Source organism: Bufo gargarizans, unplaced genomic scaffold (genome assembly GCF_014858855.1).
Source record: "Bufo gargarizans isolate SCDJY-AF-19 unplaced genomic scaffold, ASM1485885v1 original_scaffold_1145_pilon, whole genome shotgun sequence".
Lineage (NCBI taxonomy): Eukaryota > Metazoa > Chordata > Amphibia > Anura > Bufonidae > Bufo > Bufo gargarizans.
The window spans coordinates 16,155-160,333 of record NW_025334252.1 but is presented as its reverse complement, the minus strand read 5'-3'; the positions used below and the strand labels follow the sequence as shown (position 1 = coordinate 160,333).

Here is a 144,179-nt window from a genome sequence, read left to right as displayed (position 1 = left end):
CATAAACAACAATCATAAATGGAGGGGGGGTGACATGATGGGAGGGGGGACAATGTCTGTAGTCTGTGACATGGGGATGGGGCCAGGGCCGGCCGGCGAGGATGATGTGCCATGGGGGGGGGGGGAGAAATGTGACACAATAGGGGGTAATGATGTCATCGTGATGTGACATGAAGGAGGTGATGTGACATGGTTTGGAGGGGGAGAAATGTGACATGGATGGAGGGGGAGAAATGTGACATGGAGGGCTGATGTAACATAGGTGATTTGACATGGAGGAGGAAAAAATTTACATTGAGGCCTTGAGGGGGAGAAATGTGACTTGGAGGGGGTGAAATGTGACATGGAGGGGGAGAAAACTGACATGGGGGAGAAATGTGACATGGGGGTAATGTGACAGAGGGGATTATGTAAAAAAGAGGGGGAGAAATGTGACATGGAGGGGGGAAATGTGACATGGAGGTGGAGAAATGTGACATGGGGGCATGATGGCTTACATGGGGGGATAATGGCTGACATGGGGGGCAAAATGTAGCTTCGCTTGTGTTGGCACAAATCCTTGCACCGGCCCTGTGCGGGATGATATAAAAAAAAATGCAAGACAGCCTGTTGCCTCATGTAAACAAGCCCCTATTTGAGGAGCTGGACAGCAAGTTGAAGGACAATCTAACAAAATTGGAAGAGAATCTTGCACAGTGTAAACAAGATAAATTCAACAGAGATCTCCTGGACTGTAAATCACATGTGGTTTATTCCTGGTCAGAAGCCAGAGCAAATACTCCCCGCTCAATTTTAAGAAAAACAGGAGAAAGCGTTCAGCTAAGGTTTCCTTTAGCTCAACTGAGATTGAGTCATCTGATTCAGCACCAGAAATGAACAATTCTCCTACTAATTTTATACTACTAATATATACCAACAGAAAGAGGTGTAACGGGAAGGAAACCAATGGCAAAAAACACCGGGCGGGCAGGAAACATCGCAGGAGGACAGCGATATCCCTCTCGCCACAAGCAGGAATAAATGATCTCCAAGTGATAAATTTATCATCCACCATTTTGTCACAGACACAAGAGGATTTATTAAAAAGGGGACTGTTGTTCGCTCCAACATTTTGATCTATATCGAACAATTAGAGATGTCAACAGACTAGCACGAATTTTGACTTTCAAAAAATATTTCCAGACCATGAATGATTCTTTTGATAATCTTTTGGATGTCAGTACACAGTATATTTCAAATACATCTATTTTTTCGTGCAGAGAGTGACGCACAGGAATGGTGCAAACAATGGAGGAGGTGCTCTCAGTAAAAAAGGAATCACCCTTCCTTTTAAAAGTGAATAATATATAAATAAAATACTGGGCACTCTCCAAATATATGTACCTCACAGTTTATTGATAATATTAAGCAAGCAATTCATAAAACACACATGATTAGGATGATTAGTAAAACATATATGTAAAAAAATTTTAAAAAACTGAATAAGTTAATAAAAATATCAAGAGCCCTGGATAATGATATGTCCCAAATCTGTGGGGATGATAATGCTAAAAGTAAATGTCCATTCCACTTTGATGTTAAAATTCTGTATTGATGTTAAAATTCTGTACAGTCTTTGCAAGAAAAAAGAGAAAAGAAATCCACAGTGTTATTGTCCTTCAAGTAGAAAACAGAAAAGTAGCTGGTGAATAGCAGTGATTGTTATGTGCGGCGTCCCGCTGTTACTCACTGTTACGATGTTACACCAGATTCTGCTGCTATGCCAAAGCCTTTCGGAGTTGTAGATAGGATCGGTATTTCTTTCGGTCCTTTCCCCACGCTGTCTTTTAACACGCCGCTCTATAGATGTGAGTTTCGGCGCTTGTTGCATTCATCGGCTCCTTTTTCAGCGCTGGACGAGCGTCATACGTCCCTCTAGTGAATCTATGTCGGATGCGCCTTGGATCTCCGATCTTGACAGGGTTAACTTGGGGTGTAAGTGGTCCTTCAGCTGGCAAGTTCAATGTCCATAGGGGGGTTTTTCTTTACACCAAACGCGTTTCGGGGTCCTTTATCACCCCTTCCTCAGTGGTAGTGAGGCCCCCTTCCTGACTTTCTTTTTATAGTTGTTGGTGATTTAATTATTGACATCTCCTGTGTGGTTTGGGCTTGCTTAGCAAAACTTGGTGTGGATTTCAGAACGCCCATTTTTCCACGTTTTCTCTCTTTATTTACCCCATCGAGTTATTTTATGTGTGGAATGGATCTTATCCATTAGTTTGCTGCACAAAGATCATATTCATTATCAATTGAAATCATACTACATTTCATTTCAATGTGTTTGTTTTGTAGCAGTTCATTTTACTACATATGATGACAAATGTATCCTTTTTTCGTGTTGCATCTGCACTTTATAACCCACCGCTAGCTGTTTCCTGCGGCAATCAAGCGGTTTTATTTTAGTTCATTATTGGTGCAACAGATACATCTCCCCATATACATTGACCTACCCCAAATATTTGGTCAATTTTACTTCTTTTGTTAAATTGCATACATATGTGATAAACGAACTACACAGTATTGAACACTATAAAAAGGCATATATCATATCGACTGAATTAAAATACCAGTGGCATATAAAAAATCATTCCATAAGTAATTATTACCAATCTAATATACGGGTACATAATAGATTTAAGATTTTTATTTCAATAGAATGTAAAAATAAAAAATAAAAAATATATATTGAAATCAGAATAGAAATACAATAGTGACATGTAAATACAAAATATGATATATAAAATTTCCCAATTCTGCTCTATTTAAAAGGTATAGAGGAAGGTACGGATCTGCAGGTCCTACATGAATATACCGGGTAAAGGACTGATGGACCGGTGGAAGTCCGCCGCGAAGGACCGGACCCCCCCAGAAATAAACTCACTGGGAAGGATTCCCTCCCCCGCGGCGGGCCCCCACCCATCTCACAGGAATCCGAAGAGCTCGAACTCCGCGTTCAGTCCTCCCGGTATAAGTGTATTAAATTCATATATTCTCTGCGTCTCCAATCTGGACATCTTGCTGATGTGGTCTCCCCCCCTCCATTCTTTAATTACCTTATCTATTGCGGCGAATTTGAGACCTGATGGATCCTGATTGTGTAACATCTTAAAGTGTTTTGACAAAGCATGTGTTTCCAAACCTTTTTTGATATTAGCTATATGTTCGGAAATGCGCTTTTTTAGAGTTCTCTTCGTCCTCCCTATATACTGTTTCCCACATGGGCACTCTATCACATAAATCACGTTTTCGGAACTGCAGGATAGGAATTCTTTTATCGCATGTTTGTGTTGATTCACTGTTGATATTACTTCTACTGTCTTCCGTGGGAATACAGTGACCTTGCAGTTTCTACATTGCCCGCATCTATAGAATCCCTCCATGTGTATCCAATTTTGTACAGACAATGTGTGTTCTTTTTGCCTTTTTATTGTTGGTGCCACAATATTTGCCAAATTGCGCGCTTTAGTAAAAGTGATGCATGGGTTAGGTGGAATTAAGGGACCTATTATTTTTTCTTTTTTTAATATATCCCAGTGTTTACTTATTATTCCCTTAATTTTTCTGTACTCGTTATTGAATGGAAGTATAATTCTTATTTGTTCCTTTTTCGCCTCTATATCTTCCCCTTTTTTATTTTCGAAAAAATCTTTCCTATGCATTCCTCTTACTTTATCAAGGGATCTTTTAATTAAATGTTCCGGATATTCCTTTTCCCTAAAGGCTTCTGTCATTGTTATCGCCTCCTTCTCAAATTGTTCTTCCACTGTACAATTACGTTTTATTCGTTGGAATTGTCCCTGTGGAATATTCATCAGCCAATTGGGGAGGTGACAGCTACTATATAGAATGTAGCTGTTTCTGGATGTGGGTTTAATGTACGTACAGTTTTTTAGCATATCATCCTCCACATATATTTTTAGATCTAAAAATTCCAAAGATTCTTGACTGATATTATAGGTAAATTTTAAGTTAAAATCATTTGTATTAATATTATTTAAAAATTCTTCTAAACTGCTTCTACCCGATTTCCAAATAAAAAACACGTCGTCGATGTATCTTTTCCAGAGCACCAGGTTCGTCCCCAGTTGGGGAGCAACAATCATCTCTTCCCAAAAAGCCATAAATAAGTTGGCGTAACTGGGGGCGAACCTGGTGCCCATCGCCGTGCCTTGGGTTTGCAAGTAAAAACTGCCCTCATAATAAAAATAATTGTGTGTTAAAATGAAGTGTATCCCCTCTATTAAAAACTCAATTTGTTTATCCTTTAAACTACCTTCTTTTTTTAAAAAGGTTTTCACTGCCTCCTTACCCTGTTCGTGCCTAATAATTGTGTACAGAGAGTGAACATCCAAAGTACCCATCCACCAGCCTTCCTCAAATGCCATATTTTCTACCGTTTTAATTACTTCTGTTGAATCTTTTGTATAGGAAGGAATTTTTTTTTGAAAAAAAAAAAATTCCTTCCTATACAAAAGATTCAACAGAAGTAATTAAAACGGTAGAAAATATGGCATTTGAGGAAGGCTGGTGGATGGGTACTTTGGATGTTCACTCTCTGTACACAATTATTAGGCACGAACAGGGTAAGGAGGCAGTGAAAACCTTTTTAAAAAAAGAAGGTAGTTTAAAGGATAAACAAATTGAGTTTTTAATAGAGGGGATACACTTCATTTTAACACACAATTATTTTTATTATGAGGGCAGTTTTTACTTGCAAACCCAAGGCACGGCGATGGGCACCAGGTTCGCCCCCAGTTACGCCAACTTATTTATGGCTTTTTGGGAAGAGATGATTGTTGCTCCCCAACTGGGGACGAACCTGGTGCTCTGGAAAAGATACATCGACGACGTGTTTTTTATTTGGAAATCGGGTAGAAGCAGTTTAGAAGAATTTTTAAATAATATTAATACAAATGATTTTAACTTAAAATTTACCTATAATATCAGTCAAGAATCTTTGGAATTTTTAGATCTAAAAATATATGTGGAGGATGATATGCTAAAAAACTGTACGTACATTAAACCCACATCCAGAAACAGCTACATTCTATATAGTAGCTGTCACCTCCCCAATTGGCTGATGAATATTCCACAGGGACAATTCCAACGAATAAAACGTAATTGTACAGTGGAAGAACAATTTGAGAAGGAGGCGATAACAATGACAGAAGCCTTTAGGGAAAAGGAATATCCGGAACATTTAATTAAAAGATCCCTTGATAAAGTAAGAGGAATGCATAGGAAAGATTTTTTCGAAAATAAAAAAGGGGAAGATATAGAGGCGAAAAAGGAACAAATAAGAATTATACTTCCATTCAATAACGAGTACAGAAAAATTAAGGGAATAATAAGTAAACACTGGGATATATTAAAAAAAGAAAAAATAATAGGTCCCTTAATTCCACCTAACCCATGCATCACTTTTACTAAAGCGCGCAATTTGGCAAATATTGTGGCACCAACAATAAAAAGGCAAAAAGAACACACATTGTCTGTACAAAATTGGATACACATGGAGGGATTCTATAGATGCGGGCAATGTAGAAACTGCAAGGTCACTGTATTCCCACGGAAGACAGTAGAAGTAATATCAACAGTGAATCAACACAAACATGCGATAAAAGAATTCCTATCCTGCAGTTCCGAAAACGTGATTTATGTGATAGAGTGCCCATGTGGGAAACAGTATATAGGGAGGACGAAGAGAACTCTAAAAAAGCGCATTTCCGAACATATAGCTAATATCAAAAAAGGTTTGGAAACACATGCTTTGTCAAAACACTTTAAGATGTTACACAATCAGGATCCATCAGGTCTCAAATTCGCCGCAATAGATAAGGTAATTAAAGAATGGAGGGGGGGAGACCACATCAGCAAGATGTCCAGATTGGAGACGCAGAGAATATATGAATTTAATACACTTATACCGGGAGGACTGAACGCGGAGTTCGAGCTCTTCGGATTCCTGTGAGATGGGTGGGGGCCCGCCGCGGGGGAGGGAATCCTTCCCAGTGAGTTTATTTCTGGGGGGGTCCGGTCCTTCGCGGCGGACTTCCACCGGTCCATCAGTCCTTTACCCGGTATATTCATGTAGGACCTGCAGATCCGTACCTTCCTCTATACCTTTTAAATAGAGCAGAATTGGGAAATTTTATATATCATATTTTGTATTTACATGTCACTATTGTATTTCTATTCTGATTTCAATATATATTTTTTATTTTTTATTTTTACATTCTATTGAAATAAAAATCTTAAATCTATTATGTACCCGTATATTAGATTGGTAATAATTACTTATGGAATGATTTTTTATATGCCACTGGTATTTTAATTCAGTCGATATGATATATGCCTTTTTATAGTGTTCAATACTGTGTAGTTCGTTTATCACATATGTATGCAATTTAACAAAAGAAGTAAAATTGACCAAATATTTGGGGTAGGTCAATGTATATGGGGAGATGTATCTGTTGCACCAATAATGAACTAAAATAAAACCGCTTGATTGCCGCAGGAAACAGCTAGCGGTGGGTTATAAAGTGCAGATGCAACACGAAAAAAGGATACATTTGTCATCATATGTAGTAAAATGAACTGCTACAAAACAAACACATTGAAATGAAATGTAGTATGATTTCAATTGATAATGAATATGATCTTTGTGCAGCAAACTAATGGATAAGATCCATTCCACACATAAAATAACTCGATGGGGTAAATAAAGAGAGAAAACGTGGAAAAATGGGCGTTCTGAAATCCACACCAAGTTTTGCTAAGCAAGCCCAAACCACACAGGAGATGTCAATAATTAAATCACCAACAACTATAAAAAGAAAGTCAGGAAGGGGGCCTCACTACCACTGAGGAAGGGGTGATAAAGGACCCCGAAACGCGTTTGGTGTAAAGAAAAACCCCCCTATGGACATTGAACTTGCCAGCTGAAGGACCACTTACACCCCAAGTTAACCCTGTCAAGATCGGAGATCCAAGGCGCATCCGACATAGATTCACTAGAGGGACGTATGACGCTCGTCCAGCGCTGAAAAAGGAGCCGATGAATGCAACAAGCGCCGAAACTCACATCTATAGAGCGGCGTGTTAAAAGACAGCGTGGGGAAAGGACCGAAAGAAATACCGATCCTATCTACAACTCCGAAAGGCTTTGGCATAGCAGCAGAATCTGGTGTAACATCGTAACAGTGAGTAACAGCGGGACGCCGCACATAACAATCACTGCTATTCACCAGCTACTTTTCTGTTTTCTACTTGAAGGACAATAACACTGTGGATTTCTTTTCTCTTTTTTCTTGCAAAGACTGTACAGAATTTTAACATCAATACAGAATTTTAACATCAAAGTGGAATGGACATTTACTTTTAGCATTATCATCCCCACAGATTTGGGACATATCATTATCCAGGGCTCTTGATATTTTTATTAACTTATTCAGTTTTTTAAATTTTTTTTACATATATGTTTTACTAATCATCCTAATCATGTGTGTTTTATGAATTGCTTGCTTAATATTATCAATAAACTGTGAGGTACATATATTTGGAGAGTGCCCAGTATTTTATTTATACATCTATTTTTTCCTTAGAGTTCAGGGAATTAGTTCAAATAGCTTCTCTGCAGGAAATGCGCCAAGAGCAGGATGAGACTCACAAACAAAATACATCAAACAGTGATTTTTATCCATTACAATCGAGATCTCCTGCTCTGGATCGTTTCCAGGATCTAGTGGGAAAAATGTATGTGCGTTACATGAAAAAATATTACTGAGAAAGGAAAGGGTGGGGTGCCCAATTCCACATAAGAATGGTTTCAACATGTCCATGGATGAACACAATGCACTAAATAAATTAATATAGAGATGGGATATAGTAATTAAAAAAGATGATAAGGGTGGAGCAGTTGTTCTAATGGAAAGTTATGTGTATGAATCACAAATTTTGAAAATGTTGGGAGATTTAGCAACTTACTGCCTACTGAAGAGCAATCCTCTCTCCTTCTATCAGAAAAAAATTGCAGGATTTGGTGCAGTGTGGTTTCGCCATGAGTATTTTGAGTAAAAAAGAAATGGAATATATATATATATGTGTGGAACATCCCATCGTTTCTATCTTTCATGCTTTGCCTAAGATACATAAAGGAGAGTTTCCACCCCCTATGAGACCAATAGTTGCTGGTATTGGTTATTACTCTGAGAAATTATCAAACTGGGTGGATTCTCTCCTGCAACCTTTGGTACCGCTAATTTTCGGATATTTGAAAGATTCACGTACTGTATTGCAAGCTTGCGACAGTTTACAGTGGAATGCTAATTATCAATGGATAACAGCAGATGTGGTATCGCTATATACCAATATTCCCCATGAATTAGCAATACAAGCTTTACAGTGGTTTTTGGTTTCTGAACATGAAAAAGCATAATTTTTTCATGTTTAATGAGGAGTATTATTTGCAGCTGGCAGGAGTCTCTATGGGGGGTGAAATTTTCGCCTCCCATAGCTAATATTTTCATGGATTGGTGGGAAAGACAGTTTTTATTTACGGAAGCTAACCCTTTTTTAGATAATATCAAGTGGTATGGACGCTACATAGACGATCTGTTGATTATATGGATTGGCGATGTGGCAGACATTTCAGCTTTAGGTGAATACTTCAATGAGAGGATAGATACAATCCAATTTAGCATCCAACATGATCCGAAATCTATAGTATTTATGGACCTGCATTTATATGGTGATGCCACCAATTCAGTAATCTCAACATCAACCCATAGAAAAGAGACGGCTGGCAATATTACCCTTTTAGCGACTTTATGTCACCCACCTCATGTGACAAGGAACATACTGTACCAAGGGGCGAAATATGGCGAGCAAGATGCAACTGTTCAGCTAGTACTGCATTTATGAGGGAAGCAGATAATATCGGTAGCAGATTGCTTGCGAAAAATTATGCTACATAGTCTAAAGAGGAGGCAAAAAAATGGGCTCTCTCTTTAGACAGAAGGAAATTAATATATCTCCAAAAGACAGTTTCGGATAGGAAAATAACAAAAAAAGATAAAAAAAGGGAAGCCAGCAACTTTTGTGACAGGTTACAACAAGGAATACACAGAGATTTGTAATATCATACAGCGACATCTCCCTGTACTAAACTTTGACCAGCCGTGGAAAGAGATAGTCAATGAGAGGGTTAAATGTGTGGCCCGCAGAGCCACAATCATAGGACAAAAAAAAATCAGGCCCAGTCTTTTCCAGGAACGATCAGCAACTCCACCTATGTGGCTCACCTATAAAGGGAGCTACAAATGTGGTAGTAACAGATGTATCTGTTGTAAATACATGTGAGTGTGTGAAAATGCGACATCTCCTGTGAATGGCAAGAATTACACCATAAAACAATATTTGAACTGGAACACAGATTATGCAACTTATTTAATCACCTGCAGAGATTGTCTTCTACTATATGTAGGTTGCACTACAAAACAAATAAAAAGTAGAATACGCAAACATTTATTATATACCATTAATGAATGCTGTTTGTCCGGCGGTCGGTTCACGGCGAACTTTCAGCTGATTATGCGAACATATGGCGATGTCCGTTCGCATCATATTCTTTTGCATTGTCCCGAACTTTGATCCATGACTAGGGATGAGCGAACTCGAACTGTATAGTTTGGGTTCGTACCGAATTTTGGGGTGTCCGTGACACGGACCCGAACCCGGACATTTTCGTAAAAGTCCGGGTTCGGGTTCGGTGTTCGTCGCTTTCTTGGCGCGTTTGTGACGCTTTCTTGGCGCTTTTTGAAAGGCTGCAAAGCAGCCAATCAACAAGCGTCATACTACTTGCCCCAAGAGGCCGTCACAGCCATGCCTACTATTGGCATGGCTGTGATTGGCCAGAGCACCATGTGACCCAGCCTCTATTTAAGCTGGAGTCACATAGCGCCGCCCATTTTTTTAAATGAATGAGGCATGGATCTCGGAGGAATTCAACACCTGTAATGACCACATGTAATTGAATTTCCTTATGCTAGCCCACACATATCCGCCACCACACAGAACAAAGAATGGTCCTTGCCTTATGTATATACAGTGGCATAAAAGGCCTTTTATATAAGGTGAATGCCTAATTTTTGGGGCCTGTACTGGCCTACAGTTACATTTTTATCCTATGACCGCCTAATGTACCTCCAACCACAGAATCCAAAGTTCTTTGCTGTCAGGCGAATGCCGATTGTCTAATTTTTAGGGCCTGTACTGTCCGACATAATCACACCCCTGTCTCACTCCTCTGCCTCTCATTATGGTGGCGTATGAACCGCATTCCCCATAAGGACATTTTATTGTCACAGGGTCATGTGACTGTGCTCCCCACCCCGTACTGTGCCCCTCATCCCGTACTGTGCCCCCTTATACCCTGCATTGTGCCCTCTTACCACACCCTGTGCAGTGCCCCTAGTCATTCCCTGTACTGTGCCCTCTTATACCCTTTTATCCGGTCACGGTATGGCAGTGTTATCCGGTCACTGTGCAGAGGTGTTATCCGGTCAATGTATGGTATCCAATAACTGGATGGCCATAACCGTATCCCTTTCCCTGCCCACGCCATCCTTTTTTTAGACCTGGCATGAACGGGAAAAATATGCAGATTGCGGTGCTAAGAACTTTTGCGCCACAATCTGTGTCAGAAATACGCCTAACATAGACGTATTTCTATATAATAAATCACCACCTAATTGTATTATTATTCGGGGGTATGGCTAATATCTTTATATAATATAGATTTTAGTGTATTATACTGTGCCCAGTATTTCCCAGTAGAAAATGAGCCTTGAGAAACACAGTCTTCATCCCTGACCACCAGGACCAGGTAGCACTCTGTCAGTACATGGCGGCCTCCCCTCTCCGCCATGCTGCTCCCCTGTGTACTGGTGCTTATTCTGACACTAAGGCTGGGTTCACATCCTATTTTTGCCATCCATTTAATGCATACCAAAATTGTATGCGCCTCTGACTGATGCCGTACAGTGGCGTCCGTTCACCATACAGTTCCATGGTAGAAAAAAAAAATTACGTTAATGTATGCATTTTTTTATGGACTCTGCAGGATACAAAAACGTGGAGTGCTGCACATTTGTATACATCAAACCGATAGGAAATAAAAAAATTATAGGCTCGAGCAGGGCACATTTTTTAGAGTTTCCCTTTAAGACGCATAAAAATGGCCCCTGATTAAAATACATATTTTTTGTGGGAATTTTTGCAAGTGATCCCCCTCTGGTATATCACTGTCCATGTTGTAGGACTATTTGTGTACTTCTAGTAAGTGTTTGCTGGCTGCAAATATGACCTGAAGGTTTTTAAGGTTCCCCTGCCATTAAAGTGAATGGGGCCCGCCGCGAACGAGCGGTTCACGAACATTTGATTCACGAATCATCCCGGCCGATGTTCGTCCATCACTATTGTGAGGCAATGACAGGCCTCATAGTTGCTAGGGGAGATTCATGACAGGAGTTTCTGTGTCTTCCCCGTCAGTCACCAGGTCTGAGGCAGCACCAGGTGCCACAATCAGTCTGGGATAAGAGCCCAGCCCAGACTGTCAGTCAGGGAGAGAGAATCTTGGTGTCACAAAGGCCTGCTGGAGGCTCTGGAAGGGTGGTCTTAGTCAGGCTGGCTGAAGGGCAACGGGGCTACAGGTAGGTGTTAGCCTGAGCTTTGGGGGACTCCGTGAGGTCTGGGAATCGACGGTTGCTAGGCCAGAGTCAGACAGACTTCATAGCCACAATCCCCCAAAGGTACTGGACTTTTTTACAACCTGGAAGTACTGAAGTATGGGCTGGAAAAGCCGCATGTTGGAACCGTGTGTGAACGGTGCTATAAGTGAGGTAGGATTATTCATGTTTAGTTAGAGCCCAGACTGGCAAGGGGTTTGTTTTATTATTTTTGTTTGGCTGTTGTAAAAATAAACCTGACGTTTCGCCCTGCAATCCGGCTGTTGTGGACATAATTGTGAGAATGACCCCCGAAAAAGAGCTAATCCCTCACAATTGGTGGAAGATGCGTACAGGCGTCCGTGCTGAAAAGTAAAAAGCAAGTTGCTAGTGGCATTGACAACAAGCGGTTGCTAGTGGCATTGACAACTCAGGAGCCTGTTTGTTCGTTGGAGCAGGTGCTGCTGGTGTTAATCTGGACTTTTTTTCTGAGGTGCAAGCTGTGCAGGGATTTAAAGGGTAAGAAGCACAGTAAAAGAAATTGACCTGTCAAAATGGCTGCAAAATGATGGAGCCCTACGGTTGCCACCCATATGGGAATGACCCAGACAGTCCAGGTTTGTAATCCTGTGCCCGGGTACAAGCCTTTCTCAGACCCGGGCACAGCGATCAGCTGGGAGTGATGCGATGCTAGCCGAGGGTGGCACTGACTTCAGACACGCCCACCCTCCCTCCCTTCTGTTCGGGTTTGGCTTTAAAAAAAGGTGGCAACCCTATGGAACCCGTGGGAAAAGTCCTGTGAGATAGTGATTGTGGGGACTCCCGCCAGCAAGTGTCTCTGGTCCTGCCCGAAATTCTGGACTTTGTGACAAGAGGGCCAAAGACAACAGCTAAGGTGTTGTTTCCCTTTATAACTGACTATGGCTCCGTGCAGTGGGAGCTGTTGAAGTACGAGACCCTGAGGCCAGAATTTGTGCTGGGCAAGGATTTTCCCTTATTTTGGCAGATTTGATATGGCGAGAGTACGTCACGTTCTGCGGTCGGAGTTCCGGTGCAAAAGCAAATATATGCCGTTGCCAAGGGCAACCGCCGGGAAGACAAGAAGATGGAGAACAGTGCGGTTTTCCGGAGTTCCTATGTTACCTGCGACTGTGCACAGAGTCCTAAAGGGTGCGGCTAGAGTGACCGTCCAGGAAAAGTTGGGACTCCAGGCCATGCTGTTTTCAGTGGCAACGGTTGCAGTAAGGAGTCTGCCGGTGTTCGGCATACCAGGAACCAAGAGAAGGCCGGTGATCTTGGTAGAGATGTCCTGGGAATATCGTTGTCTCCTGAATCCACAACGTCAGGCCGTAAGACTGTTCCTGTTAATAGTTTTGTGGCAGTCCCAGTGACGGTGAGCCGGCCGCAGTTGAAACCGGCTGGGCCGGTCAGTTAGTCAGTGAAATTGGGAAAAACGCAGGGTCTGAACAGGCGGGTAAGCCTGTTGCGGCTTCTCCCTCGCAGGAACCTGCAGGGGAGAAGGTCTGTGGGTCGCCCCAAGGAGTTTGTGATCAAAGCTAGAGTTGGGGTGGTGAAAGTCAGAGATCATATGCTAGCCTGAGTAAGAGGTAGCATGATAAGGATCTTCCCCCCCCCCCCCCGGTATAGATGCACCACTGCATATGGGGTTGAGCACTTCCTGCTTTTTAATACCACGCCAATTTGTGGTTTGTATTTTGAATTTTTTGGAGGTGTAGAAACTCCTAGTCTGAATTTGCCTTTGTTTCCATCTACAGGCAGCATTCTGGTGCATGTGTGAGGCCCGGGCTATATCAGCCAGTCTTGGGTGGGGCTCAGAGCTCTCTGCCTCCTTCCATTGTATGCATGGTCACATGCTGGAGGTTACTGGGAGATTGCTTTGAGTCGGACTTTGCGATCCTGTAATTCGCCCACTGGCTCCTGGTATTGCCCACATGGCCAAGGTAGGTTTAGCGTTAGGTCCCGAGCTACTTAAGGGAACCTTGGCGCGGTGCTCGGGCTCAGACATGTTGGCTAATCTCTCAATTCTAACACTAGTTTAAGGGCTTAGTAAGGCCGCAGAGTGCACCTGTCTTTGTTTCTGTTATATTATACAGTATATACTGTTCACATCCACACATTTGCTATCCTGTGTAGGATGTCCATTGTGGTACTTGTGGTCCGCTGCAGGCATCCTCCATTGTATGCATTTTTGCTGGGGATTGCCATTAGCAGCGGACCACAAGTGCAGGATCTGCCCCCCCCCACCCCCAGTATAGCTGCACCACTGCATATGGGGTTGAGCACTTCCAGTGAGGCCGGACAAGAAGCGCAGCGTTAAGGGGAGGCCGGCCATGAAGAGGGTTTTGGTGAGTTAAGGGTTGAGGTGCAGAGAAGTTAGAAAGGGCGCGGGTAGTCATGAGAACGAGAGGGAGGGGCTGCTGGTCAGAGTGAGGAGGAGGCGGGGGGCAGAGGCATTCGGCCAGGGAAAGCAGTGGAGGAGATGCTGGAGTTTCTGCGCAGGGAGGCGGAGGTGCGGGGGCCTGGCTGGTTGCAGGAGCAGGTGGGTGCGTGCGTTATTGCCCCTGCTTCTGCAGCCACCCCCACTGTAAGGGCTGTCCGGCCGCGGCGGGGTGTCCCACCGGCGCGACTTAGTCCTGAATGCACCCCCAGGGTCTGGCGCCGAGTGGGGAGCCCCTCCAGGGACCCTTCGTGGCGGAGAGGGTCTGCTCAGCCTTCAGCAGGGCGCTCTCGTCGCGGGAGGAATCCCAGTACACGGCAGGGCCCAGAGTGGAGTGGGACGCCCCTTCCCCCACTCTCACCTGTTAGTCTTGAGGATGCGGGACCAGGAACGGTGGACCGGCCCAGTCCAGGTCTCAGCGGGCGGTCTACTCAGCGGTGTGAGGAGATCCACATGCTTCGGGTTGCGCAGAATGGGCGGGAAGAGCTGTGCAGGCTCAGTAAAGGAGCGGGAGCCGCGTCTGTGGGCCAGAGGCCGGTCAGCATTATACAGCGGGCAGTTCAAGTCGTCCGGGAGGAATCGCCTTCAATGTCCAGGAGGAGCGCCGAAGTTGAGGCGGAGCAGCGGGAGTCAGGATCTGCGGCAGCGGGAGTCACAGCGCCCGTGGTGCCTAGTGAGACTAATTGGGGTCCCTTGTTAGCGCAGGGCTTCCCGGTGGGAAGTGTTGGGGGGGGGTGGCCATGGGTGATTTAGGAAAGGGTTTGGGGCAGTTGCTGGGGGGTTTGGCAGGGTGGTTGGCTAGTTTGGGGTCCGCGGGCGGGTCGCCATTACCGGCGTGGGGCGTGTTGCCTGGACCGGTAGCCGGGTCGAGTGGGGGGGCGGTGTCGGTGGAGACTCAAGTTGGGGGTGAGGAAGAGGGGCAGAGGTTGGATGATAGAGCGCGTGGGGAGGTGTATGTGTGCTTTGAGGGCCCTTTGGGGGCCCATTTGAAACAGGAGGTAAAAGAAAAAATCTGGAAAGGGGAATATGTGGAGATTTTTTCCTTGCTTCCTTTGGAACGGTTTAATTTGGATAGGGGGAAGAAGGATGAGGGAAAGAAAGAGGACGAGGAGAAGCGGCGGCATAGGTTGATTCCCCGCACATTTGCTAATTGGCTGCAAGCGTTTTCCATATTAGCAAGTGTCATTGGGGAGAAGTCTCCGGAATGTTTTTCGGCGTTGTTCTGTTACCAGGATGCGATAGGGGAGGCGTATCGGGTATACGGCGGTGTGGGGTGGCTCCGTTACGACGAGCAGTTTCGGCAGCGTAAGGCGGTTAGGTCAGATATACGGTGGGACCACAAAGACATTGGGTTGTGGTTGAAGGTGACCGCACCGCCTAGGGCTGGGCAATCCTTTCGGGCAGAGCCCGGGGGCATTGGCGGCAGCATCAGCGAAAGGGTTATGTTTCCTCTTTAATGAGGTGAGCTGCAGGTTTGGAGCTAAGTGCAAATGCTCAGGTTGTGGAGGGTCGCATGGGGCTAGCCGTTGCTTTAGAGGAGGAAGGCAGAGGGGGGGGATGGTGTTGGAAAGGGGTCGGACACCGGTACGGGTGGAAAGGATGCAGGAATTTCTAGATAGGTACCCGGACCGGGCGGCGGCCAGGCTATTGGGGGATGGTTTTAGATGTGGTTTTCGCATCCCGGCGGAGATAACGGCGGGGCCTGTGGTTCATAAGAATCTTAGGTCTGCGCTTGATCATGCGGATGTGGTGACCGAGAAGTTAAATAGGGAAGTTGCGTTGGGGCGGATGGCTGGCCCGTTTAAGGTGCCGCCGCTTCCGAACCTTAGAGTGTCTCCTTTGGGGGTGGTGCCCAAGAAGGAGCCGAATAAGTTTCGGCTCATTCATCATTTGTCTTACCCGAAAGGTGCGTCGGTCAATGATGGTATAGATCCTGAATTGTGTTCGGTGGTGTATACGTCATTTGATGCGGCTGTTAGGTGGGTGAGACGGTGTGGGCAGGGGGCGTTGTTGGCAAAAGTTGATGTTGAAGCGGCATTTCAGCTGCTTCCGGTTCATGTGGAGAGCATGGGTTTGTTGGGATGTTATTGGGGTGGGGAGTATTTTGTGGATAGGTGTTTGCCTATGGGGTGCTCTCTCTCTTGTGCGTATTTTGAGACGTTCAGCTCATTTTTGGAGTGGGTGGTGGTAGATGTTTTGGGTTGTGCATTGGTTATTCACTATTTAGATGACTTTTTGTGTTTGGGGCCGGCGAATTCTCGGGTATGTTCTTTGTTGTTACACACGGTTCAGTCGTTTTTTGCGCGTTTTGATGTGCCGTTAGCGATGGAGAAGACGGTGGGTCCAGTTACTGAATTGTGTTTCCTGGGGATTGTTATAGACACAGTAGAGGATGGAGTGTAGGCTTCCAGCGGACAAGGTGCTGGAATTTGAGGCGTGAAATCGATCAGGCCATAGGGAGGGAGAAGATTAGGTTGCGGGAGCTGCAGTCATTATTAGGGAAGCTTAATTTTGCATGTCAGATTATGCTGATGGGGCAGGATTTTTTGTAGACGGCTGGCTGCCTGCTACAGCGGGGGTGTCTGCGCCTTATCACTTAGTTAGGTTGCGAAAAGAGTTGAAAGGTGACTTAAGGGTTTGGGCAGGAATTTTTAGGGACATTATAATGGGAGGACGTTGGTTATGGGGGAGGTTTGTGATGTTGCGGATTTTGAATTGTATACGGATGCGTCGGGGGGAGTGGGTTTTGGCGCTTATTGTCAAGGGCAGTGGTGTGCGGGCGGTTGGCCGGAGTCGTGGGTGGAGCGCGGTTGGGTGACGAATATTGCACTGTTAGATTGTTTTCCTATTGTTATGGCAGTGGTGTTGTGGGGTGATAGGTTTGAGAATAGGAAGGTGCATTTTAATTGTGACAATTTGGGGGTTGTCCAGGCTATTAACAGTTTATCAGCATCCTCCCCTCCGGTGGTTAAGCTTTTACAGTTTTTGGTGTTACGGTGTTTGTCGATTAACGTTTGGGTGGTGGCGAAGCATGTTGCTGGAGTGACTAATTCTGTGGCGGACTCTCTTTCTCGTTCACAGTGGGATCGGTTCCGGCTTCTAGCGCCAGAAGCGGAGTTGAAGGGTCTGGAGTGTCCGTCATGGCTGTGGGGGATCTTGGAGGAGAGGTGATGGGCTTGCTTAGGGATTCGCTGAGCCCTGGTACGTGGAGGGAGTATGGAAAGGCGTGGGAAATCTGGGAGAAGTGGATTGGGGACTGGGGAGCAGGGGGGGATGATGCGGGGGGTTAAGCTGGTGATGTTGTTGGGGCATTTAAAGAGTGAGGGTTGGTCGGTGTCCAAAGTAAATCGGTTGATTGCAGGTGTAGCTTTCGGTTTTCGGCTGCGGGGATTGAAGGATTTAACTAAATGTTTTTTAGTGAGACAGGTTTTGAAAGGCTGGCGTAGGGGGGCGGGTAGGGTGACAGATAGTAGGAGACCGGTGTCTTTTGAGCTATTGGTTCAGATGGGTGAGAAGTTGTGCGTGGTGTGTAGCTCAGGATGGGAGTTGGGGTTGTTTAGGGCGGCATTTGCGTTAGCGTTTTTTGGGGCTTTCAGGTTGGGTGAGTTGGTGAGCGGCAGTGTTTGTCGTGCGGGGGGATTGCTTAGTGAGGACGTGGAGATTGGGGAGGATAGGGTCATTGTGCGGATTCGCAGGTCTAAGACAGAGGGCAGAGGTCGACAGGTTACTTTGTTTTCTGTTACGGGTTGTGGTATGTGCCCTGTTCAGTGTTTGGGGAGGTATTGGTCGGGCAGGGAGACGGATGCGTTGCAGTTTTTTCGTCATGAGGATGGTTCATTTCTGTCGAGATTTCTGTTCTTAGCAGTGTTTAAGAAATGTTTGAGGAGTTTGGGGGTGCATGATAAGGATTATTCTGGTCATTCGTTCAGGATTGGTACTGCGACTGAGGCGGCAAGATTGGGGGTCAGTGATGAGGTAATTATGAGGATCGGGCGTTGGGAGTCGGCGCGATTTAAGTCCTATATTAGGCTGGGTCTTCTGTAGTTGTTGATCAGTGGTTGGGGGGCTGTGTTAATTTTGTTTTTGTTTGTTTGCAGATTTTCCGGTGGCCTTGGTCTGGATTTTAGGACATTCCTATGTGTTCTGGGGGGCGATTAGAGCGGATGTTAGGCCGAATGGCCGCCAGCTGGGGTTGACCTCGGAGGTTGCTACGGTCAGGTGGTTAGGGGTCAGAGGAATGTTGTGGGGGGGGGGGGTTTGCGGGAGGTGCAGCAGTTTGCGCGGTTGGACAGGCCTCCGGATGTGTTGGTGCTTCATGTGGGGGGCAATGACTTGGGGAGGCGGCCATTTAGGGAGTTGGTGCGAGATGTGAAGTTCGACCTGCTGAGGATTTGGGCGTTATTTCCGGGTGTTGTTACAGTGTGGTCTGACATTGTACCGCGTAAGTCATGGAGGGAGGCTAGGTCTGTGGAGAGCATTAATAAAGCCCGGATCAAGGTGAATAGGGCAGTGGGCAGGTTTATGGCACGGAATGGGGCTGTGGCGGTACGTCATGAGGAGTTGGAAAAAGGAGTTGGTGCATTTTGGAGAACGGATGGGGTGCATTTGAATGCGGTGGAGACTGATCTGTGGTCTTTGGGGATCCAAAATGGAGTGGAGATAGCGTTACGGATGTGGAGGGACGCGCAGGCTTGAGGAGGTCAAGCTGCGCGTTCTTGGAGGCGGGGGAGGTCCTGGAAGTGGAAAATATGGTGGTATCTGAGGATGGGAGGGCCCCGCGGTAGGGGCTGGACTCTCATGGAGGAGCCGGTACTAACGAACTAGGCGTCCATCAGTTGCTGCCTCCGAGCTGGGTTCAACGGCTGGGGGCAAGATGGAGTCGCAGGTTTGTTACGGTGTTTATGAGGTTATTGGGGCTTCTAGGACCTCCCTCGTCATTGGTTTATTTATTAAGTTATGTTATGTATTTATTTAATAAACGGCTGCTGTGGCCGATTAAATCCAAGCAGTAGTGTTGTGTGGTCATTTATATGGGGCTGGGAGGGAGTTACGTATTATGTGGGGATAAGGGACTGAACATATAGCCAATTCCCTCTTCAAGTGAGGCCGGACAAGAAGCGCAGCGTTAAGGGGAGGCCGGCCATGAAGAGGGTTTTGGCTGAGAGGGGCCAGGTGAGTTAAGGGTTAAGGTGCAGAGAAGTTAGTAAGGGCGCGGGTAGTCATGAGAACGAGGGGGAGGGGCTGCTGGTCAGAGTGAGGAGGAGGCGGGGGCAGAGGCATTCGGCCAGGGAAAGCAAACGCCCACCCTCCCGTCCCTAGGGATGGCAGTGATAGTTTAAAAAAAATATAAAAAAATAAATGAAAGTATAGTAAGAATGGGGTTTGTAGTAGGATTTTTGGTGGAGGGGGGGGAGTGATGGTGATGGTTGGGGGGTTGGAGCTTATGACGTTGGTCAGGGTAGGGTTGTAGGTCAGGAGTGTTTGTCATAGCAGTCATGGAGGCGGGGGAGGTCCTGGAAGTGGAAAATATGGTGGTATCTGAGGATGGGAGGGCCCCGCGGTAGGGGCTGGACTCTCATGGAGGAGCCGGTACTAACGAACTAGGCGTCCATCAGTTGCTGCCTCCGAGCTGGGTTCAACGGCTGGGGGCAAGATGGAGTCGCAGGTTTGTTACGGTGTTTATGAGGTTATTGGGGCTTCTAGGACCTCCCTCGTCATTGGTTAATTTATTAAGTTATGTTATGTATTTATTTAATAAACGGCTGCTGTGGCCGATTAAATCCAAGCAGTAGTGTTGTGTGGTCATTTATATGGGGCTGGGAGGGAGTTACGTATTATGTGGGGATAAGGGACTGAACATATAGCCAATTCCCTCTTCATGCTTTTTAATACCACGCCAATTTGTAGTTTGTAGCATGATAGCCGCCCCAGAGACTGATAGAGTGTTATATGTTCGGGACAATTATGCGGATAATACGGACTATCAGGTGGTTCTCACTGAGGGAATGTTGGGCCGTAATTTTCCCTTATGCTTGGAGGTTTTGAGTAATGGAGACACTTCTGCAGAAAGTGACAAAACTCCTGCAGAACCTGTATCTGTCCCTTTAAATGATAATGTGAAGGAGCTGCACATTGAGAAAAAGGGTGCAGATAAGATGCAAAGTGAAAGTGTAAAGTTACTTGAACGCCATAATGACAATGTGGATTTTTGTAAAAGATGTGAACTTGATGTTAAGGTGCAGGTACATGAGGTGAAGTGGGGAAACCCTTCTGCATTGGTGATGAAACTCCTGCAGAAGTGGTTTCTAGCCCTTTAAATGAAGTGATCATCAGAAACAATGGTGCTGGTAAACTGCAAAATGAAAATGTGACGTCTTGTAAAATAGGTGATGATAATGACATTCCTTTTCCATTGCAGGATGTGGTCGGGGAAATAGCGCCCCCTGGAGGGAAAATTATAAAAAGTCAGAAAGGTTGATAAATGTTGAAAAATTACAGCTGGTTGAACCTAAGGGGGTGAACAGACAGGAAAGTGTGACAGTCCTAGAGGTGGATATGCAGTCTCCACAGTGTTCTATGGTCAATAAGGTAATGTCCCAGGTAGGGATTAACTCATCAGTGCCCCTAGAGGTCAGCGTTAATAATGACATGAGCAGCATAGGTGACGTATGTGCTGTGACCATTAGCAACTCTGAGAGCGAAGCTACCAGGTCGAAGTCTTGCGAAGTTGAGGTGGTTACTAGTAGCGACCAGATGACAGTTGTATCTGACATGACGAGAGTTAAGTGGGGAGACTTCAGCCTAGTGTATGAGACCCAGGCCGTGGTAAAGGACCTGACAGGTCAGTACAGCTACAAACTTGAAGATGTTTTCACTCGCTCCGCACAGTTCCTAGATACACTAGAGAAGAGACTAGCTGGTCTCGCAGAGCAACTGGAGAAAGCTCCAGAGGAGTCAAAGGAGGAGACTCAGAAAGACATTAATGAACTGGTGGATCTAGAGTCACAAATAGAAGCGGAAATTCTCCAACTCCGAGAGGAACTAGCAGCTTCTGAGCGATCCAGACATCATGCGGAGCTGGAAAGGGATGAGCTGGCTGATGAGGTCTCAAACAGCATCTCAGGAAAATCTGCTCTTGGAGGAGAAAAGACTTTTGGAAGCCAGGATTGCTCAACTTGACCAAGAGTTACGTGATCGAATGGTGGACCTGGAACACCAGAGACAAATTGTGTCTAAGTTGGAGAAGAAACATAAGAAGTTTGACCAGCTCCTGGCTGAAGAGAAATACATCTCGGTTCGATATGCCGAAGAACTTGACCAAGCGGAGGCTGATGCTCTGAAAAAGGAGATCAAGGCTCTTTCCTTGGCTAGAGCCCTTGAAGAAGCTCTTGAGGAGCGAGAAGAGTTTGAGAGGCTGAACAAGCAACTTAGAGCAGAGATGGAGGGTCTCATGAGCTCAAAGGATGACGTTGGGAAGAACGTCTATGAGCTGGAGAAGTCTAAGCCAGAGCATGTTAAGAATGGGTCTGGAGATGGTGGCGTTGCAGTGCCGGCCGAGTCAGAGAAGATGGAAGAGCTTTCTGCTGAACCCGTTGATGGGGCTAACATGGATGCAGAGGCCAAGAGGCTCATGGCAGTGTGTAGCCAGGACCTGGTCAGAAAAGACGTCCCCTCCGCCTATAAGGCCTTCCAAGTAGCTAGTAGCATGCTGGAGAAGAAGTACGAGGAGATGGACGACCAGTATGTAAATCCTGTTTACTACTATGGGCCGACTCTCCTGAATACTTCCCGAAAGACGAACCGTGTCCTAAGGGAGCCTCTGGAGAAAATGTCAGAAGTCGACGAGTCTGGTGAAGTTCCTGGGGTCCCCGGTACCTCCTACCTCGGTGAGAAAGAGGAAAAGAACTTAAGAGGGCAAGTATATGATGCCGGGTCCAAGAAAACCAAGGCTCAAGACGTTGAGGCCGAGGTGTGGGAGGACGTGAAGTCCTTGGGTGCTGCAGGAAAAAACACTGCTGGAAAGAAGGAAGAAGTGAATCGGAGGCATGTAAAAGAATAAGCGCGGATAAGCCTGCTCTCCTGAAAGAGCTCCGCAAGTCAAAGGAGAAAGAGTCGGGACACAACTATGACTGTGACCAGTTTGGTCCAGAGTTGCAGCAGTCCAAGAAAGGATGTGAGGAGCATGTGCAGAAGGCAAAAAAATCTAAAAAGACAGTACTGGCTCATTAGATGGGCAATAAAATCTCACTGCTCTTATCGGCTCTGTAATAAACTCATGAGGGTGACAAACAAAGTGCTGTGTTGTCCTGGATCTGGCAGAATAAGGGGAAGACTGTAGGCCAGGTCAATGCCTGTTCACGAGCATCTGGATTTAATGCTAGTGTTCACCCCTACAGGCTTGAACATAGGGGTGGGGGTATGTGAGGCAGTGACAGGAGATTCATGGAGTTTCTGTGTCTTCCCCGTCAGTCATCAGGTCTAAGGCAGCACCAGGTGCCACAATCAGTCTGGGATAAGAGCCCAGCCCAGACTGTCAGTCAGGGAGAGAGAATCTTGTGCCACAGAGGCCTGCTGGAGGCTCTGGAAGGGTGGTCTCAGCCGGGCTGGCTGAGGGGCCACGGGGCTAGGTGTTAGCCTGAGCTTTGGGGGACTCCACGAGGTCTGGGAATCGGCGGTCGCTAGGCCAGAGTCAGGCGGACTTATGGGCCACAATCCCCCAAAGGTACTGGACTTTGTTACAGCCTGGAAGTGCTGGAGTATAGGCTGGAAAAGCCGCATGTTGGTACAGTGTGTGAACGGTGCTATAAATGAGGTAGGATTGTTCCTGTTTAGTTAGAGCCCAGATAGGCAAGGGGTTTGTTTTGTTATTTTTGTTTGGCTGTTGTAAAAATAAATCTGACGTTTGGACCTGCAATCCAGCTGTTGTGGACATAATTGTGAGAATGACCCCTGAAAAAGAGCTAATTCCTCACACTATATACCATATTATGAAATTTGCAATGTTTTCTGTTCAGGGAGTGGAAAGGATTATTTATCTAATTAGAGGAGGAAATCACAAACGAAAACTCCTTAGCCGTGAGGCATATTGGATGTTTGAATTAGGAAGTTACTTTCCCACAGGTCTGAACAGAAAATACGATCTAATTTTACAATATCGTTAGAACAATTTTTATAGTTTTTCAGTACTATACAGGAGAAACTCGAAAAATTAGAATATCGTGCAAAAGTTCATTTATTTCAGTATTGCAGCTTAAAATTTGAATATTGTGAAAAGGTTCAATATTCTAGGCTCAAAGTGTCACAATCTAGTCAGCTAATTAATCCATACCCCCTGAGCAAAGGAGACCTGAGATTGTGACTTTAGGGTTTTCATAAGCTGTAAGCCATAATCATCCAAATTATAACAAATAAGGCCTCTTCCACATGAGCGTGTCCAGATAAGATGCGTCCCGGTGCATTGCGGCAAACCCGCGCGAGTTGGTACGCAATTGCAGTCAGTTTTGACTGCGATTGCGTTCCGATGTTCAGTTTTCATTGCGCGGTGATGGATCATGTGACGGACCATGTGATGAACGTAGTGACTTCATCAAAGGTCCTATTCCTCACAAAAGAAGACAGAAGAGAGGCCGGCTGCACGAACAAGTGGATTAAGGTGAGTTAAATTATTTTTATTAATTTTTTTAACCTCTCCAGCCCAATTGTACTATGCATTCTGTATTCAGAATGCTATTATTTTCCCTTATAACCATGTTATAAGGGAAAATAATAAAGATCGGGTACCCATCCCGATGATCTCCTAGCAACCGTGCGTGAAAATCTCACCGCATCCGCACTTGCTTGCGGATGCTTGCGATTTTCACGACTGCTCAACTCTACAGGTCTTTCTCTATACCTCTCTTGCATCTGCTCTATTTTGGAAATGCTATGGCTCTATCCTGGGCGGATCCAGGTCCAGGATGGGCTAAACTGTCAGACCTACATCTTCACTCTTTGCTGGTTTTAGACTGCACTGAACTGGCTTAGACTGGCTCTAGATTGTTATGCCCTCTCTTATATAGAGGGTGACACCAGCCCCATGTAGTGGTGGCTATAAGTGTGGCCTATAATTACCATCAACGTACAGAAAATACACAGTAAATGCATACATGACATGACAAAAATATGTTTGCACTTTGCAGTATAATGCGACTCTGGGAGCAGGATGCTGCAGTGTATACATGGGCAAGTCATGAGCTCAATTAAAAGTCGTAAAATATTATCAAGATGTCAGTATAAACAAGGTCTTATTGTTTTCAAGAGAGCCGTGATATCTATGAAGGATATAGCTTTCAAGTGGAACTTAATGAATCCTTTTGGACCACTTTGACTGTAATGGTGTGAACAGATGTTCCAATACTTTTCACAACAAGAACAGTGTCACAGATTGCCATAAAGATACTGGAAAGTCAGACCAGTACCCCAGTGGAATCCATGAACAAAAGTGTGAACTGTCAAAATCCATTTGAATTTGTTGGGGTAAGTTTGATTACTAGGTGCAACATGTTTCCTAATAGATGTGCACAGTCTGATGGAATAGTCACCAAACTGAAGATTGTTATCGTTGTACTACCTGGCGGCACTTGGTGGTATGCCATTTGTACGATGAATGACCCTGTTTGCTTCAGTATTCACATATATTTCTCATTGTGGGTTCTGGCTGCAGTCCACATGCAGTTAAATACCTTTCTAGCCTATCATATGAATGCTCTGCCCTTCTTTGCTCCACCTACGGTAAGTTTCTTTAGCTTATATATATTGAAGATGAACAGTATTGTAAAGCTCCTATGTTTGCAAGAACTGACTTGTAATGGATTTATTACACTATCCAACACTTTTATTTACCTTGTGTATCTTATGCTTTATCTTGTATTTAAGCCTAAATTCATTAAGGAATCGTGGGAACCTTCCACCTGGACCAACACCTCTTCCACTGCTGGGAAATGCTCTGGATATTAGAGGAGATATTGTGAATTCTTTGATGGAAGTGAGTACGGTACCTTCAATGAAAAATCATATATTGGAGATGGCAAAATGTATTGGTTTGCATGGGAACTTAGCAGATAAAAAGTTATTATATCCATTTACATATTGGGTTTAAAAATGGTTAACACATATACAGATAATTATGATGTATAAGTCCAGTTTGAGCATTTATAGTGTAATATTAATGATTAGGCAAAACATACATTTCTCACCCATGCTTTTGTACAGTTTCAAGCATAATTCCTATTCCAAAGAGGAACATGTCTAGAACTGGTTAATAGGACGTAGGAAAAGATTTTCAGTTATACTTATTCTCATGCCAAGGCCTCCGGATTGGCAATGCATTTCTTTACATAATTTCGCAAAAGATAAATGTTGAGACATATGCAATGAACCGCCCCCCAGGGCCCCTATCGCATCCAGGGTCGGCATCAGTACCCGGCACACCCGGGCAAGTGACGGGGCCCAGTGCGCTGCTATGAGCGCTTCCATCAATAAAGATGGAAGCGCTCATTGCTGGAGCGCAGGGAGCTAAGTCACAAGCTTACAAGCTTTCATGCTGTGGAGCTTCAGACACGACCACTCTACACAGGATGTGCTGCCTGAGGAGGAGAGAGACCCTAGTGGACCAGAAGTGTGAAGAGATGCAGACAGTCTGTGAGTGAGTCTGCACTGTGACTGTCTCTTCTCTGTGGGACAGGAGGGGTGGGAGGATGTCAGGGAACTCTTCAAGCTGCTGCTGGATGCTGTAGACCAGCAGCTTCATGCGATGTAGGTGTTTTACTGCCTCATTAAGCAGTTTGCCTCCATGACACCTGCCCCTGCCCCCCATATACTGTCCTATCTCATCCTCATGGAGCCCCTGCTGTCTCCTTTCCTAACTTATGTATCCAGAGCTCCTGTTCCAACCTATGATCTCCTATTGCTGCCCTGCACAGACCTTCTGCCCCTACTTCTTGTATGAATCCCACTCAGAGCCCCTTCCACCTACTTGCTGTGTCCACCCTCCTGTCCATCCAGGGCCCCGGTCACCTGCCTCACTCCTCCGCCTCTCATTATGGTGGTGCGTAAACCTCACGCACCATAAGGACCTTCTAATGTCACAGGGTCAACTGACTGTGCCCCCCACCCTGTACTGTGCCCCCTTATACCCTGCATTGTGCCCTCTTACCATACCCTGTACAGTGCCCCTAGTCATTCCATGTGTAACGGATCTCCTAGCACCCCGACCGGGTACCTCCATTGATGGATGCTCCTAGTGCTTCCCGAGGGCTCCAAGCACTCAACTTGACACCATAACCAGCACAGACCCCACAAACCGCCGCAGCTTGGTTGGGGTCTCACCGTCCTCCACCCACGCTGGACCCAAGACCGGGCTTCAGCTTCCAGTGGGTGAACCTCTCCTAAATCCAGAGAGCAGGAACCATGAACAAGCTCTTACAAGAGCTTATACTCAGGGGAGTATTGTGATATAGCAATCCCCAAGAGTGTAGTTATCCCATTCCTCAAACATGAGCCAAAACTTCATGAAGGGGTAAAGCAGGAACTCTTTATTTGAACACACAAGCATTGATTTATACACATCTTCCAATAAGGTTACCACCCCCAGGGTTTTGTAAAAACAGCCAATAACCACGTACAAAACACTCAGACACTCCCACACAAAATCCTCCCCTCTACCTCACACTGGGTTGATGCAATCATCACAGGCAGGAGAATACACAATGTCTTCTGTCCTGGAGACAACCGAGACGTAATTCAATTATCTCTCAGGACAAAGAGACATCGCCAATACACACAGATAGACAATGGAACAGACCTCCCTACTCAACGTATACAATGTCCCACCCTTTACAATACACATAGACATTTAACATCCCAAAATGGCACAAATTAGACCAGGGGTTCAAGTTAGTACAAGTCCTTTGTGAACAAAGGAAGCCTGGCTGATGAGAGGGCCCATAATCCTGGGGCAAGAGGCTGGTAGCCAGGCCCCTCCAAAACCCAGTGGCGAGGTTGGTTTTGCCACACCATGTACTGTGTCCTCTTATGCCCTTTTATCAGGTCACTATATGGCGGTGTTATCTAGTTACTATATTGAAGAGATGACGGAAAAGCGTCACTCACCGTTAGTTGTGTTGATAGTAGCTTTATTACGGTAAAAACATGCTATCTTGCGGGTCACTGCACAGCAATTCAGGGCAAGTAAAAAAAAAGAATGTAGAATATAACGAATATTCGAATTCGCGAATATTCAACAAATATTCTACAAAATATCACGAATTGGAATATGACCCATGCCGTTCATCACTATACATTAACAGATGCCTCGGACTGATGCTATGCAGTGGCGGCCGTTCCCCATACAGTTCTGTAGTAAAAAAACATATATGTCAATGTATGTATTTTTCTACTGGACTCTGCAGTATACGTATACAAAAACATGGTGTGCTGCACATTTGTATACGGTACCTTTTTTGTATACATCAAACGGATAGAAAAATGTGATCCCACGGGGGGGAGGGGATGTTCGTACAAAAATTTCTGTGGGGCCCAGTCAGTTCTACTGTAGCTAGTGAGGGCCCCTTATACAGTATAATGACCCCCAGTGACCCTCATACAGTATAATGACCCCCAGTGACCCTCCATACAGTATAAACCCCAGTGTGGGGGTCACTGGGGGTGATTATTCTGAATGGGGAGTGACTGGGGGTGATTATTCTGAATGGGGGGCCACTGTGGGGTCAATATACTGTATGGGGGCCCACTGAGATTTATCGTCCAAGGGCCCACATGCACCTGGAGCCGGCCCTGATCACATCCCAGGTAGTAGTAGGAATGCCGAGTGGTGCAGTGCGGCCTAAATGTCTCTTTATGTGTCACAGTGCTCCTACCTGGATACTGCAGGACCCCAGGTTTTGGCTCCGAAGCAAAATAAAGGGGGAATAAGTGAGATTCGAATGAGGTGGTGGTCATCATGGTCAGTAAAGCATCATTTCTGCCCTCTGACAGTCTGAAGCTTCATTGTTCTCAATGTTTGCAGCTTGAACTTGTTCTTATGAACCTCTGTCTTTGAAATTTTAAGTATGGAAGCAACCTAATGCTCATTGTATCCTTCTGCCAGTAAAGCTAAAATGGAACCTTCTCCTCACCCAAAACTTTTCAACTGTTTTGGCATGGTCTCTAGTTATTTTTTGATAATACTTACTTTTTGGTTACTGTGAAGAACTTCCCAGTAACCTTTTGGTTATTTTACCTCCCGGCTACTTAATCCCCTTTGATACCTACTCCTAACAATGGACGTAGACATCTATTATGTGTATCAAGGACATATGTGTACACACACTTCCGAGACATTCAGTCTGGTTCTAACCACAAGACTGATCTACTTAATTAAAATACACAAAATAACACTCTTGGCCATTGTCTTGGAAAAGCCACAGTGATTGCTTGTAAGCGATGTAACCAAGCTCCTGTTTTGTAAATTGAGTTTAGTATGTTTCCAAAACTCCATTTACTTGCTGGCTCAGAGGAAGAGTTTGATGCTGTTTAATTTAATGCCCTTGCTTTCCATTAAACGTGTCTTGTTCCAGCATTAAAGGGGTTCTTCACTTTTATTTAACTGATGATCTATCCTCTGGATAGATCATCAGCTTCTGATCGGCCGGGGTCCGACACCCAGGACCCCCGCCGATCAGCTGTTTGAGAAGGCAGCGGCGCTCCAGCAGCGCCGCGGCCTTCTCACTGTTTACAGCCGGGCCGCCCGCCCACTGACGTAACGACTTGTATCAACTAGAGTGGGCGCGGCTAAGCTCCATTCAAGTGAACAGAGCTTAGCCGCGCCCACTCTAGTTGATACTAGTCGTGACGTCAGTGGGCGGGCGGCCCGGCGGTAAACAGTGAGAAGGCCGTGGCGCTGCTGGAGCGCCGCTGCCTTCTCAAACAGCTGATCGGCGGGGGTCCCGGGTGTCGGACCCCGGCCGATCAGAAGCTGATGATCTATCCAGAGGATAGATCATCAGTTAAATGAAAGTGAAGAACCCCTTTAAGCTTTGGCTCCTGTGTGGATTATTATGCGACACCAACGATATTTTACTCTGTGGATTCTTGGCGATATTATTTTATGGGAATAAGGGAATGACAAACAGTAACTCATATTCAGACCGTCACAGTTACTATTAGCACTGCTTTTGTCATCCAGTTGGGTCTATAGCAATATTGTTCTATATCAATGTAAAGTTACAACTCCTCAATGCATCCCACTGGACACTATCTACAAGGAATAGTTTGGCACACTGTTCTGCTCAAGCTAATGACATAGTTGTTAATTTTGTAGCAGAAAATCATGTGGCATAGACATTACAATCATTCCATCCTCTCCTCTAGTAGAACAGCTTATGTGATATTTATTGGGTAGAATTTGCAATTTCTTAGGGTATGTCCAAACATTCAAGTTTCTTAATTCAGCTTTAAAAGCCAAGATCAGAAGTGAATTAAAAAAAGGAGAATAAGCAATATCTATCCTTTATACGTTCTCTCCATTTATGATCCACACCTAATTTTGGCCTCCAACACTGCATCAAGAAACTTGAACATGTGGTTGTATCCTAAGACCTTGAGGTCCCATAGCAAAATTTAGAGTGTATCCCATCTGAGCCAAGACCACTGTTCTGTCTTTTTACACGTTCACACAGTGTGCAGTCTGACATCCAGCATAAACCGTTCCTGTCTTCCAAATAAGAGGACTGTTCTTTGCAATCTAACTTGTTTGTTGGTCAACAGGTTGTACTCTCTGTACTGTGCGCGTGAGTGAAAGATTTTACATTTAATTGATTCTATATGATTGATTGATTAGTAAAACGGGATTTTTTTTTGTAAAACTACAAGAATGCAAATAACATGTATAAGTATTAAGCATGGATAGCGTGTACTATAACATGACATTAACACTGAAGCACATGGTAAAATGGTTGCATGTTCATAGGATTACATGTCTAACATCTAACAGTTATAACTCCCTGAATAACAATTACAACTGACTGAACAGCTCTGCATAACATCATGTCCCTGAAACAAAGGTAGATCTCTCACTAGATATGCTTTTACAAGGATGGTGGAGTTTGAGAAGGAGACATACCTAGGGCAGCTCTGCTGATGTGTCCTGGAGACTTCTCTTTCCCAGAATACTTTGCACTCCCACAATGCAGTGCACCATCCACAATGCAGTAGTATTGTAACAGAAAAAACAAAGTGTAATACAACTTAACACCGCTAGATGGTGCTATAACCACACTAAACACTTCAGAAATACCAAGACTGAGGCAGACGTGATCTGTAATGATTTTCTAACCCTGCTGGGCAGAACAACTACCATAGCCAGGACTATGGGTATTCGTGGTAAACAGAGTAGTTTTGGGAGATATCTATACAGTACACAATTGATGTAACTTAACTATTGTTGCAGGCATAGTAGCCGCTATGTGGCCATTTCCATTGTATCGGTATGTCCAAATGGGATGAATATACTTCAAATTTGTTAGTGGATTTATGTAACAGATTTTTTTTAGCAGGTGGATGAGTTTTCTTAATATCTCATCCACATTTGTGATTCTGTATAAACCTGCAGATTTGCATACCCTTAATGTTTACAAGTGGGGCTCCAATGTGGTTGGCAGGTCTGCCCAGAGGTCCCCTTATGCTAAAGTCCTGTACTGGAAGATCACTGTTTTTGCAAATAATATTATGGATTTTTTGCAGTAATATATCTACTATTTGGTACAATATGAAGACATAGCTGTTAATAGCAGTAAATAAAGCAACTTACACCCTACAGTCTTTGGACATTCATGCCTTGAGGCCTTGGCAGTGTGAAGAAATGCAAGTGATGCAATGCATATTACTCTTCATAGTTGTTCTAAATGTATGCACTGGAATCTGAACATAGTAACATAGTATATAAGGCCAAAAAAAGACATCTGTCCATCCAGTTCGGCCTGTTATCCTGCAAGTTGATCCAGAGGAAGGCAAAAAAAAAAACTGTGAGGTAGAAGCCAATTTTCCCCACTTAAAAATGTTTTGTTCCCGACTCCATTCAGGCAATCAGATAACTCCCTGGATCAACGACCCCTCTCTAGTAGCTATAGCATGTAATAAGAACTCTTTAAAGGGAACCTGTCACCCAAAAATCGCCTATTAAGCTGTTTACAGTACCTTATAGTGCTGTATACTCGGTTCTTGATGCACTTTTTGTTCGTTTTCCCGCATGTCTGCTCATTCAGAAATCGTAGTTATATTCAGCTGCTGCCCCGTGCTGCAAGTCAGGCTTGAAGTCACGGGGGCAGCGGCCTCGGCGTCTTACATGGCCCTCTCCCTGCCCCCTGCCTCTGTTACTGACAGCCGAACTCCGAATCCGGGACCGCGCTCAACGGCCGCATGCGCAGTAAAGGGCGGCAGGAGCGCGGTCCCGGCTGCCGCGCGTACTACGCGCCGTCTTACTTTCGCCGCACTGCGCATGCGCCCGACATCCTGTATCAAACGCGCCCGCGCCCGGCATCTGGGCGCGGGCGCGTTTGATACAGGATGTCGGGCGCATGCGCAGTGCGACGAAAGTAAGACGGCGCGTAGTACGCGCGGCAGCCGGGACCGCGCTCCTGCCGCCCTTTACTGCGCATGCGGCCGTTGAGCGCGGTCCCGGATTCGGAGTTCGGCTGTCAGTAACAGAGGCAGGGGGCGGGGAGAGGGCCATGTAAGACGCCGAGGCCGCTGCCCCCGTGACTTCAAGCCTGACTTGCAGCACGGGGCAGCAGCTGAATATAACTACGATTTCTGAATGAGCAGACATGCGGGAAAACGAACAAAAAGTGCATCAAGAACCGAGTATACAGCACTATAAGGTACTGTAAACAGCTTAATAGGCGATTTTTGGGTGACAGGTTCCCTTTAAGTGAACTCACCATCACCACCTCCTCAGGCAGAGAGCTCCATAGTCTCACTGCTCTTACCGTAAAGAATCCTCTTCTATGTTTGTGTACAAACCTTCTTTACTCCAGACGCAGAGGATGTCCCCTCGTCACAGTCACAGTCCTGGGGATAAATAGATGATGGGAGAGATCTCTGTACTGACCCCTGATATATTTATACATAGTAATTAAATCTCCCCTCAGTCATCTTTTTTCTAAAGTGAATAACCCTAATTTTGATAATCTTTCAGGGTACTAATAGTTGCCCGATTCCAGTTATTACTTTAGTTGCCCTCCTCTGGACCCTCTCCAGCTCTATGTCTGCCTTGTTCACAGGAGCCCAGAACTGTACACAGTACTCCATGTGTGGTCTGACTAATGATTTGTAAAGTGGTCGGACTATGTTCTTATCATGGGCATCCATGCCTTTTTTGATGCAACCCATTATCTTATTGGCCTTGGCAGCAGCTGCCTGACACTGGTTTTTACAGCTTAGTTTGCTGTTAACTAAAATTCCTAGGTCCTTTTCCATGTCAGTATTACCCAGTGTTTTACAATTTAGTATGTACTGGTGACTTGTATTATTCCTACCCATGCGCATAACTTTACATTTGTCAGTGTTAAACCTCATCTGCCCAAGCCTCCAATCTATCCAGATCCCTCTGTAGCAGTATACTGTCCTCTTCAGTGTGAATTACTTTACACAGTTTAGTGTCATCTGCAAAAATTGATATTTTACTATGCAAGCCTTCTACAAGATCATTAATAAATATATTGAAGAGAATAGGGCCCAATACTGACCCCTGAGGTACCCCACTAGTGACAGTGACCCAATCTGAGTGTGTACCGCTAATACCACCCTCTGTTTTCTATCACTGAGCCAGTTACTTACCCACATACAGAAATTTTCTCCCAGTCCAAGCATTCTCATTTTATATACTAACCTTTTATGAGGTACAGTGTCAAATGCTTTGGAGAAGTCCAGATACACGACATCCATTGATTTGCTGCTGTCAAGTCTAGAACTTACCTCCTCATAGAAACTGATTAAATTAGTTTGACATGACCGATCCCTCACGAATCCATGCTGATATGGCATTATTTACTTATTTTCATTGAGGTATCCAAGATAGCATCTCTTAGAAAACCTTCGAACAGTTTACCCACAACAGATGTTAAACTTACCGGCCTATAGTTTCCGGGCTCTGTTTTTGGACCCTTTTTAAATAATAAAAAAAAAACATTCTTAGAGCTATTCTCCAGGACTAAGGATTACGAAAATCAGTCTGCTTTTATCCAAAAACAGCACCAATCATGACTGTGGGTTGCGTCTGTAGTTTGCAGTACCAGACATAACCTGTTGACAAGAATGGTGCTGTTTCTGGAAAATAGACCCTCATCCTAAACAACTCCTTTAAGTAAAACATTTATCATATAAATTCGCAAAACAAAGAAGAAAAAACTGCCGGCATACTGAACACGGTACGGTGCAGGTAACTTGCCCTCAGCAACCATGCAAAAAATCGAGTGGTGCTCAGCCAAAGTGAAAAACCAAATGTCATCAAAGGTAGAAGAAAAAAGAGAAGGCGGCACTAACTGAATCTTCATCAAGTCGTAGCTTTATTCGGGTTAAAACAAATTCACAGAAGAAAAAGGCAACAGCCGTTTCGCGCAACAATCGCGCTTTGTCAAGCCTGTTGCCTTTTTCTTCTGTGAATTGTGACCCGCACCCGCTTTGTTTTAACACGAATAAAGCTACGACTTGATGAAGATTCGGTGAGTGCCGCATTCTCTCTTTTTTCTTCTACCTTTGATGACATTTATCATATAAAGGTGTTATCTAAGACTAACAAATGCTCCCCCATACTCCCACACCACCGCTGCTGCTTCTCCCCGTGCGTGGATGAAAACATCTGGTTTTGGGGGTAGCAGACAATGGCAGGCGGTAATGAGGACGAGCCTCTCTAGCAAAGTGGGTCATGCTAGGGAGGCTCGACCCCTGCCATTGACTGCCACCCCCCCCCCCTTCCCGACACCGGATGTTTTCATCCGTGCACGGGGGGAAGCAGCAGCAGTGGTGCAGGGACCAGGAGCGGGAGCCAGGTAAAAAGAACCAGTGTGAGGGGCCCGGCATATAGGGGAGCATTCGTTACTCTCGGATAAACGCCTTTAAGTATATGCAAGCTTGGATCATATCTGCCCCATTTAGATGTGTCCTGAGACTCCCTACGCCAGCTTTGGTGGTCTCCACAAAAATAGTACTCTATGAGAGCCTAGATAAAAATAAAATGGAAGTTATAAAAGCAAGCTAAGTAGAGCATGTCTTCTGTTTCTAATACTTATAAGCAGCATTAAAAGTATGAACTCCTTTATCATCTAATTCAGCTCCGTAAGAAGTATGGCAATGTGTTCACGGTCTATCTGGGAACTCGTCCAGTCGTGGTTGTCACTGGGTACAAGCTTGTGAAAGAAGTTTATGTTGACAAAGGTGATGATTTCTTAAACCGGGGAAGTTTGCCAGCCTGGGATCAGTTTTACAAAAATTATGGTGAGTATCTGCTTCATTGTATTTTGCAATGACTATAGCCTATTTAGAGAGTAGTCATTTTCACATAAAGTGACCAAATAGTTGACACATACTATGCAAGCAGTTCCTAGTGGAACATACCCTGAGTCACCATTACTAGTGGACAGGACCGGTGCAAGGAGTTTTGCCAACACAAGCGAAGCTCCATTTTGGCCCCCCCCCCCCCCTCGCAGCTCACCTGGCCCTGGTCCCGTCTGCAGCAGCTCGCTCCTCCTCTGTGTGGTCCTGGTATCTTCTCTCTGCTTCAAACAATCGCTGGTTTGAGGACCGTAGTTTTCACCCTCTAAGACACACCTAGGTTTTAGAGGAGGAAAATAAGAAAAATATATTTTCCATTACACCTCAAGTCAGACCAGCAATCAGACCCCCAATGTTAATCAGACCTCAGATCAGACCCCCATGTCAGACATCAGCCCTCCATGTCAGACATCATGCCGCCATGTCAGCCATTAGCCCCCCATGTCAGCCATCATGCCCCCATGTAAGCCATCATGCCCCCATGTAAGACATCATGCCCCCATGTCAGCCATCAGCCCCATGTCACATTTCTCCCCCTCCATGTCAAATCACCCCCCTATGTCACATCAGCCCTCCATGTCACATTTCTCCCCCTCCATGTCACATTTTTCCACCCTCCCCCAGGGTGCGCCCTAAGGCAGCCACTTGGTCTGCCTTATGGTAGCACCGGCCCTGCTAATGGAGTACTGCAGGAGTCAGTTTCAGACAGTACACCGTTAATAGTGGGGTACCACAGGGGTCAGTATTAGATGGGTCACTGTTAATGATGGGGTACCATAGGGGTCAGTATTAGATGGTCCACTGTTAACAGTAGGGTACCACAGGGATCAGTTTTAGATGGGTCACTGCTTAGAGGGGTACCACAGGGGTTAGTATTGGGCCCTATTCTCTTCAAAATATTTATAAATGATCTTGTAGAAGGCATGCACAGTAGCGTATAATTTGTTGCAGATGACACTAAACTGTGTAAAGTAATTAACACGAATGAAGAAATTATACTGTGTATATACAGTATACATATATATATATATATCTATATATATATATATATACACATATACACACTACAGAGGACATTATATTGTGTGTGTGTATATACAGTACAGACCAAAAGTTTGGACACACCTTCTCATTCAAAGAGTTTTCTTTATTTTCATGACTATGAAAATTGTAGATTCACGCTGAAGGCATCAAAACTATGAATTAACACATGTGGAATTATATACATAACAAAAAAGTGTGAAACAACTGAAAATATATCATATTCTAGGTTTTTCAAAGTAGCCACCTTTTGCTTTGATTACTGCTTTGCACACTCTTGGCATTCTCTTGATGAGCTTCAAGAGGTAGTCACCTGAAATGGTCTTCCAACAGTCTTGAAGGAGTTCCCAGTGATGCTTAGCACTTGTTGGCCCTTTTGCCTTCACTCTGCGGTCCAGCTCACTCCAAACCATCTCGATTGGGTTCAGGTCCGGTGACTGTGGAGGCCAGGTCATCTGGCGCAGCACCCCATCACTCTCCTTCATGGTCAAATAGCCCTTACACAGCCTGGAGGTGTGTTTGGGGTCATTGTCCTGTTGAAAAATAAATGATGGTCCAACTAAACGCAAACCGGATGGAATAGCATGCCGCTGCAAGATGCTGTGGTAGCCATGCTGGTTCAGTATGCCTTCAATTTTGAATAAATCCCCAACAGTGTCACCAGCAAAGCACCCCCACACCGTCACACCTCCCCCTCCATGCTTCACGGTGGGAACCAGGGATATAGAGTCCATCCGTTCACCTTTTCTGCGTCGCACAAAGACACGGTTGTTGGAACCAAAGATCTCAAATTTGGGCTCATCAGACCAAAGCACAGATTTGCACTGGTCTAATGTCCATTCTTTGTGTTCTTTAGCCCATACAAGTCTCTTCTGCTTGTTGCCTGTCCTTAGCAGTGGTTTCCTAGCAGATATTCTACCATGAAGGCCTGATTCACACAGTCTCCTCTTAACAGTTGTTCTAGAGATGTGTCTGCTGCTAGAACTCTGTGTGGCATTGACCTGGTCTCTAATCTGAGCTGCTGTTAACCTGCGATTTCTGAGGCTGGTGACTCTGATGAACTTGTCCTCCGCAGCAGTGGTGACTCTTGGTCTTCCTTTCCTGGGGCGGTCCGCATGTGAGCCAGTTTCTTTGTAGCGCTTGATGGTTTTTGTGACTGCACTTGGGGACACTTTCAAAGTTTTCCCAATTTTTCGGACTGACTGACCTTCATTTCTTAAAGTAATGATGGCCACTCGTTTTTCTTTACCTAGCTGCTTTTTTCTTGCCATAATACAAATTCTAACAGTCTATTCAGTAGGACTATCAGCTGTGTATCCGCCTGACTTCTCCACAACGCAACTGATGTTCCCATCCCCATCTATAAGGCAAGAAATCCCACTTATTAAACCTGACAGGGCACACCTGTGAAGTGAAAACCATTTCAGGTGACTACCTCTTGAAGCTCATCAAGAGAATGCCAAGAGTGTGCAAAGCAGTAATCAAAGCAAAAGGTGGCTACTTTGAAGAACCTAGAATATGACATATTTTCAGTTGTTTCACACTTTTTTGTTATGTATATAATTCCACATGTGTTAATTCATAGTTTTGATGCCTTCAGTGTGAATCTACAATCTTCCTAGTCATGAAAATAAAGAAAACTCTTTGAATGAGAAGGTGTGTCCAAACTTTGGGTCTGTACTGTATATATATATATACTGTATATGCTACAAATGACAGTATACTGTTACAGATGGATCTGGATAGATTGGAGGCTTGGGACGAGAAGTTGCAAATGAGGTTTAAGGGTACAGCCATCAGGTTTCCGCATGCAGTTTTGGAAGCCAAAATCTGGCGTGGATCATAAAAGGAGAGAAAATATTAAGGTCAGGTATGACTTCTCTTTTTTTGAATTTACTCCTGGTTTTGACTTCCAAATGCATGCAGAAACCCGATCGTGTGGTCATACCCTAAAACTGATAAATGCAAGTTTATGCACAAGGGAAGGGAATATGCAAGTCACCGGTACATAGTAAATGGAAAACACTAGGTAAATCCGACATGGAAAAGGACTTGTAAATTTAGTTGAGAATAAATTTGATTGCAGCCACCATTGCAGGTAAATTGATTGTGGTGCCCAGAGACACACTAACTGGGTAGAGTGGCCATAGACCTAGTGGGAAGATTCCTGGTGGGCTGATGCCAAGCCTTCTTCGTGGCTGCTGGTGACTTGAGGCTTCCAGTATTTATTAGTGCTAGAGGCATCTGGAACACATGGCTGTTGGTTGCAGGTGCCCTACTGAATTCAACTATATTACCTTCCTCAGAAATATCATACTGGAACCTATGGTTCCCTGCCTTGCTGATCACCTTCATAGATCACAGGCCACTATTAGGCAATGTACCAACATTGCAGGGATCCAAGGTCACAGCCCAATAAAGGACCACTAAAGATGGCAGCTTGGAATGAGGCGAGTATTTTTATTTTATTTTCCTTGTCTCACCGCCTCAGACCCCTCCAGCATAGGTTTTGCCATTTTATTCAATTTTTTCCTTAACACGGTAAGGGTTAACAGCAAAACAAACCTCAATACGTATTACCCTGATTTTGTCCTCAGAAATGATGGAGGACCCTATGGATTTTAGGGCCTTGTTTTTATTTGGATGTGTTTCGGGCACCATGTCTGGTTTATAGAGTCCTTGAGCTGAACAAATAAAACAAATACCCTTAAAAAAAAAATTATAATTATAAAATAAAACATTCTGGAATATACAACCCCTCAAGTAATTTTCCTAGGGGTATTTTGACACCACAGGTGTTTTACAGGATGTATTAATCGTGAACCGTGGAAATAAAAATAAAATGTAACTTTTCAAATAAAACATTGATCTAGTCTAAATTTTTCATTTTACTACTGAGTATTAAGAGAAAAAGCTTCTACAATTTGTTCCGCAATTTCTCCTGATTATGGCAATACCCCATTCATGGTCATAAACAGGGTTGAAAGGGAAGGAGTTGTAGTTGGTTTTTGGAGGGAAGATTTTGATAGAATGGTTTCTCGGTGCCATGTCACATTTTTAAAACTCCTAAGGTACCAGTACAGCTTACCATAAATCCCCAATACGTGACCACATTTTGGAAAGTAGACCAATCAAAAATAGGTGTTTCATGGAATGTATTACAACTGGGCAGTGACTATAAAATTTTTATTTTTTTAATAAAAAATGTTTTAGACACATATTTTTCATTTTCACAAGGAGCAAAAGAAAAAAAAAAAGCACCACACATTTAATTAAAGGGGTTTTCTCAAGACGCAGGTTTATACTTACCTGCTCCCGGTGCGCCGTCCACTTCCTGGTTTCGGCAGGGGGCGGGCTCCATCTTCATTGATGTCTTCTCCCGGCCGGGCCGCGTGCTGGACTGAATGTGCACGCCGCCGCGCATGCGCCCTGGTGACTTCTTCCTGGCCAGTATAGTATACTTGCCAGAAAGAAGTCACCAGGGCGCATGCGCGGACTTGGCGTGCGCGTTCAGTACAGCACGCGGCCGGGAGAAGAAAAGAAGACGTCTGGGCACGCGCGGCCACAGCGATTCCTGAGAAGAACAGTGGCCGTTACCAGGGGAGACAGAAGACAACAGTCAGGTAAGTATAGGTTTATTTTTTTCTAAGGGGTGGGGATTTGTTAATGAAATATATTTCGAAAAATTATCACTGTTAAATCATTAACAGATTTAACAGTGATCATTAAGATGATAATACCCCTTTAATACCCCTTTCAGAGAACACCAACACCCCATATTTGATTGTGAGCTGCTGTTTGGGCACATGGTAGTGCTCAGATGATAAAGAGCATCGTTTGGCTTTTGGAGGGCATTTGCAATGCCCTGAGGTACCAGTCAAGTGAAAACCCCAAGAAGTGACCCCATTTTGGAAACTACACCCCTTTCAAGAATTAATCTAGGTATGAGGTAAATTAAAACAGGTGTTTTATAGAGTTGTTTTTAACATTGGGATGTGAAGTAAAACATAAATTTTTTTCAATAATATGTAGTTTTAGCCTTGTTCTTTAACTTTCACCCTGAATTTTGTTACATAATTTTCCTGAAACTCACAAGTGGCCACATTTTAGAAGCCGCAACACTCAATTAAGAATGGGTTTACATAAGTGTTACATGGTTATAACGGAAAATAACGGAATATGTCAGACGGAATTTAAAACGGAATCCTTTAGAGGCATTCCATTTTGATCTGTCATAATAGAGGTCTATGGGCAATCAGAATGGATCTGTCTGGTTTCCGTTATCCAGGACGGAAAAGAAAGTCCTGCCGACAGGCCCGCCCCCTTCCTATCACACCCGCTTTTTATAGTCATGGCATGAGCAGGGAGAAGCCTCAGAAATTGCAACGGTTAGTTACGCCGCAATCTGCACCTGAAATATATCTAATTTAGGAATATTTCAGGTTGATAAAGGACCCACAATGTTTTTGTCACCATTTTTAGAGAGCCATAATTTTTTTTTGGGGTTGACAGAGCTGTGTGATGGCTTGTTTTTTGTAGGATGAGTTATCATTTTCATTGACTCAGTTTGGGGTACATATGACTTTTTTTTTTACTAGCTCACCCTATGGGATAGAGCAGGGATGCTCCACCTGCGGCCCTTGAGCTGTTGCAAAACTACAACTCCCAGCATGCCCTAATAGCTGTAGGCTGTTCACGCATGCTAGGAGTCGTAGTTTTGAAACATATGGAGGGCCGCAGGTTGGGCATCCCTGGGATAGATAATGTGGTGTTTTTATAGTGCAGGTTGTTAAGGATGCGGAGATACCATCTACAAACCCCTTTCATGTCTTATTAGTAAACCCTGTGTAAATCTGTGTTAGTGAGCACTTCTTCTTTGCCGAGAAAATCTATCCCACCTCACAGGTGTGGCATATCAAGGTGCTGATTAGACAGCATGAATATTGCAGAGGTGTGCCTTAGACTGCCCACAATAAAAGGCCACTCTGAATTGTGCATAGTTTTGACTTACTGATGGGGGGGGGGGCTCAGAAAACCAGTCAGTATCTGGTGTGGTCACCATTTTCCTTATGCAGTGCAACACATCTCCGTGGCATAGAGTTGATCAGGTTGTTGATTGTGGCCTGTGGGATGATGGTCCACTCCTCTTCAATACCTGTGCAAAGTTGCAGAATATTGTCAGGAACTGGAATACTCTGTCGTATACGCCGATCCAGAGCATCCCAAACATGCTCAATGGGTGACATGTCCGGTGAGTATGCTGGCCATGCAAGAACTGGGATGTTTTCAGCTTCCAGGAATTGTGTACAGATCCGTTCTAGATTGATTTCAATGGTGTTAAAGATAATTTCAATGGTGTTAAAGATAATACAAAGGGATCCATTGAGAAAGGATGCAGACGGATCCGCACAAAACGCGAGTGTGAAAGTAGCCTAACACAGATTTAGACAGATTTGAGAACAATATTTGAGAGTAATGGGTCTTTTGTGTATGCAGAAAATGTTTCAGATCCTTGAGTTCAGCTCATGCAAAATGGGAGCAAAACCGAAAGTGTTGCGTTTATATTTTTGTTCAGTGTATATATCTATACTAGAGATGAGCGAATTAAAGCTGACAAAGTGGAATTCAATCCGAATTTCAGGAAAAATTTGATTTGCACCGAAGCCGAATTTCCTCACTATTTGTGGTAACAAATCGCATTTTTTCCTAAAATGGCTGCTACTAGTATTGGGTGAGCATGCTTTGCTGAACGCTAATTTTACTCGAGCATCCTCGAGTCTCCTCCCCGCACGTTTACTGAGTGGAGGTACTGGCACTCACTGTAATGCCGTAGCCATGTTGGCTACTGGCATTTCAGTGATTGGCTGGCCAGAAAGCGTCATCGGGTGCTATATAGTGTTGATCATGAATATTCGAATATTTAGAATATAGTGATATATATTCGTAATTTTGAATATTCAAGATTTTTTTTTAATCAGTACACATGATCCCTCCCTGCTTCTAGCTTGTGGGCCAATGAGAAGGCTGCAATGACTTTAGAAGTAGTGTTGATTGCGAATTTTCGTAATGCAAATTCTTCAATTGCCGATTTCCTTAATGACTGGAGATAACGAATTCTCGAATTTGTGAATATATTCGCCCAAATATTCGCCAAATATCATGAATTCGAATATTGCCCCTGCAGCTCATCACTAGTGCCATATAGTACCCGATGACATGTGTTCGGCTCAGCCTTAGTCAGGGAGAGCTGTGCTGATAAAGGGCAGATAGTGTAGGGAGTGAAATAGTAATATTTTAGTGAAAAAACTTGTTTGAGACCCAAAATTCATTTTAAGGCCTCATTCACACGACTGTTGTTTCATTCCGTATCCGTTGTTCAATTTTTCGTGATTTTCTGCGGACCTATTGACTTTCAATGGGTCCGTTGAAAACTCTGCTAATGCACCGTTTGTCATCCACGTCCGTGATCCATGGTTCCAGTCCGTCAAAAAAATATCACCTGTCCTATTTTTTTTTACTGAAAACGGTTCGCGGACCCACTCAAGTCAATGGGTCCATGAAAAAACGCGGAGGCACACAAGATTGTCATCTGCGTCCGCGTCCGTTTTTTTCCTATCATTTGCATGGCAAACTTGACTTAGACTTTTTTTTAACTTTCCTTCATGTCTGGTGGTCCTCCAAAAATAAAGGAAGACACACGGAAACAAAAACGGAAACGGATCACGGAACAACGGAACCCCATTTTGCGGAACGGAACACAACAACGGTCATGTGCATGAGACCTAAGGACTATTGTTGTATCTGGCAGCAATATAATTATTAAGGCAACCTGCGCTAAATTGCGTGCAATTGTTAGTGCCGCTTCTGATAGTGACACAATCTCTGCTACATCTTTTATTTTACATTTGCGCAAACTAAATATCTGTCACATACAGCGCTATTGTTTGTCTGCTGGTGACAGCGAAAGTACCAGCGCTACATCTCCTGTATAACGTTTGCGCATCCTAAATATCAGTGACATTCATTCAGTGTAATTTTTTAGTAACCGCTGGTGACAGCGACATTACTTACGCTATACCTCCTGTATAACGTTTGCGCATCCTAAATATCAGTGACATTTATTCTGTGTAATTTTTTATTAGCCGCCGATGACAGCGACATTACTTGCGTTATACCTCCTGTATAACGCTTGCGCATCCTAAATATCAGTGACATTCATTCAGTGTAATTTTTTATTAGCAGCTGGTGACAGCGACATTGTATAACCTGTATAACGTTTGAAAATCCCAAAATTATCTGTGACTTTCAGTGTACTTTTTTCATAGACGGTGCAGACAGCGACATTATCTGTGCTACATCTCCTGTTTAACACGTGTGCATCCTAAAAATATCTGTGACATTCTGTGTACTTTATTTGTGCATACACTTACAAAACCTGCGCTACTGTACGTGTGACATACTTGCAAGCATATATACCATTTAATATGTGCAAGGCGAGCAGTAAGGGATGGGGAAGTGGCAGTGCTGCTGACGGTTCACGCAGAGGCCGTGGCCCTGGTCCCGGCGAAACTGTGCCTGCTGCCAGAGCACAAAAAAAGCACTCATCCACGATACCTAGTTTCATGTCCCAGTTTGCAGGGCAGCGCAGGACACCACTCTCAAAGTCCACAGAATCCTCACCCTGAAACTCCTTCCTCTCCCCATCGAAAGTCATTGCAAACAAGTGAACCCACACTCGGATATTCCGAGGAGCTCTTTTCATTATCATTTCTTCATTTGGGCCTCTCGACAAGCCCGCTTGAAGAGGGACATGAGGAGATATTGTGACCTGATTCCCAAACTGTTCAGCATCCACAGTCACAAGAAGATGACAGTGGGGAACGGCAATTTAGTGTTTCACGAGGTGGATGATGATGGTGAGACACAGTTGCCAATAAGTCAATCGCAATTAGTGTCTCAAGAGGTTCATGATGAGAATTAGACACAGTTGTCAATATCTGAGGTTGTTGTTAGGTCAACAAGTCAGGAGGATAACCAGAGTGAGGAAGTGCAAGAGGAGGTGGTGAACGATGAAGTCACTGACCCAACCTGGACAGCAGTATAGAGGGGGAGGGATCCGCAACACCGCTGCAGGCTGGAAGAGGCAGTGGGGTGGCAAAAGGGAGAAGGCAGGCCACACCAAACAGGCCTGCAACTGTTCCCTGGAGCCCCCCCTTGTGGCAATCTCCCTTGCCAAATGGTAGGTGTTCCGCAGTCTGGCTCTTTTTTGAGGAAAGTGTGGACGATGAAAGAATAGTCATTTGCAACCTGTGCTGTACCAAAATGAGCAGGGGCGTGAACACTAGCAACCTCACCACCACCAGCATGATCCGCCACATGGCATCAAAGCACCCTAATAGGTGGGCCGAATGCCTGGGTCCACAATCAGTGTCTGCGGTTCACACCACTACCTCCTCTTCCCCTGTGTTACGTGCTGGCTAATCCCCTGTCCAAGACAAAGGCTCGGATGCCTCTTGCCCTGCACCTGACCTTCGCAAGAACCAGTCAGCAAGAACATCTGCTTCTGTGTCCCAGTGCAGCGTACAGATGTCTATACCCCAGGCCTTTGAACGAAAGCACAAATATCCAACCACCCACCCACAGGCCATAGCACTAAATGCGCACCTTTCCAAATTGCTGGCCCTGGAAATGTGGCCATTTAGGTTTGTGGACACTGAGGCTTTCCGCAGCCTGATGGCGGTGGCCGTCTCGCGTTACTCTGTCCCTAGTCGCCAAAAATTTTTCCAGTGTGCCATCCGCGCCTTACACCAGCATGTGTCCCGTAACATCACCCGTGCCCTGACCAGTTATTGGGAAGATCCACTTAAGGACTGACACATGGATAAGTGCTTTTGGCCAGGGACGCTACATATCCCTGACGGCACACTGGGTGAACGTTGTGGAGGCCAGGAGCGAGTCGTACCCTGGGATGGCACAGGTGCTACCGACGACAAGGATTGCGGGCCCTACTTCCATCAGGGTTTCCGCCACTACCTACGTTAGTGGCTGCAAACCCCCCTTCTCTAGTGGAATACTATCTGCAATATGATCGTCGCTTTTCCAGTCAGCTTCCACTATTCACAAGCGACGAGTGGGCATTGATGTCTGACCTCTGTGAGGTTTTACGCAACTTTAAGGAATTAACACAGATGGTGAGCGTCGATAACGCTATTATCAGCGTAACCATCCCACTTCTGTGTCTACTCAAACGCTCGCTGCTTATAATTAAGGCAGACGCTTTGCATGTGGAAGAGGTGGTAATGCCGTTTCTACAGCCTGGCGAGGGGTGCGACTGCACAGAGCGCATCACTCAGGACAGAAGAGGGGGGCGCCGTCATCAGGGCCCAGTGCCGGAAGGGGGCCCTTTCTGTCCTGAGGCAGCATGAGTGGATATGAGCGCTTCCATTGTGGAAGCGCTCATCTCCATATTCTTCTGTATCGCCGTCCTCAAGACAGCGATACTGATGAACAGTGCGGGGCAAGGGTGAGGTGCCTCCCTTGCCCATTCCTCTGATAGGCTACAGGCCTAGTGCCTGTAGCCTATCAGAGGTCGGTGTAGGCGGCACGATGACGTCATCGCGCCGCATGAGCCGTACAGCGCGGGACACAGACCGGAAGAGGCCTGCATCGCATCGCTGACAGCAGCATAAGGTAAGTATATGTGTTTATTGTTTTTATTATTTTTAGTATACTGTGGCAAGAAGGGGGGTGGGGGCCCTATATACTTGCACAATATGGAGGGGCACTATGGAGAAGAGGGGGAAGCACTATGGGAGCCCTATATACTGCCAAAATATATGGGGGAACTATGGAGAAGAGGGGGAAGCACTATGGGGGCCACTATGGAGAAGAGGGGAAGAATTATGGGGGCCCTATATACTGACAATTATTACAACAATATAGATAATCTAGTAGAGACCACCTGAATCAATTGAAAATATACGGTAAGTGATCAGTTTAAAACTTAACATTTAATACACATAATATAGAAAATTTGGTCCCATGATGATTGGATACAATTGTAGAAAATAAAAGGAGCAGCGCGGTTTAACGGATCGCACAGAGGGGGGAGGTCTCTTCAGCAGACGCCTGTGAGCATGGTTACGTCACCGCGCCCGATCCCGTTTGTTTATACGAGACCACACGGCAGTTGCCAGGCGACCGGGACGCTATTCCCTGACACCGCCGGAAAATGCAGCTACAGGTTAAGTAGCTGTGCAAACATGAATAAGGCATTTAGGCAAACATGATAATCAAAAGAATCCTGGCTAGGATGACAGTATACGAACACCCAGAAACAGAAGGAGGGAAAATGAGGAAAAAACTATACAAATAAAATTAGGAGGACAGAGAGGAGGCAGATGGCATAACAATAAGTTAAATGAGGGATATATCGAGGCCATATAGATCAATAAGTCCAAAAATGGGGGGACCAGTATAGATTGTCTAAATAAAACAGCTATAATTAAGCTGTTCATTTAGGCCGGTAGGTGAGACCGTGCCTAAAATATAGATCCAGCGGGATTCTCTCTGGAGTAAAACACGGTCCCAATCACCCCCACGAATTGGATGCGCCACCTTCTCGATTCCCATTGCTCTCAGACAGCCAGGGTTGCCCTGATGGCAATCATGGACATGTCTGGAGATAACGGTGTCCCTCTGATTGGCAATGTCGCCAAGGTGCTCACCTAGGCGTCTGCGTAGTTCACGCCTCGTTTTGCCCACGTACTCCAAATTGCACTCGCAGGTAATTTTATAAATCACACCTTGCGTTTTGCAATTAATGAAGTCTTTGATCGGAAAGGACTTATTGAGGTTAGAGCTAAAAAAAGATTTCCCTGTTTGGATAATTTTACACGCTACGCAGCCGCTGCACCTGAAGCAACCCACAGGCAAGCGGTCGAGCCAAGTACCCTGCCTGGATGGTGGAGTAAAATGGCTGTGTACCAGGAGATCCTTTAAATTGCTACCCCTTCGAAATGTTACTTGGGGGTAGTCGTGAATGATGTCCCTGATGTCCGGGTCCATCATTAAAATTGGCCAATGTTTGCCCAGGATCCCACGCATTCTATCGGCACAGCCATCAAAAGTGGCTAAAAGTCGGATCTTCTGGTCACCGGCTGATTTAGCCTTAGGTACCAGGAGGTCCGACCTAGCCGTGTCGACCGCTCTATGATAGGCCTGCTGAAGCACATCGTCCGGGTAACCCCTGTTCAGAAAGCGTACCCTTAGGTCGTTCGCCTTTTTCTTGAAGTCTGGTCCCTCGGAGCAGTTCCGCCTAAGACGCAGATACTGGCCACATGGAATACCCCTTTTGAGGGGGGTGGGGTGGCTACTGCTCCAGTGTAGGACTGAATTAGTAGAGGTAGGCTTTCTGAAAATGGTTGTCGAAAGTTCATCGGACCCCTTTCTGAAGATGGAAATATCAAGAAAGGACAGACTATTGGGGTCAGATTCAAATGTGAATCTAAGGCCTATACTGTTTTGATTAAGCTTGGATACCAAACTAGAGAATGATGACTGAGAATCGTTCCAGATGATAAAGACGTCGTCGATGTAACGCGCCCACAGAGCTATGGGCACGGTACTCGACGACATCTCCTCAGAGAAAACACAGGTTGCCTCCCACCAGCCCAGGAGCAGGTTGGCGTAGGCCGGCGCACAAGAACAGCCCATCGCCGTGCCCCTGAGCTGGTGGTAAAGCTTGTTACCAAAATGAAAAAAATTATGGGTCAAAAGATACTCAAGAAGTCTCAGCACAAATTCATTGTGCCGAGAAAACTGACAGCCCCTCATACTCAGGAAATAACTTACTGCTTTGAGACCCGCTGCATGGGGAATAGAGGAATAAAGTGCCTCAACATCAATACTCCCCAGAATATATACTGGCACAATATGGGGGCAATATGGAGAAGAGGGGAAGCACTATGGGGGCCCTATATACTGGCAAATTATAGGGGGCACTATGGGGGCCCTACATACTGGCACAATATGGGGGGCACTATGGAGAGGAGGGGATAGAGCATTATGGGGGCATCTACAGGGGGCCCTATGTACTGGCACGCATTATTGGGGGGCTTCCATGGAGAAGTGGGGGGGAAAGGAGCACTATGGCGGCATCTACTGGGGGCCCTATATACTGGCACTCATTATGGGGGCTCTATGGAGAAGTGGGGGGTAAAGGAGCACTATGGGGGTATTTACTGGGGGCCCTATTTACTGCCACACATTATGGGGGAGAACTATGGAGAAGTGGGGGAGAAGAGAACTATGGGGGCATTATATAGGGGCATTTAATACTGGCACCTATTATGGTGCCACTATGGGGAAGGGGGGAGAGAAGCATTATGGGGGCATCTATGTGGGGCAGTCTATAGTCGCATTTTATACTGGCACATTATGGAGAAGACTATGGGTACGGGGGAGGAGCACTATGGGGCATCTACTATATAGGAGTATTATATACTGGCACAAATTATAAGGGCACTATGGGCACCTAAGCTTAACTGGGGGCACTAAGTGTTTTTTCTAGTGGCACACAGTACGGGTCATTGGAACACATGAGAGCATTCTAGGGACATTGTCTCTATTGGGGGCACTAAGAGATGTTTTTTTTGTCACACATTATCAAGATAATTATTACTACCAAGGGCATTATGGTGGGCTTTATTACAACTGGGGGACTATGGGAGCATTATTACCATACTTTTGGGACACAATAACTGTTAAGGGCACTGTAGGAGCATTATTACTACTAAGTGCACTCTGGCACAGAATTATTACTATTGTAGGGATTTTGGGGAGCATTATTACTGTGGGGGCACCTTGGCACAGTATCATCTTAGGCCTCTTTCACACTTGCGTTGTCCGGATCCGGCGTGTACTCCACTTGCCGGAATTACACGCCGGATCCGGAGAAACGCAAGTGAACTGAAAGCATTTGAATACGGATCCGTCTTTAAAATGCTTTCAGTGTTACTATGGCAGCCAGGACGCTATTAAAGTCCTGGTTGCCATAGTAGTGGGGAGCGGGGGAGCGGTATACTTACAGTCCGTGCGGCTCCCGGGGCGCTCCAGAATGACGTCAGAGCGCCCCATGCGCATGGATGACGTGCCATGCGATCACGTGATCCATGCGCTTGGGGGCCCTGACGTCACTCTGGAGCACCCCGGGAGCCGCACGGACGGTAAGTATGCTGCTCCCCGGCTCCCCACTACTCTTTACCATGGCTGCCAGGACTTTAGCGTCCCGGCAGCCATGGTAACCATTCAGAAAAAGCTAAACGTCGGATCCGGCAATGCGCCGAAACGACGTTTAGCTTAAGGCCGGATCCGGATCAATGCCTTTGAATGGGCATTAATTCCGGATCCGGCCTTGCGGCAAGTCTTCAGGATTTTTGCCCGGTGCAAAAAGCGCAGCATGCTGCGGTATTTTCTCCGGCCAAAAAACATTCCGGTCCGGAACTGAAGACATCCTGATGCATCCTGAACGGATTTCTCTCCATTCAGAATGCATTAGGATAAAACTGATCAGGATTCTTCCGGCATAGAGCCCCGACGATGGAACTCTATGCCGGAGGAAAAGAACGCAGGTGTGAAAGAGCCCTTAGCACAGTTATTTTTGGGGGACATATGGTTACACTATTAGTGTCAGGGACACTATTTGCAGGGTGCAGTTATTTTTTAGAGCATTGTGTTCCAATAATTATTGAAGGGGGCGCTATCTGTGTGTAACTAGTATTTTCAGGGGGGTTATCTGTTTCTGCAGTATAGTTTTGGGGGTGCATGATGGGATGTTGAGAAGGTGAGAGGATGATGGAAAAGTAGGAAACTAAGATGTCCACCAAACTCTGCAGAGAGAAGAGATGGCTGAAAGAAATCATCATGGCGGTCTGGTCTGAATGGAAAAGATAAAAAAGAGAACATCTACATCAAAGGAGATGTCACTGGATGTAAGAGGTATGTGACACTGTGTTAGGCTACTTTCACAACTGGGTTAGTTATACCGGCAGGCTGTTCCAGCAAAGAACAACCTGCCAGAATTCACTGGATCCGGCACTGCTGGATGCAGACTGAATGCCCGCCGCCCCCCATCAACTACAATGGGGTACGGCAGAGATCCGGATATAATATGGGGTGGGGGGGTGCTTTTTTGATGTTCGCCCTGTTGGTAAATTTCTCTAGAAACTGCCCTGGGTAAGACAATACACAGAGTGATAGCCAGACCACCCACAGTTCGTCTTCTCAGCGCAAATTTGATGAGGAGGAGGAGGATGAGGAGCTGGAGACAGTTTCGCCCGCTACAGAGGGTAGTACCCATGGAAGTTTTATTCCATCTGTTCAGCGTGGATGGGTAGAAGAGGAGAAAGAGGATGAGGAGATTGAGAGTCATCCTCCTGATGAGGACAGCGAAGTCTTGTCTGTTGGGACTCTGTCACACATGGCTGACTTTATGTTAGGCTACCTTTCCCGCGACTCTCGCGTTGTACGCATTTTGGCCAACACCGATTACTGGTTGTTCACCCTTATCGACCCCCGCTACAAAGAGAACTTCTCATCTCTCATTCATGTGGTGGAGAGGACAAACAAAATGGTGCAATACCAGAAGGTCCTTGTGGAGAAAATCGCTCCAAAAATTTCCAGCTGACAACGCTGGCTGCAGAGTACGTAGTTCCTTGGCCAACCGAGGAGGGGATATGAGGAGAACACACAGCAGTTCCAACAGAGGCAGAGCAATACTCTCCAAGGCCTTAGACAGTTTCATGACACCCCACCAGCACCCTCAACCTGATGTGTGGCCTAGTGTCACAAGGAGGGAAAAATTTTGGAAGATGGTGAAGGAGTACTTAGCAGACCGTGTCAGCGTGCTCAGTGATCCCTCTGTGCTTTACAACTATTGGGTGTCCAAGCTGGACACGTGGCATGAACTGGCACCTTGGAGGGGCTGGGCTGGCCTGCCCCGCCCAGAGTGTTTTGCCAGAGCGTGTATTTAGTGCTGCTGAGGGCATAATAACTGCTAAGCTCATCTGCCTGTCAACTGAAAATGCTGACCGGTTGACTCTTATAAAAATGAACAAGGCCTGGATTTCCCCTGACTTCTCTACTCCACCAGAGAAAAGCGGCTGAACATAAAGGCACTCTAAATGTGGCTTATATGGTGTATTGAATACACTGTATTCCCATGTACCCCTTTCACCACTATAAAGGATATATGGTTCAATCTCCCTTTTCTTGTCCTCCTCCTCCTCCATCATATCAACATGCTTATTAGGCTGCCCTCGATCCTAATGTTTTAGAAGGTCACCAGCAGGCCCTCGCACATAATGTTTTAGATGCTCAGCTCGGCAGCAGGCCCTCGCCCCTAATGTTTTAGACGGTCAGCTCAGCAGAAGACCCTCATCCCTAATGTTTTAGATGGTCAGCTCAGCAGCAGACCCTCACTCCTAATGTTTTAGATGGTCAGATCAGCAGCAGGCCCTCGCTCCTAATGTTTAGATGGTAAGATCAGCAGCAGGCCCTCGCCCTTAATATTTTAGAGGGTCAGATCAGCAGAAGACCCTCACCCCTAATGTTTTAGATGGTAAGATCAGCAGGCCCTTGCTCCAATAGTTTTTGAGTGTCACCAACAGGCCATCAATCATAATTTTTCAAGGGTGTGTAGGATGCCCTCCTTTATGTGTAATAAAGGGTGTATTGTAGTGCTGTTTCCTCGTAATTTTTGGCAGCCCTTTCACTTAGTGCATAGGCTTTATGAGTGTAGGAGTCCCACTACCTGAACAATTGTACCACAATGTGAATGAGGCCCTCCTTTATGTGATATACAGGTTGTATCTGAGTGCCTCTTCCTTGTAATTTTTGGCAGCACTTGCACTTTATATACAAGTAAATATACAGGAAAGAATGTTTCCTAAAATGTTTCCTCTAAAATCGATTTTATCTTTTGTTTTGTGCGTATTATTGTCAGTCTGTAAAAGTGTAGTACTACTCGGACAACATCGTTTCAACCAGCGATCTGGGAGTCCAAGATGCATCTAGACATCCTACTCACGCTGTTCCCAAACCATTTCAGCTTGCATCAATTTCTGACCTTTGAACCAGACACCCTCCCCTCTTTAGAGCAGGGGGTGCCTGGCTTAATAATCTGGTTCTCCCATTGACTTCCATTGTGCTCGAGTGCTCTGTAGAGCACCCGAGTATCCCAAGGTGTTCTACTCGAGCACCCGAGCACTGTGCTTCTTTCATGACTGCTGGGGAGGGTTGGGGAGGCAGGAGCAGGACCAGCTCCATCAGCAGCAGCCTGAGTCTACAGTCGCTGATGAGTAGCTTTCTTCACCAGCAGCAGCAGCAGCTAGACCTGGAGCAGGACCTGAACCAGCAGGTGGTGGCATATTTGGACAGCACCCTGCCACCCCACACTGAGGATCTGCCGGCCAGTAGTGTGGCATTAGAGCAGGTGTTTAGTGCTGCGGGGGCTATAGTTACCCCAAGGAGAACTCGTCTGTCCACCCAAATGTGGAGAAACTGACCTTTGTCAAGATAAATCAGGCATGGATAAGCCAGGATTTCCACCCACCAATTCCTGATGCATCAGACTAGATCATCCATGGTGCCACACCAACACTTTGACAAAAAAGACTAGTTTCTTTTGGCTTCCTGCCTCAGCCACTACTTTGATGCTGGCACCTGCCTGATGCCACACATCTGATGCCAAGTGCTCCTTCTTTCACCTACCTTTGTCAGTGGGTACTGTTATTGCCACCCTCCTCCCCACTCTGTCACCGGGTCACTCTGTGGTCTCCTAATGCAGCTGCTGCTGTCATCTCCACACTATGTCACCTTTCCACTCTATGGTATCCTGATGCTGCCGTATCCACAGTATGTCACCTTGCCACTGTATGGTATCCTGATGCTGATGCTGCCATATCCACACTATGTCACCTTCCAATTCTGTGGTATCCTGATGCTGCTGCTTCCATCTCCACACTATGTCACCTTTCCACTCTGTGGTATCCTGATGCTGCTGCCTTATCCACACTATGTCACTGTATGGTATCCTGATGCTGCTGCTGCCATCACTATGTCACATTTACACTCTGTGGTATCCTGATGCTGCCATCTCCACACTATGTCACCTTTCCACTGTGGTATCCTGATGCTGCTGCTGCCGTATTCACACTATGTCACCTTGCCACTCTGTGGTATGCTGATGCTGCTGCTGCCGTATCCACACTATATCACCTTGCCACTCTGTGGCCTTATCCTGATGATGCTGCTGCCGCCACCTCCGCACTCTGTCGTTGTCACAACCAGACAGCTGAGAAGCTCTGACAGAGGCTTTTCAGAACCTCCCCCTTGAGTTTCTGTGTTGTGGTATTCAGCTCCTTCTCTCGTTAGTCTCTCAGCTGTTATGTGTTGGACTAATGGCTTCCCTTTAAATTCTTCCCCAGAAAGCTTTTCTGGGCGGCTTATATTTCTTCCTGGAGTATGTGTGCATGCCCAAGCTGGTTCTCCTCTCCTCTACTAAGTTAAGTTTTAAGTGTTAACTGTTATCTGTTATTTTCTGTTTGTTGGATCCCAGGTGACCCTGACTCCCTCCGTGTCTGGTGTAGGGAGCCGGTGGTCGTGTCCCCTCACTATTGTAGGGTGCTCAGGGCTTATATAGTCAAGGTACGTGGATATGCATACCTCCACCATTTGGATCTATGCATAGGCTGAGCAGCCAGGGAAAGTGCCAGGTCTTCTACAGGGGTCTCCTTTTTGTTCCTTAGCTTTTGGATCCAGCGAGTTATTTATGCATGTTGTTTTTCATTGTTTCCTGTACACTGTCCGTGACATTATAAGCCGCCATAACCGTCTCAAGCATGGATCCGGTTTCACTTTTGGCTGAACGCCTTCAGGGTCTTTCATTGGAGGTAGCTGATCTCCGCAGGACTTGTTCTCAGCTTCAAGTGACCGGTTCAGCTGGCGTTCATGGAGTTTGTTCTGAGCCTAAGATCTCGCTCCCGGATACGTTTTCCGGGGGTAGTGAGAATTTTGTGCGTTTTAGAGAGGCTTGCAAACTCCATTTTCGCCTTCTTCCCCATTCTTCTGGTGATGAGGAACGGAGGGTGGGGATCATTATATCGCTGCTCAGGGGTAACGCTCAGTCCTGGGCCTTTTCGCTGCCGGAGGGGGCACGGCCCCTCCGTTCAGTGGAGGAATTCTTTTTAGCCCTGGGTCAGATATAATATGATCCGGATCGTATTGCTCTGGCGGAGTCTAGACTACGTCTCTTATGCCAGGGTAAACAATCCGCAGAAATATACTGCTCAGAATTTCGGAGATGGGCAGCTGATACTGGTTGGAATGATGCTGCACTCCGAAGTCAATTTTGCCATGGTCTTTCAGAGGGATTGAAAGATGCATTTGCCTTTCATGAGAGGCCTATTTCTTTGGACTCTGCTATGTCTCAGGCCGTTCGTATTGACAGGCGTCTTAGAGAGAGAGGAGAGATCTCTCCTTCCTGTCATACTCGGCCCCAGGACTGTGCAGCGGTCCCATTCTGTGCGCAGGGGTCTCAGTCGCTGTCAGCCCCTTCTGAGCAGGAGCCCATGCAGCTGGGGTTGACTCCGCTCCACTTTCTCAAAAATCATTAAAGGACATAGTTCACAATATCCGTTTAATTGTGAGTGATGCTCATGTTGAGGATGTGTCATGTTTCGTCCTTAGCGGTTTACCCACCCCTCTGGTGTTGGGGCTGCCCTGGCTCACTAAGCATAACCCCACCATTGATTGGCAAGCGAGGCAAATAAATGGTTGGAGTGACTTTTGCAGAGAGAATTGCCTCATGACATCTGTTTCTGAGGTTGCTACTAAGACTGTACCATCTTTTCTCTCTGAATTTTCGGATGTCTTCTCTGAGAGTGGAGTTCAGGATTTGCCCCCGCACAGGGAGTACGATTGCCCTATTAATCTCATCCCAGACGCCAAGCTGCCTAAATCTCGTTTATACAATCTTTCCCAACCTGAAAGGGTCGCTATGCGTGCTTATATCTCTGAGAGTCTGAGAAAGGGACACATACGACCCTCGAAGTCACCTGTTGCCGCTGGTTTTTTCTTTGTCAAGAAAAAAGATGGTTCTTTAAGACCTTGTCTGGATTTCAGGGAGCTGAACAATATCACAATTCGTGACCCTTATCCGCTTCCTCTCATCCCGGACCTATTTAACCAGGTTGTTGGGGCTAAAGTCTTTTCCAAATTAGATTTAAGAGGGGCATACAACCTGGTCAGGGTCAGAGAAGGGGACGAATGGAAGACGGCCTTCAATACCCCTGAGGGCCATTTTGAAAATTTGGTTATGCCTTTTGGTTTGATGAATGCCCCAGCCGTTTTTCAGCATTTCGTGAACAGCATTTTTTATCATTTGATGGGAAAATTTGTATTGGTGTATTTGGATGACATTTTGATTTTTTCTCCCGATTTCAAAACTCATAAGGAACATTTACGTCAGGTCTTGCTCATCCTGCGGGAGAATAAATTATATGCGAAACTGGAAAAATGTGTGTTTGCGGTTCCAGAAATTCAATTTCTGGGGTTTCTTCTCTCCCCTTCTGGTTTTCGCATGGACCCCGAGAAGGTCCGCGCTGTGCTTGAGTGGGAGCTTCCTGAGAATCAAAAGGCGCTGATGCGTTTTTTGGGCTTTGCCAATTATTACAGGAAGTTCATTTTGAATTATTCTTCTATTGTTAACCCACTCACTGATATGACCAGAAAGGGGGTAGATTTTTCTTCTTGGTCAGCAGAGGCGCGTAAGGCTTTTTCTGATATCAAGGAGAGTTTTGCTTCCGCTCCCATCTTGGTGCAACCTGATGTTTCTTTACCCTTCATAGTTGAGGTTGATGCTTCTGAGGTGGGTGTGGGGGCGGTCTTGTCTCAGGGTTCCTCTCCTGCCAAATGGCGACCGTGTGCCTTTTTCTCGAAGAAACTCTCCTCCGCAGAGAGAAATTACGATGTGGGAGATAGGGAATTGTTGGCCATCAAGTTGGCTTTTGAGGAATGGCGCCATTGGCTAGAGGGAGCCAGACACCCTATTACCGTATTTACTGACCATAAAAATCTGGCCTACTTGGAGTCAGCCAAGCGTCTGAACCCGAGACAGGCCAGATGGTCGTTGTTCTTTTCTAGGTTTAATTTTGTTGTCACGTTCCGCCCTGGAGTTAAGAATGTGAAGGCAGATGCCCTGTCACGTTGTTTTCCGGGAGGCGGGAATTTTGAAGACCCGGGTCCCATTTTGGCTGAAGGTGTGGTGGTCTCTGCTCTTTTTCCTGAATTGGAGGCAGAGGTGCAGGCAGCCCAGTCAGAGGCTCCTGATCTTTGTCCTCCTGGGAGGTTGTTTGTGCCTCTCGCTTTAAGACACAAGATTTTTAAAGAACACCACGATACGGTCCTTGCTGGGCACCCGGGGGTAAGAGCCACACTGGATCTCATCGCTCGGAGATTCTGGTGGCCTGCGCTTCATAAGTCGGTTGAGGGTTTTGTGGCAGCCTGCGAGACTTGCGCTCGTGCCAAAGTCCCTCATTCACGGCCATCAGGTCCTCTCCTTCCCTTACCCATACCTTCCCGTCCTTGGACACATCTGTCCATGGACTTTATAACGGACCTGCCTCGTTCCTCGGGGAAGACTGTGATTCTGGTGGTGGTGGACCGTTTTAGCAAAATGGTGCATTTCATCCCTTTTCCTGGTTTGCCCAATGCTAAGACGCTGGCGCAGGCATTTGTTGATCACATTGTCAAATTGCACGGTATTCCTTCAGACATAGTCTCTGATAGGGGCACGCAGTTTGTTTCCAGATTCTGGAAGGCTTTCTGTTCTCGCTTGGGGGTTCGGTTGTCATTCTCTTCTGCTTTCCACCCGCAGTCGAATGGCCAGACAGAGCGCGTCAATCAGAATCTGGAGACATATCTGCGTTGTTTTGTGGCGGAGAATCAAGAGGATTGGTGTTCTTTTTTGTCCCTTGCTGAGTTTGCTTTAAATAACCATCGTCAGGAGTCCTCTGATAAGTCACCATTTTTTGGTGCATATGGGTTTCATCCACAGTTTGGGACTTTCTCGGGAGAGGGGTCTTCTGGTTTACCTGATGAGGACAGGTTCTCCTCGTCTTTGTCATCTATTTGGCAAAAGATTCAAGATAATCTAAAGAGCATGAGTGAGAGATATAAGCGTGTGGCTGATAAGAGACGTGTGCTTGGTCCGGACCTGAATGTTGGTGATCTGGTGTGGTTGTCTACCAAGAATATCAAATTGAAGGTTCCCTCCTGGAAGTTGGGTCCTAGGTTTATTGGACCTTACAAAATCCTGTCTGTCATCAATCCTGTTGCATACCGTCTTGATCTTCCTCAGACTTGGAAGATCCATAATGTTTTTCATAAGTCCTTATTGAAACCTTATGTTCAACCCATTGTACCCTCGCCTTTGCCTCCTCCTCCGATTATGGTTGATGGGAATCTTGAATTTCAGGTCTCTAGGATTGTGGATTCTCGTCTTGTCCGCGGTTCTCTTCAGTACCTTGTTCAGTGGGAGGGGTATGGTCCTGAGGAGAGGATGTGGGTCCCAGTGACGGACATTAAGGCCTCTCGTCTCATCAGGGCTTTCCATAGGTCCCATCCTGAGAAGGTGGGTTCTGAGTGTCCGGAGTCCACTCGTAGAGGGAGGGGTACTGTCACAACCAGACAGCTGAGAAGCTCTGACAGAGGCTTTTCAGAACCTCCCCCTTGAGTTTCTGTGTTGTGGTATTCAGCTCCTCCTCTCGTTAGTCTCTCAGCTGTTATGTGTTGGACTAATGGCTTCCCTTTAAATTCTTCCCCAGAAAGCTTTTCTGGGCGGCTTATATTTCTTCCTGGAGTATGTGTGCATGCCCAAGCTGGTTCTCCTCTCCTCTACTAAGTTAAGTGTTAAGTGTTAACTGTTATCTGTTATTTTCTGTTTGTTGGATCCCAGGTGACCCTGACTCCCTCCGTGTCTGGTGTAGGGAGCCGGTGGTCGTGTCCCCTCACTATTGTAGGGTGCTCAGGGCTTATATAGTCAAGGTACGTGGATATGCATACCTCCACCATTTGGATCTATGCATAGGCTGAGCAGCCAGGGAAAGTGCCAGGTCTTCTACAGGGGTCTCCCTTTTGTTCCTTAGCTTTTGGATCCAGCGAGTTATTTATGCATGTTGTTTTTCATTGTTTCCTGTACACTGTCCGTGACAGTCGTTGTGCCACTCTGTGGCCTTAGCCTGATGCTGCTGCTGCCGCCACCTCCAGACTATGTCATTGTGCCACTCTGCGGCCTCCTCCTGATGCTGCCGCCAATTCCACACTCTGTCATTGTGCCACTCTGTGACCTACTCATACTTCTGCCACCTCCAGACTCAGTCATTTTGCCACTCTGTGGTCTCCTTATGCTGCTTCCACCTCACCACTATGTCATATGGTAGGTCCACTCTGTGAACTTCTCGTGCTCTTTCCACCCTCCTTACTTCATGACTGGTCCACTATTTTTGCTTTCGGCCTGGCTGACATCATCATTTATTTGATTAAATGGCCAAAGAGAAAAGGGGAGAAGGCGCTCATAGGTGGTGGTTGACAAGATATGTTGTTATTTGCTCCTAGCCAGGGTGAGTGGTTACTACTCACCTTGGTTTGGTTGTACTTTTGGTAGTACAATTCTGGTGGAGGTAAAATCGTAGGGGTGATATGGGTTGGTGCAGCCGAATATCGTCCAAGTTGACCATGGGCGGGAGCCAAACCGCCACTTTGGTGCGAATTGTGGTATATGGGGGGGGAGCTCGTCTGCACTGGGTTCGTGCAGTGAGCGGATGGACACAAGGCGCAATTCACAACCCAGTTGAGGATACTAAGTATTTTTTATTATTTTTTGGTTAGCAAAGACGACGCGTTTCGGGGTACGCAGACCCCTTTATCAAGTCTGTATCCTTGTCACCGTAGGCTAAATGGAGGTCACTCTTGTTGGAGATCCCTTTTTAGGGGGTGTATGCTTAGCGATGCGGCCGATGAGTGTCCTCCTGTGGTAGCGCTTCTGCACGTGTAGCCTAAAAAGGGATCTCCAACAAGAGTGACCTCCATTTAGCCTACGGTGACAAGGATACAGACTTGATAAAGGGGTCTGCGTACCCCGAAATGCGTCGTCTTTGCTAACCAAAAAATAATAAAAAATACTTTGTATCCTCAACTGGGTTGTGAATTGCGCCTTGTGTCCATCCGCTCACTGCACGAACCCAGTGCAAACGAGCTCCTCCCCATATACCACATCATCATTTATTTGACACTTCTTCTAATCTGTCAGAAGGAAGGAAAAATGAGACGCACAATGGATCTTGTCTGTGTAGCAGCTGTAAGGCCTGTATGGTCCCATCACAATTGGCTTGTGATTTGGTAGCAAAAAGCAGGAGTGGGTACAAAACACAGAAGACAAGCAAATATTCCGTTCACGTCTCATCTCTGTTTTAGATCCACTCCTGTTTTTTTTGGGCATTAGCAATACTGATGGATTATTGAGCAAATGCTGGCCGAGTGAAGGCGGACGCTCGACAGACAGCATCTGTTTTTTGTGGGTTATTGTTTTGACGGATCAGAGGTAGGGCAAATTAATCAGTGACATCAATACAAACTTACTGCTGACACCCTCTCCACTCAGGGGGGGCTCTACTTGTATAAGCGTTTAATAGAACAGGTTCTGTAGACATCGATGTGGAATCAGCTAAAGAGGGTGTAAAAGGACTGCGCTTCTTGACGCTAACAGCTTCCTGTAAGGCTGAGTTGATACTTCAGTTATTTAGTCAGTTTTGGCCCTGTGACTTCCCAAATAAGTGAAGTATGCAGTGATTCTAAGAGCGAAGCCTGTCATCTGCATGTCATACTGACTCACAGTATTATTTCACTACCACAGCAGACTCCCTGTGCATGTTACTGCAAGGCACAGTGTTCTATACCCCTATAAAGGGTCTCTGCAGCCAGGAAATAGCCGTTTTTTAACATAATTTGCCTAGAACAAATACGGATCGAACCAAATTTTTCCAAAAAATGTGGCGTACCGGCTGAATCTAATTTTTAAAAAATTTGTTCATCTCTAGTTCTGATGGATCAGAGGAAGGGCAAAATAATCAGTGATGGCAACACAAACTTACTGCTGACACCCTCTCCACTCGGGCGCTAACATCGACCTGTAAGGCTGAGTTCATACTTGGGTTATTTGGTCAGTTTGGGCCCCGTGACTGCCCAAATAAGTGAAGTGTGCAGTGATTCTAAAAGCGGCGCCTGTCATCTGCATGTCATACGGACTCACAGTATTATTTCACTACCAAAGCAGACTCCCTATGCGTGTTACTGCAAGGCACAGTGCCCTACACCACTATAAAGGCTCTCTGCAGCCGTTTTTTTCCAAAATTCACGTTGATAATATTCGAATCCAACCCAATTTATTTTATTTTTTTGGCGACCTGGCGAATAAAATTTTTGAAAAATTCGAACATTTTTAATCTGCACCTACAGGGAGTGCAGAATTATTAGGCAAGTTGTATTTTTCAGGATTAATTTTATTATTGAACAACAACCATGTTCTCAATGAACCCAAAAAACTCATTAATATCAAAGCTGAATATTTTTGGAAGTAGTTTTTAGTTTGTTTTTAGTTTTAGCTATTTTAGGGGGATATCTGTGTGTGCAGGTGACTATAACTGTGCATAATTATTAGGCAACTTAACAAAAAACAAATATATACCCATTTCAATTATTTATTTTTACCAGTGAAACCAATATAACATCTCAACATTCACAAATATACATTTCTGACATTCAAAAACAAAACAAAAACAAATCAGTGACCAATATAGCCACCTTTCTTTGCAAGGACACTCAAAAGCCTGCCATCCATGGATTCTGTCAGTGTTTTGATCTGTTCACCATCAACATTGCGTGCTGCAGCAACCACAGCCTCCCAGACACTGTTCAGAGAGGTGTACTGTTTTCCCTCCTTGTAAATCTCACATTTGATGATGGACCACAGGTTCTCAATGGGGTTCAGATCAGGTGAACAAGGAGGCCATGTCATTAGATTTTCTTCTTTTATACCCTTTCTTGCCAGCCACGTTGGGGAGTACTTGGACTCGTGTGATGGAGCATTGTCCTGCATGAAAATCATGTTTTTCTTACCTTGCAGACTTCTTCCTGTACCACTGCTTGAAGAAGGTGTCTTCCAGAAACTGGCAGTAGGACTGGGAGTTGAGCTTGACTCCATCCTCAACCCAAAAAGGCCCCACAAGCTCATCTTTGATGATACCAGCACAAACCAGTACTCCACCTCCACCTTGCTGGCGTCTGAGTCGGACTGGAGCTCTCTGCCCTTTACCAATCCAGCCATCTGGGCCATCAAGACTCACTCTCATTTCATCAGTCCATAAAACCTTAGAAAAATCAGTCTTGAGATATTTCTTGGCCCAGTCTTGACGTTTCAGCTTGTGTGTCTTGTTCAGTGGTGGTCGTCTTTCAGCCTTTCTTACCTTGGCCATGTCTCTGAGTATTGCACACCTTGTGTTTTTGGGCACTCCAGTGATGTTGCAGCTCTGAATTATGGCCAAACTGGTGGCAAGTGGCATCTTGGCAGCTGCACGCTTGACTTTTCTCAGTTCATGGGCAGTTATTTTGCGCCTTGGTTTTTCCACACGCTTCTTGCGACCCTGTTGACTATTTTGAATGAAACGCTTGATTGATCACGCTTCAGAATCTTTGCAATTTTAAGAGTGCTGCATCCCTCTGCAAGATATCTCACTATTTTTGACTTTTCTGAGCCTGTCAAGTCCTTCTTTTAACCCATTTTGCCAAAGGAAAGGAAGTTGCCTAATAATTATGCACACCTGATATAGGGTGTTGATGTCATTAGACCACACCCCTTCTCATTACAGAGATGCACATCACCTAATATGCTTAATTGGTAGTAGGCTTTCGAGCCTATACAGCTTGGAGTAAGACAACATGCATAAAGAGGATGATGTGGTCAAAATACTCATTTGCCTAATAATTCTGCACGTAGTGTATATCAGTGGACTCACATTTTTTAAATGGTTATGTAAACGAAATTCCCCCAGGATCCAATATTGAAAAAAAAAAAAAAAAGCAATTTTTTTTTTTTAGGACTTATATTTACGAAAAATATTGGGAGGTGGAGGGATCTCAGACGCTTTTCTCTCTCTACCTTACGGGATTTCGGATTTGGCAAAAGGAGTACTGAGGATCTGATCAAGGAGGAAACCTGTTACCTGATAGCAGAGATAAGGAAAACCAAAGGTTAGTAGAAAAAGCACTGAAAACTAAAGATAAATGTGATTACAGAAATGTGATCAACAGAATCTCACAGAGACATCAACATCGCGGGAAATATTGATCCACAGCACAATTACATTTATTTTCAAATCCCTTGAAGAGTTGAAGCGGAGCATGGGAGGTTCTGACTATATGATGTGTCACAGTGGTTTCCCTCAGGTGGTGCAGTGAGAGCAGAGTGCACCCTTTCTTCCCTTGAGGAATTCCCTGTAGTTGGGGCTCCTGCCTGAAGGTAGTTTGGGGTGACTTTAATGTTGGTGGTTGTATGGGTGCCTGGCAGGAGGTGTAGTAGTACAATGGCCAGCGTATGGTGTTGTAGGAGTCAGGAAACCAAGCCAGAGGTAGAAGAATAAACATCTCTTTTAACTTGAGTACAAAATAGGAGTTTTAGTACATCCAACAATAATCTGTGCTAATCCATATAAACTTTTCACAAGAGATATTGCAAATCTGATTGTGCCATGGAACTACACCATGCTCTGTTCAGTTCCTTCATGAGATGTACAGGACCTGTGATGCTGAAGATGATGCCATCACGGGTCCTTGCAGATGCTCCTATCTAACCTGGGAACTAACTCAACCATTCTTTGTGCAGCTCCCTTACTAGATGTACAGGACCTGTAATGACATCATCACAGGTCCTTTAGCTTTCTCCACTGATGACAGGGATGCTATTTAGGGCCGGGCTTTTGGTTCACTGCAGGCTCCTTTTATCCACAGGTTCCCTTGTGTTTTCAAGTTCAGTGTATAAGATTTAGGTTTGGGTAATCTAAGAATTCTGTTATGGATTAAGCTACCCGAACCTTGTACGCCGAAATTGAAAGCACACGTTCTCTCAACAATATCCAAGATCACAGTGATGGATTTCATTTAACCAGTTGTCCACTAGTGTTTATGGCTCTGTAAACTTTAAAAAAATGCATGTATGACGTAAGTAAAAAAATATAACTATTTCAAAACATCCTTTCTAGGATCATTCTTCGATCCTCGACAGTGTCTCAGTAGAGCGCTTTGTAACGTCATCTTCACCATTATGTTTGGAGATCGTTGTGAATATGAGGACACAGATATCACTACGGTTTTGACCTGTATATATGAGACATTTCTGACTGCCAGTACAATCTGGGGACAGGTAAGAATAAAGCAAAGCAATACTGTACATCATGTGGAGAACTTATGAAAGCAAACCAGGAACCAACCAGAAGTTTTCTTTTTTTTGGGCAACTGATTTTGAAATCACGGACAGCAAACATCTTTTTACGGACAAATTGATAAACCATAATGAATGATAAAGATAATAAGTAATACAGGTTTAGAGCTCAATATTTTGGTGAGAGCTGATTACCAGCATTTACTGTGAGCTGTGAAATGATTTTGATTATCACCAAAATAATCTAGTCAAGTACCACCAGCCACACATCTATTTTTTCACTGGAAAAAACTTGCCTATTTTTACATACTGTCCAGAAATTTCTGAACAGTAGGCACTCCTGCCCAGGGGCCAGTAGTAAAATATGACTGTTCTGGTATATGCTGAACCGACAGAGTATTTTTCTCCTCTTTGTTCTTTGAACCAACAGAATGGCACAAAGCAGTAATACATGTTTTAGTAATTATGATGTCTATTAGTTGAGCCCATTTAGCACGTGGCTCCCACGTTTGCCAAAAGCTGGAAATGTTCATTACTGACTATAAGTGCTGTGTAATATGTTGACAATATGTAAATAAGACTATTATTATCATTATTATTATTATTATTATTATTAGACCATATGTTTTTACTGTAGATATTCTTCCTACTCTTCACTAGATATATGACATGTTTCCTGGATTGATGAAATTTATTCCTGGGCAACATCAGAAGATTTATAAATCATTGGATAGACTTAACCAGTTTGTCAATGAGAAAGTAATAATGAACCAGAAGACTTTAGATCCAAATAATCCAAGAGACTTTGTTGATGCTTTCCTCATTAAAATGGAAAAGGTAAATTGAAAAGAGCTTCCCAAGAACCCTCAAAAATTAAGTAAGTAATCACACAGCACGATCTGCCGCCGTCAAATGAGGATTTTTAAACCTGTCAAAAGGTTCCAATTGCCCGATGAACGAGTGGGTAATCAGTGGCAGTATCACACTGCTAGATCATCGCTACTGAGAATTTATACGAACACTTGTTAGCGATGATCTGAAGATTATCTGCATGTGTAATATAAGCTTTACTCACCTGTTTGATCCTCTGCAGTTCCAACATTGCCACTTCCAGTGGACAGAACTGTTTCCATCTAGTCCAATTAGTGTTGGTCCTCACGCCGGCTGCTGTGAATGGCTGATTGGTGGGGGTGATGGGTGTCAGACCCCAATAGATCTGATCTTAAGGATATATCATCAATGTCTAGAACCTGGACAACTCCTTTAAAGAAGTAGACTAGTCTTTTTGTTGGCACATGACTTATAACATCAAGATAAAAGCTTTATGTCACATGATTACTTGCAAACCAAAATAATGTTGAGGTGCTTAAAGGGGTTGTCCAATTTAGACAATCCCTTTTAGTTTGAAAGGTCTCCCAAAGATAAACTAATTGCAAGGTATCCAGCAAGTGACCAGCTGCAAGTTGTGAAAGACCCTAGCAGCGAGTGTTTAACTTTCCTACAGCACTACCACAGGGAGAATGAAGTATTACACTGTTGTAATTAAAATTAGTAGGCTGTCCATATCATGCACTGACGTGTTCAGTCCTTCAGAGTGAGAGCTGGTCTTTGTAGCTGTTCTTTGCCATGGTTAGGGGTCTTAAACAGCGGGACCCTCCCCCATTAATTTAGAATTCCCTTAATATAGTATATAGTCAGGGTCGGCTCCAGGTTCATGTGGGCCCTTGGGCAATAAAGTCTCAGTGGACCTCCTTACACAGTGATAACTCTCTGAGTGCAGATAATAGAGTAGATGTCCCCTGCAGTCCTATGTAACAGCACAGATAACACTAGTGCTGATAATGTGGTAGTATTACCTGTAGTCCTGTGTAAAACCACAGATAACACTAGTGCTGATAATGTTGTAGTGTTACCTGCAGTCCTATGTAAAACCCCAGATAACACTAGTGCTGATAATGTGGTAGTGTTACCTACGTCCTTAGTGTGCCTCCCTGTGCCTCTCCAACGAACTCCATGCTGGCGGCGCTGTCTCCTCTTCCATCTTCTTCTTCTTGTCCTGCACAGAACGTCCTGACGCAGCTGCATCAAGGCATAGAAACACTTTGGGCATGGTGATGGTGACACACACAGGGACAGAGACACACAAGGACAGACACACATACAGGGACAGACGCACACACAGGGACAGACACACATGGACAGACACCTGTGCGATGGTGAGATCGTCAACCAACTTCTATCTAATGTCTGTGGCCACCTTAAGAGGACATTAAAATGGGAATTTCACCTTTAGTTATGCTCCAACCTTTTGTTACCTTCTAATATGACTACCACTGATTCCCAGTACTGAGGGGACATGGACTTGGGTTTAAAAGGGAATTATCAACATGTACCGGAAGGTAGTCTAAACTGTAACCCATTAGGCACTGGCTAGACTGTGGTATGGAGTCTAAGCAATGCCTTAGTGTAAAGTAAATCCACGGCACTCCAAATTTTTGTTTCATCCTGACCATCGCCCATTGCCCATACTTTTTTGCCGACACCTTACCTGAGATCCGAGTACGCATGCGCGCACTACACTCACGGCCCTAAATGTAATGACGTTTAACTTTGCGCACTGACGGCTCCTCACTAGCCGCCGATAACCTACCCTGCAGCCCAAAGCGCATGCGCGCTCTGCTCACACGGCTCCAGATGCACTGACGTCATCTTGATGCGCCCTGACGATTCATCAGCTGCCAACAGCATTTATAGCGCATTGACACACGTGCACGCCACATCCAACGTCCGACTTACTGCCCTGCCACCAAGGTAAATCTATACATTGCTGAGCACTCTCATCAAGCACCTTGAATACTCTATGTTTTGACTCATTATACTACTAACTATAGGCTCTTATTATTTATATACTCATTATACTCCTCGTCCTAGATTACCATAACAGTTGTTCCTCGCTTCATAATTACCATTCTGTGAGTCCCTTTTCTTTCAAAGTCACCGATGAGACATTTTTTTCTTCAATCTCTTTTCTCTTTTTCTCTGTACGACCTTCCGTTGAGGAAGGTCGTACAAGACCGAAACGTCCAGGAATTATGTCTTATGTGGCTACATAATAATGATTTACTAATCATTTACTCTGGATGTATACAAATGATAATCTGCAAACAAAATAAAATGTAAAAAAAAAAATTTTGCATGAAAATTTTTAGTGCCGTGGATTTACCTTACACTTGTTCAACTACTCTCACGGGCACCCACACTGGATTCAAGGTGTGCGGAGTACATATCTTTTCAATTAAGCAATGCCTTAGACACACACACAAAGACAGACAGACAGACACACACACACACACACACACACACAGACACACAGCTAGGCCTCACCACACTCCAGCCAGACTCCTCTCCATACAGGAACACACCTCTCTGCTCCTCTGGCTCCTCCCCGCACTGATCACAGTATAAAACTCCATCTACCCTGTTCTGAGTCCTGGGGTCGCCCACCCCAGCAGTGCACTCAACAAAAATTGTCTGCATTTCTGGGGTAAGCTGTCCTAGAATTCAGAAAAGCCAGTTTGAGGAAGACCAAGACATGGCTGCAGGAGTAAGCAAACACTGTGCAGACAGTGGGCCCTGGAACTTACCTGGGTATGCCGGGTGCTGATGCCAGCCCTGTATATAGTACTAGTATATAATGATTCATTTGATCTCCCCAGGAGAAAGTTAACCCAAACAGTGAATTTAACATGAAGAATTTACTGGCCTGCACCCTTCAGATCTTCTTTGCCGGAGTAGAAACGACCAGTACAACCATAACCTACTCTCTATTAATATTTCTGAAATACCCAGATGTTCTTGGTAAGTGACGAAACAACACACATCAGTTTTCTATTTAAAGATAAAAAATAAAATATGTTGGCCCTTTTTAATTAGTGCCTCTAATGTGTGATTCCTAATGAAAGATTCATACTCACCTGCTATCCACCTCTCCATCTGGGCACCCTGGCTTCATTCAACAATCTTGCTCTGACTTGTTTACTTCAGGCTGGGGTACATACAGGATCACATGCACTCCTGCAACCAATGAACTGCTTGGGGGCACGTCAGCACTGGGGACAGCCATTAGCTACAGAGATGCACATGCCCCATCTTTACTCTGGCATCAAGTCAACAAGCTGTGGACTGGAAGATTGCCAAAATGAGGCAGGGTGCAGGAACAGAATGTCAGGGAGCAAGTGAGTATTATTCTTTCATTAGGATCCATGTGGTATTGCAGTGACCCTATGATTCACTGCTAAAGGGCTCATGCTATGGTTCACAGCTAAATTTATTACATGGTTCACTAAAGCTTATGAAATATTTATTGTCAGGTATGGCCAACCTGTGGCTCTCCAGCTGTTGTAAAACTACAATTTCCACCATGCCCTGCTGTAGGCTGATAGTTGTAGGCAGTCTGGGCATGCTGGTAGTTGTAGATTTGCAACAGCTGGAGAGCCACAGGTTGGCCATCCCTGTTTACTGTGATGTTAATTAACAGTAGTACAAATAGCTAATATAGCTATACTATGCCTTGTGTATTCCAAATGGCTGTATATGTGTAGGCAGTTCCTAGTAATAGTTGCTGGATAGTGAACTGGCCCCACTTTCCCCTGGCTAGAGAGTAGTTGTTGGGAAGACAGCCAAGAGTGTGGATGTGGATGCTGAAGCAGGAGAAAGGAATTATTCTGTAAGAAGACACCATCCCTGTGAGTGACAGCTGCCAGAAATGCAACTTTACTAAGAACCAGCTTCTGAGCATAAGTAGTAATGTATATTTGCAGAAGGTTGAGGACCATACAAAGGGACAGTGCTTGGACAAAAACAGTAAAGGTAATGCATGCATATGGCTATAGATTGTACTGCACGTGGTTTGGGTTCTATTGCTTTAGGCACCCACCTTACTACTAAGGCTAGTTTCATTGCCTATAATGGGGGCAGGCGGAGTTCAAGCGGCAGAGCATGCTGAGAGGCGGCCGGAATAAAAGTACGACATGTCGTACTTTTATTCCGGCCACCTCTCGGCATGCCCTGCCGTGCTGCAACCTGAACTCCGACCCGCCACCATTATAGTCAATGGGGCCGGAGCAGTAGTCCGGGGGCACGCGTGCACTAGCGGCAGAACGCATCTGACAGGCTGTTCACCCACCGGAACAGCCTTCCGGAGTTCCTTGCCGCTGGTGTGAAACTAGCCTTAGATAGACTAGCAATCCAATCTACGACTGTGCCCTGCAGTTACAGAGATATTGAGAGAAATTGCATGCCTTTGGTCATTTGGGAATATTGCATGTATATGGGGAAACAGACTTAGGGAGGACCATCGATCTTCTACTCGATTAATCACAAACTGTATTTTTACTATAACCAACTGGCTTTGTTATTAGTTTTGATAAACAATCTGACCACCGCTTTGTAGTGCCACAAAAGTAAAGGAGATTTTAAAAACTGCAAAAGTTTTCACAATGAAATTTGCACATAATCTGACACTTGGCATGGCATTTAAAGGGTCACTGAGTTTTCAAAAAACTTTTGATATGTCATAGAAGCATAAGGAAAGTTTTGATTGGTGAGGGTCTAAGTGCTAAGACCCTGACCAATTGCCCAAAAAAATTAAAAAAGAGAAGCTCTAGCATATCACACGAAGTGAGAATGACTCAATAGAAAGTCTATGCTTTCTTTTCCTACAGTAAGGAGAAAAAGCGTACAATGCAAGCACTTGTCGCTCCACAATCTACGGATCGGTGGGTTCTCAGTGTAAGCCATGTACCGGGGTGGGCTCCCCAGGATACAGCGAAGTCACGAACGAGGAAACCCCAACACCAGCTTTTGCCAAAACAGGATTTTACTTAAATGTGGCGATAAACAAACCACAAATTCTGGTAACATACAATACATTTACATACACCCAGTCCGAAGGCTGAGACCCTTGTGCTGCCCAGCACGGTGCCCTTTGATGGATGCAGGAGGAAAGAGCAGTAATTTACCTACTGGCGGGCACTACTAAACTGCCACACCAAACCTGTTTTTACCCTAAAAGAACAATAATCACTGTATGGGTGTGTGGTACAGGTTAGCATGCGGTACAGCACAACAACTTACAATCTTACACAGATCTACGTTATTCCCCCTCCCATAACTAGTCCTGTAGCACGTGCCTGACTATTCCTTCTGAGCAAAACAACGCCAGTCTGGCTTGAGTTTGTGGGGAAGTTTATCAGCTCTCTGGTGTGAAATGTCACTTTAAGTTATAGAGTCCTTGCAATGAACAGTAGTAACACTTGTGGCCTGACACAAACAGAAACCCTAACTAACTAACTACAGGCCTGGTCTCAGTCTCTAGGAGCCAACACTGTAATGAGGTGCGTGCATGATCTTACTGACCCGGGTCTGCTCTGCATCCGCTGGTGACTCTGAACAGAACAAATGTCTCTCCAACAAGCATGTGGTACCGCAGTATATGTTGCTTTGTTCCTCTGCTCTTATCAGCATTCCTGGCAGCAATCTTCTTTCCTCTGGACGGGATCAGGGTCTTGGACACGATCAGCTTCACTTGGCTGCAGCTCTGGTCATAGAAGGGCGCTCCCACACCTGGATGTTGAGGGATTCTCATCTCACACAGGTCCTCATTGTCTCTCTCAGCTTCACTCTAAAATGGAGAATTCTTCACTTTCTTTCCAGGCTCTGTGTAAACCCCATCTCTCTCATGAATATGGAGATATATATGAAGTCTGTGGCTGTGTTTAGGAAACAGCGGCAACTTGTGGCCAAACAGCAGAATGTCAGTCCAGAACATTTAATTTATTCCTCACCAACAGTGTTCAAACAATGATAGCTGTTTCCCCATCTCACATCAGCACAGGGAGAGAGAATTTCAAAGGGAACCTGCCATCTATTTTGTGCTGCCTGAACTAAAAAATTCCAAAATGATTCTCTTCACAGACAGTTATGGTTTTGTAAGAGGCAGCCCTGAATCATCCAGCAGCATTTCCAGCACTTATATCTATGCAGACTGTGATGTTTCCCTCCGGCCACGAGAGACCACTATGACTGAGCAGGAGCATGAGTTGTGCGGTTCCCAAGGCTAAGAAAGAGTTAGGAAGATTTCCCAGGCTGTGCTGGAGGTTGCCAGAGCTTTCTAGAGAGAGAGACAGGGAGGCTGGCTGCTGAGAGACAACAGTAAAAGACTGGAGCAGCAAGAGGCTACAATAGCTGAGTTTTCCCTGACAGCCGTGGAGCAGCATACAGAGCACTGTACAGTGTGTTCCAGAGGAGTGGGACCATGTCATACTGGGATCAGAGACAAGCCGGATTCTTCCTGCCAGAGCTGGAATTAGGTGAAGACCTGCATCTGCTGTGATCCAACCAGAGAGAGAAATACAGACGAGCAAGCGACTGGACCAGACTGCACGTTCCATCATTCACCGGATCAAGGAGTATCTGCAGAACTGTGAGTGGCACAGTGCTTATCTGTGATAGGTTATAGAGAAAGGGAATTTATAGATAGGTAATTGGTAGTGAGAGTAGCTTGTAAGCTTTCTGTTTGCTGTTTAGATCATTCTGTGTCTATGCAAAATCTCATTACCACTGTTGTTGATTTATGTACACCTGTTCATACCATTCCTGTCATTGACCCATTGCGGCTCTGGTGTGGAGGTATTGTACTGTTAATCAGATTTTCTGGCAGTTTCATTTTGTTCCTTAATAAAGCCGTTTTTTGCTTCAGTCTCCTTGTCCGCTGTACTGTACTTGAATCCTGCCTTGCGGTCTCTTCCTCCCCTGACCGTTACAGTTTTCTGTGAAATGTTGTGAAGTTTAAAAAAAACTTTGTTGCCCATAGCAACTAATGACAGTGCAGATTTAATTTAATTTTGTATTGTGCTGTGAAATCAGTTGCTATCTACAATAAAGACAGTTTTACTTTTAGACAGTTTCATAAATCTGTTCTATAAAGGGAAAAATAGTACACAGTGCTCCATTCCTGGATTGATAAGTCTCTCCCTACATATGTGCAGTGAGCCAATGGTTAGTGGTTAAATATGTTATTTTTCCTGTGTATCGTATTGCAAATTTCTTTCATGAAGACTAAATATAGGGATAACTATTGCTCCATACAACAGTAGTTAGGCAGGGCTACACCACCCGTCCCATCTAAAGGGGGCTGAAGCCAACCAGTCTGATTTTGAGACAGCATCAGACACACCTCTAATGAAGCAAAGGGAACTTATTCTGAAAGATTTAGCAACCATTACAAGGAGTTGATGGAAATACAAAACCGTAAAGGTATTGCACACATATTGGCTATGGACTCTGCTGCAATTTGGTTTGGACAGAGATGTCAGGCTCCTTTCTAAAGAATTGCACCCCACGGGGGGGGGGGGGGGGGGGTAGAATTACAGTTAGAGGGAATTGCCTCTTTTTGGAGTAGAGAGAAATTAAATATTGGAAAAGTGACTCATATAGAGTCTGCACTGTCAGCCTCTTATTTGCAGCCTAAACAACTGTAAGAAACAGTTCTATGCAACATTAATAAGAATGATGCCTACTTCTAAACAACACATGTATTTGCACCTTCAGTAAAGGACTGTTGTTTGTTACAGCAAGCCGTCATTTACAAAAATTGGTGCACTACAATAGTAAATGCAATTGACAATATATGGCTAAACCCTCACACTGATATTAAAATGAGACTTTTGCCAATATTTTCTTATATCAAGAACATACCAGAGCCCGCACACCCTGTCAAGGTATCTCAAAGTGGCACGGGACCTAGCGCTAGTTTGTGTGGTCCGCTGCGTGCATCCTCCATTGTATTAATTTTTTGATGGGAATTGCTGTTAGCAACAGACCACATGTGCAGGTTTTGCTCCCCCGGTTAGAAATGTGCAACAGCATATAGGGTTTTGAGCATTTTCTGCTTTTTAAGACCACTTTATTCTGTTTGTACATGCACGCGTGGAGGTGTAGCAACTCTAGGTTTAAATGTGCCTTGATTTTGATCTATGGGTAACATTCAGGTGCACCTGTGCAGCCTGCGTCACATGAGTCAGTGAGAGGTGGGACTCACATCCTCCTACCTCCTCCCATTGTATGTGTGATTTCATGCTGGAGGTAACTGGGAGTTGTTTGCTGTGTGTGTGTGACCTTATGCCCCTGTAATTGCCCATACGGCACAGGTAGGTTAGCGTTAGGTCCCGTGCCACTTTGAGATACCTTGACGGGGTGCGCAGACTCCGGTATGTTCTTGATATAAGAATATATTGGCGAAAGTCTTATTTTTATATCAGTGTGAGGGTTTAGCCATATATTGTCAATTGCATATACCATTGTAGTGCACCATTTTTTGTAAATTTCTGTTTTATATAGTCAATCACATCCACACATTTGGCTATCCTGTGTAGGATGTCTTTGTGGTACATGTGGTCAGCTGCCGGCATCCTCCATTGTATGCATTTTTGCTGGGGATTGCTGTTAGTAACAGACCACATGTGCAGGTTTTGCTCACTCGGTTAGAAATGCACAACAGCATATGGGGTTTTGAGCATTTTCTGCCTTTTAAAACCACTTTATTCTGTTATTCTGTTTACACCAAGCCGTCCTCGTCATTGTGGACAGACAAACGTTTATTTTGATTTACCTTACACCCGAACGCTCACCAACCCCAAGAGTATCTCAAACCCACCATCAGGCAGGACACCATAACCAGGAAGTGCCGCTAGGGGAAGAAAGGGTACATCCCTCCCTTCACTGTGGGTTCTTGGCACAGGGAGAGCTGGAGAAGGATCACCCTTGTGAGTACTACTACCATAATCCTCACTGCAGCAAGCACTCCGATCCTCTCCACCTCACACCTCTCCTGCGAGCAGGGCTGGTGGAAGAAGTACAGCGGACTCTTCTCCACGTTCCTAGACCCTTCTCCATGTTCCTCCTCCTCTTTAAAACTATGAGGCAGATTGGAATTTCATAGTGGAAAATCTGTCGTAGCAAAATGCTCCAAAGTTATTAAGTGGACAGACCTCTAGCTCAAATTTGCGCACCTTCAGCAATCCATACTTCTGAAAATCAAATCTACACCAGGTATTGGCATCAGTAGGGAAATAGCTAAAATTTTCATTTATATTTGGCAAAAATTATAGTGAATGAGTTGGCCTGTGGAAGGCCACACCTCTTCTGCAATTGACTACCTGATTTTCCTCCCCACTTTTGAAAAGTAGCGAGAAGTGGATAAAGTCACAAACTATAATGCAAAAATTGCATGTTTCATAATTGTTCTTTTTTACCGCATAAAAGTGGCATAAAACATTGATAAATCTGTTTTATTTTTGAAACACCGCACTGTTTCACAGTAGAACATAGCTCTCTGTAATAAGGCTGGTGGTTTGGGCAGCATGAAACTGATGCCAGGTGAATGCAAAATTGTTTAATGTATTATATTCTATTGGCTTGTGAATCATGCAAATCAGTGCTAATCCCAGTTTTCCTTTTTTCTCCAGCGAAAGTGCATAAGGAAATTGATCAAGTCATTGGCCGAATTCGCAGTCCATCAATCAAAGACAGGAACCATATGCCTTACACAGACGCAGTAATGCATGAACTGCAAAGATTCACAGATCTCTTACCAATGGGTGTCCCAAGGAAAACTACAAAGGAAGTGGAGTTTAATGGGTACACATTACCAAAGGTACACATAAAGAATCCACAGAGAATCCAATCAGCCAACAATTTTTCAATTAATAACTAAAAACTGGTAAAAAAATGTTTGCACTTTTTTGCTATTTTTGGAAGTGCCGTAGCAGTGAATGGAGAAAGCCACGTATGCGTAGTATCTTCTCCATTCACGATGGGGACTTGTATGAGAGGTAGAATCTACTTCTACCGAACATTTATGGTTGTAGGTGTAAATTAAATTAGAAGGAGCGAAATATAGAAGTGTTCAAATGAACTCCAGAGAGATAAAATATGTAAAGTACAATCCCATCAGTGAATGCGGCACAAAAAACATCCGCAATGAAATAGATATACATAACTCCCAGCACCAAAGGCCACAAACCAGTAGGCAAATAAGTATATGAGTATAAAAACATAGAAAAAGTCTGCAAGTTGCATACCCAACACGTTTCGCCAGGAGCTGTGTCAGGGGAATGATACATAGAGGGATCGATGCATCTATATATACCCACAAATCAATAATTACCTCAATTGAAAGTCACACCATGCAGCAAACTGTGTGTTAAGAGAGATCACACAAGATGACGTCCCAAATCTCACAAGAACACGGATGCTTCAAGTAAATGTAGACGTCACAAATCTCACGAGAAGACGGATGCTCCAGGTAAGTATAAGCATCTGCCAACACCCAAGTACCGTAGTTATAAACCAATTAAAGTCCCGCGAGATCCAAGAACCAAGGAGATAACATTATATCACAGAAACACCTTACATAAGATACATAAGGGCGATGTCAAACCATGACATAATGTAAGGGAGATGGGGTCTCCAAATATATTAAAAAACACGAAAGTTAAATAAGCATATACAGATGCATCATAGCGTGTAATCAATACAAGTATTATATGACACTAAAAAAGGGGGTATCGGATGGAACCAACAGTAGGTCGAAGCTATATATGAAGTTCCCATAAATATAAAGGTTGAACCAGTACCGATGAGACGGCATACGCTTCAGAGGAATGGTACAAAACTACTATACTCATTTAGACCCTTAGGGGACAACCCAATTTGTAGATCCATTTAGTTTCTTTCTGTGCTAATTGCCGTTTCCAATCCCCTTAAGGAGGTCACCTGCGCAGGCCTCTTCATAACGTCGGCAGGTCCTCTGTAAGTTCTGAATGTAAGACAGCTCGGAAGCTGTCTTACTTTTAGAACTGGAAGAGGATCTGCTGAAGTGCCCTTCAATTCAGAAATGTGGTATAAAAGGTAGGGGGAGGCACACCTTTAATAAAGGATGGGTGAACTTGCCCAAAATCATTTCCCCAAAAATTAATCACCAGGGATCACCTTGCATGCCTGGTCATTGCAGCTATGGAAGCATGTCATCGTTGTTCAGTCAGGTGATCTCATCTTCACAAGGATTCTTCAAGGACGACGTCTCCCACACCACCAGCCATTACATCTGTTAGTAGAACAATATCTATCACAGAACTATAAAACAAAATTTTAAATATGGGTAGGTGGACATTAAGGTTCACCCTGGCTGGGTGCGGTGCAAGAGGAAGAGATTGGGCTAAATTACATATAGTGTCATCTTAGACACGTGTTCCCAGCCAGAGAGAGCTCCTCCTATACCCAAACTTAATCCTTTCTGGAACAGAGCTCAGACTTCAAAAAGCTCTGAGGCTTGTATGGGAACTGAACAGCCTTTTAACTCCATAGCTATGCTTCTTTTTACTTCAGTCTTATGTTGGCATACAATGCACCAAGACTATTGAGAGGCACATGTATCCTAATAATATTGCAGCTTCTCAGGTGGCCCATACTCCAGAAAATGAAATCTCCACCAACAAAGAGCTGCCTTAGACTTCTGTTCACACTCTGAAAAGTGTCGAGCGTGGCAAAAAAAGGGGGAAAAGTCACAAAGCTGGAGAAAAGTAAAATATTTAATACATTTCCCTCTATGCATGTCCTACATCCATATTGTTAAAATTGTCATCTGTGTGTGTTTGCTTTATAAATCTCACAAAAAAGGGTTGCACTTTGCAAGAACTTGCAAAATGGAAATGTGAATAGTCTTTTTTTTTTCAGGATATGGATGTTTTCCCACTATTAACCACTGTGCTCAAAGATCCTACTTGTTTCAAGTACCCAAAAGAATTCAACCCAGAAAATTTCCTCAATGAGAAAGAGGAATTTCAGAAAAATGTTGCCTTCATGCCTTTGGCTGCAGGTACAGTAGATAAACCCATATATAGTCTATATATAATATGTACAGATTACAAAGTTCTTTGAAATTCAATTTGGTTGCTTCGCAGAATTTTACAAAAAAATTTGCTTTGTGACAAAGTAATTTCTTTGTAAGTAGTGTTTGCAATGACAGGGAACAGCGATTGTGCTGCTCCCCATCATTGTACCCCTCAGATGCCGCATTCATAGCTGATTGCGACATCTGATAGTAATAACAGAGTTTTAAGTTTAAAAATAAGAATAAAAAATCATACTTACCTCATCCATTTACTCACGACTGGCCGGCCGCTGCCATCTTAATTGAAGATCTGGCGCAAATTCTCACATGGCCTGTAATGATGTCATTACGCCAGTGGTGGTTCTGTCTTGGTACAGGTTACAGTTAGCAAATATTCTCAGATGCAGGTTATGTGGCTTTATCACAAAACTTTTCCCTAATACCTGGTTGTAATCCATGGTCACACAACAGCCTCCTCCTACTTCAGTCACTGTGGGGCTCATGCTGCCACTCGGACAATGTGAAATGCGACCGATCAGACTTAGAGTCTATAGAGCCGGCTGCCGGCACCCACACGGTCTCTTCCCAGACTGGGGCAACTAACAGAACCTAGTAATAAAATGGGTACTTGCCCAACTAAATATCGTTAGGTCACCCAATTGGCCCAACTGGGAAGAAAACAACCTTTTGCTCAATTACTAATTATAGAAAAAATATCATATAATATATTAATATTGACTACTGAAATATTATTATTTTTAACTTTTCGTAGGAAAGAGGATTTGTCTTGGGGAGGCCCTGGTACGGGTGGAGCTATTCCTATTCCTTATCACCATACTGCAAAATTTTGATCTGAAATCCCCTATACCTGTAGAAGATCTTGACATTAATCCAAATACATCTGGATTAGGAAACATTCCTAAACCTTACAAGATTGCTTTTATTCCGCGTTAATGGCACATTGTACTTTTGACGTCTGTTGCTTTTTTTAAAATGTTTTTGCATGTATAACCTGTATTTTGGAATAAGTTTAGCGTGTAGTTATAAGTAGAGATGAGCTAATTAAAAGAAAATTCGATTCGGCCGGTTCGCCGAATTTTCTGAAAAAATTTGGTTCGATACATATTTATTTGTGGTGAATCGTGTTAAAAAATGTCTATTTCCTGGCTGCAGAGAGCCTTTATAGTGGTGTAGAATGCTGTGCCTTTCAGTAACACACATAGGGAGTCTGCTGTGGTAGTGAAATAATACTGTGAGTCAGTATGACATGCAGATGACAGGCGTCGCTCTTAGAATCACTGCACACTTCACTTATTTGAGCAGTTAAGGGCTCTTTCACACCTGCGTTCTTTTCTTCCGGCATAGAGTTCCGTCGTCGGGGCTCTATGCCGGAAGAATCCTGATCAGTTTTATCCTAATGCATTCTGAATGGAGAGAAATCCGTTCAGGATGCATCAGGATGTCTTCAGTTCAAGACCGGAACGTTTTTTGGTTGGAGAAAATACCGCAGCATGCTGCGCTTTTTGCTCCGGCCAAAAATCCTGAACACTTGCCGCAAGGCCGGATCCGGAATTAATGCCCATTGAAAGGCATTGATCCGGATCCGGCCTTAAGGTAAACATCGTTTCGGTGCATTGCCGGATCCGACGTTTAGCTTTTTCTGAATGGTTACCATGGCTGCCGGCGGCTAAAGTCCTGGCAGCCATGGTAAAGTGTAGTGGGGAGCGGGGGAGCAGTATACTTACCGTCCGTGCGGCTCCCGGGGCGCTCCAGAGTGATGGATGACGTGATTGCATGGCACGTCATCCATGCGCATGGGGCGCTCTGACGTCATTCTGAAGCGCCCCGGGAGCCGCACGGACGGTAAGTATACTGCTCCCCCGCTCCCCACTCCTACTATGGCAACCAGGACTTTAATAGCGTCCTGGCTGCCATAGTAACACTGAACGCATTTTGAAGACGGATCCGTCTTCAAATGCTTTCAGTTCACTTGCGTTTTTCCGGATCCGGCGTGTAATTCCGGCAAAGGGAGTACACGCCGGATCCGGACAACGCAAGTGTGAAAGAGCCCTTAACTGTGTTTTACTGGGATTTTATGTGATAGAACAACACAAAGTAACAAGTATATGTGAAGTGTAAAGTAAATGATACATGGTTTTAAAAATGTTTAATAAATAAAATTCTAAAAAGTGTGTAATGCTTTTGTATTTAGCGCCCTGTACTCTGATAACCCTAAATAAAATCCAGAGTTACTAATTGCTTTCAGAAGTCACCTAATTAGTAAATAGAGTCGACCTGTGTGTAATTTATTTTCAGAAAAACTACAACAGTTCTGTGAAGGCCTCAGAGGTTTGTTAGAGAACATTAATGATCCATCAGGATCATGAAAACCATGATTCTAAGCTCTTAACATTTCACATAGCACTGTTCAATCCAGTGGCGTACACACAATCCATGGGGCCCCGGTGCAAAACTGATCCATTGGGCCCCCTCCCCGTCAACCCCCCCAACCCACTGCCGACCCCCCAACCTGCCTTCACCCCCCCTCCCCACTACCATTCACCCAACATGCCTCCTAACAGTACTGCTTTGTGCGGGACAGGCCGATTTTGGATGGCAATCCTGCTGTACTGCCACACTGTTATGGGATATGTGTAGATGACACAATTATGGGGGATCTGTGGATGACACACTTATGGGGATCTGTGGATGACACACTTATGGGGGATCTGTCGATGACACACTTATGGGGGATCTGTCGATGACACACTTATGGGGGATCTGTCGATGACACACTTATGGGGGATCTGTCGATGACACACTTACGGGGGATCTGTCGATGACACACTTATGGGGGATCTGTCGATGACACACTTATGGGGGATCTGTCGATGACACACTTATGGGGGATCTGTCGATGACACACTTATGGGGGATCTGTCGATGACACACTTATGGGGGATCTGTCGATGACACACTTATGGGGGATCTGTCGATGATACACTTATGGGGGATCTGTCAATGACACACTTATGGGGGATCTGTCGATGGCAGCTTTTCCTAAGCCATGTAACATCACATTCATTGGTCACATGGCCTAGGTGCAATGAATAGCGCTGAGCTGTGACACCAAGTAGAGCCGCTATACCATGTACTGTACAGCGCTGGGTTTGATGAGCAGAGATAATATACTACAGAGGATTACAGAAGTATTGCTCATGTAGTAGTTCTGTGCACACTGTTACACCAGACTCTTGTATCGCTCATAGACAGTACCAGGGTTTACCTAATACAGCCTAGGGTCAGTAAATTACAAGGTGTGATATAATGCACAGGACTACTTTCCATAGATAATGGAAACACTGGCCTGTGTATGAAGTAGCACTGTGCCCACGATAGCCATTGGGGGAGATTTATCAAAACTGGTGTAGAGGAAAAGTGGCTTAGTTACCCATAGCAACCAGTCAGATTCCACCTTCCATTCTTCAGAGCTCCTTTGGGAAATGAAAGGTGGAATTTGATTGGTTGCTATGAGAAACTAAGCCAGGTTTCCTTTACACCAGTTTTAATAAATACCTCATTGTCTGTTATCAGCTGCCACTTATCCCAGATACCAAGAAGTGAATAAGCCTCCCCTGCCTCGTATTACTGGAAGGACACAATCAGGAATCATTCAGTGTCTGCAGTGCACCCTCTCCTCCCCTGACCACAGCAGTTGCAGTCTGTGCAGAGTATTGCACCTTACACTATCCCATGTCCTGCAGACCTGCCAGCTGCTGCACTGTGCCTGTTATGGGTATTATACAGGCTTGCTGGTACCTACCTAGTGTAAATTTAGTACTCCACAGTTCATTATGGGATGTAGCTGCCAGGCTTTAGGTTTCAGCAGGAGGCAGATCACAAGAACTTCTGCCGGCAGGTGAAGACAGGGGGCGGAGCCAGTGCTCTAGGGACAGCAGACAGTGCCACAGACTCCATATGACCAGTCCAGGCCTGGTATGGGGTAACTGGGAGCAGTGGGGATAATGGCAAGGAGGTAGGGAGGGGGAACCTAGACCGGAGGCCAGCCAGAAGAGAGCACAAAAGGGAAGCTGAGACTCTGAGGAGCGTCCAGGTCAGGTCTCCTATATCAGGCCTGCTCTTCTATTCCTGTCTGAAACAGACAGGAATAAAAGAGCTTTGAGTCATCTCACAGGGTTCGCCCTATGGTTACAGCGGCCCTGGGAAGAAGCGTAGCAATTACTCGAGTCCCTCCTCACTCTCCTCTCCCTCGCTCATTTTGGCCTGCTGTTGTAATGTGTCAGTGGGAAGGGAGGAGGCGGGGACACTGGCGGGGCCGGTGCAGTGACTCTACTGTAATACATCGGCCCCGGCTGTAAAGTATATTCATAAAGCTTAATCTGTGTAAAAAAAATAAAAACTGCTGTACTTACTAACTATGGTGGCATGCAGACTCGCCGGCAGCTTGAGCTTAACATCTCTCCCTCCGTCATGTGACTCCTGCCCCGCCTACCTGCTTCATTCATAAAGTGGGAGGAGCAGGCAGACGGGTCAGGAGGCGCATGACCGAGATGTTTCTGACACTGACTGCTGGTGTTTTGCTTGAGTGGCGCGATGGCTGAGCGAGTGAGCGAGGATTATAAAGTTGTGAACGGGGCCACACAATAATTGCTGCGCGGCCGCACACAGCTTGAAGGGAACACTGACTGCAGGGGCCAGGGGAGTCCACAGGCAGCCGGGCCCCCTGGAGTGCCGGGCCCGGTCGCAACTGCGACCCCTGCGATCCCTGTATGTACACCACTGGTTCAATCCATCATCTGAAAAAAGAAGGAGTATGGCACAACTGAAACCCTACCAAGACATGGCTGTCTATTACTTATGTACTCCACAAATCTTGCCTTTATGGAAGAGTGGCAAGAAGAAAGCCATTTTTTAAAGCAAGCCATAAAAAATCCCATTAGCAGTTTTCCACAAGCCCTGTAGGGGATGTAAAAAATATGTGGAAGAAGATGCTCTGGTCTGATGAGATCAAAGTTGAACTTTTTGTCCTAAATTCAAAACATTATGGGTGTCATAGTGCACAAGGCTAAAAAGAAAAAAGACAATGCAACAACACTCTGCAGAACAAATAAAGTACAATAATGCCATAGTCAAAAAAAATATTCAAGTGATAATGCTATGCTTATTTATAAAGTGAGATGCTTGGCAAATGCATTTTGTACAAAACCATTTGAGCCCGTCTGCCAAACATCAAGACGATCTCTGGTAGACAGAAACCTAGGTAAATACTACCTGTTATGTGCCATAATGGCCACCATAAAATTTAGGAAGTGTTGGTTCCACATGCATGCTGGGTCCACTCTACCTTTTACCATTTTTGGTGCCATAATGGCCTCCATTACTTCCAGGGAATGCAGGTACCAACATGCATGCTGAGCCCACTCCATACCTGTCCTGGCGACAGACGGCTTCCAATAAATGCAGTGAGAGCAGGCCACAGCTTTATACTGAAACTAATTAAAATCAGCCTATGGGGCAGACAGGCTAATCCTGATTCCCTGGAAGTAACGGAGGCCATTATGGCACCAAAAATGGTAAAAGGCAGAGTGGACCCAGCATGCATGTGGAACCAACACTTCCTGAATTTTATGGTGGCCATTATGGAGCATAACAGGTAGTATTTAGTATTAGGTTCCCATCTTGTAGAGATCGCCTTGATGTTTGGCAGACGGGCTCAAATGGTTTTGTACAAAATGCATTTGCCAAGCATCTCACTTTATAAATAAGCGTAGCATTAGCACTTGAATATTTTTGTGACTATGGCATTATTGTACTTTATTTGGTCTGCAGAGTGCTGTTGCATTGTCTTTTTTCTTTATGTTTCTAGCCATGGCAGCGTGCACCTGTGCATTATGATGTGCTGACTAACCCCCTTTTTTTGCAGATAGTGCACAAGGCTGCCATTGTAAGGTATGCTGACTGTTATCTGTCTCATGGATAGATTGTTGGCTTCCACATACCTGGCTTTTGGCATATTGCCTTTGTGTGGTTGTGTATTGTATGTCATAGATAATAGGAGTCCAAGACGCATCCAGCTATCCTCTTAATGCTGTTTCCAAACCATTTTGATGGGGTTTCCATCAATTTCTAACCTTTTTTTGTGAACCAGACACCCTCTTCTCTTCTGAGCAGGGGGTGCCTGAGGTTCTCCCATTGACTTCCATTATGCCCGGTTTACCGGTAGAGCACTCGAGCATACCGATGTGTTCGCCAGAGCACACAAGCACTTTGGTGCTCGATCAACACTATACTGAACGTATTCAGTTTTTGGACACAATGGTAATTAATAAGGGTAATTCACTTATTACTGATTTGTATACGAAATCAACTGACTGTAACAAATAGTGATGAGCAGCATAGGCAATATTCATTTTCGCAATATTTTGCAATTTTTTTGCCTAATATTTGCCATAAATTAACGCATTCTAGAAATCGTGATCTCCAGTAATTATTTTCTTGATTGCGAAAATCAGCAATGTAATATGCGCGTATTACGCACGCAATACAGGCGTTGCTCACTTTTGCTAAATTTTTCAAGCTGCTAGAAGTTTCCTGAGACTCGTGAAAATGGTTGGCAGCAACTTTCGTGACTGTGAGGAAGAACTCCTGATCACTGTAAGTAATTTTACATTACAGCACTGTTTTTGATTACATTTCGCATGCATGGCAGAACAATAGCTTTATATGCAGATAGAGTGCTCCAATATAATCGCGATTGCGCTAATCGACAGTAGCGCATATTTTTTGGTGCAATACATGCAACTTCACATTTGATCAGGTCTAAGTAGATATTACTGATTGGTGCACTAAGTATTGTTGTGACATCACAGCACTATGTCTGTAGCATGTATGTATGGACAGCAGAGAAATATCTCTCACATGCACATTGCACATCCATTTTCCTGCCACACACTATATACCACACACACATAGCAATGACACTGCTCTCTCTCTCAGAACTGGAAAAAACAGCAGAAAATTCTCTAGAATATTCGTGATTACGAAGATATAGCACTATATTCTAGATCTACGCAAATTCTCAAAGTTCCCATATTCGCGATAAAAATTCGCGATCAACACTAGTAACATTGTGATTATATGCTTATATCTTTATTCTACAGCACATGTTGGCTCGTGGGTATGGCCGCACCAGGAAGAGGGTGGAAAAAAATGCCATAGCGAGGGCACTCCGTTATGAGCTGTGGCAAACATTTCAACGGAGTCACAGCAAGAGGGCACTTCAAAAGAAGTGGTGTGACCTTAAAAGACACCATTCCACAAGAATTGCAAATATGAGCAACACATTATGCCCGGGTACAATGCTTACATGACTTTTGTATCTCTCTCTATAACACTCTGTAATGTATATATTCAGTTCTGCTGCTAAGCTAATCAGTACAGATGTAGCGGAGTTAACACAACCTCTTAACTGAAATGTCTTAACTCATTGCGCTCTCTTGCAAAAAATAAAATAAAAAATGTAAAATAGCTTTACGCATTTTTTAAAATTTATTTTACATAACACGTCTCATAAAGCATGTGTGTAAACTCTACTACATCCTTATTTCAGGCCTTTCGAAATGATTACTTATTACCTGGTGTGACATGTACAAATTGATCCGGTTACGGTAACATCATAAATCTCTACCTCATCCTACCTTGTAACGTAGTCGTGTTTTACCCATCTGTAACACTGGTTTTGGCATGTTATTTCAACCCAAAATGAGGCAGATCCACCGTTGGGATATTCATAATCCCATGCAGATCCCTCCATATAGCAATTTCTGGATCTTTAACTTTGTTATGATATCTGATTAGTTTAACTTAATTCTTAAAAATGTGTAATTACAGGTCAAGCCGTTCCAAAAGTAAAAATTTGCAAACCTAAACAGGTGGTTGAGGAGGAGCCAGATGACTCCATGGAGGAAGAGGAGGAGGTGGTGGAGGAGCCAGAGGACTCCATGGAGGAAGAGGAGGAGTTAGTGGAAGAGCAGGTGGATCCAGAGCGGCCTGGACCTTCACATGATGTTGCTGTAACAGTGGCGGTTGAGGCGGAGGAAGCCGGACCCTCCCATACCCAGGATTCAGACCCCCCCTAGCTGCAGAAGAGGAGGAGAGCCAGGTGGTCTACACCCCCCACCAGGAGAGTAAATATGTGCACAAATTCCTATAATTTGGTATAAATAACATATTCCCAAGCATCCCACGATCCCCCGACCACCCTGCTTCTCCGGCACTGCAATGCACATGTGTACGTAATCCGACAAATTAGCAGCCCTTAGTTAACATGGCTGCCTGTTTAGCTTAGCAGTATTTGCACCCCAGATGACAAAAGTTTATGCCTGGGGGCAGGGTATCTGTTGGCTCGTAATACACTGTCCCTCTGCGTGAAGTCACGTCCCGCCGAGGCCTACTCTTAATAGCCGGCCGTGAAATTGTTAAAAGAGGCAACAATGCGTGGACAACAAAAACTAGTGAAATAGAAAAAATAAAACTAGGGAAAATCTAGTCTGCAAAATAGCAAAAAAACTATTAACTAAGCAAATAATAACATTATACTTATTATTATTATATCCAAACTATCACTAAGCAAACCAATTTTGTATTAATGTACAGATCTAGAGTTACTGAATGTAGATGCTAATCTGTAGTGTTTAAACACATACTGCACACAATTATTGTCTTGAAATTAACCTGAACTGCATTTTTTATTTTTTTTTTACATTTCAGTATTAAAAAAGTACATCAAACATTTCAAAAAAATGAAAGCCGAACACAGACTTGATATGATTGATTTAAAAAAGCTGCAGTATCAAGTTAATTAGAAAATCTGTGAAATGGACAAAAAACAAGATATCCGCGATAAAAAAATGGAAGAACTAGTTTCTCAACTAAGAAAGTTGCCGTAGAGGCCATTTTTATGTTTTTGTAGGCAATAAATACCTGTTTTATTTGTGATAATGCGGGCTTTTGTTTTTTTAAATGTTATATTACGGTGTAATTTTATAATTGTGTTGTAAGGCCACTTTAGTCCAGGGTCAAACTCATCTGGATCAGGACAGACAGCAGAGCAGACAGCAGTAGGTACATGGTAACACTGTAGTATACGGCCCACACATAACTCAGCCGTGTCAGGACCTACAACAACAAGTATCGGTAACCGTGCGCCGCTCCGGGACATACGGCATACTCATGCACCCTATGTCTGGGAGGGCATACGATCGTGTGCAAGGGGCCTTAGGCTACATGCACATGACCGTTGTGTGTTTTGCATGGCGCGTTAATGGTGTATCTGACAACAATAGGACAGGTAATATTTTTGGCATCAAATGTTACTTATACATTTGTCTAGATATGATTATTAGGGTAATATTTAATAAACACTAAAAATAAACTGCAACATGTTGCAGTACTTGCAGTTTATTTACATCTCTGCTTGCTGTCAGCGAATTGAACACACTGTTTGTTTACAACCCACTAAAACTGGTGCAGGGCTCGTTGCAGTGGGTAAGAGCTCTCTTGTAATGAGGTTGATTTCAGTCTTGGGCTGTAAAGTAGATTGTGCTCATTCACTGACAGCAAGCATCTTTCTTTTCCCTATAAAAACATATACAGGGTGGTTAAAGGGGGCAATAATTGACAGTACTGTAGCTGACAACTGACTTGTGGAACCACTTGCATTCTCCTTAGATTCGAAGATGACTCATACATGCAAAGTTACATCAGTACAATTGGTGTGGATTTTACAATCAGGACTTTATAATTATAATTATATTTCCCTCCTGTTGATTTTCTGCAAAGCAAATTAAATAGTAACATAGTTTATAAGGGTGGGTTCACATCTGCATTCTGGATTCCATTATGGCTTTCTGTTATAACATGATTACCGTATAACGGAAAATAACGGAATCCATAAGACAGAAGTCAAAACGGAAGCCTTTAGAGGCATTCCGTTTTGATTTGTATTAATAGGAGTCTATGGGGAAGCATAACGGATTTGTCTGGGTCCCGTTATGCAAGACGGAAAACAAAGTATTTTTTCTCTTTTCTGCATAACGGAAACCAGACGGATCCGTTATGCTTTCCCATAGACTTCTATTAAGACGGAAAGCAAAACGGAATGCCTCTAAAGGCTTCCGTTTTGACTTCTGTCATAATAAAAGTCTATGGGCAGCATATCGGATCCGTCCTTCCGTCGTATTGATTCCGTTACTTTTCGTTATAACCATTTTATAACGGAAAGCCATAACGGAATCCAGACTGCAGATGTGAACCCACCCTAAGGCTAAAAAAAGACATCTGTCCATCCAGTTCAGCCTGTTAGGCCCCTTTCACACGGGCGTCATGTTTTTTTTCCCGGATAAGATGCGGGTGCATTGCGGGAAAATGCGCGATTTTTCCGCTCGAGTGCAAAACATTGTAATGCGTTTTTCACGCACATGAGAAAAATCTGCATGTTTGGTACCCAGACCCGAACTTCTTCACAGAAGTTCGGGTTTGGGTTAGGTGTTCTGTAGATTGTATTATTTTTCCTTATAACATGGTTATAAGGGAAAATAATAGCATTCTGAATACAGAATGCATAGTACAATAGCGCTGGAGGGGTTAAAAAATAAATAAAAATAATTTAACTCACCTTAATCCAGCCCGGCTTCTCTTCTGTCTTTTTTCTTCAGGACCTGAGTAAAGGACCTGTGGTGACGTCACTGCGCTCATCACATGGTCCATCACATGATCTTTTACCATGGTGATGGATCATGTGACGGGCCATGTGATGAGCGCAGTGACGTCATCACAGGTCCTTTACCCAGGTCCTGAAGAAATAAGACAGAAGAGAAGCCGGACTGCGCGAACAAGTGGATTAAGGTGAGTTAAATTATTTTTTATTTGTTTTAACCCCTCCAGCCCTATTGTACTATGCATTCTGTATTCAGAATGCTATTATTTTCCCTTATAATCATGTTATAAGGGAAAATAATAAAGATCGGGTCTCCATCCTGATCGTCTCCTAGCAACAGTGCGTGAAAATCGCACCGCATCCGCGCTTGCTTGCGGATGCTTGGGATTTTCACGCAGTCCCATTCACTTCTATGGGGCTTGCGTTGCGTGAAAAACGCACGAAATAGAGCTTGCTGTGATTTTCACGCAATGCACAAGTGATGCGTGAAAATCACCACTCATGTGCACAGCCCCATAGAAATGAAAGGGTCCGGATTCAGTGCGGGTGCAATGCGTTCAACTCATGCATCGCACCTGCGTGGAAAACTCGCCCGCGTGAAAGGGGCCTTATCCTGCAAGTTGATCCAGAGGAAAATAGCATACTAAAAAGCAAGTTACCAAATGTCTACATGGACAGTCTGCATTTTTGTTTCCTTTCCCAGGCTATTTATATGTATTATACAGATACATGTTACGGTATATTATTGTATTATTATACTGCATTGTCCTTTCAAGCTTATATTATGGCAATGTACATGAATGGAAACCTTGTTTGCTGGCGTTGTGCAGCTTCCCCCTCTTTCGGATAAAAGGCCCCTGGATGTTACATAAGACTATTGTCCTTGGAGCTGAGAATTCCTCGAGCAGAAACTCTACACCGAGCCAGGGAAACGCTGTCATTTATTTCCCAGGCTGCTAACTCCAGCAAGGATTAGAGACGAGACCAGATCTAAGTGTCCACGGAAGCTGCGGCCCTCAGGATGGCAATGAGCATTGGGGTGACCCTTCTCCTAATATCTGCTGTCACTTTTCTGATTTACTTTATTAAATTTTGGAAAAAGAACAATCCGAGAAATCTTCCTCCAGGACCCCGGCCACTGCCACTGCTCGGGAATCTTCTGCAGATCAACCTCACAGAAATGCACCAAGATTTTGTTAAGGTAAAGTGGAGTAAAATTGCTAGTGATGCTAAGATTTAGCACTGTGATATTAGGACGTTTACACAGGAATTGGCATCTGTCACCAGATTTAGGGTCATTAATAGTGATGGATGAACATCTGCCGGGACGGTTCGCGAACGCGATCGCGCAGACATGATCAAATGTTCACGAACCGCAAGTTTGCGGCGGGTCCCATTTATTTTAATGGCAGACGAACCTGAAAAACCTTCAGCTCATATTTGCAGCCAAGAAATAATTACTAGAAGTGCACAAATAGTCCCACAACATGGACAGTGACATACCAGATGTATTATTCAAATTTGCGATCTCCATAAAAAAAAATTCAATGGAATATAATTTTCGCGTACGCGCATGTGCAAATGCACTATACAGTACCCAAATGTACTATAAAGAAAGTATATTGGTATATAACACCCCGCTTCAATCCGTTTTTTTGGGGGGGACTGGTATATCACACCAGTAGAAATGATTTGTTCCAATAACGCTTGTCCCTCTATATACCTGCAGTATCGCAGCAGGACCGCACACAACTGCCGCACAATACAAATGCACTATAATATACTGTCTAACATAGAAAGTATATTATAACATTGTACAAGGAAGGCAAGCCATTAGAATATACATAAAGATAAAACGTAACCTTTAATAATTTTACTATGAGGGTCCATTCACACGTCCGTAAGCGTTTTGTGGATCCGAAAAACACGGAAACCGGCAATGTGCATTCCACAATTTGTGGACCGTACAACGCCGGCACTATAATAGAAAATGCCTAATCTTGTCTGCAATTGCGGCCAAGAATAGGACATGTTCTATTTTTTTGCGGAAACTGAAGCACAGATGCAGAAGTGCGGATCCGCAAATGCGGATGTGGATCCGAAAATGCGGACAGCACATTCCGGCCCCATTGAAAATTAATAGGTCGGCACCCGTTCCGCAAAATTGCGGAACGGGTGCGGACCCATTTTGCAGAAGTGTGAATTGAAAAGATATCCCTCAAAATGAAAATACATTAAATTATTAAAGTTAGGCAAAAAGCATAGCTGTGGTCGGCAATAACAAGTGCTCGGCGGCACTAAATCAGAAACCATATGTCCTACCACAATCCGGGGGGTTCCAGTGCACATCCATGAATCCCGGAGGGAAAGCAAAAAAACATCCATCCCTGGGCTAGATGATGATGTGGTATTGAAGGACAGGGTGGGCAAAGAACTGTCCATGATATTGCCCTACAGGGGGGTGCTATTCTGGCCCTGATAGCCTAATCACAGACCACCCACCCTGATAAGAGCGACCCCGTCCGGAACCTTACCCTATATAAAAATGGCCCTAGTCAGGCTACTTTCACATTTGCGTTCGGGGCTCCGCTTGTGAGTTCCGTTTAAAGGCTCTCGCAAGCGGCCCAGAACGGATCCGTACAGCCCCAATGCATTCTGAGTGGATGCGGATCCGCTCAGAATGCATCAGTCTGGCAGCGTTTGTGCTCCGCTCTGCTCAGCAAATGTCAAATTCAAACGGATCCACCACCATTAACTTACATTGTAAGTCTGGACAGATCCGTTTGAAGTTGACACAATATGGCTCAATTTTCAAACGGATCCGTCCCCATTGACTTTCAATGTAAAGTCTGGACGGATCCGTCTGCAGCTACTTTCACACTTAGAATTTTTTTTACAATATAATGCAGACGGATCCGTTCTGAACGGATCCATCGTCTGCATTATATGAGCGGATCCGTCTCAGACGGATCCGCTCTGAACGCAAATGTGAAAGTAGCCTAAGCCCCTAGCCCCTGACTTCCAGGTGATCACTATATAGATCTACCGTATGTGTTTTTGACTCATTATAAAAGTATATTATAAGTATATCGCACCCCTCTGTATGTCACACCTATCAATAGTACACCTATACTAGTGCTTAAAATGACTTTTGTGGCCCTATTAGCTAGTGTTTGGTGTCCCTAACAGTCTGTCCCTGCTCCACAAAGCAACCTCTCCCTACTCTGGCAAAACACAGAATGTAAAATGGCGGACAGATCAGGTTTATTTATAAGGTAGGGGGTATGTCCATGTGCTGAAACGTCTCAATTGGCTGTCCTGTACCACCTGATGGATGTGTCATGGGTCAAAGTTCTTCACAATGTAAAAGACTACGGCGGGCGCGAATTTCTCCATATGTTCGGCGAATCGCGAACACGCTAAGTTTGCCGCGAAATGACCGCCGCGCGGGCCGCGCGGCCATCTCTATTCACTAATCCAGCTGACCTGCTTATGTAATGCTTTTAGTTCCGTTTGTTTATATAGGTTCAAAGTGTAGAAAAACAATCTTTTATCATATGTGAATGAGCTCCTGGGTGCAATGTGAGAGGTGCTGTTGCACCCAGAGGCTCCACTCTCTGCCCCCCCTCCACCGCTAAGACTGATAGGCCAGTGAAAACATAATTGCACCTGGCTCTGAGTCTCGAATGGAGCGCTTTCAGCTGTACAGTGAGGAGACCACCAGGTACTCAATCCCCGTACAGCGCGTGTGAGAGTTTTACCTATACAGGTGAAACTCGAAAAATTAGAATATTGTGAAAAGTTCATTTATTTCAGTAATGCAACTTAAAAGGTGAAACTAACACATGAGACTCATTACATGCAAAGAGAGATATTTCAAGCCTTTATTTGTTATAATTTTTATGATTTTGGCTTACAGCTTATGAAACCCCAAAGTCACAATCTCAGGTCCCCTTTGCTCAGGGGGTATGGACTAATTAGCTGCCTAGAGTGTGACACTATGAGCCTAGAATATGGAACCTTTTCACAATATTCAAATTTTTAGCCGCATTAATGCAATCCCCTTTAATTTGCATTACTGAAATAAATGGACTTTTGCACGATATTCAAATTTTTCGAGTTTCACCTGTATGTTCCCAACTGGGGTTAAAGGGCACTAAGGCCTGTAAGGATTTTTCAGGAAGTCTGATCATGTATGACTTTTTGCTGCTTACAGTTTTATTATAGTGTACCTTTTAGCTTCGTTAAGACTCCTCTCCTCTTTGCCTACACCTTTTGTAATTGCAGCTCAGTAAGAAATACGGCCCGGTGTACATGATGCAGTTTGTTCGTACCCCTTCAGTCATATTAGTCGGATATGAGACTGTTAAGGAAGCTCTTGTTGACTGTGGGGATATATTCAATGACAGAGGAAAAGTTGATAACCTCTCTGTATTGTTTGGAGACTACGGTAAGTAAGACATGTTGTTAATGTCTATATGGTACACATTTAGGAAGCATGGCATACTGTATACTGTAATGTAATTATAGTCGGCTACATTGGGATTGCCATTTTTAATACACTATTTGTCAAGCCCTGCACTCTAAAGAAAAAGTTAAATAGGCTTTGCAAAACATTTTGTATTTATTCACCACTCACTCCAGCTCTGAAATATGGGTGATGAAGTGAGTGTGTTTAGCTGAGTTAATTATTTTTATTTTTTTTAAGTCGCACAAAAATACGACTAGAAGTGTTTCTAGACACAGTAAATTCAAGTGAAATGAAATTCAAATATTACCCTCATGATAAATTCCACTGTAGATGTTTCTGAGCATCAAACATTTGGTTTTGACATATGTCTACAGGATAGATACCAAATGACTGAAGCCTGAAGAGTGTTGGGCTCCTTAAATCAGGGGTGTAGCTAAGGAGGAATGGTGGGTCGTGAACCCCAGGTGCTGACTCTTAGGTAAGATAACAACAAGCCAATGTGCCTTGGCCAGTAGGCAGTATTTGGATTCAAGACAGGCCAGTGAACTCTTTGACCAAGGTAAAGGGAAACCTAGCTATAACTCTTCCTTGAACCATGGCTAAATGAATAAGAAGCCCCAAGTATCAGACATTGGCCCAATAATCTCCCTGTTTTTCTTCTCCTGTGATGTGTGCACGCGTTGTACGGGGCAGTGCGTGGCATCTCCCACCTGGACTCTAGACGTCGGCCCACTACGTAACATGAGACGTCACGTGATAGGAGCGGTATGATGTAACGCCGGCTGGGGGGAGGACCACGTGCTGTCTCCCGTTCACCGTGTCCTTGCCGATAAACATCCAGGTGATTGAAATAACTGATTACACTGTGAATGCAACCCAATTGGTAGGAAGGCCTTTATAACCACATGATCCACGGTGATGGCGTTACCCCCTGACGAAGGCACGCTGAAACGCGCGTTTGGGTAGCCCCATCGTGGTCTGAGTACACTGAGCTCTGTAGGTGAGTCTCTTTCTTGGTTCCTGGTTATTATTTTTTTGCCGTTAGCAGTCTATATATTTCTTGTCCCTGTTTTATGATCAGTACATCTTGTCGCGACACTCTTTTTTTGACTGCTGGGAACATTTATGGAGACTATCTGTCCCTTAGGCCTCATGCACACGACCGTTGTGTGCATCCGTGGCCGTTGTGCCGTTTTCCGTTTTTTTTCGCGGACCCATTGACTTTCAATGGGTCCGTGGAAAAATCGGAAAATGCACCGTTTTGCAGCCGAGGCCGTGATCCGTGTATCCTGTCCGACAAAAAAATATGACCTGTCCTATTTTTTGGACGGACAACGGTTCACGGACCCATTCAAGTCAATGGGTCCGTGAAAGAACACGGATGCACACAAGATTGGCATCCGTGTCCGTGATCCGTGGCCGTAGGTTGCTTTCATACAGACGGATCCGAAGATCCGTCTGCATAAAAGCTTTTTCAGATCTAAGTTTTCACTTCGTGAAAACTCATATCCGACAGTATATTCTAACACAGAGGCGTTCCCATGGTGATGGAGACGCTTCTAGTTAGAATACACTACAAACTTTGTACAAGACTGCCCCCTGCTGCCTGGCAGCACCCGATCTCTTACAGGGGGATATGATAGCACAATTAACCCCTTCAGGTGCGGCACCTGAAGGGGTTAATTGTACTATCATATCCCCCTGTAAGAGATCAGGGCTGCCAGGCAGCATGGGGCAGACCCCCCCTCCCCAGTTTGAATATCGTTGGGGGCACAGTGTGCGCCCCCCATCGGGCCCCCCTTCCTCCCTCTAGTGTAATAAATCGTTGGTGGCACAGTGTGCGCCCCCATCGGGCCCCCCCTTCCTCCCTCTATTGTTATAAATCGTTGGTGGCACAGTGTGCGCCCCCCATCTGCCCCCCCTTCCTCTATAGCAGTAACAACATTGGTGGCAGTGTGCGGCCTCCCATCTCCCCCCCCCCCCGATCATTGGTGGCAGCGTAGTTCCGATCGGAGTCCCAGTTTAATCGCTGGGGCTCCGATCGGTAACCATGGCAACCTGGAAGCTACTGCAGCCCTGGTTGCCATGGTTACTTAGCAATAGTACAATAGTAGAAGATTCATACTTACCTGCTGGCTGCTGCGATGTCTGTGACCGGCCGGGAGCTCCTCCTACTGGTAAGTGACAGTTCTTTAGCAATGCGCCGCACAGACCTGTCACTTACCAGTAGGAGGAGCTCCCGGCCGGACACAGACATCGCAGCAGAAAGCAGGTAACTATGAATCTTCTACTATTGTACTATTGCTAAGTAACCATGGCAACCAGGACTGCAGTAGCGTCCTGGTTGCCATGGTTACCGATCGGAGCCCCAGCGATTAAACTGGGACTCCGATCGGAACTCCACTGCCACCAATGATGGGGGGGGGGGAGATGGGAGGCCGCACACTGGCCACCAATGTTGTTACTGCTATAGAGGGAGGGGGGCCGATGGGGGGCGCACACTGTGCCACCAACGATTTATAACAATAGAGGGAGGAAGGGGGGACCCGATGGGGGGCGCACACTGTCCCACCAACGATTTTTTACACTAGAGGGAGGACGGGGGTCCCGATGATATTCAAACTGGGGAGGGGGGGGTCTGCCCCCTGCTGCCTGGCAGCCCTGATCTCTTACAGGGGGATATGATAGTACAATTAACCCCTTCAGGTGCCACACCTGAAGGGGTTAATTGTGCTATCATATCCCCCTGTAAGAGATCGGGTGCTGCCAGGCAGCAGGGGGCAGTCTTGTACAAAGTTTGTAGTGTATTCTAACTAGAAGCGTCCCCATCACCATGGGAACGCCTCTGTGTTAGAATATACTGTCGGATCTGAGTTTCACGCTGTAGCTCATATCCGACAGTATATTCTAACATAGAGGCGTTCCCATGGTGATGGGGACGCTTCAAGTTAAAATATACCATCGGATTGGAGAAAACTCCAATCCGATGGTATAAAAGAACTCCAGACTTTACATTGAAAGTCAATGGGGACGGATCCGTTTGAAATGGCACCATATTGTGTCAACATCAAACGGATCCGTCCCCATTGACTTGCATTGTAATTCAGGACGGATCCGTTTGGCTCCGCACGGCCAGGCGGACACCAAAACGACTTTTTTTTCATGTCCGTGGATCCTCCAAAAATCAAGGAAGACCCACGGACGAAAAAACGGATCACGGACCCACGGACCCCGTTTTTGCGGACCGTGAAAAAAAACTGTCGTGTGCATGAGGCCTTATGCATATATTCAGGGGCGGACATACCGCATGTGCAGCCGGTTCGGTTGCACAGGGGCCCAGAGCAGGAGGGGGCCCCTTCTTACCGGCTGCAGGGGGAGATAAGAAACTCCCAGGGCCGTCATTAAAGCGGGGCAAAGGCAGCTGCCCCGGGCCCAGTTGTTCCTGGGGGGCCCAAGCAGGGGCGTACAGGCTTGGCGGGGGAGGGGGCCCGCTGCACTCTCATGTAATGGGAGCGCTCTGACCGGGCCCAGCATGAAGTACAGTGAGAATGCCGGGCCCAGTCAGAGCGCTCTTCAAACAGGTGGCACAGAGGCAAGGAAGAGGGGGAGCACTCACCCGGCCCGGCAGTTCTCGTCACTGTCGGGCTGTTAGTTTCTATAGTGAAGCAGGGAGACCTCTCTGCTCCCTGCTTCACTGATATTCAGAGCTCAGGCTCTCCCCCTGCTGGCCGCACATTGCGCTGCTGGCTGTGGGAGGAGCGCTGAAGGCCCGGGAATTGGCCTCCAGTACAGCCAGCAGCACGATGTGAGTGTGGGAGCCTGTCATCAGGGAAGAAGGTAAGTATTACGTTTTTTTTTTTTCCCCCATAAAGCTGCAAACAGGAGGCAACCACTAAAGTGAGGGGGCACAAAAGAGCCACTGTGAGGGGCACATATCTGGGTAAAACAACTACTGTGAGGGAGCACAGCTATATAAGCATAACTACTATGAGGGGCACATATCTGGCATAACTGTTATAGGGCAGCTCATATCTGGCATAACTATGGGCACTGGGCACATATCTGGCATAACTACTGTGAGGAGCACATATTTGGCAAAACTTATAAGGCAGCTCATATCTGGCGTAACTATGGGCATTGGGCACATATTTGGCATAACCACTGTGAGGGGCACATCTGGCATAACTGCTGTAAGGGGGCTCATATCTGGCATAACTAGTGGCACATATCTGGCATAACTGCTGTGAGGGAGGCACTTATCTGGCCATAATGACTGAGGGGGCACATATCTGGGCATAACTACTGAGGAGGCACATATCTGGGCATAACGACTGAGGAGGCACATATCTGGCTATAAATACTGTGAGGGAGGCACATATCTTGCATAATGACTGTGATGGGGCACATATCTGGCATAACTGCTGTGAGAGAGGCACATATCTAGCATAACCACTGTAAGGGAGGCACATATCTGTGCATAACAACTGTGAGAGGGGCCCATATCTGGGCATAACGACTGTGAGGGAGGCACATATCTGGGTATAACGACTGTGAGGGAGGCACATATCTGGGCATAACTACTGTGAGGGGCACATATCTGGCATAACAAATGTGAGGGGGCACATATATGGGCATAAAGACTGTGAGGGAGGCACATATGTGGGCATAACGACTGTTAGGAAGGCACATATCTGGGCTTAACGACTGTGAGGGAGGCACATATCTGGGCATAACGACTGTGAGGAAGGCACATATCTGGGCTTAACGACTGTGAGGGAGGCACATATCTGGGCTTAACGACTGTGAGGGAGGCACATATCTGGCCTTAACGACTGAGGGGGCACATATCTGGGCATAACTACTGAGGAGGCACATATCTGGGCATAACGACTGAGGAGGCACATATCTGGCTATAACCACTGTGAGGGAGGCACATATCTGGCTATAACCACTGTGAGGGAGGCACATATCTGGCTATAACCACTGTGAGGGAGGCACATATCTGGGTATAACGACTGTGAGGGAGGCACATATCTGGGTATAACGACTGTGAGGGAGGCACATATCTGGGTATAACGACTGTGAGGGAGGCACATATCTGGGCATAACGACTGTGAGGGAGGCACATATCTGGGTATAACGACTGTGAGGGAGGCACATATCTGGCATAACAAATGTGAGGGCGCACATATATGGGCATAAAGACTGTGAGGGAGGCACATATCTGGGCATAACGACTGTGAAGAAGGCACATATCTGGGCATAACGACTGTGAAGAAGGCACATATCTGGGCTTAACGACTGTGAGGGAGGCACATATCTGGCCTTAACGACTGAGGGGGCACATATCTGGGCATAACTACTGAGGAGGCACATATCTGGGCATAACGACTGAGGAGGCACATATCTGGCTATAACCACTGTGAGGGAGGCACATATCTGGCTATAACCACTGTGAGGGAGGCACATATCTGGCTATAACCACTGTGAGGGAGGCACATATCTGGCTATAACCACTGTGAGGGAGGCACATATCTGGCATAATGACTGTGAGGGGCACATATCTGGCATAACGACTGAGGGGCACATATCTGGGCATAACTACTGTGAGGGGGCACATATGTAGGTATAACTGCTGTGAGGGGCCACAAGGAGGACATAACTATTTTGACGGCTTAATTACTGTGAGGGGCCACAATGTGGGCATTAGTACTGTATGGTAGCACTAGATTACCTTGCTATACATTGGCAATTTGGCATGGCTCAGTCTTACAGGACCAACACATTGCCCTCTGCTGGCGATTTCACAGGGGCAGTCACCATCCCTTCCTTATGTGATTTTTCTTTTTCTCTATCACCACAGGGACCTTGTTCTCGATCCAGCGGACATCACGCCGACGCCAGTGACATCCTGGATGAGGTAGGGTGAGTGTAGCCATGCATTGGGCTTAGGGCTCTTTCACACGAGCGGATCCTGTGCGGGTAATCTGCTGCGTGAAAGAGAACCAAGCCCCGCTCCGGACAGCAGAGACATGGAGCATTACATGATTGATAATGCTCTTTGCCTCTCTGTGACCTTTTTACTACAAAATCACAGTGACACTGTATGTTTTGTATTGCTAAAAGTAATGTTAGGACGGAATTGGTTATGTTGAGAACTTGGCTTGGAGAGGAGGGGCCCAGGCACATTCTTTGCACAGGGGCCCTCTGCTGTCTGTGTCCGCCCCTGCATATATTGCTGTAATATATGAGACTCAGCCACACGGATATATGTTTACAAATTGCTGTTTATTATAATACAATATGTAGCCAGTGTCCCACTGGGATGGTGTTTTTTTATGCTGCTTCCGTTTTAATAACGTCTTTTATGTATGTACAATTGTAATTCAATAAAGTATTTTTTTGTATTGGTACCCGTGAGCTTCAATTTTTGTAGGTTCTGTGTTTTATTGAAGTTGCTGGTACTCTTATATTTCTTCAATTTGTTGGCCTCCTGAATTTGCCGCAATATGTATTGCATATACTAACTGTAGTTTTGGCATGTGGGCCAGTGTTGGTCTTGCGTTTATATTAACAAATGTACACAAACGTCTAGACTTCAAAGTACTCCTGATCAAGGGCACTACATCCTTATTATGGGGCCCCTTTGAAGGCTCTTCAAGAGGTCCATGTACATTGTTAAACATTTATATGGTGGTGGGAATGTTGTATATATTTTGGATTTTAGGATGCTGACAGAGGTAAAAATTTTCTTCAATTCATCTAGTTCAGGGATGCTCAACCTGCGGCCCTCCAGCTGTTGTAAAACTACAACTCCCACCATGCCCTGCTGTAGACTGATAGCTATAGGCTGTTCAGGCATGCTGGGAGTTGTAGTTTTGCAACAGCTGGAGGGCCGCAGGTTGAGCATGCCTGATCTAGTGTATCCAGTTAACCTCAGCAAACTTTTGAGATTTGCCTTAGCTTATTTATGATAAGAGTCAGCCAGAGAGTAGGAAAGCTGGATGTGTCCCTATTCCATTCAGCCACTGCAGGTATCTGGAATGACCAGCAGAGTGTGGATTTTGCTGTATGAGCTCACAGAGTGCAGAGTATGATGGCTCTCTGCTCGCAGTACAAACTGCTGTCAGTAAAACAACTACTGTATGTTTTGTTTAAAATGCCATGCAGTAGGATCAGCTCTTGCTAGTATATTCTGTGTATAGTTAGTTAGTGGCCGGATGGCCTAGGATTTCATTTTGTATAATTTATGTTTTGCTGTAACTGTCTATAAGGGAAATAAAACTGGTTGTGGCTACTACATTTGACTGGAGTGAACTGTGTTCCTCATGTGCTAAAAAGTGTCCATTGCTAATCCTGTTACACACTGTATAGAATAGATTTTCTCTAATATGTTTTAGGAATTGTTATGAGCAATGGGGAAAGGTGGAAAGAAATGCGACGATTCTCTTTGATGACATTGAGAAATCTTGGAATGGGCAAAAGGAGTGTTGAAATGAGGATTCAAGAAGAGGCCCAGTGTCTTCGAGAAAGAATTATGCAAAACCATGGTGGGTAAGAGAAATTTACAGGTCTGTACTTGTGGCAGGGTTGGCAATAACACATCATAGACTTCAGCATTTAAAAGTCCAAATATTATTTATGTCCTCCAAAATAAGATAGTAACAACCAAGTTGTACATTCACAGGACATTTTAATTAAAGAAAATACTTTGCCCATCTGGGCTCTAACTAAACAAAGGTTTCCTCACCTAAAACACTCACCACCTCATAAGAAGGTCATACAACTTCCAGGCTTCTTACCCTGAATGAAGCTCTCAGCCATCTATTTATTCCCCCAGTAATGATTCCAGTAGCTACGCCTGGTTTGCCTTGAGCTAGGGGAAATAGTTGTACTGGAGTGCGGGAGGGAATGGCTTGTCCCTCTACCATCCTACGCACCATTGCATAAAAATCCAGGCCAGTAAAACACTTCTGATCACAATACAATTTCCATATCCTCTTTTCTTACATAATTGTTTTTAATTACAGATAAGTCATTTAACCCGACATACATTCTTGGACTGGCCATTTCCAATGTTATATGCTCCATTGTGTTTGGGGAGAGATTTGACTATGAGGATAAGACATTCCTGAACCTTTTAGATTACAACAGAGAAATCTTCATGCGACTGAATTCCCTGTCTGGTCAGGTACATATTTTTAAGATTCATTTAATCTTGACTAGTGATGGACAAACATCAGCCGGTACACTTCACGAACGCGCGTTCGCAATCAAATGTTCGTGAACCTCACGTTCGTGGCGGGCCCCATTCACTTTAATGGCAGGCGAACCTGGAAAACCTTCAGGTCAAATTTGTAGCCACCAAATACTTACTAGAAGTTCACAAATAGTCCCACAACATGGACAGTGACATACCAGAGGGGGGTCAATGGCAAAAATTCAGACAAAAAATATGTATTTTAATCAGGGGACATTTTTATGCATCTTAAAGAGAAGCTCTCAAAAATGTGCCCTGCTGGAGCCTAGAAATATTTTATTTTAGGTCACGGGAGTACGGGCCCCAAAAATTTGGCATTCACCTGACAGAAAAGAACAAGTGATTATGTGGCTGGAGGTATATTAGGCAGTCAGTGGATAATAAGAGGCCATTACTACTACAAAGGTTGCACAGAGGGCATTATTACTACTACAAAGGGGCACAGAGGGCATTACTACTACAAAGGGGGCACAGATGGCAATACTACTACAAAGGGAGCACAGAGGGCAATACTACTACAAAGGGCATTACTAGTTTTAGGGGTGCACAATGGGCATTACTACTATGGAGGGGGCACAATGGGCATTACTACTATAAATGGGATACAATGGGCATTACTACTGTGAAGGAGGCACAGTGGGCATTATTACTATGAAAGGGCACAATGGGCATTACTACTATTAACGGGCACAATGGGCATTACTACTATGAAGGCACACGATGGACATTACTCTATGAAGGGATCACAGATGGCATTACTACTTTGAAGGAGGCACAGAGAGCATTACTCTTGTAAAGTGGGTGGGCATAACTGTTATGGGGCACTTAGTGGGCATTATTACTATGAAGTGGCACAGAGGGCATTATTACTGTTATGGGGGCACAGTGAGGGCATAACTACTCTAAAGGAGCACCAAGAGGGCATTACAACTGTGAAGGGGGCACAGATAGGCCATTACTACTGTGAAGGTGGCACAATGAAAGGATGAATACTTTAAAGGGGCACAATGTGGGCATTACTACTGTGAAAGTTGTACAGTGAAGGCATAACTACCTTGAAGGGGCAGAATATGGGCATAACTACAATGAGAGGGCTCATATCTGGACAAAACTTCTATGAAGGTTGTACAATGAGGGCAATAGTACTGTAAAGGGGGTACTTTTTTTTTAAAAGTATTGGTGGGGTGTGCCAAATAAAAAAAAACCCGCCCCAGGTGACAAACACCCTAGAAACACCACTGGGGGTTAGCCACTGATCGGCCTGTGACCGCAGAGCTGAAAGCCGTGCAGGACCGATGTGGCTTTTGGCTTCCAGGCACAACAGCCGCAGCACAGCATGGCAACATCTCACCTGGCACGTCAAATAGGTTCTGGGGAGCTTGGGAGGTGCAGCGGAAGAGGCGGTAGCAGTGGAAAAGGAGGAGTCAGCCGAAGAGGAGACGGAGGATGGAGTAGGAGGAGGAGAGGAAGAGGCAGGCCTGCATGCAATCCGTGGCAGTAACACCAAATCCCCACGTGTGCCACGGGTTACATGCTTGACGGCCGTCAGAACATTCACTCAACGGGCAGTAAAAGTTATGCACCTTCCCTGCCTGTGTTTGCTAGACCACGTGTCTGTGGTCAGATGTATCTTGGCACCGACACTGTGTGCCAGAGATATATTCACTTGCTGTTGATCCTGGCCATATATCTCTGGGATGCCCTTCTAGGAGAAATATTTCTTTCTGGGGACCTTCCATTGCGGTGTACCAATAGCCACAAATTTTCTAAAGGCCTCCGAGTCCACCAGTTTATATGGCAGTAGTTGGCGGGATAGCAGTTCTGACAAGACAGCAGTCAACCATTGGGCAAGAGGGTTATCCGGCGTCATCAAATTTTTACGCTCGAACATTTGGGCCATGGAAGCCTGCCTTCTGCCAGATGAACGAGAGGATGGCACGCTGGAAGGTTGCGTGGAGGACAAATGGGAGGAGAGAGGAGAAGGAGAAGAGGCAGGACGCGGAGAGCCGGGAGTGTGGCTTTGTAGGTTCTGACAACATTATTCCCACTGGGCTCAGCGATGGGAAACCAGGTGCCTTCTTAAGTCGGTCGTCTCTAGGTGAGTGCTGGTCTTACCACGACTTATGCGTTGACAGCACAGGCTGCAGATGGCAACACTATTGTCAGAAGCTGACACGTTAAAAAAAGCCCACACTGCAGAGCCATGTGCCGGCATCTTGGGAGCGCAATATGTGACTGTGCATGGTGGATGGCTCGCTCCAGATACATTTGCAGTCTGCTTTTTGCCTCTTGTGCACTGCGAGTTCTGCCTGCTTCTCCTCCTTCTCCTCCCTATCTGCTGCTCCGTCTCTCCCTCTGAGAGGATGAGGAGGGTGCAAAAGCGGAAGGCTGAGTGCGCCACTCAACTAACTCTGGTGCGTCCTTTGACATAATCGCACGCACCTTCTTCAACTTCCCACTTAGGCTTTGGCGTGCTGCACCTGCCCGACCCCTACCACTCATGCGGAACGCCCTGCCTTTTCCTCTGCCTGTCATTTTCAAAATGACCCTGTGCCAAAGTCCCTATAGAAGAGCAGTATTTGTGGAAGCAGGTATATCGCAGGCCTCAATCAGTATTTTGTGGAAGCCGGTGTATCGCAGGCCTCAATCAATATTTGGTGGAAGCAGGTATATCGCACCCCTCAATCAGTATTTTGTGGAAGCAGGTATATCGCAGGCCTCAATCAATATTTGGGGGAAGCAGGTATATTCCACCCCTCAATCAGTATTTTGTGGAAGCAGGTATATAGAACCCCTTAATCAGTATTTTGTAGAAGCAGGTAAATCGCACCCCTCAATCAATATTTTGTGGACACCAGGTATATCGCACCCCTCAATCTGTTTTTTTGGGGGGCAACAGGTATATCACACCCGTTGCAAATAGTTGTTCCAATAATGCTTGTCCCTCTATATACCTGCGGTATCGCAACAGAACCGCACACAACTGCTGCACAATACAAATGCACTATAATATACTTTCTATGTTAGAAAGTATATTATAAGTATATCACACCCCTCAGTATATCACACCTATCGATAGCACACCTATACCAGTCCTTAAAAGGACTTTTGTGGTCCTATTAGCTAGCGTTTGGTGTCCCTAACAGTCTGTCCCTGCTCCACAAAGCAACCTCTCCCTACACTGGCAAAACACAGAATGTAAAATGGCTGCCAGATTGGGTTTTGTGATAGGGTGGGGTGTGTCCATGTGCTGAAACGTCTCAATTGGCTGTCCTGTCCCACCTGATGGATGTGTCATGGGTCAAAGTTTGGCGCAATGCAAAAGAATATGGCGCCGGCGGACATCGCCATATGTTCGCATGTTTGGCGAATCGCGAACGAGCAAAGTTCGCCGCAAAATGACCGCCAAACGAACCGCAAGGCCATCTCTAATCTTGACCTACCCCTTCCCATTTACCAGTATCTTCATTGATAATAGTAGGCCTTTACAAGATCATCTACAAAAAAGTGGACTTGGTGGCCCTTGCCAAGTGATAACTATTACCACTGGGACCCCCACTGATCACGAGAACGGGGGCCCCATACCCTCTGTAGACCAATGAAATTAATGGAGCAGCCGGTCGGGCATGTGTATGGTGGCTCCATTCATTTCTATTAGAGACAAATCCAATTTTTTTAAAATCTGAATCCGAAAAGGTTCTTAAATATATTGAATCTTTCGCTTCTCGAATGCTACGAATCCTGTGCATAAGAATTGTGTGAACGGTGTAAGAAATAAAGTGATCTGTGGATGACAAACTATTATGGGGGATCTGTGGATGACGCGGTTATGGGGATCTGTGGATGGCGCTGTTATGTGAGGGATCTGTGGATGGTACTGTTATGGGGGATCTGTGGATGACACTGTTATGGGGGATCTGTGGATGACACTGTTTTGGGGGATCTGTAAATGACACTTATGGGGGATCTTGAATGACACTGTTATGGGGGATCTGTGGATGACACTGTTATGGGGGATCTGTGGATGACACTGTTATGGGGGATCTGTGGATGGTGCTGTTATGGGGGGGGATCTGTGGATGGCACTGTTATGGAGGGGATCTGTGGACGACCATGCTATGGGGGGATCTATGGATGACACTATATATAGCATCTTATGCTATATGTGTCATCCACAGATCCCCCCATAACAGCGCCTTCCATAGATCCCCCATAACTGCGCCATCCACAGATACCCCTCCCCATAACTGCGCCATCCACAAATCCCACCCTCAAAACTGCGCCATCTACAGATCACCCCATAACAGCACCATCCACAGATCCCCCATAACAGTGCCATCCACAGATCCCCCTCCCCATAATAGCCTTGGCCCGGCAGTAACTTTTACTTTAACTTTAAATCAGGTTCAGCGCATCTTTATTACCTTACAATGAAGTTCCAGTAACAGGCAGAGCAGGCGGCGGCATAACGTCACCCACTCAAGTGATGCACCTGCTCTGCCCACTTTATGAATGAAGCAGGCGGAGCAGGAGTGTCACGTGAGTAAGTGTCGTTGCGCCGCCGCCCGTTCTGCCTGTTACTGGAGCTTCATTGTAAGGTAATAAAGTTGCGCTGATTTAAAGTTAAAGTAAACCGCCCGCCCGCATAGCAACGAATCGGCCCTAGATTCAAATCGGATTTGAATTTTGTAAATTACGTTGGGATTCAAGTCCATGAATCCCACGAATCCAGCAACATTCAAGGGATTTGTGGATTCGATGGATTCGTCATCCCACCTCTAATTTCTATGAGAGTTCAGGAGATTTCTGCGTGCCATCTTAATTCAATTTTGCCTGGAAAAGGGAAGCAAGTAGTGGGAGGCAGGCAAAACTAGTTGGCCAAATGGAGGAATATTAGGATTTAAACGCAATTTTATTTTATTATCCTTCTGTAGAATCATCTTAAGCAGTGAGTATTTTCTGTATCAATGATGATCCCATTTCCATCTTTACAATATATTAGTAAACGATTGATACACTATTTTCCAGCTTCTTGGTATGTTCCCAAGTTTGATGGAATGCCTTCCTGGGCCACACCAGAAAATCTTTTCAAATAATGTAAAATTAAGAAAGTTTGTGAAGGAAATGATAAATTCACACCAAGAAACACTTGATGAGAACTGCCCACGGGACCTCATTGACTGCTTCCTCTTGAAAATGGAAGAGGTAGGTTTAACCATTTGGCTTCTTTATTTTTATTTTTTTTTGCACTTATCTAGTGCTACTATATTCCACAGTGCTTTACAGACATTAGCATCCAACTGTCCCCAAAAACAATAATAAAATACTTATAGGAGTTTGTTATAAGCCACCTTATAGACCAGAGTCCACAGAAAATCTACTACTAAGGGAGATAGATGAGGCGGCAAATCATAATGAGGTTGTTATTATGGGGGACTTCAACTACCCAGATATAGACTGGGAAACTGAAAGCTGTAGATATCATAAAGGAAACAGGTTCTTGGCAAGCTCACAATCTAAGTATCTCCCTATCAGTATTTATTTGGAGTGTGGGAGGAAACAGGAGTACCCGGAGAAAACCCACGCAAAGACAGGAAAAACATACAAACCCCATGCAGATGTTGTCTTTGGTCGGATTTGAACCTTGGATCCCAGCGCTGCAAGGCACCAGTGCTATCCTCGGAGCCACCGTGCTGCTTCTGTCTAAAGCATGTCCAGCTTCACTGCAGCCAGCCCACGTACACCCCTGTGTATTAGGGAAAATAAATAGAAAGGTGTGCAAATAATTACAAACACCTGAGGCTGGACTGGCGTAGTGAGCCCCCGAGACAATAGTAGAACTCTACCAGGGTCCCCAACATAATCTAGGGGCCGAAGGCTATCACCACGCTGGTGGGACAGTTGAAGCTCAGGAAAATAATGTATTGATAGGCAGATATAGTAGCTCTTGTCAGAAGAAACACGTTGAGCTTATTTGCCCTGCTGGGTGCTACTGAAGCTGTGCCATTGATACAGCTCTAGAGCGCTAATAGTAGTGAGGAGCATTGTCCCGTCATCTGTCTCGCAATTTAATCATTATACAGATGCTTTGGGTTTTCTCCCTCAATTCCACGTACAGGTTCATTTTCTAAATACCCTAGTTTATGTTGGGTACCCTGGTGGAGTTCAACTATTGTCTCAGGTGCTCACTACGCCAGTCCAATTATTTACACACCTTTCCTTTTCTTTTCCCTGATACACAGGGGTGTACATGGGCTGGCTGCAGTGAAGCTGATCTGTTCACCTGGCTGTTGTCAGTTTTTTTTATCACTGGGATCCTGTGTGGGGTGTCTTATTTACACTATACACCCAAGACTCAGTGCCAAATATCAATAACCAGGTTAATATTTACACAAACCCCCTATGTGGCATAAACTGGTGGGTAGTAATTTATTAATACCATACTGTGTCTACCCCGGCTGCTCAAGACCCATCGATAAAAGTCCTCTGAGTACAGTCTTTGTTATTCTTGCCTCTAATAGGGGGATTTTTAATAGGGTTTTGATTTTGCCTCCTCACCCCCTTTTTTTTGTGTATAACTATTAAAGTTGTACTTTTAGCGTCTCCATTCCAAATCCGGGAATTAACTTTTACACTCTGCATTTTATCTGACAGTTTATTTTCCTCAGTAAATACAGTGGAGAAAAAAATATTTAATATCGTAGCTTTGCTTTCCCCTCCTCGCTCTCTGAAACTCCCCCCTCATCACTCTGCAAAGGGCTGACACCTTCAAATTTATACTTTTTACCATTTATATAATTGAAAAACATGTTATGGTTAGTTTTACTCTCTTTGGCAATGAATATATTTGTCTTCAGTTTGGCTGCTTTTATTTGTCTTTTACATATTCTATTTTTTTCCCTATATTTTTTCAATGCTTCCCGGTCACCCTCCTGTTTTAGTGATTTACTTACTTTCTTTTTGTCATTTATTGCCTCTTTTACATTTCTATTTATCCACATGTTTTTTTTTCTTGTTCCTTACCCTTTTATCCCCATAAGGTAAGTACCTATCACAATTAGAGTTGAGGAAGGTTTTAAAAATATCCCATTTTGTGGATGCATTTTTATTTTTGAGAAAATTGTCCCTTTTAGTGAGGCCAATGGCCTCTCTTAGCTGGTCAAATTTAGCTGTTTTGAAGTTTGGTATTTTTGTGCATCTCTGAAGAAACAACTCTTTTGAATGACAACTGGAAGGTTATTATGTTATGGCAACTATTTCCCAGGTGTTCCCCAAACTGCACATCTGTCGCTCTGTCAGATCTGTTAGTTAGTAGTAAGTCCAGTATGGCCGTCCCTCTAGTCGGGTCCTGAACCAGTTGGGAAAAGCAGTTGTCTTTGGTTGTTGCCAAGAGCCTGTTTCCTTTATGATATCCACAACTTTCAGTTTCCCAGTCTATATCTGGGTAGTTGAAGTCCCCCATAATAACAACATCATTTTGATTTGCCGCCTCATCTATCTCCCTTAGTAGTGGATTTTCTGTGGACTCTGGTATATAAGGTGGCTTATAACAAACTCCTATCAGTATTTTATTATTGTTTTTGCCTCCATGTATTTCTACCCACGGTGACTCCACATGTTCATGTCCCTCACTTATATCTTCCTGTAGTGTGGGCTTTAGACCGGACTTTACATAAAGGCAGACCCCTCTCCAGTTTTGACAATTCTTTCTAAACAGTCTGTGACCCTGTATGTTAATTGCCCAGTCATAGCTATCATCCAGCCATGTCTCAGTTATTCCCACTATGCCACAGTCCAGCTCACACATTACTACTGCCATTGTAAATGCACAACCTGTGGATGTACTCCTACGATCTTTTTTTATACCAAGGATCCAGTTAGGGAAACTTGTGCCCTAGGTGTTGGGTACCAAAAAGTCACTTTGTCTTGGTCAAGTTATTGGGTTACATACAATGCCAGGGCCACGATCTGAACATATGTCCTTGGTAATGGAAAGCCTAGTTATGGTACTGCTTTTCATAAGGGGTGACTTGTCAAAACAAGGATGAATGTAACTGTAGATGGTTTGGAAAGTTGTCCAACAAGGTCCACTTCCATCAGGGTGATACTTATGTCATTGTTGCATGGTGCCAGCTTTCCATGCTTGCATTGGATTAATATTAACCAGTAATGTCAGAGTTGAAGAGGTTGTTTAAGATACAATACATTTTCACAGGAAAAAAATAATCCAGAAACTGAGTTCCGTGAGAAGAACTTACTGGGAATGGTAATTGATTTATTTTTTGCGGGGACAGAGTCTACAACCATGACATTGAGATATAGCTTGCTAATACTTCTCAAATACCCGGAGGTACAAGGTAAGATGTCTCTCTCCACTTAATAAGGTACTTCGTAGAAATTATATTTTCCTCCTTATTGATCTTCATTATTAACATTTATCAACATAGCATTTTCTGTCCCATCAGTTTATTGAACCACAGAGGAAATAGCCAGCTATATGGCGGACAGCCCTGCTCCAATATAAATATGTAATATTGGATCAGATGAGCACTTTCCGATTTAAATAGTTGAGGTGGATATGCCACCAACCCAAGGAAAAAGTCAGGGACTAAACAAGGAAATCACATTGAGGAGCAGGAATTCAAAGTTTCTTTTGATTTACTTCTAAAAGGAATATTGTAATTGGAGGACAATATCTGTAGTACCAACACTGCATAACTATTCTGTGAGATACCTCTGTCTAAATAAACATAATACATTATGCACATAGAACCCTGGTGCAGTGGCAACAGAGACATTTTCTAAGGGAAGCAGACGCTGGCAATTGCGTGATTTTGTATTATAATTCACCACACAGGTAAATGGGGAGTAACTCTGAAGGTGGGCAACACTGTTACATGTGCCATAAGCACTTTAAACAAAGGGATCGAGGCTGCAGAAACCTGATCTGTATCAGCATATGTGTGAAAATTAGTAAAAAGAGATTGTGGTGTTTTTTTCTCTTACATATTCAATTTTTTTTTCAATGCTTCCTGGCTACCTTCCTGTTTTAGTGATTTACTTACTTTCTTTTTTGTCATTTATTGCCTCTTTCACGTTTCTACTTATCCACATGTTGTTGTTTTTTGTTCCTTACCCTTTTATCCCCATAAGGTAAGTACCTATCACAATTAGAGTTGAGGAAGTTTTTAAAAATATCCCATTTTGTGGATGCATTTTTATTTTTGAGGACATTGTCCCTTTTAGTGAGGCCAATGGCCTCCCTTAGCTGGTCAAATTTAGCTTTTTCTAAGGGAAGACATTTTCTAAGGGAAACAGACACTGGCAATTGCGTGATTTTGTATTCAAATTCACCACACAGGTAAATGGGGAGTAACTCTGAAGGTGGGCAACACTGTTACATGTGCCATAAGCACTTTAAAGAAGGGGATCGAGGCTGCAGAAACCTGATCTGTATCAGCATCTGTGTGAAAATTTGTAAAAAGAGATTGTGGTGTTTTTTCTCTTATGGTTAACGCTATGCTTAGGGCTGTATCTACATTTTGTATGTCTGTGTTCAGCTCCAGATTCACTTACAGTATAGTTCTCATGGACGTTTGGATCAACACCTGAAGTGTTCTATAGGCTGTACACTGCTGGGGCTGTAGCTCCCTGGTTGCACACTACTGGGGCAGTAGTCTCTGGCTACACACTGCTGAGGCTATAGCTCTCTGGCTTCTGGGTTGTAGCTATCTGACTGTACACTGCTGGGGCTGTAGATTTCTGGTTTCAAATTGCTGGTTGTTATCCACTATCAACCCAAATCCTCTGTAGTCCAACTCTTACCTGGCTCTCTCTAAAATATTTTAGGCTCTTCAACTGGACGCTATCCTAAGGACTTAAAGGGGTTTTCAAGACTTTAAAATTGATGAACTATCCTCAGTAGGGGTCTAACACCCAGGACCCCCGCCAATCAGCTTTTTGAGAAGGCAGCGGCACTCCTGTGAGCGTGTACATTGTATAGTGGGTGTGCACACCCTTTCACTTCTATGGGGTTGAGCTGTACCTAGGCCACGTAACTGATGAACATGTCTTCAGTAGTCTAGGAAAAGCTGAAAAAAAATTGCTGCACTAATCTGAGTGCTGCTGCCTTCTTAAACAGCTGATCAGCTGGGTTCCTGGGTGTTGGACCTCCACCAATCAGATACTAAAGACCTATCGTGAGGATAGGTCCTTAGTATATAAGTCTCGTAAAACCTCTTTAAATTTTTCCTAATTATAGTTCATGAACTCCCATAGATTTGTATTGATGTATGCATATCATGGACTCTTGTAAAGTCTGTAGCCTCAGTGTTGCTTAGCTTTGCTGCCCAAGCTTTATTTGTTGTTCTTTAATACTCTTCTTAATGAGTCTGCAGTGAAGGATAAGCACAGTATGAAGTCCAGGGAAGGTGGAATACCATATTCCAGTGTGTACAACAGCTTTAGTGTGAGCTTGAGGGGGCAATATAAAGCATGTTAATGCATGTTAATGTATGCAGGAATATGTAAACAGCAAGATTGTTGCATTTGTTCATTTCAATTTTACAGAAAAGATTCATGAAGAGATTGACCATGTAGTTGGTCAAAACAGATCCCCGTCAGTAGAAGACAGGGCTAAAATGCCATATACAGATGCTGTTATCCATGAAATTCAGCGATTTTCAGATATTTTCCCTATAGGACTGCCCCGTGCAGCAAGGCAAGACACAACTCTAAGCGGATTTCACATTCCCAAGGTAAGCTGCCAATCACACAGCGATATAGCATTGTTCCACAGGTTATGTTCCACCATTCCCAGATGATGAAATATTTACAAATGTATTTATCGTCCACTCTAGGGAATGCTGGTGGTTCCTATTCTAACATCGGTTCTGAAGGACCCAAATTATTTCAAGAACCCAGAACAGTTTGATCCTGGGCACTTTCTTGATGAGAATGGTGGTTTTAAGAAAAGTGAAGCCTTCATGGTTTTTTCTGCAGGTATTAATCACTATTATCAGGTTTATCTGAGCTCTAGTGGAACATGTTTAATAGCAATTATAAATTGATAAAAATGATAAATATTTCTGTACCTTATTTTCATATCTGACCCCCCGCTTAACCCCTTCCAGTCTTGTGCCGTAGTAGTGCATTTTGGCAAGCAACCAGTTAGTCTGTGTGTATTATACAGCTGCAACTCTGCTCTCACTGCTGGGATTGGGAAAAAGTCCAATCTAGTTGTGTGCCCAGAAAACCGCTCCCCTTGAAGGCCTCTGGCCCACCCTCCTCTTCTACTCTTCTACTTTATCCTCCTCCTTTGGTTTGGAGATCTCACCCGAGAGCAGGTCACTGCCGGGCCTGCAAATGCCTCTTCCCATAGTGGGCAGAGTAGTGCGCATGCGTGGGCTTGGCGGTCTGCCTTGGGGTCAAATGTGAAACACAATACCATTGAGTGTAGCCTCGAGCCATCTGGTCACAGGCTTGCTTTTCCGTGAATAGTTGCTGTGCAATTCGTGAAAAGATATAGGAAGGTACAAATTAACTGTGGAAGTGGAGAGACCCCTATCATAAACTACTGTAAAATGAAAAAAGAGAACCATGCAAGGTATCTTCTTTGCTGGAGTTCACACGTTATCCTAATAAGTGGAACTTATGGAAGCACCTATCAGACATTTATGCCATATACTTTCCATATGCCATAAATGTGTCAGATGTAGTGTGGGGTGAGCATGCTCGAGTAAGTGTATTTAAATGTAATTTAGCATCTATTTCTGTAAACTTTCTGCCAGGATTTGAACTCCCAACCCCTTATACATTAGAGGCTATAAAGCTGAATGCTAAACTGTGTCAGAAAACCTCATAGTAGTTTCTGATCTAGTGAGTATTCCTATTCAGCAGAAGACTTATTTTATATTTCTGTGCAGGTTAACATGTAGCTTTATAATGTATTGGTTAACATCCTTGCCTCTAATGTACAAGGTTGGGAGTTTGAATCCCAGCAGAAACAGTCATATATATACAGTACAGACCAAAAGTTTGGACACACCTTCTCATTCAGAGAGTTTTCTTTATTTTCATGACTATGAAAATTGTAGATTCACACTGAAGGCATCAAAACTATGAATTAACACATGTGGAATTATATACATAACAAAAAAGTGTGAAACAACTGAAAATATGTCATATTCTAGGTTCTTCAAAGTGGCCACCTTTTGCTTTGATTACTGCTTTGCACACTCTTGGCATTCTCTTGATGAGCTTCAAGAGGTAGTCACCTGAAATGGTCTTCCAACAGTCTTGAAGGAGTTCCCAGATATGCTTAGCACTTGTTGGCCCTTTTGCCTTCACTCTGCGGTCCAGCTCACCCCAAACCATCTCGATTGGGTTCAGGTCCGGTGATTGTGGAGGCCAGGTCATCTGGCGCAGCACCCCATCACTCTCCTTAATGGTCAGATAGCCCTTACACAGCCTGGAGGTGTGTTTGGGGTCATTGTCTTGTTGAAATGTCATAAAAATAAAGAAAACTCTTTGAATTAGAAGGTGTGTCCAAACTTTTGGTCTGTACTGTTTATATGAGTTTTTAGCCATAATATATTTGCATATATTATTATATATTTATAATATATAATATATGTAAATATATTATGTCTAAAAATATTAGTAGTAGTTTCCCACATATTATGCATTCATATATATCAGAAGTATGATTTTACATATCTCTCTCTCTCTCTCTCTCTCTCTCTCTATATATATATATATATATATATATATATATATATACTGTGTGTATCTATATATATATATTTTGTAATTACACATTTATTTTGTGCCATACATTTTTCACTATTGCAAAAAATATATAAAATATATCAATTTGATTTCTATTTCTGAAATGTTAATGCCAGGATTTGAACTCTCATCCTTGTACATTAGAAGCAAGGATGTTAACCACTACACTATAGAGCTACATGTTAACCTAGACAGAAATATAAAATAAGTCTTGTGCTGAATATGAATACTTACTACATCAGAAACGTTTATGAGGTTTTTCTGACCCAGTTTAGCATTTAGCTTTACAGCTGAGTGGATAAGGTCCTTGCCTCTTATGTACAACTTTAGGAATTCAAATCCCAGCAGAAACTTTTCAGAAATCAGATTTAAATACACTGGCGTGTCCCATATGTGGATATAGCTATATATGGAGTCAGAGCATGGACTCCTAAGCCATACTAGAGTCCCAATACCCTCCCCTCTTCAGAGCAGGGGGTGCTTGGGGTTCTCCCATTGACTCCTAGGGTGCTTGGTAGAACACCCGAGCATTGCAAAGTGTTCTACTCGAGCATTTTGGTGCTTGCCCAAAACTAGTCAGATGGTCATGCCCCTTTTAATTTTATTGGAAATGGTTTAATCTGACAATGTGGCCCTTAGACTAGAAAATGTTGTGCATCCCTAGTCTAGAGGATCATAAATCCACCTCTACCTTGGGCTTTTAAAAACAGTTACTGACATTGCCATGGCTCCATGTAGTGCACATAACTTTTAATCTGACTCTGAATGTCTTATTTCGATTCATGAGGAAGTGTAAGAACCATTTTGAAAGTGATGGTTATGTGTATTTCAGTTACTTCACACATTTACTGTAGATCACTTAGAAGTTGTTACAGATTCTTGACTATTAACATTGAACACAGTCTATTTGATTATGTTTTGCTCCTTCTCAGGCAAACGTATGTGTATGGGCATGAGTCTAGCCCGCATGGAAATCTTCCTCTTCCTGACAACTTTACTGCAAAAGTTCACTTTGAAGCCCACAGTGGACAGAAAGCTACTAGACATCAGACCAGAACCCAACACCAATGGTTCTCAACCTCATAACTATGAGATGTTTGCTGTCCCTCGCTGAGTGCCCATCACATGCTACTGTTGGACAACATATAGGACACACATAATTCATTTATAAGTACCTGGTTATTGAGACTGAATTAGAAGTGTAATGTAGATAAAAATGTAGATAAAATATAATGAACAGAAATGTGAAGATATGTTGTAAAACATGTTTGGTTACACATATCAAGACTGTCTCAAAGAAACTCTCCTTACTGCCCATAGAAAACAGAGTTCCTCTTCCATTATTCCAGTGAAGGAGCAAAAGTCCAACTTTTGGCTGCCCATCACACCCAAATCACCCGTCAACTTTTCTGCAAGGCTGATGGCTGGGGTCTGCCACTTAACTTAAGGTCTATCGATGGTAATGTTCCCTCTAAGAATTCATAGCTATTTAACAGGGCAGTTAGGGACCCAGGTGCTGCTCCCTGACGGGGAACACAAAACCAAATTAAATAAAGACTTTGCTGATTTAATAAAAATAATAATAATAATGCAGCAGGCTGGAAGATTGATGCAAAAATCACATCTTCTTTTGTTTATAACACACAGGATAAAACCACTGTATCATGAGATGCTTTTGTGTTTTAAGTGTAGACTCTTGATCGCAATAGGCTGACGCCATGTTAAATAAATAAATAGTTCCCTCCCACTTTGGGGCCAGTCATTGTACAGCGACATGTAAAAGATACATGTATATGTAGAAATATTTATCTTTCTTGGAATATGTAAAAACAAACACACCTTCAGTAGTGATATATCAGATCCTTTCTATCATTCAAACCTGCAGGATGGCGTGTACACATTTAACTCAATGTTATAGTATCATAGAACCCAATGACATCATGGGATAATAGCAAGTCCATGAGGAACATCCAATTTCCAAATTATGTTCTGAATAATTTTTTAATAAATATTTATAGTGGTTAGTGCTTTACTTTTCTTTTATAGGGCTTCAAATCCCCTGCAAAGTCTCGGGATTAAAAGACAAGATTCAAGCTTCTGGCAGCCACCACTAGGGGGACCTAAAAAACTTACTTCATACCATTTTATTGCTGAGTTTCCTGTATTAACTGTACACAGTAAAAACCCTCTAGTGGTAGCTCTAGGATGTTAGAATTTTATCATTTAACTCTATGTCTATGAAGTGTATCACAAAAATGGAGCTATAAGGACATACTAAGAAATTATTCAGTGCAGAAATTTAAGTCTATTTATGTGAAAAAAAGACCCCTAAAACAAGCCAGTCCTAGCATTCCCATCATAAATGCAGATATGGTGAGAGTCACAGTAACAAGCACTGAATGTGTTCTTGACAGCAGGGTGGGAAAGGCACCCTACATTCCAGGTTGCATTAAATACTTGTTACCGGGCCCACCACCATATCTGATTACCCAATGGACTATTACTGTATTATAGACCTAAGAGGTAGGAATGGCCTGGCAATCGGTCTCTGAAGCCTTGGTGATCCAATGGCTGTGCAGCCAATAAACGTGCGGGGAAGTACTGGCCCTCACTGTAATGCCGTAGCCATGTTGGTTACTGGCATTACAGTGTTTGGCTTGCCAGAAAGAGTCATCAGGTGCTATATAGCACCCGATGACAGGTGGTTCGGCTCAGCCTTAGTCAGGGAGAGCAGCAGCAGAAGGGACAGATAGTGTAGGGACAGGAATTGATTAGTGTTGAAAGGTGTTAGAGACCCAAAAGTCCTTTTAAGGACTATTGTTTTATCTGGCTGCAATATATAAGTGCAACCTGCACTAAATTGCGTGCAATTGTTTCGCTGCTGCTGACAGTGACACAACCTCTGCTACATCTGTTGTGTTACATTAGCGCTTCCTAAAGATCTGTGATATTCAGCGCAATTGTTTGGCCGCTGGTGACAGCGACATTATCTGCGCTACATCTCCTGTATAACGTTTGCACATCCTAAATATCTGTGACATTTAGTCAAATTTTTTCACTGCTGGTGACAGCGACATTACCTGCGCTACATCTCCTGTATAATGTTTGAGCATCCTAAATATCTGTGACATTCAGTCTTTTTTAACCGCTGGTGACAGCGACATTACCTGCGCTACATCTCATGTAGTGATGGACGAACATTGGCCGGGAAGATCAAATGTTCACGAACCGCATTTTTGTGGCGAGCCACATTCACTTTAATGACAGCAGGCGAACCTGAAAAATCTTCAGGTCATATTTGCAGCCACCAAAAACTTACTAGAAGTGTACAAATCATTCCACAACATGGACAGTGACATACCAGAGGGGGATCAATGGCAAAAATTCCCACAAAAAATATGTATTTTAATCAGGGGCCATTTTTATGCACCTTAAAGGGAATCTCTCAAAAATGTGGCCTGCTGGAGCCTAGAAATTTTTTATTTTAGACCACGTGAGTACAGGCCCCAAAAATTATTCATTCAAAGGAACAGAAAAGAAGAATTGATAATGTGGCTTGAGGTAAAATTAGGCGGTCACAGTATAGCAATTTTACTGTTGCCAGTTAGATTACAGGCCCCAAAAATTGTGCATTCAACATACAGAAAAGATCAAGTGATTATGTTGCTGCACCTTCGTCAATGTATACGTCCCTAACACGAAACAAATTCCCTGGTTAAAAGGTATTCTGGACAAAATTAGCGATTTCAGGGAAGGTACATTAGTGCTGGGAGGAGACTTCAACCTAGTCTTAAACCCCCTTTTAGATTCCTCCTCTGGGAAGTCGGCTCACTCTCAGTCAGCCATTCGATCCCTGACTACTAAACTCTGGAAGGCCCAACTCATTGATGTTTGCCGCACCTTTCATCCAGACACTAAGGACTATTCCTTTTATTCAACAGTCCATGGCTCCTACCAGCATCTGGATTACCTCTTTATTTCTAAGAATCACCTCCAGCACTGTAAAGAGGCTTCCATAGGTAACATTCTCCTTTCCGACCACTCCCCCGTATACCTGACTAGTGTTGAGCGCGAATATTCGAATAGCGAATTTTTTTCGCGAATATCGGCACTTCGCTAATTCGCAAATATTTCGAATATAGTGCTATAAATTCGATATTTCGAATATACTTTTTTTTTTTTTTTTTTAATTGTTATATTTTTTCCTTTCCCACTTCCCTAAAGTTGTTCTTACCTGTCCTTTGGATTCCTGGCTTCCTGGCTGCTCCAGTCAGTGCCCGTTGCCGCTTCTGCCGCCTTCCGTGCTCATGGAGCGTCCCCATCTCCATGGGAACGTCTCCATATACTAGAATGTACTGTCGGATTTGAGAATTACGTTGAAATCGCAATTGCGATTAATATAACACGAAATAATCGCATTTGCGATTTCAACGTAATTCTCAAATCCGACAGTACATTCTAGTATATGGAGACGTTCCCATGAGCATGGAATATAGCATTACTAAGTTAAAAGTTGTTTTTTTTACTATGGTTGGCTTCAATGGTAGAATTAGCGAATATGACGAATATATTCGTTATATTCCACAAAACGAATATACGAATGTATTCGTCATATTCCACAAAACGAAGATAACGAAGTATTCTGCATCTCAGTTATATCTACCTATTCATCAACTTCGCTAATTCTAGCAATCATATAGGACAGTTTACTATAGAGACAGCTAAGTATAATTCGCTATGCGATTATATGACTGCTTTTTTTTTTATATAAATAGAATAATTATAATACCTGATAATTATTATAATCTATTTATATAAAAAAGCAGTCATATAATCGCATAGCGAATTATACTTACCGTATTTTTCGCCCTATAGGACGCACCGGCCCATAAGACGCACCTAGGTTTTTGGGGAGGAAAATAAGAAAAAAATTATTTTTAACCAAAAGGTGTGCTTTTGGTGGGTTTGGAACTAATGGTGGTCTGTGGGTGGCACTATTACTGGGGATCTGTGAAGGACACTGTTATGGGGGATCTGTGGATGACGGACACTGTTATGGGGGATCTGTGGATGACGGACACTGTTATGGGGGGGATCTGTGGATGACGGACACTGTTATGGGGGATCTGTGGATGACGGACACTGTTATGGGGGGGATCTGTGGATGACGGACACTGTTATGGGGGGATCTGTGGATGACGGACACTGTTATGGGGGGGATCTGTGGATGACGGACACTGTTATGGGGGGGATCTGTGGATGACGGACACTGTTATGGGGGGGATCTGTGGATGACGGACACTGTTATGGGGGGGATCTGTGGATGACTGACACTGTTATGGGGGGGATCTGTGGATGACTGACACTGTTACAGGGGGGGGGATCTGTGGATGACTGACACTGTTACAGGGGGGGGATCTGTGGATGGCACTGTTACAGGGGGGGGATCTGTGGATAGCACTGTTACAGGGGGGATCTGTGGATGGCACTGTTACAGGGGGGATCTGTGGGTGGCACTGTTACATATGTGCCATCCACAGACCCCCCCCACCCCATAACAGTGCCATCCACAGCCCCCCAGCCCATAACAGTGCCATCCACAGCCCCCCAGCCCATAACAGTGGCATCCACAGACCCCCCCCCTTAACTGTGCCATCAGCTCGATCATCCAATAGAGCACACCCACCCCCCCGCCGCCGCCGCCTGTATACTAATATTAATTGTCTTATTCAATTAAATTGCATTAGATATGCCCCCTCACTCCTATATTGCTAATCGAACCTTAAATCCTCATCCTAGGTGCTGTAATGCAGGCCGGGCGGCCGGCGCGTCACTCGCTGATGTCACTCGCCTGCGCCGCCTGCTTCATTCATAAAGTAGGCGGCGCAGGCACCTGACATCAAGGAGTTACGCTGCCGCCCACCCAGCCTGCATTACAGCACCTAGGAATAGGATTTAAGGTATGATTAGCAATATAGGAGTGAGGGGGCATATATAATACATTTTAATCGACTAAGACATTTAATATTAGTATACCGGAGCGGCGGGGCGGTGCTATACTACACTGATTGCACCGCCCCGCCGCTATTCCCGGCCCCCAGCTCCTCCTCCCAGTCCCTCCCCCGGCCCCAGCTCACGCTACATCGCATCCAGCGATGTTAAATTGTCAGCATTCGCCCCATAAGACGCAGGGGCATTTCCCCCCGATTTTTTGGGGGGGAAAAGTGCGTCTTATGGGGCGAAAAATACGGTATCTGTCTCTATAGTAAACTTTCCTATATGATTGCTAGAATTAGCGAAGTTGATGAATAGGTAGATATAACTGAGATGCAGAATACTTCGTTATCTTCGTTTTGTGGAATATAACGAATATATTCGTATATTCGTTTTGTGGAATATAACGAATATATTCGTCATATTCGCTAATTCTACCATTGAAGCCAACCATAGTAAAAAAAAAAAAAAAAAAAAAATCGCAAATGCGATTAATATAACACGAAATAATCGCATTTGCGATTTTTAACTTAGTAATGCTATATTCCAGGGATCAGCAACCTCCGGCACTCCAGCTGTTGTCAAACTACGACTCCCAGCATGCTCCATTCACTTCTTTGGGAGTCCTGAGAACAGCCATGGAGGTGTGCATGCTGGGAGTTGTAGTTGCACCACAGCTGGAGTGCCGAAGGTTGCTGATCCCTGCTATATTCCATGCTCATGGAGCGTCCCCATCACCATGGTAACGTCTCCATATACTAGAATGTACTGTCGGATTTGAGAATTACGTTGAAATCGCAAATGCGATTATTTCGTGTTATATTAATCGCATTTGCGATTTCAATAGGAGAGTAGCCTTTAAGTTTAAAAAAATAAATAAATAAAAAAAATAAAAAAAATCGCATATGCGATTTTTTAAATCGCATATTATTCGCGATAACTAGAATAATGACGAATATTCGATTTCGACGAATATAAAACGAATATTCTATCGAATATTCGCGAATTTCGTCGAAATCGAATATGGCACCTGCCGCTCATCACTATACCTGACCCTCTATACGCTAAAGAAAGGCAAAACCTTCACATCCTGGAGATTAAATGAACAACTTTTAGGAAACACTGAGGCTAGTACAAAGATACAGGAAGCTCTAACAGATTACTTTCACCTAAATACTTCCTCGGAAATATCCCCCCAAACCTTATGGGACGCCCACAAGGCTGTTATAAGAGGACAATGCATCAGTATAGGTGCCCATCTAAAGAAAACTAGAAACCAACAAATAAATGATCTTCATGAGAAAATCTCCCACCTAGAAAAATCCCATAAAGTTTCATTACTAAAAGCCCATCTGGATGAATTGAATACTCATAGGCGCTCCCTTAGAGACATATTAAACACCCTATCAGCGAAATACTACCTAAATTCGCAATATAAGATATATGCCCATGGGAATAAAGCCTCTAGGTTCGTTATGAATAGGGTTAAATTGAGGAAATCGAAAAACTTTGTGCATAAACTAACTACTCCCTCTGGTTCACACATTTTTGACTCAGATCAAATTGCAACGCAATTTAGAAATTTCTATGAATCCCTATATAATCTGGAAGGCCTCAATCCTTCCCCTCCCTCTTCTGAGCTACTATCTTCCCTTTCGGATTATTTGGAAAAGCTGCACCTTCCCTCCCTATCGGAAGAGAACAAGGTGCTGTTAGCCTCCCCCTTCTCTGCTACAGAACTCTTAGAGGCTATCGTAATTCTCCTAAAGGGAAAAGTCCAGGCCCTGATGGCCTTCCTATTTCTTATTATTCCAAGTTCCATGACATTCTTATCCCCCATCTCATCCCACTTTTTAACCTAACCTTGGCCAACACCCCCTTATCTAAAGACATGACCAAAGCCCATATTGTATTAATCCCTAAAGAGGGCAAAGACCCCTTACTCTGTTCCAGCTATAGGCCCATCTCTCTCCTTAACATTGACCTTAAATTACTGGCCAAAATGCTGGTGAATCGTTTAGCATCCATTCTACCCTCCCTGATCCATAGAGATCAAACAGGCTTTGTTAGGGGGAGAGAGGGTAAAGATAACACCGCTAGGGTCCTTAACATCCTCTTTCATGCGAAAAAACAAGCTATGCCATTGGTCCTTCTCAGCACAGATGCTGAGAAGGCCTTTGACAGGGTCAAATGGTCCTTTATGAATTCTGTCCTATCTTCTCAGAAATTCCCAATCCCTTTCCTATCAGCTATAGATGCCATGTACTCTAGGGCCTCCACCTCAATATCCATCAATAACACTCTTTCCTCCCCCTTTAGGATAACCAATGGTACCCGTCAGGGATGCCCCCTCTCCCCTCTTCTCTTTGTGCTAATTATGGAGCCCCTATTACAGTCAATTAGATTGGATGGGGATGTCCAGGGTATGAACCTTGGAGATCAGGAGCACAAAACAGCGGCCTTTGCCGACGACCTCCTGATAATGATCGGCAATCCAAGCGTTGCTCTCCCTAGGGTACACTACCACCTAGAAACTTTTAGCAAATTTTCCAACTTTAAGATTAACCATAGCAAATCCTTAATTATACATATTGGCCTTTCTAACTCCGTAAAAAAACGCTTGGAACGAACTTCACCTTTTAATTGGACTACCCCGCATCTAACTTATCTTGGCATTAAAATAAGTAATGATCCCTCCCAACTTTTCGCCTTAAATTATACTCCTCTCTTGAACCACATTACCACTACTTTAAAAAACCTTGACCTGCCAATACTTTCCTGGCTTGGTAGGAAAAACCTTCTTATGTCTTTAATATTACCTAAATTGACTTACCTTCTCCAGGTCCTCCCTATCCCTGTCCCCTCCTCCTACTATGCCTCGCTTAGATCACTTTTTAGTTCCTTTATTTGGAACAAAAGGAAAGCCCGTCTATCATACAAGTCCCTAAATAGGCCCAAGGCACTAGGCGGTATTGCCCTTCCGGACCCTGAATTGTATGGGAGAGCTATTCTCCTAGCTAGACTTGTGGATTGGTTGAGATCTCCTCCCCATAAATCCTGGGTCCAGATTAAACAATCTTTGGCTAATTCATCCTTTAAAGCTCTTCTTCTAGGTCATAAATGTCTCCCCCCTATTACTTCAGATGCAACCCCCATGATTAAAGCTACCTATAATACCTGGAATTGGCTCCAATACACTCATCTCCAAATCCCCTTCCCTTCGCCCCTCCTTCAAATACGAGATATTCTACAAACAGCCCCCAGAGTTTTTCAAGATAGCCTTCCCACCAACTTAAGGAATTCTGCGGTAAACCTGAGAGATTTATATCAAGACGACAGGCCCTTGTCCTTAAACAGTCTAAAGGATAGCCTTTCAATTCCACCTTCTCTAACACTCATGAACCCAGTTTACTTCATTAAAGCCTATTTATCTCAACACATTTTCTACGGTGACCTTATAAGACCTTTAAACTGGTTTGAGAGTTTAATAGAAAACCCTAAAGATCCTCCAAAGATGATTTCGCAGTTTTATAGCAGAATTAGATCCTACACATCTTCTATATTACCCTCCTTCATTGGACTTTGGGAGAAAGATTTAAATCGCACCTTCTCAGCTGAAGAAATCCATATCATCTTAAACTCCCCCCACAAATCGTCAAGATGTGTACGTATTCAAGAGAATGGGTATAAGATAATTACTAGGTGGTACAAGACTCCGGACGTAGTCTCCAGATACTCATTATCTGGCTGTGACAGGTGTTGGAGATGCCTTGTGGAGAGAGGCTCGTACTTCCATATCTGGTGGGAATGCCCGAAACTCCTAGCTTGGTGGAGGGAGATATTTCAAATCTGTAACCGCATCTGTGGGGTAGATCTCTCCCCCTCCCCAAGTTAGCTCTCCTAAACATTTTTCCTTCTATCCACAAGATCCCCAACTTAGGTCTTTTCAGACATCTGATTGCCGCAGCCAAGCTGCTTATTCCTAGATATTGGCTCTCCACAGAAACCCCTCCTATAGACCAATGGCTTTCGAAGGTTGACCAGATCCACAGATTTGAAGAAATTTCCTCCTGGGAATTGAGGAACTTTCCAAAATTTACGAAATTATGGGGAGCTTGGAAAACATTTAGAGACTCAAATACTCTGTCTGACAGTAATGTTTTGCCTAACAGTAATACCTGAAGTGGGGTAATTAATGTACTTTAGACTGCAACGCTTCTCGCACCCGTGCCATGCCGTCTCGTGCCATGCCATCTCTTTCCAGCTTTCTGATTCCCTAGAATGGGAAGTGCTGTAATACGCTATTATCCCTGCTCATACTTATGTCAATACTCTGTGACGTAACTGTTACTTGTTATTTACCGTGTATAACAGGAGGTTGCATCCTCCAACTTGTACCAATTTTTTGATTTTCTTAATAAATAAATAAAAAATAAAAGTGATTATGTTGCTGAAGGTATATTAGACGGTTGATGGATATCAATTCTACTGCAGGCCAGTGGACTACAAGCCCCAAAAATTATTCATTCACGTGACAGAAAACATCAAGTGATTATGTGGCTGGAGGTATATTAGACGGTCATTGGATAACAATTTTAATGACAGAGGCTGTGGCAAGTAAGTTACCATGAGATCCAGGGTACTTGGTTCAGTGGTTATCCCTGCCACTGGATACTTACCTGCTGTTCCACTTGGCTTTTCTTTCTTTTACGTATTTACTGTTAGGTCAGTGGAGACTCCTCTGCTTCCGTGTTGTGGAAGAACAGGTCATCTCTCCCCTGCTCCTATGAGAGGGATTATTAGAGTGACTCAGGGTCCTAGGTTTCCTGGGTAGGAGCCATCCTACCATCCAGGTCCGCTCATACGGTGAGGAGTTAGGGTGTGGATTAGGGACGCAATAGGAGGTGACCAGCTCCCTTTTCCCTGTTTCCAGGCCGAGTTGCTATCCTGCCTCACCCGACATTGTACGGTGGGGGGTTTCCCCCACTCCCCACAGTGACAGTATGTCCCACTAGGTGGCCCTGAAGAACTGGGCAGATAGAACACCCAGGACTAGAGCAGAGCTCCAGCACAAATGACAGCTGAATTACAACTGACCCCAGCCAGTGAGCCACAGGAGATAAAACCCTAGTGGCCACACCCAGCCAGGAAGTTAACCCCTCAAGAACCAGAAAGGGTTGGCACCAGGAGAAGGGGAGAAAAGCACATACAAGCCAACATCAATGCGTTGTTATGCGCACAACACCTAGGCCATGACACTCCCACCCCTCAAAGCCCTTCCAACTGAAAAAGGGGAAACTAAATGGAACACCTAAAACAAGAGGGGGGGGGGGGGGAATGGCAGAATCAGTGTCAGTGCCAGAGAGTCTCCCCAAGACTGCCGCCAGCATCTGCAGCAGGTAAGTTACCATGATATCCAGGGTTCTTAGTTCAGTAGTTATCCCCGCCACTGGATACTTACCTGCCGTTCCACTTGGCTTTTCTTTCCCGTATTTTCTGCTAGGTCGGTGGAGACTCCTGTGCTTCCGTGTTGTGGACGAACATGTTGTCTCTCCCCTGCTTTTATGTGAGGGATTATTAGGGCAACTCAGGGTCCTAAGTTTCCTGGGTATGAGCCGTCCTACCATTCAGGTCCTCTCATACGGTGAGAAGTTAGGGCGTGGATTAGGGATGCAATAGGAGGTGACCAGCTCCTTTTCCCTGTTTACAGGCCTAGTTGCTATCGTGCCTCACCCGACATTGTACGGTACGGGAGTTTCCCCCACTCCCCACCGTGACACCCCATGGTGTCTTTCGGGGTGCACACGGCAGAGAGTGAGGAGGGTGCAGATACAGAGGATGAGGAGGGTGCAGAACCGGAAGGCTGAGTGAGCCACTCAACCAACTCTGGTGCGTCCTTTGACGTAATCGCACGCACCATCTCCAACTTCCCACTTAGACTCCAGCCTGGTGCACCTGCCCAACCTCTACCACCCCTGCGGAATGGCCTGCCTCTTCCTTTTCCTGCCATTTTTAAAATGACCCTGTGACAAAGTCCCTATAGAAGTATTTGCGGAAACAGGTTTATCGCAGGCCTTAATCAATATTTTGTGGAAGCCGGTATATCAATCCCCTCTATCAGTATTTTGTGGAAACAGGTATATAGAACCCAATAATGAGTATTTGCTGGAACCTGGTATATCAAACCCCTTAATCAATATTTGGTGGAAGCCGGTGTATCCTCCCCCCGCAATAAATATTTGTGGAAGCCGTTGTATCACACCCCACAATCAGTATTTTGTGGAAGCTGGTATATCGCACCCCTTAATCAGTTTTTTGGGGGGCAACAGGTATATCACACCAGTTGCAATTAGTTATTCGAATAGCGTTTGTCCCTCTATCTAGCTGCGGTATCTCAGCAGAACCGCACACAACTGCTGCAGAATATAAATGCACTATAATATACTTTTTATGTTAGATAGTATATTACAGGTATATCACACCCCTCAATCAGATTTTTTTGGGGGGCAACAGGTATATCACACCAGTTGCAGTTACTTATTCCAATCATAGGCGTGTGCAGCCTATTGCATTAGGGTGTGTAAGTATGTATATAAATATTATATACACATACACATACACACACACACACACACATATATATACACAAATACACTAAGGGGTATCAGGGTACATTATTATACAGGAGTAATATAACTGAGGAGGGCTATCAGGGGCATTATACAGGGGTAATATAACTTATATTATATAAGTTATATTACCCCTTTATCATGTCCCCTGAGATAGCCCTCCTCAGTTATATTACCCCTGTATAGTAATGTACCCTGATACCCCTTAGTTTTACCCCCTGTATAATTTACCCTGATCTCTCAGCTATATTACCCCCTGTATAATGTCCCCAATAGCCCTCCTCAGTTATATTACCCCCTGTAATTTACCCTGATACCCCTCATGGTATCATATAAGTATCAGGGTACATTATAAAGGGGTATAAATGAGGAGGGGAAGCAAGCATCAGGGAACATACTTTATGCGTTAACTTAATGTTAGATAACAAACTTATATGGGGGGTGACTCTCAGCCAGGGCCGTAGTTGGTTTCAGTAGCGTAGCGTGGGTTGCCAGCACCCGGGGCAAGCCAAGTATTGCTCCCCCCCCAACCTGTGGACATGCCCCTTTGTACAAATAATGCAGTGCATGTCACCTACAGTCCTATGTAACACCACAGATAACACAATGATAATTCTCTGATTACAGATAATGTAGGATATATTACCTGCAGTCCTATGTAACACCACAGATAACAGTGATAACTGAGAACAGATAATGTAGTAGATGTCATCTGCAGTCCTATGTAACACCACAGGTAACAGTGATAACTCACTGAGTACAGATAATGTAGCAGATGTCACCTGCAGTCCTATGTAACACCACAGATGACACAGTGGTAACTCTCTGAGTACAGATAATGTAGTAGATGGGTGTGAGGCCCCAGAATTCAGAACACGTACAGTGTGACCTGAAGTCTGGGGCCAGGCTTCGGCAGTGTGGGCCAAATCCTATAGCCACCCCCCCCTAAACAGATATGTGGATGGGCATTACATATAATGGTACACACTATACAGTAGAGTACAGCAGCACATACCTGGTACCTCCAGTGACATCTCCTGTGATGTAGACCTTCCTCAACGTCTTCATTCGGACATAAGACCGCCATGATACCTTCTTTCAGCCGCGACTCTGCAGAGTTTCACAGATTATTTTTTTGATTTCTCACTTTACTATCATCCTCAGATAACAGACCTCCCCACCCCCGTAGTGCCCATAAGTATAATGCCCTCTGTATAATTATAATATATACTGGCCCCTCTGTGTTATTATTATTATTATTAATACTATAATGGCCCCCTCTGTATTAGGCTCCATTCACACGTCCGCAGAATGTGTCTGCATCCATTCCGCAATTGTGTGGAATGGGTGCGGGCCCATGCATTATCTATGGGGGCAGAATGGATGCGGAAAGCATGCAGTGTGCTCTTCGCATCTGCATTTAAGGAGCGGCCTGCCGAACTTACGGTCCGCGGCTCTGGAAAAAAAAAGAACATGTCCTATTCTTGTCCGCAGCTGCGGACAAGAATAGGCTGTTCTATGGGGTTGCCGGCCGGGTGTATTGCGGATCCGCAAAACACTGTGGAGGTGTGAATGGACCCTAATAGTAATAATGATGGTGCCCTTCAGCCCCTCCAACATACATCCCATGTAAAATACAACACTCCCCCTTCCTTCAGCCCCTCTAGCATACAGTCCCATGTAAATAATATCACCCTTTTTTTCCTCGCTGCCTGCCTTCAGCCACTTCAGCATACAGTCCCATGTAAAGTATATTACTCCCCGTCTTCAGCCCATCCACCATATAATCCCATGTAAAATACAAACCTCCCCCTGCCTTCAGCCCTTCCAGCATACAGTCCCCATGTAAAATAATTTCACCCCTCCTGCCTTCAGCCCCTCCAACATACAGTCCCATGTAAAATACATAATTTTCTCTGCCTTCAGCCCCTCCAGCATACTATCCCCATGTAAATAATATCACTTCACCCCCCTCTCTTCAGACCCCTCTAACATAGTCTCCAGTACAAGGATTATTCCTTCTCCCTTCAGCCCCTGCAAAAAGCCCCCCAAGTACACATAACAGTCAATCTTCTCCTCAACATACAGACCTGCAGCTTCTGCTCCTCTCTCCAAGAACGTGCTCTGTTGAATCTCCTGCACATCTTGAGGCCCCGCCCCCTGTATGTTGGAACTCCGCCTCTTCCTCCAACATCATACCTCCCTGGAGCAACTCCATTCTAGCGCTCTACTGTCTCATAGACTTCAGACCACTAGCCTCCTCGGATCAGGAGTTGGCAGATGGCAGTGCAGCACAGAGGTGATTATTAGGGTGTGCCCAGGCACACCCCGGCACACCCCGTGCGCATGCCTATGATTCCAATAGTGTTTGTCCCTCTATCTAGCTGCGGTATCTCAGCAGCACCGGACACAACTGCTGCACAATATAAATGCCCTATAATATACTTTCTATGTAAGAAGGTATATTATAGGTATATCACACCCCTCAATCAGATTTTTTTTGGGGGGGCAAACAGGTATATCACACCAGTTGCAATTATTTATTCCAATAGCCTTTGTTCCTCTATATAGATGCAGTATCTCAGCAGAACCGCACACAACTGCTGCACAATACAAATGTACTATAATATACTTTCTATGTTATAAAGTATATTATAAGTATATCACACCCCTCAGTAATGTCACACCTATCGATATCACACCTATACCAGTCCTTAAAAGGACTTCTGTGGCCCTATTAGCTAGCATTCGGTGTCACTAACATCAGGTTTATTTATAGGGTAGGGGGTGTGCCCATGTGCTGAAATGTCTCAATTGGCTGTCCTGTACCACCTGATGGATGTGTCATGTGTCAAAGTTCGGCGCTATGCAAAAATAAAATGGCGCATGCCAATATAGCCATATGCTCGGCAAATCGCAAACGAGCGAAGTTCGCCGTGAAACGAATGCCGGGGGAACCGCAAGGCCATCTCTAATCATGACTACTGGATTTTATATTTGATAATATCACTTTTACTCAGCACCCCTTTTATTGTTCTGTAAGCAGATACACCTTTTGACCCTCAATATTCGCTGGGATTGGCCGTGTCCAATGTAATTTGTTCTATTGTGTTTGGTGAAAGATTTGATAATGAGGACAAGAAGTTTAGGACCCTCCTATCCTACTTCGAGAGATCTTCCGGCTCTTGAGTTCTCTCCCTGGACAGGTGAGAGAATTGAGAAGCAAATCTCTGAAATTATTTTATGCCTTTTGTACAACCTTCTGTTTTACTGAATTGTATAAAGTTGTATTCTTCTATAATTATTATGTTCCTACTTGAAGTTCATCCTTACAAATGTTAAAATTTTACAGTAGTTTATGAACAACCTTTGTCTGCAGAAAATTACTTGCCCCATTTCTTGCGGCACCATAAGTGTATGGTTAATGTCAGTAAGACGAAAAACTAAGATTCCAATTGTTACAGTATATCCTATGTGTACTGGAGATGATTGAACTGATTCTAAAACAAAATTTGTAAAAATTTGAGGTGGATCCGAATCTGAAGTTTTTGTGATTTGATTCAGGAGAGAGTTTTTAAGTAATAAGCAAGAGAAAAAAGAGAGTCCTAAGACTAAGAGCTATCTCTGTATTGGCGTCACTCCTGGTTATGGCTAGGAATCACTGATGGCCTAATATTAACATTCTGTATATTTTTTTTGTTATTTCAGCTATTAAATATGTTTCCAAATTGGATGAAAATCCTCCCAGGACCACATCAGAATCTATTTGTAATTAATCAAAAGCTTAAAGACTTTATGATGGAAATGATAAGATCTATAAGATACATTAGACAAGAACTGCCCAAGGGACTTTATTGATTGTTTTCTCATGAAGATAGAGGAGGTGAGCTTGTACTCTTACTATAAAATTAGGGAAACCCTTTTGGGGCAAATAGATAACTAGAGATGAGCGAATCGAATCCCATGAAGTGGAATTTGATCCGAATTTCAGGATAAATTAAATTTGCCTAGAAGTCGAATTTCCTCGTGCTTCGTGTTTGCGAATTGATTTAACCTGAAATAGTATAAGAAACCAAAAAATTCAAACTTACCTCCTCTATTTGCTCGCGACGGGGTGCCAGCCTCCACCTTGCTTGAAGATCTTGGCCGAAATCCTGTGCAGCCTGAGATTACATCATCACGCCGGCCGGGGTGATGACGTCATACGTCACCAGGCCAGCCGGCGTGATGACGTAATCCCGCGCAGCACAGCACAGGATTTCAGCCGAGATCTTCAAGCAAGATGGCGGTTGGCCCGTAGCAAGTAAATGGAGGCAGTAAGTTTGATTTAGTTTAGATGCCACGATCATGTATGAACGTGGCATCTCAGGGGTATAATGATGGGGCGGCGCTATCGCAGCTCCTTGTCATTGCACCCGCTACTTTTTATTGGTCACAAAGCAAATTTTGGGGTAAAATTCGTCGAGTCAGCCGAATCGAACTTTTAAGAAATTCGCTCATGTCTAATAATAACGATAACATGTTTGGTATATGTTGATTTGTATATGCAGTTTTTACCTGATGTCTGATAATAAAGACTTCAACCTTCAGCAGTCTGGATCGTGGCCGGTTTCTTGCACCGTGGGAGAATCAGTTTATTTTAAATGGGAGTGGGAGGTTTGGATTATGGTGGGTGTTAGGTCTTAAATCATTGGCATAATGTAGAACAAGGACAGGGTAGTAGACAGATGAGGGAGGAGGTTTAGAGAGGTATAACACTGAGGATAGTTTGTGGGTGAACATAAGAAGTTTAGTTGTATTCTATAGTGGAGGGGCAACCAGTGCAGTGACTGGCACAGGGTGGAGGCATCAGTGCACAGATAGATGAGCCTGTCTGCTGCATTCAGGAGGGGTTAAGCAGGGGAACACCAAGTAGTAATGAGTTACAGGAATGAAAATGAGAATGAATCAGGGCTACAATAAGAGTTTTTTCCTATTTCCACAGTTAAAAAAAAGTTGGATTATGCAATAATGTTTTAAGGTTTATGTGGCATGAGCAATCAAATGATTGAATACAGAGGGTGAACGAAAGATTAAAATGAAACATAACCTCAAGACGGCTGACCTGCTTCCAGTGAGTTATGATAATACCTCACGCTGAGATAGAGGGCAGAACATAGCAGACATTTAGTTTGAAGATAAAGCGAGGACATGATTTTAGAGATATTGAACAATCAATCACTGGTGTTTTGTAGTAGTGCTGAGGTGATGTCATGAGAGATGGTATATAGTTGGGTATCATCAGCAGATGGTACTGAAAGCCAAATCTAATTATAGTTTGTCCAATAGGGGCTGTTGAGAAAGAAAAAAAAGAGTAGGCCTAGGACTGAACCCGTAGGAACCCCAACAACAAGGAAAATAGAATAAATAGAGATAGCAAATGATACATTGAATAAGCAATCAGACTGCAGACAACTGACACACCTCACACAAACTCCTGTCTCTCTGCCTGAAAAAACGACACTAACAGCCAAGTTTTTGTGGGTGAAAGGTCGGTCACAGCTTTATTCTTATTCATTATTTTAGACTCAATCCTTTAAGAATAACCATCAACTATAAACTGCCCGGCCCAAAGCCGGTCCCCGGAGTGCGCAAAGCGCTATGCCACACCAAACATTGGTGCGCAAGTCCGCCTTCCCCTCCGTTGTAACTCTTGTAATCCTCCGACCTCCAGCTGTGACTTAAATCAGAACTGAAAAGAAACATGCAAAAACATCGGAACAATAACCAAAAGGAGGGAGGGGGGGAAGCTTCCTTCCAGAGGTGCCGGAGACTAAGAGGCAAGACACAGGGATGACCCTCCTTTTTATTAACTCTAAGGGGTGGTGTCTTCACCTATTACCCTGCCCCCCCAAGGGAGGGAGGGAGCGAGTACTAAACCAGCTATGTTACTTCAGTAGGAAGACAGTGGGATTTAACTCCCAAACTGCCAGGCAGTGTCTGCAGTCCGGCACGCCTGCCTTATACACTGTGGCGCTAGTAAAAAGGTAGGAAAAAAAACAAAGGAGAGCAGTACCCTTAAAGGGTTTTTCCAGGATTACTGTGTTTTTTTACCGCATATGCTCCTTTAGTTGATTACCTTATGTACATCTTCCCCATGCTTTTTATATTTCAATTTGGCCTCTCCTGACCCTCTGGTGCTTTCCATCCTGTATGTATCACTTCCTGTTGCAGTATCTAACCAAAGCCATGATACATTTCATCTTTCTCTGTCACAGCTCCGCCCCTAACAACGCCCAGGTAGTTTAAAGCTCCTCCCATCCAGTTAGTTACATAGACACTTCCTTATCACTGCCCCAGCTATAGACATAAGATCACACGAAATAAGAAAGAGCTGTATGGACATGGTCATTTGACCATAGCCCCAAACAGGAGATAGGAGCAATAAAGGTAAAAGAGACACATTATAGAATTACAGCTGTCTTCATAAATAATTATTTTAAAGGATGTTGATAGAAACTAGAAAAGTCCTTTAAGTCTGTGTGCGTGATAGAATATGGTGCCAATTGGAAAAAAACAAGAAGATAACAATGACATAAGCAAAAAAACTATAGAAGTTAGCCGTGTGTGTTAAGATAAAATAAGTGTATGTATGTACTGATAACCAAATATGCATTTCTTGCTAAAAACCTAACTCAAGCAGTTAACACATTCTTAAAAAGGGGAAAACTTATAAAATACAAACCAATCAATAGATGGATTCAGTTCTAACCAATCAGAAGTATTATTTGTGTACCAATCAAAAGCCATTATTGAAATATCTGTAAACCAATCATGTTTTACTTTGAGAGGTTACACCCTTTTTGATCTGTGTATAAATAAAAGGCCCAGGGCACTCCCACTTTGGGTTCCTGGCAGAGTTTTGACACTGACTTCTGTCATTTTCCTCCGTCAACGTCATTCACCTGAACACGTGGCAACGATCATCATGTGACTGACCCTTGGTCTGCCACAACAAGAGTTAATAGGGTCATAGGAGTTTTTAATGTGGAACTTTGAGTCCTGGTGCTGATTTATACCACTCTAAAACACTTATTAAGATATAATTTTTGTTGAGTGTCCAACATTTTCTTAGATTCCGCACAAACAGCTGTTTGATTTGACAGTCAATGGTGAACCAGGTCACCTGAGTGGAATGTGGTATGCTATCAGTTGCGGTGTTCTGCCAGCATCAATACAGTTTACAGGTTCAGAGGACTTTATAACTTAGAACTTGTTGATTTACAACAGTGTACAAAGTTCAAATTATGCTTCCATATTCTTTGCTCAGCATCAACAAGTTTACTAGATTTAGCATTCAATCATGTGGTCATCAATGGCAAATAATAGTGTTCAGAGCTGAAAGCAGGTTCTGCCTTGGTAGAAATGTTATTTTTTTTACTTTGTTAGGAAACGTTGTGTTCTAGCAAGGTAACGCTCACCCACACACCGCCCCCTCCACACAACATGCTGTTCAGGTTACCCAGCAGCTCCCATGGCCAGCCCCATCACCAGATCTCTCCCCGTTGAGAATGTATTGGATTGGATGGGGGAGCCAGTCTCCCTTGCAGAACATCTACAGGATTTCTCCCCTGCATCCCCCATACTCTGGAACTCACTACCCCAGTACATCAGACTCTCCCCTAAAATCCAAACCTTCAAAAGCAACCTGAAAACCCATCTCCAGCCAGATCAGCAGCTTTTACCCTCACCTACTGGGTCCTTCCCCTTTCCCTCCCTCGCGGGCAGGGTCCTTACCCCCATTGTACCAGTCAGTTAATAAGTTCATGTTTATTGTGCTTGTTTTTGTACTTGCTTTGTATTATATTGTGTATGTAGCCCCTCTTTTAGATGTATAGAACCTTGGAATTTATGGCGCTTAAAATAAAAAATTATTATTATTTGAGCACAATATAGTATAAGGTGGAAAATATCTATAGAAGGTATTACACATAACACCATCCAGTAAATCCTTGTACCTACAAATGATATACATACATACAAGTGAAGATATTTCTTCCTTATCTCTTCTTGTAAAATCGAGATATTACTCATGTCTGTCACTTCTAGAAGAGCCATGGCATGGCATATACAGTGGATATATAAAGTCTACACACCCCTGTTAAAATGTCAGGTTTCTGTGATGTAAAAAAATGAGACAAAGATAAATAATTTCATAACTTTTTCCACCTTTAACCCCTTAAGGACCTTTAACCTCAATTCAGACCTGCGGATTGCGGCTTTAACTGAGGTTTGCGGTGGCATCGGGTCCCCATTCGGCTGTAGGGGGGGCCCGATGGCATGGAAGGAAGCGCGATGCCTTCCTTAGGCATCAGCGCTGCCTTCCGTTGACGAGCCTGTGAGATCCAGCCCCCTGGATCTCACAGGCCGGAAGCTGTATGAGTAATACACACAGTATTACTCATACAGCCAATGCATTCCAATACAGAAGTTTTGGAATGCATTGTAAAGGGGATTAGACCACCAAAAATTCAAGTCCCAAAGTGGGACAAAAAAAAAATGAAAAAGAAGTTGAAAACTTTTTTTCCCCCAAAAAATTAAAAGTTTCAAGTAAAAATAAACAAAAACGTCATTTTCTCCAAATAAAGTAAAACACCGGAAAAAATAAAAAAGTAAAAACTGTGTTAAATAAACAATTTTTTGTCACCTTACATCACAAAAAGTACAACAGCAAGCGATCAAAACGGCGTTTGCCCAACAAAATAGTACCAATATAACCGTCACCTCATCCCGCAAAAAATGAGCCCCTACCTGAGACAATCGCCCAAAAAATTAAAAAACTATAGCTCAGAATATGGAGACACTAAAACATAATTTTTTTGTTTTAAAAAAGCTGTTATTGTGTAAAACTTACATAAATAAATATAAAAGTATACATATTAGGTATCGCTGCGTCCGTATCGACCGGCTCTATAAAAATATCACATGACCTAACCCCTGAGATGAAAACTGTAAAAAAATAAAAAATAAAAACTGCTAAATAAATCATTTTTTTGTCACCTTACATCACAAAAAAGTGTAATAGCAAGCGATCAAAAAGTCACACGCACCCCAAAATAGTGCCAATAATACCGTCATCTCATCCCGCAAAAATCATACCCTACCCAAGGTAATCGCCAAAAAACTAAAAAAATTATGTCTCTCAAATTATGGAAACACTAAAACATGATTTTTTTGGCTTCAAAAATGAAATCATTGTGTAAAACTTACATAAATAAAAAGAAAGTATACATATTAGGTATCGCCACGTCCGTAATAACTTGCTCTATAAAAATATCACATGACCTAACCCCTCAGATGAATACCGTAAAAAAATTAAAACGGTGTAAAAAAAGCCATTTTTTGTCACCTTACATCACAAAAAGTGTAATAGCAAGCGATCAAAAAGTCACACGCACCCCAAAATAGTGGCAATAAAACCGTCATCTCATCCCGCAAAAATCATACCCTACCCAAGGTAATCGCCCAAAAACTGAAAAAATTATGGCTCTCAGACTATGGAAACACTAAAACATGATTTTTTTTGCTTCAAAAATGAAATCATTGTGTAAAACTTACATAAAAAAAAATGTATACATATTAGGTATCGCAGGGTCCGTGACAACCTGGTCTATAAAAATATCACATGAACTAACCTGTCAGACGAATGTCGTAAATAATTACCTTGACTCACAAAAAGTGTAATATAGAGCAACTGAAAATTATATGTACCCTAAACTAGTACCAACAATACTGCCACCCTATCCCGTACTTTCTAAAATGTGGTCACTTTTTTGGAGTTTCTACTCTAGGGGTGCATCAGGGGGGCTTCAAATGGGACATGGTGTCAAAAAAACAGTCCAGCAAAACCTGCCTTCCAAAAACCGTATGGCATTCCTTTCCTTCTGCGCCCTGCCGTGTGCCCATACAGCAGTTTACGACCACATATGGGGTGTTTCTGTAAACTACAGAATCAGGGCCATAAATATTGAGTTTGGTTTGGCTGTTAACCCTTGCTTTGTAACTGGAAAAAAATTATTCAAATGGAAAATCTGCCAAAAAAGTGAAATTTTGAAATTGTATCTATGTTTTCCATTAATTCTTGTGGAACACCTAAAGGGTTAATGACATTTGTAAAATCTGTTTTGAATACCTTGAGGGGTGTCGTTTCTTAGATGGGGTCACTTTTATGGAGTTTCTACTATAGTAGTGCATCAGGGGGGCTTCAAATGGGACATGGTGTCAAAAAAAAAACCAGTCCAGCAAAACCTGCCTTCCAAAAACCGTATGGCATTCCTTTCCTTCTGCACCCTGCCGTGTACCCGTAATTAATTCTTGTGGAACACCTAAAGGGTTAACGATGTTTGTAAAATCAGTTTTGAATACCTTGAGGGGTGTAATTTATAGAATGGGGTCATTTTTGGGTGGTTTCTATTATGTAAGCCTCGCAAAGTGACTTCAGACCTGAACTGGTCCCTAAAAATTGGGTTTTTGAAAATTTCTGAAAAATTCCAAGATTTGCTTCTAAACTTCTAAGCCTTGTAACATCCCCAAAAAATTAAATATCATTCCCAAAATGATCCAAACATGAAGTAGACATATGGGGAATGTAAAGTAATAACTATTTTTGGAGGTATTACTATGTATTATAGAAGTAGAGAAATTGAAACTTGGAAATTTGGTATTTTTTTTATAAATAAAAATATTATTTTTTTTACTTCATTTTACCAGTGTCATGAAGTACAATATGTGACGAAAAAACTGTCTCAGAATGGCCTGGATAAGTCAAAGTGTTTTAAAGTTATCAGCACTTAAAGTGACACTGGTCAGATTTGATAAAAATGGCCAGGTCCTTAAGGTGAAATAGGGCTGAGTCCTTAAGGGGTTAATGTGACCTATAAACTGTAACACTCAATTGAAAAACAAACTGAAATCTTTTAGGTAGAGGGAAGAAAAAATATAAAAATAAAATAATATGGTTGCATAAGTGTGCACACCCTTAAACTAATACTTTGTTGAAGCACCTTTTGATTTTATTACAGCACTCAGTCTTTTTGGGTATGAGTCTATCAGCATGGCACATTTTGACTTGGCAAGATTTGCCCACTTTTCTTTGCAAAAACACTTCAAATCTGTCAGATTGCCAGGGCATCTCCTGTGTACAGCCCTCTTCAGATCACCCCACAGAGGGAAAAACGCTATTGGAACAACTAATTGCAACTGGTGTTATATACCAGTTGCCCCCCAAAACACTGATTGAGGCAGGGGTGTGATATACCTATAATATACCTATAACATACTTCCTATATAGTGCAGTTGTATTGTGCAGCATTTGTGTGCAGTTCTGCTGAGATACTGCAGCTATACAGAGGGACAAACGCTATTGGAACAACTAATTGCAACTGGTGTGATATACCAGTTGCCCCCCAAAAAAACTGATTGAGGCAGGGGTGTGATATACCTATAATATAATTTCTATATAGTGCATTTGTATTGTGCAGCAGTTGTGTGCAGTTCTGCTGAGATACCGCAGCTATACTGAGGGATAAACACTATTATAACAACTAATTGCAACTAGTGTGATATACCAGTTGTCACCCAAAAGAACTGATTGAGGCAGGGGTGTGATATACCTATAATATAATTTCTATATAGTACATTTGTATTGTGCAGCATTTGTGTGCGGTTCTGCTGAGATACCGCAGCTATACGGAGGGACAAACGCTATTGGAACAACTAATTGCAACTGGTGTTATATACCAGTTGCCCAAAAAAAACTGATTGAGGCAGGGGTGTGAAATACCTATAATATACTATAATATAATTTCTATATAGTGAATTTGTATTGTGCAGCATTTGTGTGCGGTTCTTCTCTGGTCGCTCTTTCAGTGTATCATTCGCTGGCTCCACTTCCTCACCTCTCCTCCTCGCTGTTGGAGTTCCTCAGGGTTCAGTCCTAGGCCCTCTCCTATTCTCCCTGTACACAGCACCAATTGGACTGACCGTCAGCAGATTTGGCTTCCAGTACCAGCTCTATGCTGATGACACACAACTATACACTTCATCCCCTGACATCACACCTGCTGTATTACAGAACACCAGTGACTGTCTCTCTGCCGTCTCTAACATTATGTCTCTCTCTATCTGAAACTAAATCTTTCAAAAACTGAACTTCTTGTGTTCTCTCCATCTACTAATCTACCTAAACCTGATGTCTGCCTCTCGGTGTGCAACACCGTCTTCACTCCTAGGCAGCACGCCCGCTGTCTCAGGGTGACTTTTGACACTGATCTTTCTTTCACCCCCTATATTCAATCTCTCTCCCGCTCATGTTGCCTGCACCTCAAAAACATCTCTAGTATCCGCCTTTTCTCACTATGGAAGCAACAAAAACTCTCATTGTTGCCCCAATACACTCCCGCCTTGATTAATGCAACTCACTATTATTTGGCCTCCCCCTCACCAGACTCTCCCCTCTCCAATCTATTCTTAATGCTGCAGCCAGGGTCACCTATCTGTCCAACCGCTACTATGATGCTTGCACTGGCTACCCATACACTATAGAATCCAATTTAAACTGCTCGTCCTCACCCACAAAGCCCTCCACAGTGCTTCACCACCCTACATCTCTTCCCTCATCTATGTCTACCACCCTACCCGTGCTCTCCGTTCAGCCAATGACTTACGACTGACTTCCACAAAAATGCGAACCTCTCTCTCCCGGCTGCACCGATTTCTCCCGAGCTGCACCGGTTCTCTGGAATGCCCTACCTCAAGAAATCAGACTTAATCACAGCTTGCACAGTTTTAAGCGTTCGCTAAAAACACATCTTTTTAGGGTGGCCTATCACCTCCCTTGATCTAACCTCCCTTTGCGCATTTATCATTCATATATTGGCTGCTGATCGGCTGATGTGGCTTTATATCTGCTCCCCTATTCTCCCAAGATGGCTGGACTATCATACATAACAAGCACTTCTACCTTTTTTGTCACCCCTATACCCTCACAGATTGTAAGCTCTTGCGAGCAGGGCCCTCATTCCTCTTGTAATAATCGACTTGTCTGTTACTATGTTATTTATGACTGTTTGTACATAAACCCCTGAATTGTAAGGCGCTGCGGAATATGTTGGCGCTAAATAAATAAACATTATTATTATTATTCTGAGATACCGCAGCTATACAGAGGGACAAACGCTATTGGAACAACTAAATGCAACTGGTGTGATATACCGGTTGCCCCAAAAAAACTGATTGAGTCAGGGGTTTAATATACCTATGATATTGTTTCAATATAGTACATTTGTATTGTGCAGCAGTTGTGTGTGGTTCTGCTGAGATACCATAGATATACAGAGGGACAAACGCTATTGGAACAAATAATTGCAACTGGTGTGATATACCAGTTGCCCCCCAAAAAAACTGATTAAGGCAGGGGTGTGATATACCTATAATATAATTTCTATATAGTGCATTTGTATTGTGCAGCATTTGTGTGCGGTTCTGCTGAGATACTGTAGCTATACAGAGGGCCAAACGCTATTGGAACAACTACCGTATTTTTCACCGTATAAGACGCACTTTTTCTCCCCCCAATTATACGGCGAATGCTGTTAGTTTTACATCGCAAGCTGCGATGTAAAGCGAGCGGGGACTCGGGGAGGGACTGGGAGGAGGAGCTGGGGCCGGCAATAGTGGCGGGGCGGTGCAGTCACTGTACTATAGCCCCGCCCCGCCGCTCCGGTATACTAATATAACATGTCATATTCAATTAATGGTTATTAAATATGCCCCTTTATGCCTAATAGTACCTTAAATCCTAAGCGCTTCAGTAGTATGCAGGCCGGGCGGGCGGCAGCGTAACTCCCTGATGTCACGTGCCTGCGCCGCCTACTTTATGAATGAAGCAGGCGGCGCAGGCAAGTGACGTCAGTGAGTGACGCGCCGCGCCGGCCGCCCGGCCTGCCGGCATTGTACTGAAGTGCTTAGGATTTAAGGTACTATTAGGAATAAAGAGGCATATTTAATAACTATTAATTGAATAAGACATATTAGTATACTGGAGCGGCGGGGGATCTGTGGATGGCACAGTTATGGGCTGGGAGGGTCTGTGGATGACACATGTATAACAGTGCCATCCACAGATTCCCCCCCCTGTAACAGTGCCAGCCACAGATCCCCCTGTAACAGTGCAAGCCACAGATCCCCCTGTAACAGTGCAAGCCACAGATCCCCCCATAACAGTGTCCGTCATCCACAGATCCCCCCATAACAGTGTCCGTCATCCACAGTTCCCCCATAACAGTGTCCGTCATCCACAGATCCCCCCATAACAGTGTCCGTCACCCACAGATCCCCCCATAACAGTGTCCGTCATCCACAGATCCCCCCATAACAGTGTCCGTCATCCACAGATCCCCCCATAACAGTGTCCGTCATCCACAGATCCCCCATAACAGTGTCCGTCATCCACAGATCCCCCCATAACAGTGTCCGTCATCCACAGATCCCCAGTAATAGTGCCATCCACAGACCACCATTAGTTCCAAACACACAGCACACCTTTTGGTTAAAAATATTTTTTTTCTTATTTTCCTCCCCAAAAACCTAGGTGCGTCTTATACGCCGGTGCGTCTTATACAGCGAAAAATACGGTAATTGCAACTAGTGTGATATTCCAGTTGCGCCCCCAAAAAACTGATTTAGGCAGGGGTGTGATATATCTATGATATAATTTCTATATAGTGCATTAGTATTGTGCAGCATTTGTGTGTGGTTCTGCTGAGATAACGCAGCTATACAGAGGGACAAACGGTATTGGAAAAAGTAATTGCAACTGGTGTGATTTACCAGTTGCTCCCCCAAAAAACTGATTAAGGCATGGGTGTGATATACCTATAATATAATTTCTATATAGTGCATTTGTATTGTGCAGCATTTGTGTGCGGTTCTGCTGAGATACTGTAGCTATACAGAGGGACAAACGCTATTGGAACAACTAATTGCAACTGGTGTAATATACTTACAAAAAAATTTAATAAGGCAGAGGTGTGATATACCTATAATATACTTTCTATATAGTGAATTTGGGGGCTTGGCTAGGCCACTGAGCTTGATGGCCGCCTGAAAGAGGAGCTCCTGCACCCCAGCGACTCTACCACTACTTGCCCTCCTCATACCGCACCTCTGCGGCATAATTTTGTGCCTCCCGATGCCTGCACCCTCCCCTGCCACTATGGAGAAGTCAAAAAAGCTCCTGCCCAGGCTATAGGATGGATCGGTGGAGACATTCTTCACCAGAGGAAGGCTTAAAGATGGCGCCGACTCCACTGCCGGGACCCCGCCAGCGTCTCCTATTGGCGCTATGTCACCCGCTCCTCCGGCCTGCTCTCTATCCCCGCCGGATCCCCCCGCAATCTCTCACCTCCTGCCCCCCTCACAGCCGTCCTTCCTGCCGACGCCAGAGGAAGCCAGAGCCCCGGAGCATACGGCCTCCAAGATCCAAGATGGCGCCCGATCCCCTGCACAGCGGAGCGGCCTCCTCAATAGCCCGCATCCATACAGCTCACATCTTCATGCTCCCAGTCCTGATAATCTGGACAGGCCACAGGTCAGTGAATTTTTGTGCCCACAACCGCAAAATGTAAAGCCAGCTGACCCCTTCCAGATGCTACCTACCTCTAACAAACCTGTTACAGAGGACTCTCTTAAAGCTATGTTGCTGGCCTTGAAATCCTCCCTTCATACAGATATTGAGGGACTGCTTTACCCTTTATTTACCAGACTGCAGTCGGCGGAAGACAAGATCTGTCATATTGAAACAAAGATGAGCAAATTTGCATCCTCTCAAAATGAGGTTGTAGACGCTCACAATGACATGGCTGACCAGTTAGAGACTATCAAACTGAAAATGGCGGATATGGAGGACGAAACAATATAAAATTCAGGGGCATCCCTGAAGACGTTACCCCTCAAGAGCTGCAACCGTATTTAAAAGGCCTCATGAAAGCGCTCCTGCCACAGATAGATTCCTGCTCCTGACATGATCATTGACAGGGCCCACAGGATTCCTAAGCCTTCTCACTTAGGGCCTAACATCCCGCATGATACCCTCGCACGCATTCACTTCTTTCACACCAAAGAGGCCCTGATGTCCGCAGCAAGGAAACAGCATCCGTTCCCAGCTCCCTACCAAAAAGTCAAGCTCTTCACCGACTTATCTAAGTTCACGCTCCGCCAACGTAGGGCATTATTACCTATTACCACTGCCCTTCGGGATCACAACGTCCCCTATAAGTGGGGTTACCCCCTGAAACTACTAATCCGTAAGAATGGACAAACTCATGCTATTAAAACCCTCAGCGAGGGGCGACAGCTCCTCCAACTATGGCCGATCCCACTATCGCCGCGGATCATTGAAGAAGATCAGATGGCGTCGTCCTCTCCACCTCCGTCCACTTCAGCGAGCTGAAACCCTGGACCGATCTTCTAGACATACAGCCCCCATGTGAACAACGCTTCTATGCTCCAGTTGGGTCGCCCGCCAAAGTGGTTCTTAATACCCAGGACTTATATCATTGGGCAATTTACCCACAACCTCTTGATATATGGTCCTGTGCATACAAGAATCCCACCTACTTCAGGCAGACGCCTTTAGGGTGTTGTTTGTTTCCGAATGTCTTTCACTCACACTTCCGCAAGAAGAAGAGAGGTACACTCATTGCTGTTAAGAATACTGTCGCTTTCACATCTATCGCCACTAAGCTAGATACTTCGGGCCGATATATTATCCTAGTTTGCTCCATAAACAACATTGTATATACCTAGTCAACTTATACGCCCTTAACTCCCACCAGCTAGTTTTTTTTTTTATAAACTTATGCGTAATATAAATAGAATCAAGCAGGGAAAGTTGGTCCTGTGTGGAGACTTCAACTCAGTGCTCCACCCAGCCCTTGATTCCACCTCCCCTACACGCAGAGCTGACAAAGGAATTGCCTCCTTCTTGCACACAGAAAGCCTAGTGGACGCCTGGAGAGCCCAACATAGCCTAGAAAAAGACTACACTTTCTTCTCTCCTTCACATCTCTCGTACTCACGGATAGACCTGTTTATGGTGGATCACACTTCCCTACTTCATAGGCAGCATCTGTGCAAATGCCCTGGCGCTGAGGCTTCGGAAGGAAACACTATTGCTCTTATGCTCAATGGACTCTTAATTACCATGTACAGTCGTGGCCAAAAGTTTCGAGAATGACACAAATATTAGTTTTCACAAAGTTTGCTGCTAAACTGCTTTTAGATCTTTGTTTCAGTTGTTTCTGTGATGTAGTGAAATATAATTACACCCACTTCTTTCGTTTCAAAGGCTTTTATCGACAATTACATGACATTTATGCAAAGAGTCAGTATTTGCAGTGTTGGCCCTTCTTTTTCAGGACCTCTGCAATTCAACTGGGCATGCTCTCAATCAACTTCTGGGCCAATTCCTGACGGATAGCAACCCATTCTTTCATAATCACTTCTTGGAGTTTGTCAGAATGAGTGGGTTTTTGTTTGTCCACCTGCCTCTTGAGGATTGACCACAAGTTCTCAATGGGATTAAGATCTGGGGAGTTTCCAGGCCATGGACCCAAAATGTCAACTTTTTGTTCCCCGAGCCACTTAGTTATCACTTTTGCCTTATGGCACGGTGCTCCATCGTGCTGGAAAATGCATTGTTCTTCACCAAACTGTTGTTGGATTGTTGGAAAAAGTTGCTGTTGGAGGGTGTTTTGGTACCATTTTTTATTCATGGCTGTGTTTTTGGGCAAAATTGTGAGTGAGCCCACTCCTTTGGATGAGAAGCAACCCCACACATGAATGGTCTCAGGATGCTTTAATGTTGGCATGACACAGGACTGATGGTAGCGCTTACCTTTTCTTCTCCGGACAAGCTTTTTTCCTGATGCCCCAAACAATCGGAAAGAGGCTTCATCAGAGAATATGTCTTTGCCCCAGTCCTCAGCAGTCCATTCACCATATTTTCTGCAGAAGATCAATCTGTCCCTGATGTTTTTTTTGGAGAGAAGTGGCTTCTTTGCTGCCCTTCTTGACACCAGGCTATCTTCCAAAAGTCTTCGCCTCACTGTGCGTGCATTCCTGGTCAAGCTCTGCACTGGTGGCACTCCGATCCCGCAGCTGAATCGTCTTTAGGAGACGATCCTGGCACTTGCTGGACTTTCTTGGACGCCTTGAAGCCTTCTTAACACGAATTGAACCTCTTTCCTTGAAGTTCTTGATGAACCTATAAATTGTTGATTGAGGTGCAATCTTAGTAGCCACAATATCCTTGCCTGTGAAGCCATTTTTATGCAACGCAATGATGGCTGCACACGTTTCTTTGCAGGTCACCATGGTTAACAATGGAAGAACAATGATTTCAAGCATCACCCTCCTTTTAACAGGTCAAGTCTGCCATTTTAACCCAATCAGCCTGACATAATGATCTCCAGCCTTGTGCTCGTCAACATTCTCACCTGAGTTAACAAGACGATTACTGAAATGATCTCAGCGGGTCCTTTAATGACAGCAATGAAATGCAGTGGAAAGGTTTTTTTGGGATTAAGTTAATTTTCATGGCAAAGAAGGACTATGCAATTCATCTGATCACTCTTCATAACATTCTGGAGTATATGCAAATTGCTATTATAAAAACTTAAGCAGCAACTTTTCCAATTTCCAATATTTATGTAATTCTCAAAACTTTTGGCCACGACTGTATACCTATGTTGTGGCTGTGTCCACGAACCTTGTTTGTCTTCTACTTTTGCTCAAAACAATAAAAAACTATTGACACTATATCGTGCATTTGTATTGTGCAGTATTTGTGTGCGGTAATGCTGAGATACCGCAGCTATGCAGAGGGGCAAACGCTATTGGAACAACT

General features: G+C 44.2%; 3 protein-coding genes across 3 annotated transcripts; all 3 read left to right on the top strand.

The window, feature by feature from the left end:
- The first annotated feature begins 25,047 nt into the window (after nt 1-25,047).
- Nucleotides 25,048-77,339, top strand: LOC122923004 (cytochrome P450 2G1-like). Its single transcript, XM_044273793.1, has 9 exons — nt 25,048-25,246; nt 34,590-34,752; nt 62,062-62,214; nt 63,222-63,382; nt 64,061-64,237; nt 67,117-67,258; nt 73,927-74,114; nt 76,196-76,337; nt 77,125-77,339. Exons 1-9 carry the CDS (start codon nt 25,070-25,072, stop codon nt 77,304-77,306), a joined length of 1,485 nt encoding a protein of 494 aa, XP_044129728.1. The 5' UTR covers nt 25,048-25,069; the 3' UTR covers nt 77,307-77,339.
- Nucleotides 77,340-83,539: 6,200 nt separating this feature from the next.
- LOC122923002 (parathymosin-like) lies at nt 83,540-84,833 on the top strand. The gene is made up of 2 exons (XM_044273791.1): nt 83,540-83,726; nt 84,264-84,833. The coding sequence occupies exons 1-2, from the start codon at nt 83,705-83,707 to the stop codon at nt 84,509-84,511; spliced, it is 270 nt and encodes an 89-aa protein (XP_044129726.1). The 5' UTR covers nt 83,540-83,704; the 3' UTR covers nt 84,512-84,833.
- Nucleotides 84,834-88,022: 3,189 nt separating this feature from the next.
- On the top strand, nt 88,023-114,597 carry LOC122923000 (cytochrome P450 2C8-like). The gene is made up of 9 exons (XM_044273789.1): nt 88,023-88,291; nt 91,378-91,540; nt 98,962-99,111; nt 99,592-99,752; nt 104,850-105,026; nt 108,037-108,178; nt 110,391-110,578; nt 110,681-110,822; nt 113,543-114,597. The coding sequence occupies exons 1-9, from the start codon at nt 88,112-88,114 to the stop codon at nt 113,722-113,724; spliced, it is 1,485 nt and encodes a 494-aa protein (XP_044129724.1). The 5' UTR covers nt 88,023-88,111; the 3' UTR covers nt 113,725-114,597.
- The last annotated feature ends 29,582 nt before the right edge of the window (nt 114,598-144,179 follow it).

Coding starts and splice junctions, on each gene's coding strand:
- LOC122923004 (XM_044273793.1), top strand. CDS start 25,070: ATGGATTTATTACACTATCCAACACTTTTATTTACCTTGTGTATCTTA. Junction 34,753..62,061: donor TCAGTTTTACAAAAATTATG/GTGAGTATCTGC, acceptor TTTTTTTTTTAG/GACTTATATTTACGAAAAAT. Junction 62,215..63,221: donor AGAGATAAGGAAAACCAAAG/GTTAGTAGAAAA, acceptor CATCCTTTCTAG/GATCATTCTTCGATCCTCGA.
- LOC122923002 (XM_044273791.1), top strand. CDS start 83,705: ATGAGCAACACATTATGCCCGG. Junction 83,727..84,263: donor GAGCAACACATTATGCCCGG/GTACAATGCTTA, acceptor GTGTAATTACAG/GTCAAGCCGTTCCAAAAGTA.
- LOC122923000 (XM_044273789.1), top strand. CDS start 88,112: ATGGCAATGAGCATTGGGGTGACCCTTCTCCTAATATCTGCTGTCACT. Junction 99,753..104,849: donor TGAATTCCCTGTCTGGTCAG/GTACATATTTTT, acceptor ACTATTTTCCAG/CTTCTTGGTATGTTCCCAAG. Junction 110,823..113,542: donor CTTCATGGTTTTTTCTGCAG/GTATTAATCACT, acceptor GCTCCTTCTCAG/GCAAACGTATGTGTATGGGC.